The sequence below is a fragment of the Mustela lutreola genome, chromosome 13 (assembly GCF_030435805.1).
Source record: "Mustela lutreola isolate mMusLut2 chromosome 13, mMusLut2.pri, whole genome shotgun sequence".
NCBI classification, from domain to species: Eukaryota; Metazoa; Chordata; class Mammalia; order Carnivora; family Mustelidae; genus Mustela; species Mustela lutreola.
In genome coordinates, this window is record NC_081302.1 from 73718271 (window position 1) to 73862449 (window position 144179).

At 44.0% G+C, this 144179-nt stretch overlaps 2 protein-coding genes and 2 long non-coding RNA genes across 6 annotated transcripts in view; all 4 read right to left on the reverse strand.

Moving 5' to 3' along the window:
* Positions 1-2773, reverse strand: part of LOC131813698 (uncharacterized) — a 13268-nt gene extending 10495 nt beyond the window's left edge. The window contains exons 1-2 of the long non-coding RNA XR_009346896.1: positions 2718-2773; positions 2318-2401 (exon numbers count right to left, since the gene is read on the reverse strand). This is a non-coding gene — a long non-coding RNA (uncharacterized LOC131813698). The remainder of the gene's footprint in view (positions 1-2317; positions 2402-2717) is intronic.
* Positions 2774-37655: 34882 nt separating this feature from the next.
* TEX26 (testis expressed 26) lies at positions 37656-69102 on the reverse strand. Its single transcript, XM_059143886.1, has 7 exons — positions 68944-69102; positions 63805-63886; positions 59124-59289; positions 53370-53526; positions 45326-45502; positions 43452-43613; positions 37656-38301 (listed from the first exon to the last, which is right to left on the reverse strand). Exons 1-7 carry the CDS (start codon positions 68999-69001, stop codon positions 38210-38212), a joined length of 894 nt encoding a protein of 297 aa, XP_058999869.1. The 5' UTR covers positions 69002-69102; the 3' UTR covers positions 37656-38209.
* A 5750-nt stretch (positions 69103-74852) lies between these two features.
* MEDAG (mesenteric estrogen dependent adipogenesis) lies at positions 74853-92154 on the reverse strand. Of its 2 annotated transcripts, none has more exons than XM_059143885.1 (5): positions 91892-92154; positions 81257-81366; positions 78368-78480; positions 77650-77935; positions 74853-76069 (listed from the first exon to the last, which is right to left on the reverse strand). In XM_059143885.1, exons 1-5 carry the CDS (start codon positions 92020-92022, stop codon positions 75945-75947), a joined length of 765 nt encoding a protein of 254 aa, XP_058999868.1. In that variant the 5' UTR covers positions 92023-92154; the 3' UTR covers positions 74853-75944. The 2 variants fall into 2 exon arrangements, with proteins under 2 accessions (XP_058999868.1, XP_058999867.1); XM_059143884.1 differs by lacking the exon at positions 91892-92154 and adding an exon at positions 91085-91884.
* Positions 92155-138132: 45978 nt separating this feature from the next.
* On the reverse strand, positions 138133-143262 carry LOC131813542 (uncharacterized). Of its 2 annotated transcripts, none has more exons than XR_009346868.1 (3): positions 142565-143262; positions 139825-139914; positions 138133-138635 (listed from the first exon to the last, which is right to left on the reverse strand). It is a non-coding gene; the product is annotated as an uncharacterized LOC131813542 (long non-coding RNA). The 2 variants fall into 2 exon arrangements; XR_009346869.1 differs by having other exon boundaries at positions 142657-143239.
* Between the last annotated feature and the right edge of the window lie 917 nt (positions 143263-144179).

The following is a 144179-nucleotide window of genomic DNA, read 5'->3' on the forward strand; positions in this document are numbered from 1 at the left end:
TTTTCTGTCACTCTGTGGGTGAACCTAATGCTAACTGACATATCGAGCATTAGTTGTAGACCACCAGAGTTTGAATCCTGGATGCTTTCCTTAGTAGCTGAGGGACTTCAGGCAAGTTATTCAGATTCTCTAAACCTCTGTCTTTTCAGTTACAAAATAAAAATAACAGTGCCTTCTGGATGAAGTTATTCTGATATTCTGGAGACTAATGAAATATGAAAAGACCCTAAGACAGTGTGGTCACATAGTCAAAAATCAATTAATTGTTTGTGGGCGCCTGGGTGGCTCAGTGGGTTAAGCCGCTGCCTTCAGCTCAGGTCATGATCTCAGGGTCCTGGGATCGAGTCCCGCATCGGGCTCTCTGCTCAGCAGGGAGCCTGCTTCCTCCTCTCTCTCTCTCTGCCTGCCTCTCTGCCTACTTGTGATCTATCTCTATCAAATAAATAAATAAAATCTTAAAAAAAAAAAAAGAACTCAGCCCAAGATTTAACTCCTTCAGGCCTGACTTCCTGCTCTGGTTGACATGCCCCTCATAACAACCATGCTTAATTCTAGAGTGGCTCTAGGCTGTATCTTGACTGGCTGTGTGCCACAGGGGCTAAAACAAAGCCCCTTAGTAAATATTGACTAAGTGAATATTGCCCCAGTAAAGATTTACTGAATGAATGAATGAGTGAGTAAATGAATGAATGAGAAGATAAGGGAATAAGTGGCTGACTAGGCGGGCAGGAATTCTAAAAATATAGATAATTAGACTGCTTTGGTTAAAAAGATTTAGAATGTTAGTAAAACACCCAAGAATTTATCCATTTAAAACACTCTTCTCTCTTCCCAACAGAAGTTCTTTGTATGGTATTGCACAAATAGAGGGGAGACTGTTTAAAAATAGTTCCATTTAATGATCACTTCTCATTGTAGAAGAAATTTTAAACACACCTAAACTTGTACTGTAGCCCTTGAAACTGCGGGCTTTGCACTTAAAAGGGGCATGTTTTTGTTCAAATCTCAGGGACAAGATCAAAGAGGTTTACCTTGAGTTTGTTTTTATATATAATTTAAGATGTAATCAGGAAACCTAGCAAGTAGTACTTAAAGTACTTCTCATTTTGTAATGTGTATTTTATCTCAGGAATAAAACCTTATTTATTGCTATGGACTCAATGTTTGTGTTCGCCACACCCCAATCCATATGTTGAAGTCTTAATGCTGGATGTGATGGTATTAGGAGGTGGGGCCTTTGGGAGGTCCTTAGGTCATGAAGATGGACGCTTTGTGAATGGTATCTGTGTTCTTAGGAAAGAGATCCTACAGAGCTCCCAAGTCCCTTCTGCTACATGAGGACCCAAGGAAAAGTCTACAGTCTGGAAGAGAGCCCTCACCTGACCCTGATCTCAAACTTCTAGTCCCTAGAACTATAAGGAATGGATGTTTGTTATTTGTAAGCCACCCAGTTTGTGGTATTTTGTTATAGGAGCCTGAATAACCGTTCATTAAGATTTCATATTTTGAGTTAGCAACTGGGCTAAACAATATGGCAGAGGGTATGTTTAAACTGTTTCATTCCAGCAGATCGGGTATTGAAGGGAGGGTCTACACTCTTCGGAAATAACAGGTATGCCGATCTTCCTCAAGTTTTCATGGGATACATCCTATGATCCCATCCCAAGTTGAAAATAATGTAAGTGGAAATGTATTTAATATACCTAACCTACCAAACATCATAGCTTAGCCTAGCCCACCTTAAACATTAGTCTCCAACAGGGCCACATTTTCTAATACAAAGTCTGTTTTATAATGGAGTATTGAATACTATTTTGAAAATGACAAACAGAATGGTTGCCTGGGTACAGAATGGTTCTCAGTGCATTGTCAGGTGTTGACCCTTGCGTGAGCACATGGCTGACTGGGTGCTGTGGCTGCTGTCCAGCCTCATGAGAGAGGATCAGACTGCATATCACTAGCTCTGGAGGAAAGATAAAGATTCAAAGTATGGTTTCTACTAACGGCATGGCTTTCACACTATCTTAAAGTCAAACCATCCTAAGTTGGGGACCATCTACAGAAATAATTAGTGATAGAGCAAGAGCCTTTCTCTCTTTTTCAATAAAAGTCTCTAAATACCTTGCTGGTCTAGCATATTTTCAATAATTTAAAAAATATTTTCCCAGGTAAACTGTTCTGTGAATCAGGTACTAGCAGAAATCACAGTTTAGAGCTGAGAGTGATCTTACAGATAGAACATCAAGATTAATTGGTTCATACAGGTAAAATTTTAACTGTGGTTTTCAATCATCCAACATTTATAAAATCCATTTACTTTATTCTGCGACCTCATACTCTGTTTCATTATGCATTTGAAAGTTTCCATGTCCAGCAACTGTCTTCCTCTCTTTTCATACTCCTAGGAGGGAAAAAGAATAATTAATGATGAACATAGCTGCATTTTGTTTAGTCTAGGAGCAAGAGCCCAAAGGATCGAATGTCTAATTAGACTTACCTAAACCCTGTCAACTTCTAACATAGTATTTCTTTCGTTCATTTCTCTGATGCATTCACAACTTGTTTCTAATTCCATTAAAAAATGACAATTAAGGTGAATTTATTCTTCATTGCTATTTTATAGGAATTAAAAGGATTACACTTTTCACTGAAACCATCAAGGGGAGAATCAAATTACCCAGATGAATATTTAGACAGCTCACCTGGTCAATTCCTACCTGAAAAAGTGCACTCAAGTTCTGTAGCTCTTCTAAGGTCACTTGATGTTCGATCTTATCAAAACAAAAAGAAAATAAATTTAAAAACATATAATACTAATGATAATGCCCATAATATGCAATTTCTGGGAACCCATTGTTTCTCTCTTTATGAGAGGCCTTCAATAACTGAGCCCCCGAGTAATACTTAGGCTATTCCAACCCACATTTTTCCTAGTTTCTACTCCAATTCAATTGACTCTTCAGTCCCCAGTTCTGGAGGCAAGTTGGCTGGATGGGACTAGAAGGAAGGAAGAGGTGAGGTAGTAGGAGGAAAGGAGAAGATAGGCACAGACTTATCATGACCTGGATGGAAATGGGAAAAAGGAGACTGAAAATATTTTGCTACATCATAGTCCGAAGATTCTCTCCTGTCAGGCAACCTGTGCACTAGACTTGCTTTTTGCCATGTCCTCTGTGTTCTCCCCCACCCCACCCCATTCTGTCTCACCCCAGGCTAAACTAGGAGGAGGTCTAGAGAGAAGTTATCTGGGATCTCTTTTTCTGGGGTACATTTTCTTAAGCTATGTCTAGAGGTCCTTGGTGTTAGGGAAATGGGCCATCTTTTAGTCACCTGTCCTTTGCTCAATAAACAGACCACCAGGTGTCTCCTATCACCTCCAGTTTCTGAGCTACTATCTCAACAATTTGGCTTTCATTATTGAAAATCTCTAAATTTCTGGCTTAGAATGAATGAATAAACTGTGACCAGTGGGTAAAGCCAAGTTAAGTTCTGGTGTTCGTGCAACATTTCATAAGTCTTAAGGAAGATAGCAAAGGATGGAACTGGCTATTTCCCCAATAAGATCATTCTCTGAAATCACTATGACCAGCTTCCAAGCTTCCAAGGTGGTGGCCTTTACCATAAAACTCAGACTGACACCAAAGCCATTGAGAGACCCATCATTTTATAAAATTGAAGTACCTTTCAAATTCTGTCTTGAACGATCCCATAATTACTTTTTATTTGCTTTTATCAAGGAACAAAATTGGAAACCTAGCTCTAGAATGGGAAAACACTCCACCTGAAAATTCTATTAAAATTTCCCTGTAGGGTTTTTTTGGCAAGGCCTGAAAGGTAATATTAAAAGGCTGACTAGGGGAATGATCTCAATAGTATGAAAGATGATTCCATCACACTGAGGGGACATTTCACTTACCCAACAAAAGTTATGACCACTGAATGAATTCAAAATCATCTTGGACCAAACCTTCTCTAGATCCAAAAGAGCGGATGAGAGTTTACCAGGCTTACACACAACATGTATCAGAAAAAGGTATGTGAATCTGAGGCCTAACAAGATGGTATCTTTAAAAGCATGTGACTTCTCTTCCTGCACCCTAGATGTGAGGGCCAGGAGGTGAAACAATTTTTTAAAGAATTTGAAAATTATTTCTCTTAAGACTGAAAAATTATGGGGAAGACATGCTATTATTTCCATTTTTTTTACATTGCATTTTTCTGAGCCTTTATGATTTTAAATATACAATATAAATACTTTATGAGCCTATATGTTAATAAGATATTTATATGCCTAAACTAACAAAATAACTCTAGATTTGTACAAGGCAATCAAAACATTACATATATGTTATACTTCGTCTTTCCATTGCCCCAATACCTTTTCCTCTTAGCTTCAAAATTTCCTAATATTCTATACTGTGTAATTATTTGTCCACTAACTCCCTTATTATGTAAAATTGGCCTTTGACCTTTCTCTACTTCCATTACTGAAAGAGAAAAAACAATTAAAAAATTGCCCTGCCTCCCAGGAGGGGGCTCCCCAATCCAGAAAGAGACAAGCTCATCTTCTCTCAATAAATTTACTAGAAATGCTGAGAGAGTAGTGTGAGCGCCATCACTAGTAGTGGTAATGAGGGACGTGAAATCTACTGCCGGAGGGATTATGTAATTTATAAAGTGCTTTATGGTAATTTTCATTGAAATATAAAATGTACCCAAAAAGCCTCACTTTCTCCCCAGACCCATCCCCAGAAAATATTCTATCCCTCCCCACTTCCGCCTACACTCATGAGCCTCAGACAGCCTTCTGATCTTCAGATCTTTCGAGGTTTCCCATTTGTTATTGTCGTCATTCGGTTCCATCCTAGCTACAGATGGAGTTTTTCCTGCATCCCCTTCTCCCACTTTTCACAAAAATAAGGAAATGGATGAAAGGTAAGTATTGTTCAGGCTTGCAGTACAAAACTATGTTAACTGAATTTCCATTGCACTTAAGAAAAACAGTTCTTAAATCTCACAGACCTCATCAAATTTTCATGTCGTGACGGAAATCGAAAAACCAATGATCATTAGCCAACTTCTTTTGAAAAGGCAGCAAAATAAATACGTTTTGGAGAAACACGGCTACAAAACAGAGCCACTATTGTGCCTTTCCTTGAAAATATAAATCAGGCCTTCACATAATTGCATGTTTTTTAAGGCAAATTTGGAACACAAAGCAGAGAAAACATATGTCCCTTCTGGGTACTCCTGTGCTTGGCAGAGCTTGAAAATTCGTAACTGCCATCGACAGCAAGTCACATTGTATCACTAAAAAGCTTGAATGACTTGTTTTCCTACAAATAAAAACAGGGAGAAAAGCCTGACTATTTTATTTCCAAACTATCATAGCTATAGTGACAACCATAAATAATTCAGTCTACAATTGTGGAGTCAAATTTTAAAGATATTATCTATGGCCCAGCAATGCATTTTGCTTTACTCAAATGCAATTTCATAGAAAATTACCTGGATAATTCTCTAATATCCTATATTAGAGGGGATTCATGGAGCTATGATTCTGCTTGTCCTTACATTGCAGTCTCCCCAAAGCAAGTGGTTTTTATGATTAGAGTGGTTTTCCCATAAGGATTCATTCGCCTGCTGGTTGCTCATTTGCATTGCAAATGAGCTCTCCTATTGTTACAACCCAACATCTCTGTGCTTCCCACTGTAAGAGTCTCCTCAGTCGGGATGGTTTAGGGGTAATTTCACATCTACGACAAGGGAATTGACTAATTAATCGAATAAAGTATCCTTTGAAAATCTGTTCCTTGAGAGGCTGTCTCTATAGCTTCAGAAAATAGATATGATCCTGTGGTCTTAAGATTCTGAAAGAGAAAATGACTCCAGAGGGTTTGGGGAGTTCTATGGGTTGAAATCTAGGCGATCCCGTGGCAGACCATCCAGATGAAGAGGAAAGGGGGCTGGCTACAGGGAGTTCTCCAGTGAACCTAGATGGGGACAGCATTTGTGTGCAAGAGGATCATAGCTTAACCTAGGAAGTAGAGGAGAAAAAGGTAGGGGGATGGGGACCTGGGTGACTATCCCAGGAACTCTGGAACCCACCCTCTGCCATGGGTCTAAAATAGATGACTGTGGGGCACCTGGGTGGCTCAGTGGATTAAAGCCTCTACCTTGGGCTCAGGTCATGATCGGGCTGTCTGCTCAGCAGGGAGCCTGCTTCCTCCTCTCTCTCTGCCTGCCTCTCTGCCTACTTGTGATCTCTGTCTGTCAAATAAATAAATAAAGTCTTAAAAAAATTTTTAAAAATAGGTGATCGTTTTAGCCATATTAGAAGCAGGAAGATTAAAAGAGCAGCCTCAATTTTAAAGTAATTACTGCAGCCTCAGGCAGCTCTGCCTCTACCATCCAACCTTCATTGAGTGTATTGTGAGCTGGTCACTGGGTACCTTCTCTGCATGTTTCCATTAATCTTCACAGCTCTGTAAAGGAGATCTTATTATGATCCCTAGCTTAAAGATCAGAAAACTGAGGCACAGGGAGACCAATGCAATTTCCCAGCTTTGCACAATTAGCAACAGCTGAAACCAGGATCCCAAAACAGGCTGTCTGTGCTGCTGACCGGGTCACTCACTGCTCAGCTTGATGTTTTGCTGCCCAGCCTCTGCCTGAGGTTCTGGGCCTGCTCCCAGGGGAACACAGAGAGATGAGTGTATTGTAGAGGCATGTGGATTTCAAGACCTATACTGTTCACTATCATTCATATTCTTCCTCTGGAGAGTCTAAAAATCAGAGTGGGTTATTTCAGCTCAAGTTGCTAGTACCTTAGGTGTGATCCTCAAATTCCCCTTTACTTAGAGTTATTCTTATTTATTTTGGTTATGGTTATATGTTATATGGTCAAAAGTATGGTGACATTGAAAGAGTCACTCCTCTCCCTTCCCTCAGTGAGTATTAAAGACTTCCCACAATGGGGGAGATTTTAGAGCTTATGTAAGCTTTTAAAAGGATCCAAATTTGTTGCAAGGAGAAGCCCAAGCATTTCCCAGTGTGCTTCTCTAAATTAATCTAAAATGAATATATTGCTGCTTTTCCAGCTGCTTGGGTAGATTCCATGGCCTCCTTGTCGTTTAAAGAGAGAAACAGAGACAGAGACAGAGAAACAGAGACAGAAATTCTTCCTCCAGTCTTACCAAATAAGTATGACAAAGCTGACCTTGCATGTGCATTCTGGTCAACAGTAGTGGTCAAGTACTATGTTGAGAATTCTGAGACAATATTCACTCTTGGCAGGGAAAAGCCAGGATGGATTCACTCTGTCTGTCATGATCACTGGAGGGAAGAGTGAGAACTGAAGCAACACGTCTGCACCACGAACAAGGAAACCAGGGAAAGAGACAAGAAGGAGAGCTGGAAGGGATCTTAGAACCCATATGGTCATCCCGCTTCCTTTACAGTGGGGAAACTGAGACCAGAGAAGATAAGTAACTTAACCCAAGATCACATCAGTACCAAGAGTCTGGTTTCCTTCTACAACACACATAGGATAACCTTCCCATTGCTGGACCAAGTTGACTGGATGTTTCTCCTTAAACTGAGTGTAGAGTTAGAACACTCTATTGTTCTAACAATAGAGTGGTTCTAACAATTTGTTCTAACATATTGTTCTAACAATATGCAGGGATGCTCCCAGTTGCATCAGGGTGCCCTGGAGCTTTCCTCACACCATCTCTCCTCACTGTTCTTCACTCCAGCCCTGCCTCACCAGGAGGTGCCAGGTCCCTAACTCACAGCCCATGTCCCCTTTTAGTCTGTCTCCTGAGGGCACTTTCTTGCCTACCCCTGCAATTCTTCTACCTGTTAGTCTGCAAAAGGAAGAGAAGCTCCTGCCATGCCTTCTAGAGTTCTAGGTACTGGAGATTGAGAACCAAGATCAGAGAAGGGAAGACCAGTAGTCTAGGAGAGAATCAATCAAAGCAAATCCAACTTCATTGCTCATTGTTGCAGCAAACTGTACAAATGGCCCATGTTCTTTGCCAAATTACCATGCCTTCCCATCTTGTCTCTGGGTTTGGCTGGGTGACTTGCTTTGGTCAGTGGAAAATTAGAAAACGTGATGCAAACAGAGGCTTAAAAAGTGTTTGCACAGGTCCTTTTGCTCATGCCATCAACATGAGGACATGCTAAGTAGTCTGTTAGAAGATGAGAGACACTCATCTCAAATTGTCCCAGTCATCCCAGCCGTTCACATCTTAGATCAGCTGATAACCTGCTGGTTTCCAGACATGTGAGGCAGCCAGATGATGAACGGAGCTTTCTAGCTGACCCTGCAAACATGTGAGAAACCAGTGCTTGGTGTCGGATGCCACTGAGGTTTTGTGTTGTTTGCTATGCAGTGTCACTATGGTAACAGATAACTGATACACTGTCACTAATGTATTGGTTGGGGTTCTACCATAGGCACGAATACCTGAAATATCAGCCCTTCCAATGTTACATACTGTAAGACATGACTTTTAAACTTTCTTTGATGTTACAATCCTTGGCGAGAATCTGTTAAATAAATATATATATATATATATACACACACACACACACACACACACACACACAAACACACACACAAACATGTTATAAATTATATATATAAATATAAAATTTCACAAAACATTGTGAGTGCATACACATATACATACATATATGATTTATAGAGGGTATATATATATATATATAATATGTATGTTTAACAGATTCTCATGAGGATTATAATATCAAAGAAAGTTTGAAAGTCATGCTTTGGTGAAAACTAACTTTACTTTAAGGTTTTGTTTTTTTTACATTTGAGAGACAGAGTGAGAGAGAGCACAAGCGGTGGGAGGGGCAGAGGGAGAGGGAGAAGCAGGCTCCCCGCTGAGCTGGGAGCCCGAAGCAGGGCTCAATCCCAGGACCCCAGGATCATAACATGAGCTGAAGGCAGACACTTAACTGACTGAGCCACCCAGGTACCCCTACCTTCAATATCTATTCTACTTCCCTTCCTCCCCACCCCCACTAAATTATGCTTATCATCCGCTAAACTGATTTCATGACCCCCCTGCAGTCTGAAAAACCTCAACCTTCTGAGCCACAGACTTTCTCATGTTAGCAAATGGGCCTTATTCATTTTTGTATCCTCATATCCTTCTCTCTAATGGGCACAAACAAGCACTCAACAAATATCTGCTGAATTTGGTTGAACTGAGAGCAGCTTATAGCTACACTATTCCTGGGTTTGCATTTTTGATCCCTGCCTCCTGGATTTTACCTTATCTCCCAAGATTTCAGAGACAGGACAATTACTGTTCAGCCGGCTCCTCTTCTAGGCTCCATAGAAACAAATCATGAGTCACCAGTCACACACAGCTCCATCAGATGAAAGCATTTTTTCCAACATGGCCCATCCTGGTGCCCTGCCTGTCCACTCTCAGTGACAGAGCAGCCTGCAGATGCAATGACCCTACCCCGACTCTGTGCAGACAGACACGGGATGTTGGGAAGATGAAGGGTAGGTACTGTATCCTATCCATCATTGCTTCCCTACATCAAGCATGCTGTCTGGCAAAGAGTAAGTGCTCAAAACACACCTGTTCAGTTAAACCTAACTAACCTCATCCCTCTGAATCTTGGTGTCTTTATGTTATCAAGGAAGGACACCTGATCAGGCTCTTTCCAGCCTTAAAAGCCAGGTTCTAAGTAGTCCCAACCATATCTGAGTGTGCGCGTTGGTGGAATACCTACATACTGTGCTGTAACTGTGTCAAGAAGGGCCCCCCTGCCCTGACAGATATTCCACTCACTAACATTGGAGTCCAGCTAGAGCTTCCTTTGCCACATTAAGTTACTCAGCCTCACTGAAGTACAAACACTTCTGCAAAGGTAAACTTAAGCGATTAGCAGTCTTTTCCACCCAAATAAGAAGTTTTGGGGTCTTTCCCCAAGAGCAGGCTTTGAGAGAGGGATGAGTATTACATGAAGCAGTGGATCTAGGATGATGGCACAGCAACAAGGTTGGAGTCCTCTCAGATGAAATGAGTTTGGGGATTAGTGATGATAAACTTGAACTAGGCCACCATGGGCTAGCCCTGCTGCCTACTATCTTCCCTTGGCTCTTTCCCACTGGCTGTCAGCACAGAAGTTAGTGGTAGAGCTAAAAAAGCCCAAAGCCAGTATTCTACTCTGTGAGCAAATCTGGCTTTTACAGTTTCTAACACAAACTAAAAATAGCTGCTATGTGCCTGTTTTCCCACAGCTGATTTAAATCTGTGCCACTTAGGCCAGCCCTTTCACTTTGAAGTGGCTTCAGCCCACACCCGCCTGCCTAGCCTTGATTCTGCACCATCCCACACACACTTCAAGCTAGAAGCTTCAGATCCTGTCACTATTCCAAGATGGCGACAGAAGCCTCAGGCCTCAGAAGTCCCCTGCCCAACACAGCCTAGTCACAAATAATGTGGCCAGTGATACTGATGTGTCCAGACTGGCTAACCCAGTTTACAAAGGGCCAAAACCCAGGCTGGCCACAAACAGTTAAAAACTCACCCACAGGGCACCTGGGTGGCTCAGTCAATTGAGTGTCCGATTGTTGATTTCAGCCCAGCTCATGATCTCAGGGTCATAAAATGGAGCTCCACACCCAGCTCAGAGCCTGCTTAAGATTCTCTCTCCCTCTGCCTTTCCCTCACCTCTAAAACCAGCTCACCTTCAACCACAAAACGCCCCACACAGCTCTGCCGTCCTCTGACAATGACCAAAACTTCCTATCGTCGTGGGAGACTGAACAAGAGCCTGATGGGCAAAGTGAAGGTGGGAATAGGCCTACTTGGGAGCCACGAGTTTCAGACTTTTCGAATTACCACTCATTTTCCACCACGACTCAATGCACACTCAGAAAACAAAGGTTCCACAATACACTACTTGTGCTTGTTCTGGAAGATGCACTCTGGTATTAATTCCTGTCTCTCTCTTTCTTAGATTCCAGTCATATTCCCATAAATTAGTCTTCTGACCCATTAACTGATCTCACCCACACTATGGAGATCCTGTCCTGAGGAAAGCTCCTTTGGGTATATTAGCTGCATGTGTCACAAAGGCAAAAAGAACAAAACCCAATTCTTAATTCTTCATGATCCACTTCTAGCCTCACTTCCCCAAAATCCCATTTCTGCTCTTTGTACCCTGTGTACCTCAATCACTTGTGTGTCTTGGCTTATGCTTTTTCCTCCATATGGGGTGACCTCTCCTTTACAACTTTAGAAAAACTCCTAGTTATCTTTGAAGACCCATCTCTAATGCCACTTCCTCCCTGAAGCCTTCTTTGTCATCTTCCTGTCTCCTCATTAAGATTGAGTCTTTTGGGGATGCCTGGGTGGCTCAGTTGGTTAAGCAACTGCCTTCGGCTCAGGTCATGATCCCAGTGTCCTGGGATCGAGTCCCACATCGGGCTCGTGGGATCGAGTCCCACATCGGGCTCCTTGCTCTGCGGGGAGCCTGCTTCTCCCTCTGACTCTGCCTGTCACTCTGTCTGCCTGTGCTCGCTGTCTCTCTCTCTGACAAATAAATAAATACAAATCTAAAAAAAAAAAAAGATTGAGTCTTTTGTCTACAAATCTTCCTCTCTTACTGAGCTTCTACTTCAAAAATTAGCCATGAGTCCATCATCACCTGCACAGATTTTTGTCATTTCTGTGTTATTTACTTAATATGTTTCCTTAAATAGACTTGTTTATTTTGCATACTATCTTCTTTAGCCTCATTCTAAACAATAGAAATTATGAAATCATGAGTTTGATGTGCTTGTGAGATTTCTAGTGTACATTTACATAAATATTTACTAATACTACAATTCTAAAAAATCTCATCCTAATACCATTTCCTTGGAGGAAAATCTGTGCTAGTTGTATAAAGTCTTGAGAGACTACATTTTGTTTAAGTTTGAATTTTCTCTGGGGCTCAGTACATGATATTGCTCCATAAATGTTTGCTGAATTGAAATAAAATAAAATGGATTAGATGGCATTTATTCTCACCCTTAACATATTGACATGAATCTGACTTATGCAAAGAGGCAACTGTGACCTTGAAAAGCAAAGAATGATACTGGAAAGGAGCCAGTCATTTAAAAAAAAAAAAAAATGCTGAAAGATATGGAAAGGAGAGAGAGGAAGCATGGTAAAGCTGGCCATGTGGGTTACAGAAGAGGCTCTGGGAGGTGTGTGTATCAGGGCAAGCAAGGCTGGTTAAAAGCAGCAAACACAAGAATGAGACCTTACCTGGGGGGAGACCACAGCACATAGCATACCTACTATGAATGCTGGCTTTAAGTTGGGTTATAGGCCATGGATCATAGGGGATTCCAGTCCTGGAATCGTGCCCAAGAGATTGCATGGCCCACGAAGGCGTGGTCCCACTTGCTGTGTCCTCACCTTGTCCGCCCTCAGGCTCCGAACCAGGTCTGCATGGTGTGGCGGTGTCCTTCCCTGAGCCAGGTCCTCCATTCCAATGGAGTGGCTGCGCATCCTCTGCCTGGTCAAGCAGGCCCGAAGCAGCCAGGCCGGAGTGTCGGCCCTCTGCAGCCCCTGCTCCTGTGAAGGCCGAGGTCCAGCGGGGCAAGTCTGGACTCTGAGCATTACCGGCTCGCCCAGGATAGCCGCTGCGTCCAAGATGCCGTCCAGACTCCACCCCAGAACACAATCATGTTAGGAATCTCAATAAGGAGACTGGCTCCCACCCCACCAACATGGCCCATGACCTCACATGCAGTTGCCTTTTAGACTCCCTAAGCAGCCACCTTCTCAGAGGAGACACCGAAAGTAGGAAAGGACTTTGGGGGTGGGGTGTGGAGGCAGGATCTCTGCCTTAATTGACCAAGATGGAAGACATCAAGTGGAGCCCTTCCCAGTCTGCTTTAAGGAAAACAAAATTTAAAACGAAAAGAAAAAGACCTATCTAAGCCCAGAACTACAGTATCTTAAACATTTTCAGATCTGAACAGACAATATAACAAGCAGTAAACTATTAAGACAAAATCCATAGAAGTTAAGGATTGTAATTAAATAAAGCCTACAACAAAGTGAATCTGTCATGATAATTTTTATTGTAGTGCTTAGTAATTAGATATATATGACAAGTTGTTTAAGCAATAATCCTAATTACTATTAATTTTACAAAAGCGTTATGGGGGGCTGCTCAAGAGAATTCCCAAAGGTGACTGATATTGTTGCTTTTTCCTTGTAAGTATTTCAAACTTAAGGAAACAGGCAAAAATAGATCCTAGACTTTTTTACATAACACTGTGCCCTTTTGCATGTGAATTCAGAGAGAGTAATGCTTGCTAGTCCCTTACTTAAACTCCTTTTGTTTAAAGTTCTTGCTCACTGGATCTTTTTGAAATACAAGGATTTGAAAGAATCTCATCTCTTAGGTTGCCAAGGCAAAACAAGTTTGTAATCTTAATTCATTTTATTAGTCCCATAATTTGGGCTCTGGGAAAAAGAAAGGAAAAAAAAAAAAAGTAAATCAGTTATCCTACCCAGAGGCTCAATTGTAGGCTACAGAGCCAACTGTAGGTCTTCCTGGAGGTTCAGGATTATTGAGTGATAAAGAGCGCCCCCTTCGGATCATCCTGCATATTGCTCTGATGCCGGATGTAGAAACGGAGTCTTACAGAGCCGGTGAAAACCTTTGAAGAGTCTCTTACTCTTGGTGTCCTGAAATTTCATTCCATGTGACCAAAAGAACACAGATTCTATCCTGGAGTAAAATATCCCCAATAATGGCACTTAAACAACAAACAGCCAAACCAGGCTTTTCTGGGTTAACTGGAGGGGAGGGGAAGAGAGCGAGTGGTGAATGGAACAGAGTAGGATTTGGATGAGTAGCGGAGGGGAGAAGAAGTAGGGATAACACGGGAGCATGGGCATTTAAGTGAATTACCTTGGACAACTAAAGTGAGGGCACTAGATCTGTGCAGGAAGGGGACAGAGAGGAGAGGGGAGGATAGGAAATGGAAGCACTGCAGATGCACAGCCCGCCCCCAGGTTTTTAGGGTGGTCCAGTATAAATATATGGCTCTGTGGCTTATAAAGCTTCATTTCCCCAACTGTGAAATTATCATAACCATAGTACCTAATTCACAGGGTAAAAAGTAAATGTGAGAATGTATGTACAAGACATAGAGTATGTTCTCCGTGCCTGTCAGCTATTATTACTAACTATTGCTGCTATTCTTGTTACTAAGGCTTGCCCTGCCTCCTCCTATTCTACCGCAAGTGGACCAGGAGCCCTTGACCCTCTTGCCCATGACGGATTGGGTGAGGTATCAAAGATGTCTATAAAGCTGAAGGATTATTGAAGAGATAAGCTGGGCCAGTACAAGTCTCTTTCTCTCAGCGTTTAAACTGGGTTTTTGAAAAGTGTTTAGGGAATTGTGGCAGGATGGAAAGAAGTGTACATATGGTGTAAGCTGATATATGTGAACGGTGAGGCTCCATAGGAGAGATTCTGAGCCACTGCTATTTGGTTCCCAGATAGCCTCTGCATCCAAAGCTACTCCCCACTCCAGCCCCATCAAGGTTCCATGCAGAGATGGTGTCCTGCTCTGAGATTTTCACGAGAATCCCTACGATTCCACATGACTTGCCACCACAACATCCCTTGGCTTGAACTACCTTGAAGAGACTTCCTTCCGTTCTAGTCCAAAAAGCCAAATCAAAAGAGCAAATTGACTCTGGTGGAAGATCCACACATGGTTTCTACTTTCTTTATTTTTCTCTCTATTTTTAATGTTCTACAACGAGTCTAGACAATCAACTTATAATATTCTATAATCAACATTTATTTTGTAATCAGGAAAAAATATTTTTTTACAATAAAAGAATTGGCTCACTAATTTGTAGCACACCGAAAAGTTTGTATGAGAAAGACTAAGTCTAAGTCAGGTCTATCTTCAATGGCTTTCTCATCATCCAGTCATGTTCCTAAAATGAAAAAGTAGTTCCATTTTACTTCTAAACACTGTTGTTATTCTACTTATTACCCAACTTAGCTGAATCTACACTACCCCCCCCCCCCAACTACCAAACCTACCAACCAAACCAATCCTACCTATTCTACTAGCTCCTGAGTTCTGGAAGTGGTTATCCTTCAGAATGAGGGTAGGCATGGTGGCATAACATTGGTAGAATTCTCCATTCATGTCTTCATTCATTCTGTTACTTGGATCAGCATTTATTAAGCCCTTGACCTATAGACATTGGGTTAGACCCTGGCACTATGAAGATAAAACAAAGTACAGACAGGTGAGCCAAAAATTTTAACACTGCCTTAAGTGTCATGTCAGAGGGTACGTGTTGGAGCCCTGTAACAACAGAGAGGAAGCACTTAACTCTGCTGGACAGGCAGGGTGGCGAGGTGCTTCCCGAAGGAGAAGCTATTGGAGAGGTAAGTATTAGTTTTCCAGGAAAACTAGAGGGGCAGTGCCTTCTGGGAAGAGACAAAGCAAGTGAAGCAGTGCAGAGACAAGGATGAGCTGGATGCTGGCTGTAGTCATGGGGCTGCAAGCGGCTGAACAGAGAGATGAAAGATAGACGGGCCAATAATTAGTTGGGGTCCAGATCCTGAAGGAGCAGGTATGTCATACTAAGGAGATTTCATGCTGAAACAATGCAGAGCCACCTCAGCCAGATACTGTAGAAATGCAGTTCTTTCTTCAGCAAGGAGAGATTAGAAGGGACAGAGGTTGTCTGGAGCAGTCTAAGAGAGAGAACTGAAGAGGGCCTGAACCACAGCAGTAGAGGGACCAGAGATGTGGGTGGATGTATGAAGTAATAGGCTTCCGTGCCTTTGTTGCTGGGCAGAGGAAGAATGAATGGCTCCAGAGTTCTGGGTGATATAAATGAGGAGAGGCTATTAGAAGACCATGGGGGAAGAAAAAAGATGTGCCACTTCAGATCATATTGAACTGAAGCTCCTGTAGTGATAGCTAGAAACAGGGGTCGGCCAGGCAAGCAGAAGTAGAGGGCTAGAGTGCAGAGGACTGGAGACCTCCCCACAGAGGTCGCTGGCGCATGAGGGGAGGCAGGAAAGGAGGGTGTGGAGAGAGTATCTTGTCAGAAATGTCAATGCCGCTGACATGCCTGTGCACCAGTAGCCAAGCACCTAATGGTGATGCTCAAGGTCAACAATTCAGAGGAATAAACGCACACAGGTTAATAAAAAAGGATCAGGTCTTGGGACAGATATTGGGAAATAGGAGGTCAGAAGAGTTGAGAACAAGGGAGAGAAGAGCAAGAGGCAAACTCTGGAACCAGAGACCGTGGTGCTCGTCTTCACGTGAGCTTTGGAAGGTGCAGGTGGGGGTACCCCTGTTTTTGAAATCCAGGGCAATCTTACACTGGCTACGGGATTTCTCCTGTTGGTTGTCCTTATGGCTCCTGGATCCCAGTATGCTGAAAGCTGCTCCTGTCTCATTTCCCTGGGAATGACCCCACTGTTGAACCAGCTGCCCAGTCCAAGAGCTTGAGACCTTTTTACTTCTTTCTTCTCCCCACTTACCTGGAAGCAGAACCACTATTTGAACAGCTGCCCAAACTCATAAGTGTGGTCATCGCGTTCTTCTTTCTCACCCTCCATCCTCTTGACCTGCCCAGTCACAAGTCATCCCATCCTTTTATCTTCTGTTCCCATGACCCCCAAACTGAATAGTTTCTGGTCTCCCTGGCTTTTGATTCTGTCATCTCTGATTCTTCTCGACACCAGATCTGCTTTCCTGAAGACCCTTTCCTCATGCCATCCCTCTACTGGAAGCCCAGGAGCTCCCCACTGCCCTATGGTCTGTGCACGCCTGCTGCTCTCTGGTTTTCTGACCTTGGGCAAATCATTTAACTTCTGTGACCTTTTTTTTTTTTTTATCTATTAAGTGAGGTGGTTGGATCAGCTAATCTCCCAAGGGCTTTTTTTTTTTTTTTTTTAAGATTTGATTTATTTATTTGACAGAGAGAAATCACAAGCAGGCAGAGAGGCAGGCAGAGAGAGAGGGAAGCAGGCTCCCTCCTGAGCAGAGAGCCTGATGCAGGACTTGATCCCAGGACCCTGAGATCATGACCTGAGCCGAAGGCAGCAGCTTAACCCACTGAGCCACCCAGGTGCCCCTCCCAAGGGCTTCTTATGATTTCTCTGCTATACTTCAAATACTCTCTTCACCTCACACCTGTTAGGTGTCTCTTATTATCAAGAGACAAGGGATAACAAGGCAAGAATGTGGAGACACCGGGACTCTTGTGCACTGTTGGTGGGAATGTAAATTGGTATAGCCATTATGGAAAACAGTAAGGAGGTTCCTCAAAAAATTAAAAATAAAAATACCATATGATCCAGGAATCCCACTTCTGGGTATTTATCCAAAAGAAAAAGGAAGGAAATCCCGTCCTTTGTAAAAACATGGATGAACCTGGAAAGCATTATGCTAAGTAAAATAGACAAGACAAAGACAAACACTGTATGGTATCAATTATTCGTGGATCTAAAAAAAGCAAACACATAGAAACAGAGAAGAAAGTAGTGGTTGTCAGGAGCTGGAGGTAGGGAAAATAGGGAAAGGTTGATAAAAGGGTACAAAGTTATAAGGTTAATAAGGTCTAAAGATCTAATGTGTAACGTGGTGACCACAAGTGATGATACTGTATTACATAATTGAAATTTGCTAAGAGAGTAGAACTTAAATGTTTCACTTAAAGATAAGGGGGAAATAAAGACTACTCTGATAGGTCTCCACCCCTAGTCCCATAAACTCTCATGCTTATAAGACTCCTCCCCAGCCTAGGAATGAACAGTGCCAGTCTCACCTAAGACCCTCTGCTCACGTTGTTGTCACCTGAGGCACGTCCTGAGTGCAGCGGGTGTGGAAACTGAGGTAGAAGCCTCACTCACAAGTCAAGGCATGTTGCCATTCAGTGGCTGGGGTAGGATATAGCCTCGATCTCTCTGTCCATCTGCTCTTCATTGTGTGTTGTGTTTTTGGTTTTGTTGTTGTTGTTGTTGTTTTTATTTATTTTTTAAGATTTCTTTTCAGTGTTCCAGAATTCATTGTTTATGCACCGCACCCAGTGCTCCATGCAATAGGTCCCCTCCATAATACCCACCACCAGACTCACCCAACCTCCCACCCACCGCCCCTCCTAAACCTTCAGTTTGTTTCTGAAGAGTCCACAGTCTCTCACAGTCTCCGCCTCCAATTTCCCCCAACTCACTTCTTTGAATCTGACCAACACAAGGGCCAGCGAGGGAAGACAGGTCATGTTCTAATATCATAAAACACCACCTACTTCTAAATGTTTTCATGATTTTTGTGAATATCAGTGGCTCTCTCACCTGGAACATCTCATAATTCAGTTTGTGTCCCCACCCAGCATATATGGCGAAGCCCTGATCGCCAAGTGGGATAGCACTTGGAGATTTGGCCTTTAGGAGGTAATAAAGTCATGAGTGTAGAACCTTCATGAATGAGAGAAGCGCCCTTGTGAAAATAAACATAAGAGGGAGGGATGGTCTGTTTTTCCATAATGTGAATATACAGGAAGTTGATTTTCTATAACCAGGAAAGGAACCCTCAGCAAGAATCCACCATGCTCACCCTGATGCTTGTGCTTCTGGCCTCCAGAACTGTGAGAAGGAAATGTCTATAGTTTACGCCACCGAGTCTGTGGTATTTTGTTATGGCTGCCTGAGCTGACTAAGACAGACTCCCTTGACATGAATTCTGGTTTGAGTTGACATAGTTAACTGGAACCATCATGGGCCATTCCTGTGTGCCCTCCCTCCCTGTAGCCCTTTTAATGGGACCTGCATGTCTCTCACCCCATTCCCAGCATTGACATTTGCCCAGGACACGTAGCCCATTTCCCTGCATGCCTTTTGGTTTCTTGCTCTTGTTTTCTCAACTAACATAAGTCAGCTCCCAACATCTGATCCTGGGGGAAGACCAACTGGGCCCACTTTTATAGTTTACTAACCAGTCTGCTCCCTCACCTCTGACCTGAGCACCACCCTTTGCTGTCCAGCAGCTATGGCAGAGTTTCTTGTCACCTGCTCCTACCCACACAGCTCCTTCCCTGGTCCCCACTCTGTCCCCTAGCCTGCTTAAACAGAGTCACAGAAGGGATATTGAAGAAGTCCTGTGCAAATAGGAGTTTAAAAAAGCTGAGCAGTTCAATCAAGAACTAATCCAAACCATCACAGGGGTGCATTTGTGCAGCAGCCAGATCAGAGCCAACACTAACATGCTTGGCTCCCTTGGATTCTGTCTGCAGAATGTGCTTACCAGGCTGGGAGACACGGGCCTGTTTCAGATCACGAGCTGGCATGCCCTGGTTGCCCATGGCAACCCAGCTGCGCCGGAGTGTTAGCATTTGTAAATGTGTGTGGGCTTAAAATTATATTATTGATTCTGTCTGGAAGACGATAGTCTGATTTGTATATAGCTCTGAATAAATTACTCATTATCCTTTACAGCCATCAGAGTATCAGTCTCTCTCTTTCTCCTTTAAAAAAAAAGTAGAGAGGCAGCAAATTGTGTCAGCAGATGTGAAATGAAATGTTTCCCATAACAACCATACTACAGGAACCAACATCTAGGGCACCAGCATGGGAAATTGTCTGGGCATTCCTGAATAGATAGCTAATGGAATGCCTTTGAGAAGGATGGAGACTATTTCAGGTAGTTTATTCCAAAAGGACCATAAGGGGTAGTTTGAATTACAGTGACAGGCAGATGGGAACAGAGGAGATGCAGCCCCACCCTGGGTTTGATCAGTTCAAGCTGAACCCCTGCTTTCTTGTGTTTTCTTTAACATGTAATATATACTTGGGCAGATGGAAGTATTGTTCTGATTCATCACACTTCCCATATCCATGCAACTTGCCCTGTAGGTGTTCAGTAGATGTTCCCACAAATGTACTGCTCTTGGTCTTGTAGCTTGCTTTGACTAGTTGGCCAAAGTGGCAATGTGCCAGTTCTTAGCCTAGGCTTTTAGATACTTCAAGTGTTTCCATCTGCCCTCCTGTGCCTTTCTTTTTCTCATTAACCTGAGAAAAACTTCCCTTGGGAAGCTGCTGCCCCTTTGGTTGGGACCCACAAGTGGAACAAAGTCACCCCTGTCAAACCCAGCTTCAAGAACTACCCCAGCAACACCCACCCTAGATGAGCCACTTCAGCCAAGCCAAAGATCCACAGGAAATAAATGCTCACTGCTCTATGCCATCAAGATTTTCTAGATGCTTGTTATGCAGCAGTAGCTGACTGGTATAATTGTCCATTTTTTTCAACATCATAGCTTATCAGCATCATTGATGATGGAAAAGACAAGAATAACATCCCTCAACTTTCCATTTCATTAGTCACTGATCACAAGTCTTATTGAAGGAAAATGCAGGTCATGCATTACAACTTCAGTCCACACTGGGCTCTCATCATACACTGAACCACCAAATGTGGCATTGCTACCAGGAGCATTATGGAGGCCAATGCTTCTGAGAGAAATCCAAGTAAATTGTAAAATTTCATGTCCATCCCTCCTTTAGTGCCCTTGGAAATTCTGTCAAAAGATCGGTGGGATTACGTTTGAAATGGAGAGGAAGAATGGCATAGAACTCTCAGAAAGCATTGTGAATGTTTCTTTCAATTTATCCCAGAATGAACATCTTTATCAGAATGCCATCCATTATTACCTTCATGCTCTTTCTAATCTCCACACTTCCATTCTCCAGTCAAGATATGTACACACAAGCACATCCAATCAATTTTCAACAAGTATTTATTGAGCACCTACTATGGACCCTTGGAATGGCATGCTAGATGCTGTTGAGCAAAAGAAAAGTGGTTGTGATGGGTGGTCAGGGAAGGTAAGTGTCAAGACTGACTCCCATGCATCTGTTCTAAAACACTGGGCAGATGGAGGTGCTGTTTATTAGGATGGGAAAGTCTGCAGAAGGGCTGGTTTGGGGGAAAATTAAAAGTTCCGTTTTGGATGTTTGAGATGCTTCTGAGACACAAAAGTGAGCTGTCAAGTGGGTAGTTGGATGCCAAATGTGGAGCTCAGAGGAGAGTTACGGGCTGAAGATACCAATTTGGAGGGTTGCCAGCATGTAAATGGCATTTAAAACCACAGGATTAGATGAGATTTTCTAAGCAGAGGGTACACAAGGAGAAGGGAAGAGGGCCCAGTCTGAGTCCCGAGTATTTCAAGGACTGGCAGAGGAAGGAAAGTAAAAGGATCACAACTGAGCAGCTAAAAAAATAGGAAGAAAACAAGAACCTCCCTGCCCTGCCCCCATGCATTTCTATCCAGCAGCATCTCTCCCCCACACTGCCTTTGATGACAGAAGTCTGCCTTTATGGAGGTGTAGGGGGCGTGCCCTTCATGAAAAGCAGGACTGCTCCCTCCTCTCAGGGGGTGAATCCTGAGGTCTAAGGCAACAAAAGTAACCCAGTGTCCTTGCAGGTTTCAGTTTAGTCAAGAGCACATGACCTAACTTGGCCAATCAAATGTGTCTGGAAGTCCACTAGGTAGAAACTGGGAAAGGTTTCATGCTTTTAAAAAGGGAAGAAAATGACACCTAGTTCTTCTCTTCCCTCAGATGTGGACCCGGGTTGGAGATGCCGAAACCACAAGCAGCCCAGATGAAAGTGAGACCAAAAGCCTGAACAAGGAGGATAGGAAGGCTCATTTGTGTTAAGTAACACTTTGTGTTGTTGAATTAACCAAACTCTGAGCACTCCCTGCCAACAAAGTGATATTGTAAGGTAATCAGTTTTCTAGATGGGTAGGTGTTGTGAGTCTTCTATGACCCCTAGCCCAAAACCCCAGATGGTACCTGCAGTTTCACAAGACAGAAATCAAAGTGACCCATGCCTACTGGTAGCATGATTATGCCAAGTGCTTGAAGGTGATGCTTAGCCCGTAACTTAATAGTTTCTTTTGACTTCTTTGGGGAGCTAGCAATTAACAAACTTTTAGGTGTATTCTTTGTCAATATCAATATTAATCTAATACTATGTTTACAGTTTGCTTCTTTCCACGGTCAAAAACCGTATTCTTCTGCCAAGCAAAAAGCACATTTTATCTTAGCCACCTCCAAAGAAACAAATCACATTTAATTATGATACTTCATCAACATTTGGCCAGTAAGAAGGATGGGTTGAAAGACTGAGTTGGAAATATGCTAAGGCTTTTTCTCCTGCCAACATGACTGGGCAATGTAAGAAAAAAAAGAAAAATAGATACTTAATGGTTAGGGCAACAAAAAAATGAGATGGAAACAAATATAAAGTACCCTGAAGTCGAAGTGTTTGATGACACTTAGTACTTTAATTAACCAGATTTTAATATAATGACTGTAGAGTCTATATCTTCAAATGGTTTGGGATATCCTTAAAGCTCTTTGAATAGTGTTCTTTTTATTCAATTATTGCTTCTGAAAGAGCTTTAATTTTGCATTAATCAAAAGCCCTCTCGTGATGTTCTCAGGATTTACTCAAATTCATGTGTTGTTTTTTTTTTTTTAAGTGCAATTAAATGATCAAGGCAGAGGCTCTGATTACAGAGACAAAAATTCCATAGCAACAGCCAGTTAAGCACACAGAGCCCAATCCACTGCTGCACACTGATGTTTGTGCCAGGCCAGGGGGTGTGGTCAGGCTCCACAATGAATGAGACAAACTTCCCTTTACTTTCCTCCTGAGGAGCAAAATCTGCTTCCTTGACAACATAAACAATTAGCTTATAATATCCACTGTTGTGGCAAACAGCTCTCTATACTCAAGCAGAATTCTAGAAAATTCTATGAGATATTAAAAAAAAAAAAAAAAAAAGCAAGAAATGAAGGTAACTTTTCTTACCTGTTAACATGAGATGTTTCTAACCTTCCCAAAGCAGAGCCTGCTCTTCTTCTTCTCCAGTTCATGCTATCAGACAGCAAAACCTGCCAGATACTCATTTATTGATTAGAGTGGTATCCACTCAGTCCCCTAGAGCAATTACTAAAGATCAGAGAGATGCCTGCTAAAGAAAATCTTGCTGCTTTTTTGCTGGGAGCAGCCAATGCTGATGAGCTCTGCCCACAGTGGTGGCGTGCCCCTCACTGCCAGGATTTGTGACTAGAGTATCAGGCTAGGTTCTTCCTCTCTCTGCTCCTCCCCAGGTATGTTAATCCCATCACCAGAGAAGGTAATTGATACTAATATGAAGTTGGGGGTGGGGTAGGGAGGAAATTTCACCAGGGAGCGAAACAAAGAGGAAAGTAACTCTAGTATTAAACTTACTCTCTCATCAGTTTGCCCAGCTTGGGTGCAATAATACCAACTATATTAGACTGCTATGCTGTCCAAAACTGATCCTTGATTACCCAACCCCAGTCCTCCACCTTCCCTAACTCAGATAACAGCTCCATTTTTCCAATTACTTATGGAAAAACTCTTGGAGTATCTCCTTCTCTTTCCCCCTCCGTCCACCAACAAATTCTATAGATTCTACTTTCGAAATATCTCCAGAATCCAACCATTCCTCAATTTCCCCATCAACACCTTCTAGACTGAATTAACTCGTGACTCTTGGCTGGACATTGGCATTAGCCTCATGTCGGTCTCCCTGTCTTAATTTCTGCCTCTCTACTATACATTCTATGTGGAGAGCCATCTTTTAAAAGCAGAAGTTGGGTAATGTCAATCTTCTACTCAAAACCCTGCCATGACTCTCATCTCATACACACAAAATCCATAGCGGCAGTGGGTCCTGTCCACCCTTCTACTTTCCTGACCTTATCTCCTCCTCTGGCTTCTCTAGTATCAGAGTGATCTTTTCTTAGAACACACGGGCTTCTGCCATTGTTCCCTCTATGTGGAAGGCCCTTCCTTCAGCTATCTACAAGATTTTCCCCTTCTCTCTGATTTCTGTCAGAAATGAGCTCAATGCCCCCTTATAAATGTCTTTCTGACCAACCCACCTAAAACAGTAACCTCTCATGCCTTTCTGTCAATAGTCTGCTGTATTTTCCTTCATATTCCTGAATTCCACAGTATATCTACACTAACATGATATATTATATGTGAAATACATATTTGTATAATAGGTTTATGTTTTTCTTCATACTGCTATAACTGTCATTACATTATGCATTTGTTTATTAGTTATTGATTTTTAAAAGATTTTATTTATTTATTTGAGAGAGAGAGCATGAGCAGGGTCAGAGGGAAAGGTTCGAGAAGCAGGCTCCCTAACAAGCTGGGAGTCCATCATGAGGCTCGAACCCAAGACCATGGGATCATGACCTGAGCCAAAGGCAGATATTTAACCAACTGAGCCCCCCAGATACCCCTGTTATCAATTTTCTATTTTCAGAATATAAGCTCCACAGACACAAATTTATCTTTTTTCCAGCTGAATCTCCAGAGCCTAGAAATATGCCTAGTGCAGGAGAAGCATGAATGAATAGCACTTCTCACTTTGCCAGTAGCTCCTAAAACTTCATCTGCTGTTCTTTGGGGATAAACTCCTAAACTGTTGTGATCTTTGTTTCCACATAGGGTGTGGCTCATCTGCAGACACAGTGTCAGTACATGGTAGAGCCATTTCTGCTATGAGATACGCTAGCTTGGCTCTTCTTCCTCTGAACTTCACTACATACAGCTCCACACCTTTGGTCTCTCTTGGCGTTTTATAAAAAGTGTGGAGATGTTCTGGCTTTTTAAAAGGATTTTAATTAATTATTTATTTGAGAGAGACCACAGGTAGGGGGACGGGCAGAGGGAGGAGCAGACGCCTCACTGAGCAGGGAACCCCCAACGTGGGGCTTAATCCCAGAACACTGGTATCATGACCTGAGCTGAAGGCAGAGGCTGAACTGACTGAACCCCCAGCCTCTGGAGACACTCTGACTTGAAGCACTGCATGTGAGATATCTGATAATCCATTCCTCCAGATAAAGGGCAGTGTGCACTTTACATACAGTACAATGGTGTATTTTCATTTTATGTTACACTAATGTGAAGTTGTACCATTTCATAGAATTGGCATCACATCATTTTGTAATCTACTTTTTTTTTCACTTAGCAAGACTTCTATAGAGACTGTGTTTCTTTATCAATAAATAGAGACCTAAATGTGTGCATGGTGTTCCATTCTGGATTTACTTATCACTCCCCTATTAATGGAAATAAAAGTCATTGACATTTTTCTCCAGTTTTAGAGAGTGCTTTGATTTAAAAATCAAACCGGGCATGTAACTGTTCCCATTTGTGCAAAGATCCCATTACGGTCAATTCATGAAGGGGAACTCTGAAACATATTGCCAAACCGAGGTCATATTTTATAGGGTGGGGCCTTGTCCAATTTGAGGAATGCCCTTATGAGAAGAGGGAAATTTGGACAGACACACAGAGATAAGATGGTCTTGCAAAGACATGGAAAGAATGTGCCTCCAGTGCCATGGAGTGCCGAGGTTGAATGCCTCTACAAGCCATGAAACATCTAGGGCTAGCAGAAGCTGGAGGAAGCCTGGACAGATTTTCTTCTGGGGGCTTTGGAGGGAGCAGGGCACTGCCAACACCTGAGTTTTTGACTTCTAGCCTACCGAACTATGAAACAATAATTTCTATTGTCTCAGGCCATCCAGTTTGTGTACCTTGTTACAATAGCAGTAACAAATGGATGTGCTCCCCGACCACACATGGCAGCATCCTTTCCCAGCTTGCCGACACTGTCTGGTTCATCTTTGCCCATCTTTCCATTAAGGTGTTTGTGAATTTCTGATTCATGTATAAAACCTATTTGAATCTATTATTGCTACTTTGTTATACGTGATACTAAAACTTTTTCCATTGTCTCTCACTTTTATGGCAGAGGTTCTTTGGGGCGGGGGGGGGGGGGGAGGTGCGAGTAGGCACTGTTTTGGCCATACTAAAGGTTTTTAATTTTGGGGTGGACAAATTTAGTAGTCTCTTTATTTAAGAATCTGTTTTGTTTTGTTTTGTTATTTTAACACCCCAGCTAGGGAAAAAAAAAAATTCTTCTAGTGTCTGGATGGTTTCATTTTTTAGACATTTTACATTTACGTATTTTATCCATCTGCAATTTATTAAGGGAATGATCTAATATGCCCCCCCCAGTGGCTGGTTTTCAGTGACATTTATTTAATAAGCCATTTCCTTCCCATGGTTTTATACTGACACCTTTATTATATACCAAATTCTCATATATACTTTAGTCTTCTCTTGGCCTATTTTTGTTCCATTAATCATTTTCCCCTGCACCTGTGACAAGGTGTAGTATGGTAACTTTATGACACATTTTAATATTTGTAAGGGACATTTTCCCCTAATTATTTTCTCCAATTGTCTTCTGGATTAAAATTTTCTTGGTTATTCTTGACATTTATTCTTTCCAAATGGGCTTTAGAATTTTTTTGTCAAGTTACATACACAACTATCCATACTCATGAAAATTCTATTGGTATTAAATTTATAAGTCAATTTAGGAAAAAGTGGCATTTTTACAGTATTGAATTCTCTATATGAAACTATCCTGCCTCTTTATTTACTCAAGACTTACTTCATGTTCCTTAGAGAATTTTATGAATTTTCTTCATGTTGGTCCTGTACATTTCTAATTACATGTTACCCAAATTACTTTATGGAAGTTTATATAGTTACTATAAAAATGAGAAAAATTAAACTAATAAAATAAAATAAAATAAACTAATAAAATTAGTTAATAACTGACTACTGATTAGTTATATCCACCAATTAATTATAAAAAGCTAGTCAGGAAGATTTTTTAAAACCCTGTATGATTTTTTATTGATATAATTAACATGCCAAAACATTCATCCTTTTATTTTTTTTTTTTAGTTTTATTGAGATATAATTGATACATAACATTGTATAAGTTTAAGGTATACAATGTAATGATTTGATACACGTTGATAACATAAAAGATCACCACAATAAGTTTGGTTAACTCCCATCACCTCATATAGTTACATATTTCTTCCTTCCCATGAGAACATTTAAGATCTCTTGTCTTAGCAACTTTCAAATATATGATACAGAATTGCAAATTATTTCATTCTGTATATTGTATCCCCAGGACTTATTTATCTTATAACTGGAAGTTGAAACTGTTAAAAGACAAATAAAAACTATATTTCTGACTTTCCATTTCTATTCAGAGATCTGGGAACCTAGAAAGGGTAGAATTTCCACACTTAGAACAACAGAAAACTAGATAAGCTGCAAGTTTGCAACTTGTTTTGTGCTTATCACAGAGAGCAACAAACTAGTCCCAAATTTAAGGAAATACAGGCACCTGCAGGATGAAATGGGAACTATTATTTGTTGACTGGGGACAGAAGAGCTGGACACCAGAAAGAATTCAGCAAGAAGAGTTAGTAATTTAATGGAGACTGCATATGGGTTAGCAAGAGTGTGTGGAGCCCAGTGAGGCAGCACGTATAAGGGAAGTTCCCACCTGCTTGCAGACTTCTCTGTGGACCCCAACAGAAGTTCGTAGAAGGGACTGGTGATTCTCCAGAGAAAACATGGTGCAAGCCTTAGGAAGAACAACTACAACAGGAGGAATATGAAACCCTACCCAGACTCTTTTCTACCTTATGGAATAAAATCTTTAACTTGTAGGGGGAAAGAAAATAACACTGCCTTTAGGGTACAGGTAAAAACCCATTGCAGCTGAGGCAAAGGAAATGAAAACATCCTCTACTCATCGGGGAGGGAGAGAAACAAGGACTGGGCTCGGAACTATGGCTAGAAGGGAGGCAGGAGCCCCAAAAAGGCCACATCTCAAGACCCAGGAACGTAGTATCTGACTAAGAATAAGGCTTAACCGGAACAACAAAGAACACCCTCCCACCATGAAACTAACAAGCTGTGAGTAATGAGTAACAGTAGAATACTGCTGGGAGAATTGCAAATGGATTCTCAAGAGGTGCATTATATACAAAAGACCCAAAGTTGAGGAGGGAAAATGAATTGAAAATATCCTCTAAAAAGCCAGCTGCTGCCCTACAAAGTGGTGTTATACTACAGGGTATTGTTAGAGGAAACTGAAGCCTGTGGTGCACCAAAGGTAACCATAGTAGCAACAAACCTCAAACTTAGTCCCATTCTGTCTGTATTAACCCTAACTCCCAAACAAAAGGTCTACTGGAAGAAAAAGAACACCAATTTCCTGTCATGAAAACTGTTTACTCCAGTTTCTACCATCACAAACAAGATGTTCAGCTTTCATCAAAAAGTTATGAAGCACATAGAAGCAAAATTTTAAAAAATTGGTACACTGCCAAGAGACAAAGCAGTCTACAGAAGAAGACTCAGTGATGTCAAAAATGTTGGGATTATATGATGGGAAATTTTAAACTATGATTATTATGGTAAAGTCTAATGGAAATGCAGACAATATGTAATGTCAGCAAAGAGATGGAAACCACAAGAAAGAATCAAATGGAAATGCTAGAAATGAAAAATGTAGAAATAGAGATGAAGAGCTCCCTTTGATGGACTTACCAGTAGACTTGACACGATCAAGAAAAGAACCAGTAAATTTGATGACAGGCCAATAGAAATTAGCCAAACTGAAACACTAAGAGAAAATAGGGCAGAAATAAATGAACAATACAGAATATTCAAGAGCTATCTGGCAATGTCCAATAAGAAATGGCCAGGGCAGAAGAAATATTGAAGAAATAAAGGCTAAGAATTTCCCAAAACAAATGACAGACACCAAGCCAAAGCAGAGAACATTGGGCAGGATAAATACAAAAATTAAACAAAATAACAAACAAAAACCTCAATATTATACTCAAATTCCTGGAAGGGAGGGAGGGAGGGAGGGAGGAAGGAAGGAAGGAAAGAAAGAAAGAAAGAAGAAAGTTTTGAAGGCAACCACAGGAAAAAAGATATTGCAGAGGACTAAGAATAAGAATTACAACACTCGTTAGAAATTGTGCAAACAATAAGGCAATGGAGTAACACCTTTAAATGTTAAAAGCAAAAAAAAAAAAAAAAAAAATCTGTCAAACAAAAATTCTGTACCTAGCAAAAATATCTTCAATAAATGAAAGAGAAGTAAACACTCTCAAACAAAAACTGAGAAGAATTCAAAGGTTTTGTAGTACCGAGGATAACCCTACCAACAACAAATCTCAAAGCCAGCCCAGCTGATGACAAGATTAACATTAGCTCTCACACTAAAGTCTACCAGAAGGAAAAGCTTTCAAAATGCTAAGGGAATATAGCATCAGACAGAAACTCAGATCGGCACAAAGACATGAAGAGAGCCAGAAATACAATAAATAAATATAAAATTTAATTTTTCTAAAAGAAAGCTGCCTGAAAAATAATGGCAATGTAGTATGTATTTATAGCATAGGTTAAAATAAAATGCATAATAACAATAGTACAAAAGAAAGAATGGGGGAGTTAGGCATATACAATTATAAGGTCTTTAAACTACATAGGAAGTAGTAAAATATTTGATGCTGGATATATATTAATTAAAGATGCATATTGGAGAAACAAAAGGAAACACTAAAAATTATTTGGAAAATCACCATAAATAATAATAGTGGAGACAAAGATGGAATAATAAAAATATGCTGAATTACTCCAAGAGAAGAGAGGAAAAAGAGAGGGGAAAGAGCATATGAAATAAAATGGAAAACAGATATCAAAATGGTAAGTCTTAAACTGATCATGATGATAATCACATTAATGTGCATGCCAGGAGCACACCAATTGAAAGAGAGAGATTATCAGATTGGATAAAAAAAAAAACAAATCCAACCATTGCTATGCACAAGAAAACCACTTTAGTTTTTTAATTTTTTTTTAACATTTTATTTATTTGTCAGAGAGAGAGAGCAAGAGCAAGCACAGGCAGACAGAGTGGCAGGCAGAGTCAGAGGGAGAAGCAGGCTCCCTGTGGAGCATGGAGCCCGATGTGGGACTTGATCCCAGGACGCTGGGATCATGACCTGAGCCAAAGGCAACTGCTTAACCAACTGAGCCACCCAGGCGTCCCTAGTTTTTTAATTTTTTAAATTCCAATTAGTTAACATTTGGCATACAATACATGGATTGGGCACTTCCTACAACATTTGGTGCTCAACACAAGTGCTCTCCCTCATCCCTATCACCGATTTCCCTCTTCCCCCACACACAAAATACTAGTTCAAAGGGACACATACACCCTGATGTAGATAGCAGCATCATCTACAATGGCCAAATTATGGAAACAGCCCAAGTGCCCATCAACTGATGAATGGCTAAAGAGGATGTGGTATATACACACAAAGTGACCCACTTTAAACAAAAAGACAAAAGTAAAAGGATGGAAAAAAATCATACCACACAGAAACTAACCAAAAGAAATCTGAAATAGCTACATCACTATGAGACAAAGTAGACTTCAGAATATGGAATATTATCAGGATTAAAGAGGACCCATATAAGATGACAAAGGATCAGTTCTTCAGGAAGACATAGAACTGTGTTTGCCCCTAACAATGCAGCTTCAAATACAGGAAAGGAATGGACAGGCTGAAGGAACTGAAATGGTACATAGATAAATCCCAATTATAGTCAGAGACTTGAGCATTCTTTTCTCCAAAAGCAAATCAGTAAAGATACAGAAGATTTGAACTATAGGAGTGATATAATTGACATTTACAGAATACTCTACCCAGAAGTATGTACACATGGTTCCCAATGTCTTTGATTCTGTATCTAGCATGGCACAGTGTCTGGCACAAAATATTAAAAATATTCTGAAATAAATGTTGAATGAATAATAAAGTTTAAACTGTTCATAATCATATACCTTAGATCTTCTGGAACAATCCCAATTTTCATGAAATGTGATTATTTTTTAAGATGATTCTCTAAATGAATAATCATACTTTATTTTGTAAGGCATTTTATAAAATTACATTTAGAGATCATAATTCAGTACTTGGCTGCACACTCTGCTTTTGCTTTGGTTCAGAAAGTTTGGCTGGTTGTGTTACTTAAATTTGATTAGGCCCTCAAAGCCCCTTTAATGTCCTTCTTTAGCTACTCTGTACCACTGGAAGCTGACCCTTTTGCACTGTATCTCCCTCAACACCTTTCTGGAAGGAGTCCATTGGGCTTGGTCAATGGGAGCCATTGACAAGGGATCAGGCTCTGTTAAAGGGGAGGAGAAAATGAGAGCAGAGTATTTCTTCCCCCATCTCTCCTTGTTCCATGTCTCTGGCAGAGTGTCTCTATCCTTCCCTAACTACAGCTCCCCTGGGACAGAGGCTTCTTCACACATCAGGGTCTCACTGGGCTCCGGTCACATTTTCCATCAAGTCTAGAGATGATAATAGCTTCCTTCTATTGCTAGTCCATTTAAATAGTACTCCATTTAAGCTTTCTCATATGAAACAAATGGGTTGGATTCTCTTTCCTGCTCAGACCTTGACTGAACTAACAACTTGACAGGTGCCAGCTAGGTCACTTCTTTAGGTCAGTGGCTTTTCATCTTTGATAAACATTAGAATCACCTGGAGAAATTTAGAACCAAGTGCTGCTGAGTTCCATGCCCAGAATTTCTGATGTGACTGGTCCAGGAAGTGGCCAGGGCATCAGGATTTTAAAAATCTATCCAGGCCATTCTGTCATGCAGCCAAGGTTGAGAAGCATTACTCTGGCTCATACACTTCCTATGCAGAGAGATTATTAGGACATAATGAAAATTCAACTTCAAATGCCCCATTGTGATTTTTCTTTTTCTTTTTCTTTCATTTTTTTAATAAATTAGTGTAGTCTTTAATTTCAAGTGATGTTATTTTTCTACTCTTCCATTTGTGAAAGCACTTTTTAAACAAAATAGAACAAATTTAAACATTTATATCACAGTTTCCTCAGGAGGTTAAATACAAAGAACAGATGTTTCTGGAAAGCATAGAAATCTGTTATATGTACTTTTTTTTTTTTTTTTTTAATTGGGTGTGTGTGTGCGGGGGTGAGTTTTGCAAGAGAATAGAAAGGGAATCAAAAAAAGGCATCAGGGGATTCCACAAGAGAAACAATTTCAGAATCATTATCTGTGTTGAAACACTACTCTCTTTGAAATATAATAATAGAGGTACTAGTACTACAGAATTAACTCATGTTAGATGCATTGACTGATCTGGTCTCGACAATCTGCTCTGAGAAGGAACAGTATTAAACCAACCATTCATATCCTTTGGCATGTTAAAATAAGCAGTGGCTACTGGTCTCATGAGAACATTTGAAGTTTTCAGTATTTAAAATGCCTTCACCATTTGGCAGGCTTTAAAATATAAAAGAACCACAACCACACTCTCCACTTTTTAAACACTACCCATTTTTAGTGGGGATTAGCCTTAATATTTTTAAGAGAGTGAACCGATTCTACCAAGCCTTTCATTTCATCTTGAGGTTTCCCGAGATGTCTCATCTAGATACTGTGCCTGCATCACTTAGCTATGCTGCATTAATCTCAGTGGCATGCAACAAAACCCATTTATTTCCCACTCACAGTTTGTTTGTGGGTCACAAGGGTAGATCAGCTGGGGTAACTGTATGAGTCCATTTGGGCTATTATAACAAAATATCATAAACTCAGTAGTACATAAACAAGAACCATTTATTTCTCACTGTTCTGGAAGCTAGAATTCCAACATCATGGGGCCAGCAGATTAGATGTCTGGTGATAGCTTCCTGGTTCAGATGGCTGTCTTGGGGCCCTCAAAGGCAGAAGGGGCCAGGAACTCTGTGGGTCCACTAATCCCAATCATGAGGGCTTTGCCTTCCAAAGACCCCACTGGCTCATAATCACTTCAAGGATTAGGATCTCAACGTATGAATCTGGGGACACACAAACATTCAGACCATAGCAGTAGATGCCTTCCACAAGTCTCTCAACCTCCTCCTGGAACCAAGGCAGGATTATGTCCGCTACCATCCCATTGGCTGAAGCAAGTCACATGGCCAAGCTCCCCTGCAAAGGCTGAGAACTAAGTTCTAAACTGGGTAGGAGAGACTACAAAGTTGCATAGCTAAGGGTGTGGATACATACAGAAGGAGATGAATTGGAGACAATCAATACCACAGTTCCCACAGTGTCTCAAGAAATCAGTTAAATTACCCATCTCACTACTGTATTTAGAGGCAGAATGTGTGGCTCTAAAATGGCAGCCACTTACCTGTTCTACAACTCTGTGTAGCATACCTTTTCATGTGCAGCCAGGTATATGGTAATACTCATCTGTGGGCTGTCTGCCACGAGGCAATAGATTCGGTGTGGCTTTTCTTGGCCCTCCTGCCCTTAGAATACCAAAACCATTTCCAAAAGAAGCAATGAGAGATTTGGGAAGAGTGAGGGAGGTGATATTTTAGGGTGGTGAAACTATTCTGTACAATGACTCTGTGCTTTTGTCAAAACCCATAGAACTTCACAAAGAGTAAACTTTATAACATTAAAGAAAGTCTTTTAGGAGGGAGGTGAGCTATCCCTTTTGGGAGTCCCAGAGTGTGGAGCTTTCTCCTAGAGATAGGTGGAAAGCCTAAGATGCATCTACATGGTGTGCAGTGGCTAAGAAATCCACTCCTAGACAAAGTTTTACCAGCCAAGTTTGAAGAGGAGCATTAGCATCCAACCAAGCCATCCATGTTCATGAGTGATCTACAACTTGAGTCAACAGAAATGTATTAAGTAATCTGTAGCACAGAAACAAAAAGAACAGAGACCATACTGCCAACAATCAGCGGCGCTCGGGCCCTGCGTGATCTGAGCCTTGCCTCCTTGGCCTCCTCTTCTATGACTGTCCCTCTGCACCCTGTGCCCAGCCAATTCCACATACTTCAGTCACTCGGCATTCTGCCAGTTTCTAGGACACTTCAAGATTTTTCCTACCAGAATGGCCTTGCCTTGCTGTTTCCCAAGCCTGAAAAGCTGTTGCCTCATCTCTTCACCTGGTTTGCTCTTTCTCTCTCTCTCTCTCTTTTTTAAAGATTTATTATTTTAGAGAAAGAGCGATCGGGGGAGGAGCAGAGAGAGAGGGTAAGAAAATCCCAAGCACACTTCTCGCTGAGCACGGAGCCTGACATGGGGCTTGATCTCACAATCCTGAGATCATGACCTGAGTGGAAATCAAGTGTTGGACACTTAACCAGCTGAGGCACCCAGGCGCCCCGATCTTTCTCCTCTTAAAGGCTCGGCTTATATGATCCTTCCCCTTAGAAGCCTCTCATTATTCTCTATCACAGCACGATTCATATTTTGTGTAGCACTTATATTCTGTAATTATGTCCGTTTTTACTTATGATCTGTCCCTCACTCTAGAATGTATGCTCCATATCTTTCTTTTCACTACTAATGAATTCCCACTACCTAAAAACACTGCTTGATATAGAGTAGATGTTCAATAAACATTGACTGAAGTGTGATTCACATATCAAACAAGACTACTCATGTTTGATATGTGATTCAAGAGCCCAAGGGAGCATGGACCATGCTGTGGAGTGAGTGTCACAAAGGTAGTCAGGAAGTTCCACATCGCACACACTAAACCAAGAAAGAATCCATGTGAAGTTATGGGCCGGCCATAGCTAAATCCCTAGTACCCCAAGAAAGACATCAACTTGATGCTCAGGTGTTGGCCCACAACTGCTAAAGTGTGGCAAACCCAGCTCATAGGTAGAAAATCACCCATCTGAAAGAAATGAGACACCATGGGGATGTTACTGCTTCAATACAAAATGAAAGTGGAAAGTGGAACAGGTCCAAATAAGAGACCCATAAAAACCTTAGTGGTCAAGCTGCCCCCTCCATGTAAATCTTGCTGGCAGTTGTCATTCAGGGAAGGGAGCAGAGGAGAGATGCCCCACAGGACATCCAGGAAAGCAGACAAGGCTACACTCCAATGCCTCACAACCACCAAACTGCACACTATTGAGAGAGGCTGGGCTATGTGTGAAGCTGCATGTTGTTCAGAGATTTGAAGTAGACACAAATCTTGTTTTCCATGAACCCTGTGCCATGAGAGAGCAGCAGGCACAGAGCCATGGGAGAAGGCATTCTGCTGGAGCCCACGGCAAGGATCTCAGACTTCAGGCTTCTCTGATAGGTCCAGATGGGCAGATGTGGGACTATGCCTTCCAGAATGGCCATACATGTCCCCTCATGGCCTGTGGTTCTTAGACAAGCTACCCATAAATAAACATATACTAACCATATACAAGCTACTCTTAGATAACCATATAAAACCTGGAGGAGTTTGCAATTAGAATAAACTTTACCCAGTCTGTGCAGTCAATCCTGTCCTTAGAGCAGCCTGGAGGGAGCATGGGACTTTTGTGAGCACTTCAGCAGCAAGTGAACCCCTTCTGTGTTAGCCCAGAACCACCCCCTCTCTCCCCGCTCATCCAGTAAACACACAAAGACCATCCTTCCTCTAAGGCTCATTTTTCTTGGCTCAGAGTCCCCAAAGGACTGACCTAACCTTTACAAAATTAATGGTAAAATAAAATTTGATGCCTGGATTTTAGAATTTTTTTTTAAAGTTTTATTTATTTATTTTTTTATTTGACAGAGAGAGAGATCACAAGTAGGCAGAGAGGTAGGCAGAGAGAGAGGGGGAAGCAGGCTCCCCGCTGAGCAGAGAGATCCATGTGGGGCTTGATCCCAGGACCCTGAGATCATGACCCGAGCCAAAGGCAGTGGCTTAACCCACTGAGCCACCCAGGCACCCCAATGCCTGGATTTTAAAAGAGGATAAACACAACATTCATTGCTAAGAACCAAACTGATGCTCTGAGTGGGCAAAAGGAGGAAATACACAACACATGTCAAAAGCATTTTTCAAAATGGAAACTATGCAGTGAGCACTTGGTGCAAATAATGAATCGTTGAATACTACAACAAAAACTTATGATGTACAATATGATAACTGAACAGAATAAAAATAAATGAATAAATAAACAAAATACCAAAAAAAGGAAACTATAAACAAAAAATCAAAAAGACTCAAAAGACAGATCCAGGAAGCCTCTCCTCCAAAATATTATTATATTCAGAAAGAAAGAAGTATCATAGAGAAGAAAGGCCATAATAAAAAACAATATGAAATGAAATTACCTGAAGTTACAGAAAAATTCCAAATGAAGCTGAACATAGCCTCAAAAAGTTACTGAAATATTCCAAAGGTAAAGAGAAAGTCTTTTAAACTTCCAGAAAAACAAAACCAAAAGCCTAGATCACTTATGGCAGTAACTGAACCAGAACCAGTATCTGACTTACAAATTATACTCTTAACCAAAAGACAATGGAATGACTGTGGCCTATTGAGAAAATTGAAGTTCCAAGAATTCTATACCCAGGCAAGATATCATTTAATCAAAAGAGTGACATTTTGGGACAAGTAAGGATTCAACGTATCGCCACCCATGTGACCCATGTGAGGAAATACATAGAAACTATTCTAACTGAATAAAAGTAAGTCAAAGCATGGATCTAGTCATTTGGGAAAACAAGATAATGCATGAATAAGTGATAGTCAAACATAAATGGATGATACTGATGATATGACTGAAAATTTGTATGCTTTAAGTCTTCTTTAAATAAGACAGGAAATTGCAAGGAAATCCCTAAGAAAAGCTTGATGCAATAATTCCAAACTATCTGTGTGAGTGCTCAGGTGGGAGTAGGAAGTACGATATGGGATAGGAAATTAAAGATGATCTCTCAAGCTGGAGAAGGGCGGAATTATAAGGAAAAGTTACTGGAAGCATAGGGAAGTGTAATTCTTATATATTAATAGAGAAATCCAAATTTAGCAATGTTCATGTGTGATTTTAAAAAACTGCTAGTATAGTGAAAAACAGTATGATTTAAAAATTAACAGTGTAAGGGGCACTTGGGTGGCTCAGTCTGTTAAGCATCCAGCTCTTGATTTTGGCTCAAGTCATGATCTCAGGGTTGTGGGATTGAGCCCCAAGTGGGGCTCTGCAGTAGCCCCACTGTCCCTCCCCCAACTCACGCTCTCTTTCTCTCTAAAAATAAATTAACAGTGTAAGAAAAAAATGAAGAAAATTAGGAAAAGTAAGACTAAAAAGAACAACAAAGAATAAGAAAAAACAATTGGAAATCATAAAACCAAGTATGTCAAGCATCATAATTATTGTATTCTATCGACTAAATTTTTATATTAGTTATAATATAAAACCCCTCCATAAGGTATTTCTAACAGCAAACTGAAAGAAATTTACAAAGAAAGATTGGAAATTAAGGGAAGGCAAATGTATACCAAGAAAAGGTAAAGAAAAACAAAGCGTGAATGGCAACCTTAATACCAATTAAAATGTAACTCATGGCCAAAATTATTAATGAAGTCAAAGAGGAATAGTATGTAATGAGGGGAAAAAAGTTAATCACTGAAAAAGCTCTATATGGGTCAAAAATTGATAAACAACATAGCAGCTATATATATTATATATTTATATATACAAACATAAATGTATACGTAATATATAGTATATAAATATACATGAAACCCCAGAAATACAAGAAAATTAATGGAACCATTTTTACTGTGGGTTGTTTTTAATATTATTCTTTCAGAATTTAACAGTTCAAATATACAATTAAAGTAAAGATATAAGGGATTTGAGAAATACAATAAACCATACATTTTTTCTCTTCTTATATTCATGTAATACACAAATCACACACTTAGCATAAAAGGAAACTTTGCTAAATTTCCCAAAGCAAAGATTTTTTCAAAAACTTTTGTATAGAAAGTCAACAATAAAATTTTTTTTTAAATCCTCTAATTTTTGGAAAACTAAAAAACCTCTTCTACATTATTTCTAGGTCAGAGATGTAATCAAAATTGAAACCATAAAGTAAATACTCAGAAGAGGAAAGGAAAAAAAATTATAGCAAAACCTATTGGATACATTGGTGGGGGGAGGATTTATGGCCTTAAATGATTTTACTGTTTAAGAACAAAGTAAAACAAAATAAAATTACATAAATCCATGAATATATTATTTGAAACAAATTAGATCTTATTCTTTTCCATTATTGAGAAAATGATCCAGTGTTTTTATTGATTTTCAATTTTTTTCATCTGAACTGTTTCCTTTATTTTTCTGTCCCATGCCAAAGTCACAGTGAGAGCGGAGAAAGTGATCGAGAATTTGTCTGTCTGAAAATTACAGAAAAATAAGATAAAGTTTTCCATTTAACTATTAAGTGCTAAATAGAGAATTCTAGGAAGGAGGCAAGTATTGTATAAAAGTAATCTATAGACAAATTGGATAAGACCAAAATAATCAAAGGGTATATGTCTAACACCTAAAAAGTCACAAGTGTATAATTATTGATTAAAAAAGAGTAAACTTAATATTTAAAGGCTCAGCAAGGCTTCCTGGAAAAAGAATGGTGTTTTGAGGGAAGCGGACTTGGGATTCTTTTCTGTCGTGGGGAGCATTAGCAAATCATGTGACCTCTCCATTCCTTCATTTCCTCATCTTTGAATACATAAATAGGACTCGCCTTGTACAGTTGTTGGGCTAGATTAGGAATGCTGTGTATGAAACACCTAGACAGGGCCTGGTCTGCCTTACCTTTTATGACCAAGAACATAGTAGTAAATAGTCATGCCAAAAAAGCAATACAGGCTATGGTTCCCAGAGTTTCCTCGAAGCTGGGGTTGTCTTTCTACCCACCAACTGCTAGTGTGCCTTGCTATCTTTGACTGACAACTGACCATGAGAGGGCCCTTCAATTCCCTGGCCTCCACATCCTCATCTGGAAAGTTAAAGAAATCTTGTCCTGTTCTGAACAGCTATAGTTCCCTAATTCTCATTCCATATTTCCATACACACATATATATATATATATGTGTTGTGTGTATGTGTGTATATTTATATACACACACCTTTTTAATATTACAGAGTGGAGCCATAAAATTTTTCTTACTCCTAGCAATTGTCATCTGTGCAGCAGCAACCAAAAGCAAGGAAGAGTGGGAGTGGTCCCATGTTATCATGTGCAGTGTCCCTGTGACCTTGCTCAGTGTCAGCTGGGGTCTAAAGATCAGGAGAGTGTGTGTGTGTGGTCCTGGCTTACTCTCCAATTCTTCCTGGTTCTTTGTTTTTGTGACCTGACATCCCCACGTTGCTCCATATCTTTTTTGACCTCAGCATTGTCTTAAATTGAGGTATACTTTTCACAAAGTGAAACACACTGGTCTTTCATGAGCGGTTTGATGGGTTGATACCCACGTGCATGTAACTTGTACCCATATAATAAGAGCACTGCCACTGCTCCAAAAAGAGCTGTCATGCTCCTTCCCAGTCAACACCTCTCCTCCGCCAAAACAGACTGTTCGGATTTCATTTATCACAGAGAAGTACTGCCTGTTGTTGGAGCCCTTTGAATAAAAGCAGTCTCACAAAACGTAAGATCTATGTCTGGCTTCTTTCACTCAGCATCATGTTTTTGAAGTTCATGTTGTTGACTACAATGATAACTGATTCTTTTTTTTTTTTTTTTTTAATTACCTAGCAGTTTTTCATTTTGTGCATATACCAGTTTTTCACAGCCTGCTATGGTGGAAATATGTGTCGTATCCAGTTTGGAACTATTAAGAAAACAGTGGCTGCGGACATTTTTGTAGAAGTCCTTCAGTGGACACATGGTTTCTTTTCTCTTGGGTAAATACCCAAAAATAGAATTTCTGGGTCTTGGGGTAGATATAGGTTTAACTCTATGGGAAACTGCCAGATCTGTTACGAATATTACACTGACGCTACTAGTTGACATGCCTACCAGCAACAGATCTCTCTGTATTCTCAACATTCGCTGATTTCGGTCCTTGTCATTTTAAGCCTAAAAGGTCTCTATATTAAATCTTACACCAAAGAGTTAATTTTAAATAAACAAGCAAATAAATAAAGACAAATCCTTCTTATGTCAAAGGTAAGCATATAAGATGAATCAAGTTCAGCATGAATGAATAAAAACAATGAGATGGTATCAAATTTAAAATCAACTTAAACAACTGTTCAAAAAGGCTATCAGTTGCAATTCAAATGTTACCCGTATTTATTATGTACAGATGCAGATTCATGTCTCCATGTTTTTGCTTATGCTGTTTCCTCTGCTCCCTCTGAATGGCCCTGCTTCTCCATGTCGTGCTGATCCGCCCTTGACCCTTAAAAGAGGCCTCCTCAGAGCAGCCTTTCCTAATGCTCTTTCAACCCACAGGGGCAGGGGTGTACCCCTCGCAGACTTCTAATACACCCAGAGACTACTTCGATTACAGAGCTTATCACATTGCACCTGTGTGTCTGTCTCCCACTCCTGATGATGAGTTCTTTGAAAGGGAGGATTTGTTTTTTATTTATCTTTGTATCAAGTGATTTATTCAGTCAATGAAATTCCTCCAGTCAGTGGATATATTCCCTACAATACTGAATCACACCCTAGGAAGAAATTACCACTTGGATAGCCATGTGCATGGGAGCTTTGACTGGAAGAGACGGGGAGTGAGTGACAGCTGAAAGACTCTGAAAACCGGATTTCAGAGAAGTTTGTCTTTTAAAGGAAGAGGGGGGATAAGTAGGGAGATGACAGTCTTTACTAATAAATAACAGAGGCGCAAAGGGTAAGCAGTTGGGTGGCCTGAATCACTTGGAGATTAAGATGATTCTGAAAACAGAATGGCCACTAAAGACAGTTCAAATCTCTCCAGCTGTAATAGAGAGAGCGACACCGGAGAGCGATACACAGGGTTACTGGAAACACCAGGTTTGCCTTCAGCTGCCCTTGCTTTCCTACTTCCCAGCTTCATCTTGTCTTCCTGGGATCTTCTCTATCCCGCCATCTCCCTTGGCCCCTGTCTTGGGCCCTGATGGGCATCCTTTCCCTTCCCCTCTCCTTCAAAATGCACCTGTTCTGGGCCCCAATATTCTCTAAGAGGGAGAATCCAGCAAAATACTTTAAGCAAGGTGGTAATAATTCATTCAGCCTAGTGTAGCTGCCAAGTTTTTTATTCTCTTGCTTACGGGCTCAGCCCGACCATGCAGGAGCTCTGCTGAGACGCTCACCGTCCGAAAAGCATTAGCGTCATCCCAGACACTAATGACAATTAAATGACTAGAAAATGACAAGAGTTTGGGGGCATAATAACTCAAAGGGAATCTCCTACTTGCTTGTCAGCTTCCAGCATAGCTGGCTGAGGAGTAGGTCATTCAAAAGCAAAACTAGGAAAGAGAAACTAAAACCCATAGATCCTATAAAGGCCCTAGTCTGTGCAAAATGGCAAGGCTCCGAGGCCTGAGCATCCAGGTACCTGCCCCCAGTGCCATCCTGAGGGCCCCAGGACAGCAGGATACCTGAAAAGCAACCAAGGCTTAGATTGGCCCTAAAGCTACCTTGTTAGGTAATAGATCATGTCTCACTTGTTTGGGGAGAAAACCCAACTGGAAGAGCCCAACTGAATCAGCTTGTGCTAGGAATCTTGGAGAAGGTAGATCCAAGTAGAGCAGAGGCTGTCAAAGTACCTGAGGCATCCTTGGTTCACCCTCGGGGGCACCACCAAGGCTGGATTACAAATCACACACACACAACCAAGGACAGAGGTGCCAGCAGCCACCTGGTTTTTCCACGCAGAGGAACCTCAATGCCACCTGCATTTCAAGTTCCTGGGCAGTTGGAAACCTCCATCTGCTTTGGATGGACTCATCTGTTTGGGGTCAAACAGATGTGACTCCAGAGGTGAAAGGGGTCCATTAAAGAATGCGGACGACGGTTTTATACATATGAACCTAAGCTGGGGAAAACAATGGAAAGCAGGCTGGGGGTTGATGGGGAGATTCTGTTCTGCTTCCCTGCAAGATCTGAGCAGCTGACCTCAAAGAGCCTCTTGTTTCCTTCTGAGGGGTCAAATTGGCCCAGAAGCATCTGCTGAGAGGAACCAAGCTCCTGATGGCAAACACAGGCTTCTGCTTGTGCCTTAGAGTGAGGCAAAACACCTGCTTCTGGTACTTCTTGAAACCCAACATTTGAGCTCTATTAATGGCCTTTGGGCCATCAACCTTCAGTCTGCAATCGTGCAAGGTATTCTCTTCCCCTCCTTCCACACACATACACACCCATGCGCACCCCCCTCACCAGACTTGCCTTTCAGTTTTGTGTGGGGGCACAAGATCCTAGCATTAAGGGTTTCAGAGAGGATTTCAGAAGACCAAACTCTTCTTATTGTAGCTGGAGACAGGCAAAGGACAGAGATTGGGGACCCAAGACAGCTAGGAGGCAGGGAGCAGTTGGAGTTAATGAGGACCTGGTGGACATTCCAAGTCAAGCCTGGTCACAAGGCACAAAACAAGGCAGTGGCTGCCACATAGTCTGAAGTACCAAGTGGCAGGTTGAATGTGGTCCATGGCACGTGGGAAGAAATATTAGAACCTGTATTTATATTCTACATATTTATGTTCTATAACATTATATTATATTGCTTTTTACTTCCTTCTTCAGCATTTAATATGTTTTATAACTTACATAATACACTAGTTTAGTGGGGCATGAATATTCTTTATAGAAATAAATATGCCTGCATGGGGGCATATGCTCAAAAATGGGGAGTAACAGCAAGTGTGACCACCAGCAGTGGATCCCGAGGGCAGCTGGTAGAAGAGCTTCGTCTCCTCGCCTCCATCTCCTATTCTCTGAGTTGACATTTTACACATGCACAGGCTGACCAGCCATCCTTGAGATGCTCCCAAGCAGATTCCAGTCCCCAGGCCCAGAGCTGGGATAAGTCTTCGTAATACAACTAACACTGCCCTGAGAATGGCCTTTGCCCTTTTGGAGGATGTTCTACACAGAGATTCTCATGTACCCTAAAAAGCCTATCACCAAAAGTACCATCAAACAGGCAATAAAGATTATGTAAGATAAAACAAAACTATGAGACAGCACAAACACCCACAGAAGAAATCACTTCACTGTAATAAAACCAGAGATTATCCTGGAGAAATGCAACCATGAAGCTGAAGGAGCGAAATGAGTGAGATCAGAGAGGAGCGAAAGGCTAGATGTTTCTTTTTTAATAAGGGGGGGGCTACAGTCCCTGGGGCCTCTTTTAAGACGAACTTATTTTCAATGGGTTGAGGTTTACACAGAACTATGGGATTTCTTTGAGGCAGTGTTTATCTTCTTGTGGACATTTAGCTCCAGTGGCTAAACATTGGAACGATTTCTATTTGGCATGAAAAGCAACGTATTACTATCTGTACATTTATTCAATAGCAACTCGAGACCTCCTCCCACCTTTTAAAGACCTCCTACCTTTGTAAGAAACACCCTGAAGGTACTCTGTGACTTGAGAGGGAGTAAATGAGTCTAAAATCGTTAAGAAATCCAGATGGGATTTTCCATAATCGCTTTGGTATATAGTCTGCTTCTTTGTGCGTTCTTGATTCCTCATGTGGCTGTGCAGCACAGCAGGGACTAGGGGGGCACAGGGGAAGGAAAGACACAGACAGAAGCTGTCACTGAGCAAAGAATTCACGCCCTTATTTGTCAAACACACCCCCAACAGCCCCGAGCCCCACTTGGAGTTTAGTCAGCATCCTTGAGGTATGGAAAGCGAGCCACAGTAGAAGACACTGCTCCCATGATTCAGGCTATGCAGAGCTGCTGGGACTCAGGACGGTGGATACTAGCAGCGGGGGTGACTGGGGCTGATGGCCCAGAAAAGTTCTCCCTGAGATCAACTCTTCTTCAGGTCAGCATGGTGGGATGGTAACATTCACCAGCTCCTTAGTAAACAAATGCCTTCATAGAAGCTACTTTCCCTTTCGTGCCATCTCCTAAGCAGACAGGGTGATACCTTAAGAGGAGTCATTCAGTGACCCAGGTGTGTGCGGATGAGCAGTGAAAATAGGTCCATCCAGCACTCATTGCACATTTAGACTAATAAATAATTCAGACTGATGTATCATGTGCAAGCAAAATCAAAATCATTTGTTTGAATCTGAGTATTGTTCATTTAATGTGGGTTCTGATAGTCATGGAATTATTGGGGCAAAAAATTGGTGGGTGGCTCAGTGGGTTAAGCCTCTGCCTTCGGCTCAGGTTATGATCTCAGGGGCCTGGGATCATGCCCCACATCCAGCTCTCTGCTCAGCGGGGAGCCTGCTTTCCCCTCTGCCTGTCTGCCTACTTGTGATCTGTCTGTCAAATAAATAAATAAAATCTTTAAAAAAAAAAAAAAGGCAATGAAAACGTGATGGAAGACCCTAATTTCTACAACATGCCCAACCTTTGTAAATCTTAAGGACACCTTAAATACTGCTTTTGTTCCTATATGTCTCTTTTACAGGGACCACCAGCTGATGGGAGGAAGTAGAACCAAAGCCAAAGCCAAAGCCTAAGCAAGAAAGGTTCCAGCTGTTGAGAACTTTCCAACAGTATCCAAAAATGGAAGTGTTGTCTTGGGGGTGGGGCACTCCCCCCAAAAGTGACGACATCACCCCTTGGCAAAGATGGAATAAAAGGGATTCCCATATGGTGTGAGGATCTAGATGAGGTGATTTCTAGGCTGTCTTCTAACCTCAAGATACTAAGCTTCTATCCTTGTGATTTTTGTTTACAGCACTACTTGGTTCCAACTCCATGCCAGGAATAGATCACTATCTCAGACTGACACGAAATTATACATTTAACCAGTAGCTTCGAAATGGCTTGGCCATGGGACTTTTAAAAACCTCTGTGGAAAACAGTAGGAATCAGGATCATTAGAACCGTTGTCAAATCTGAAGATATTTGATAGATATACCATGTGGCTAAACCTCTAGTGGATAACTGACAAGTCTAATTTGAATCCTACCCAGTCTTTTCTTTGGTAATTTTATAACAACTGAAGCCTTCCTTTGTTTTCCAATTCCAACAACTGCTTCCCCGCCGCCCGCCGCCTCCCCACCACAAGGCAGAGCATATATTCATTCCATAGCATATGCAATCAGTTCTTTTCCAAGACTTATTCATTCCTTGGGTTTGAAGCTAGACAGAGTTTTGATTCCTTGCAGGGATGCAGAGATAACTGGCATTCTTCCTAACTATTACCAAGATTACCTGCCGGGGCCCTGCATGCCGAAGAATCTTGGAACAAGAACAGAATCTCTGAAGTTGCTTTCAAAGCTACAGGTGTACTTACTTACCTAGACCCTGAGAAGCAACTGGTAGGCTTGAGTAGCATCCATATTTGAAACTAAAATCCTGCAACTCAGGAATTTTAGCTGGAACTTGGTAATTCCGTCGAAATTCAGTGTCTGCGGGTCGGGGAAGTAAATTTTTCCATTCCAGAGACATCGGAGAACTTTCCTTAATTTTCTGAGCTGGGGTGGGGTTACAAGTGTAAAAGTCCTTGTAAGCTATTTAAAATAAGAGTCCTATTTTCCCATTTTGCTTCTGGCAGTACCTTCCAACTGGTCACACTAAACCTGCTCTTCTTGTATTTAGAGGTATAATCAATGTAGTTTTTATGGATCTTTCAACCAAGAAATAATTTTCTGCTTTATCAGGCACAGGAAGTGTATGCTCCAATGTTCAGAAGCAGCTTCTAATGAAGATATTGTATGTCAGTTAGGAGTGCTCTTTTGTCTGCTAGGGGGACACAGAAGGCATTCCTCATTCCAGTAGGCCTGCCTAGTCCTGGGGCAGGGGTGGGGAGCAGAGTGAGAGAGTTTAGGTAAGGCTAGGGTTGACATAAAAAACATAGGATGCCAGTTAAATTGAATTTCAGATAAATAATGAAAAATTTCTTGGTGTAAGTGTACATGGGCTCATTGTTTACTATATATAATCATTCTAATTTAACAGGTCATCCTTTATTTTTATCTGTTAGATCTCACAGCACTCTAGATGGGGCAATGCATATCATTCACATTATCTGGAAAACCACCGCTTGAAGCTTACCCCTTACTGCTGGAGGATTAGGTAACATTGCTGTCATCGATGGACAATTGCACTATTAGTTCTTTGAAACAACTCCACTAACAACTATTCATTAAATATCTAAGAAGCACTGACTAAATGCCAGGTTCCATAAGCACTACCAGATTATTAGAGGAGTTGCAAGACATGTCCCTTAGAGTGAGTTCATCCCTAATTCTTGCTATAGTGTTGGTTCAGAATCACATCTTATAACACCAACTTTATTCAGGACAAAAGTGTTAAAAATATGGGTATCAAACACAATATCCAAATAGTGCCAATTACTATTGAAACTAAACTCAAATCTTGTTTTGAACTCATTTTTCGATAGGTCTTTTCAAAATAAATTCAAAAGTACATCAAACAATATATGATGTTATCTACTGGCATCCAAAAGCGTTTTACTATTGATTTTTTTAAAATTATCTCTGTCTAGACCAGAACAGTGAGAGAAAGTTTCCTTGCATGCTGCCTCTTCATTTAGATGAGTCAGGAAAAGAGGATGTGATACTCAATGGGCCTCATAATGACCTCATACACACCCCAAGGAGAAGACAAGGTTATATAGAAGAGGCAACTCTAGGACTTAATATTGGGACATCTCATGATATTTTGAAAAATCATCTGGTATTGTTCTTGGCAAGCACCATCTGTAACTTGGTTTTTGTAAATTACTAAGAGTTTTATAAGAGAAAAACAAATTCCCATTGAAGTACTTGATACATACGCTTATCCCTCTTCCCTAGAGCTACCACTTAATAGCAAAATGTTTTCAGTTCCTATATGTATTCTGTGCCAAAATTAAAAATAATGTAGTCATTGTTCTACCTTGAGACAGCCTCAAACTAGTGTGATTAGAAAGATATATACAGGAAAAACAGATATGGAATGTGATGTCTTAAACCTAACACTTGGAACCATGGTTCTCACACAGAGATAATATATCCGACTTACCCAGGAAGGTTTTTCCAAAGCACACTTCCTGAATCTCATCCCAGACATTGAGAAGCTCTAGACGTGGGACCCAGCCACTTACATTGTGAACAAGCTCCCCATATGCTTAAAAATCACTCCCTCGGAGCCTTCAGTAGGTGCTACAGAAGGCCAGAGAGAATACAAAGAGCTCTGCTAGGGGAGGGAAGGAAGACATGAGTTAAAAGGCAAACACGGAAAAGATGTGCTTTGATGACATGTCAACACTGAAGCAGAAGGAGAAGCAGAAGGTACGCAGTGTGTTTGTGAAGTATGGTCTGGCTGGTAAGAGGATAAGGTATGCAGGGCAGGGAGAAGTAGCTGAGGTGAAGAGGAGAAGTGAGGGTCAGTTTGCAAAGGGTCTTGAGGGGCTGGTCTTGGGTCGATGGTCAAAGGAGCGAGACTGATACAAAGCGAAGGTCAAGTAAAGCTTTATTTTGCACCAAGCATTGAGAATCAAACTGACCGGCCAGGGCTGTCTCCTTCAAAGAGGCAACCTCTCTCTGCCTTACAGACTAGCTTTTAAGGGCAAAGGCCATGTGGTTGGACCTGGCCACGCACAGGAGGCCAATGAGATTGTAACACAGAGAAAGCTGTACAGTCCTACTAGGTCACACATAAGTGACCAATTGAATTACAATTTACCCTATAGTAGATATTTGAACTAGCCTATCACCTTGGTCAGAATTGGCGCCCAAAAGGCACCCAAAGGGCGGGGCCCATACTCCTTGGTAGCTAGGGAGACAGTATGCACCCCCACTGATTGGATACCTCCACCTGGCCTGACCCACCCTTGTATCTGGGCTTTGTTACCTGGGACTGGTTTCCGGGACTTGTTTTTAAGTAAGTTCCCTGGTGTGGGGGGAGGGTCAGGGTCAAGGTGGAGCTGCTCTGGCTAAATAGGCCCTTACAACATACACCACGATGAACCAGCATAGTGGAGCCCCTGGAGATGAGGACCCAGAAAAGACACAACTCAGATCTAGATTCCCTGAGTTCCTTTGAAGATAAAGTTAAGTCTTACTCTTCATTGATACCTTAGCACTTAATAAAGTAATAGACCTCACTAAATGTTTATTAATGAGGGAATGAAAGAAAAAAGAACAGAAACAACCTGAACCACACTCTAGTGACTGTGTGATATATGCTTACAGTAATCTTTAGTTCTTCTCAATTGATGCTTTTATTGACTTTTTAAATTTTCATGTTAATGAGTTCCTTCAGCATTATTAAGAAAAGAAGTTCTTGATACAAAGGATCCCACCAACCCCTGAAGTCCCCGTAGTGGTATTGAAGTTTGGATGGACAGGATAACCATGACTCACAGCTAACCAGACCCAATGCTAACTGCACCTCCAAGGCCCAGACCCCTCCCAGGGAGCCATCCCTGTTCCTCAGGAGCTCAGCTCCCTCTGTTTCTTTTTCTCTTGATAATAGTGATATTACACTAATGTAGCTATAGCCCAAAGAGAGAAACTGGCCCATTGAAGATTATTATGGCATTTGCAGAAAGGCCCAATTCAAAAGTACATCTACAGCAAAGACTATTCAAAACCAGTGGGACCACTGGCACATAATCTATATAGCCAAGTGAGAACTAGTTCTACTATCTCTGCCTGCTGTTCCAATTCATCAAAGCCAAGTTCTCCAAGCCTGAATCTGAAAACAAGCACCCTTTAGTGCTTCCCATTCATTTGCTTTAATTCCATAATGAGGATACAGAGATAAGATATAGTCCCTATGTTCCAGATGCTTAAAGCATTAGAGAAACAGAAACAGATACAGAGAGAGAGAGAGAGAATTACAATATTAGGTGATAAACCCTACAAAAGAGATAAGAATAAGATCTATAAAAACATATAGGAGGGCCACCAATCCAAACTTGGAGGATCAGAGAAGATTCCCAGGAGAGAAACAAAGCCTATATTTAGACTTAACTTACGGATAGACATAGGCTAAAAGAAGAGAGGGACAGGTGTTCCACAGAAAGGAAGCAGTGTGTGCAAAAGGCATAAGGCTGCTGGGGGCATGGTGAGTCTGGAGAAAGGAGAGCAGTCAGTCTCGCAGGGAGAGTGGGGGTTGTCGAGGTTGAGAATGCTGGCATGGCAGGCAGGGACCAGGTTGTACAGACTCACATTAAAGCATTTAGCTTTTATCCTGAGGACAATGGGGAGTCAATGAAGGGTTCTCAACTGGAAGGTGATATCAATTTGCACATCTGGAAACTCACTATGGCTATAGGATGGGCTATGAATTGGAGGCAACAAAACCAGAAAGGGAGCTGGATTAGAGGTCATACAAGGAGGAGACATGGATAGCAGTGGCTTTGGGGAGGAAGAGAAGCAGATGGAACTGAGAGATTTAGTAGAGACTCTTGGCAGGTCTTGGGTATTTATCTACACATGGGGAAATGATAATTTGCACACACTGAAAGGACTTTGATTAGAAGCTCGAAGACATCTTTTAAGAATGCTGACATTTCAAATGTCTTCCCATCACCCTTAATGTTTATCTGAAGTATGGAGGTCTTTTGATTCTATACTCCTCTAACTTCAAAAAGTGCACTTCCAATATATTTTTTTTCCATCATTCAGCAAATATTTGCAGAGCATCTCCTATACACCAGGACTGGACTATATATATTGCACTAGATTCTGAGTGAATAAAGGCCTTTGGGGCACCTGCTGAATAGTGGAAGAAAGAGCAAAACAAACACAACAAAAAAATAAGAATCAGTAAACAAATGACTGCAAAGTACAAGGAGCTAGAAGGTAACCAATGAGGGCGTAGCACACCTCTTCAGATAAAATAGTAAGGAAATCTCTCACAGGCAAGGTGACATTTAAGCTGGCATCTACATAATGACACAGTAAAATCCCAGAAGGAGCTGGAAGAAGAACAATGCAGGCAAAGGGGGGCAGTCTGCACACTGGCTGAAGGTGGGGGGGAAATGGCATCTTATAGGAGTTTAAGATGAGACTGGATGAGACTCCATGAGACCGGAGCCTGGTGAATGAGGAAGATGGATGAGAAAGAACAGTGAGGAGGGAAGCAAGGTCCAGGCCAGCCTTCTATGACAGAATGAACAGAAAAAAGGAAAGGTTGGATTTTATTCAAAGTGCAATGCAAAGCCAGTGAAATAAAGCAACAGGATAATATGATCCAATTTAGATTCATAAAAGATCATCTATATTATATTTTACTCCTCCTTCCCCAAAGTTCACCAGAATGATAGATAGAGGTCGACACATGTTTAGAAGATGTAAGTCAAATACAGATGTTTTGAATTAATTAGCAAATTAGAGGAAGCTAAAACTAAGTGACTGCCGAAGACTATAATGAAACAGTGAGCTCAGTCACACTACAGAACCCCAACAGGTTTCTGTAACAGGTGCAGGGAAAGGCAGATACTGCAGCTCAGGCTGAAAACAAGAGGCCTGGTGAAGGTTTACATACAGAGTGAATAGAGTTCCTGCATCATGTTCTTAACTTCATGAGTCATTTGACTGTCCTTTCCTAACCAGAAGTTAATTTGGTGCAAATCTGAACCAAAGAAGCTTGGGATGCCACAACATCAGGCACAGTGGGAGGTGGGAATAGTGGGATGCTGAAAAGGAAAAAGAAGGGTTTGGTGAGAATCTGCACAGCAAGCAAAAAGATCCCAGTTATCTCCCCAATCCTACTCTCAGAATGCCAACAGCCAAGTGTTTGTCTTCCTGGAGAAACTGACCTAAAATTCAGGAATTTGCAGGTTTCCCAACAAAAAGCTATCACCTAGCCACCTAAAACAAGCACCAGCTAACAAGCAACATTTCTGTATATAGCTTCCAATCAGATTTGAGTATCTCCCTTGATTATCTAAGGTGAACCTTAGAGATTAATATTTTCCATATACTCACTTCAAGAAACAGAATTGTCCACAGAATTGAGACAAGTTTCATAAACATCATAGTAAATCTGTCTCTGCTCTCTTGTAAATTTGAAAAGATCAAATTTTCATTAGACCATTAAAACATTCAGAGAAATAGAGACAAAGCAAGGAATAGATGAAAATGTTGAAAATTAAGTATATCATAAATATCCTAAAATTTGTAAGAATTACTACATATATAAAACAAAAACAGAATGCTAATTAAAAAAATAATCATGTTGAGGGCAGGGGGTCTATTTATTGCAGTAAATATCCTTATTAATTTTATTCATTGAACAAAAAAATTAGCAAGATGGAGAACAAGAGATTGGACACTAAAAACTCAACAGTAGAATTACATTAAAAGGTAAAAAATTTTTCAAGTTAGCAGAAGAAAAATACAAAGAGAAAGATACCAGGAGAGAAAAGGTAAGAAAATTGTAGGATCAATCTAACAAATAAGAGTCCCAGAAGAGAACAGAAAAAAGAGATGGGAAAAAAGTAGGAAGGAACTATGCAGGAAACAATGCCCAGAATTGAAGGACATGACTATAGCTTCTAGAGCCCCTGAATGTCCAACATAATCATTGGCAAAAGATTATTACTAATGCATACAGTTGTGAAATTTAGAATGTCAGGCATAAAGAAAGGATCTTATGTGCTTTCAGAAAAAAAAATACAACAGGGTCAGGAATCAAAATGACATAAGTCTTCTACAAAAGAAATCCTGGATGCTAGAAGACATTTGGAGGAATGGATTCTTAGGGAAAGTGATTATCATCCTAGAATTTTATATCCAGCCAAACTATCAGACAAATATAAGGAAGAGGAGAGGATATTTCCAAATTGGGAAGCACACACTCAAAAAAGTTCCTCCCATGCACTCTTTCTTAGGAAACTACTGGAAGATGTGGTTCAGCAAAACCAGGGAAGAGGGATAAGAATGAAGAAGAGGAAATAAGATCCAATGCAGGCAGAGGCCAAAGAAATTTCCAGAATGATGAAAAAGGAAGTCCCAGGGCACAGCTGGTCAGCAAACCCATAAAATAACCAGACTAGGTTAGAGGAAAATGATGAAGGGTGTCCGAAAGATGACCTGTAGGAAAACTACTGGAAGTGGTAGAGTGTTTGAAACTGTGTTTGGAAAAAATCCTGGTAAGTATGTGACAAAGTATTTGGAAAAAAGTAGTGATAGGGACATAGAAGACTAAGCATATTTTAAAAAAAAGGCAATTATTAACTCTGGTTAAAAAACAAAATTTTTAAAAAAAGAAAATGTAAAGGAAAGGAAACAATCATAAAGTACCACCTGGCTCCATACAATGAATGGAAGTTTCCATTCATACAATTCCATTCATACCATTCATATGAATGAACCCTGCTTCAGGTTTTCCATTCATACAATGAATGGAAGGTTCCATTCATACAATTCCATTCATACCATTCATACAATGGTATGTATCATATCAACATACAATGATATGTATCATATCAACATACAATGATATGTATGATATTACATAATCATATCTTCATATCATCATAATATAAATATTAGCAATGAATTAAGCAAGAATTTGTAATATAATTTTTGAGAGAATGGATGGAAGGGGTGTGAGAAAGAGTTACAGGAGAGCCAAATCCTTAACCACCATAACAGGAAGTCAGTAATAATAATGTCTAAAATTGATGAATCAAAAATAGCAGTATAGGGGTGCTTGGGTGGCTCAGGCGTTAGCATCTGCCTTTGGCTTGGATCATGATCCCAGGGTCCTGGGATCAAGCTCTGCTTCAGGTTCCCCGCTCAGCTAGAAGCCTGCCTCTCCCTCTTCCACTCCCCCCTGCTTGTGTTTCCTCTCTTGCTATGTCTTTGTTAAATAAATAAATAAAATCTTAAAAAGAAAATAGCAGTATATGCATATAATTTTAAAATATAGAGGATTACATAAGAAATAGTCAAAAGGATTGAACTGATTATCAATGGGGTCAAAGAATGGCTGTTATTTTGTAATAAGCCCTTATGCTATTATTTGATTTCACTGTATACATGCATTAGTTTAATAGAAGTACGTTTCAATTTTTAAAAATAACAATAACTGGAAACAGCATGTTTAACTTGACCACTTCATCTTCTCCAGGTTCTTCCATCCTCGTTTTTCAGGCCCAGGAAGGCTGTCCCTTCAGGCTACATGTCCTATTGCGTGTACCCACAGCATTTTCCACGTGGTGCACCTTTTCATACTTGACTGTCTTTGTTTACCAAATTGCCTTTTTCTGTGTCTGTATTGTGAGTTCCTTGAAAGAAGACACCACATCTGGGGTGTTCACCACAGCAACTCCAGTGCACAACACGTAAGCAGGAAAAGGAGAAAAATGAACACGTTTACCTTTTGCTTTGTCCACAAAATCTCTTCTAGTATTGGAAACAAACTGATTTGATATTGCCTTCCTAACCTCTTCCTCTGTAGCAGTGATTTTCCAAGGGAGATAGCTCTTTATTGATGCCGCAGGTTGACCTTGAGGTAGTGTCCAGGAAAAAAATTCCTATGAATACAAACACAGTTTTTAAGAAAATCCATATGGGTTCCCCAATTGAATGAAGACTCTGAATATCTGTGTGTACATATTCCTCTGGGTCCTTTACACCCCGCTGCCACACTGCATTGTTTACAGGAGTCTTGTCAACAGGAACCAACAATTTACGCAGCTGTAACACAGGTACTTTGTAATTTCTTTGACTTTTTCATATTGAGACAAGAAAAAGTGACTGCAAAGTCCAAAGAGTTGTACTTGCAAACAGAAATCTCCAGCCAAGACCAGAGGAGAAGACTCGTGCTAGCTTTGGCTCTAAGAGCCCAAGCAGATAGCTGCTGCCTCCCCTCAGAGCCCTAAGTTTCGAGACACACCCAGCCACCCATGGAGAGGCCTCAGAATGAGCATGTAGGAGGGCAGAGGGCAGGCTCTCTCTTTGTCTGCAAAGAAATTTTATGATCATGAAACTTGAAACCTCCAGCACCTCTTTCCATATCCCACTCTCTCATAACCTTGCTTCCTACTTCCCTGAGAAAACTGAAGCCCTCTGATGAGAACCTCCACACACAGCCCACCACACCACCCAGCCACCCCATCTGCTCTCACTTATGCTGTGATGGGAATGGAGCAGCAGGTGCTCTTAGCAGGGCCCACTGTGTCTGGTACGCCACAGTCCACTGCGTTTAGCCCACACTGGCCCATGACCCCCCAAATTCTCACTCCTCTCTTGCAACTTCCATTTCTCCCTCTGTTTGGGGTCATAGTTGCCAATATCCAAGCTTGCCTTCATTTCTCTTAGAAAGGAAAACTCTCTCTTCACCCTATCTTCCCTTTTAGTTATTAAGGTGTTACTCAGTCTGCCTTTTACTGAAATTCCCCCAAAATAGTTACATATATTCCCTGTCCCCAAAATGTGTCTTTAAAGTGTCTTTTAATCTTCAGGGTCCCTCTCCATTCCCTTCTTTCCCGTATAATCTATTGAAGGAAAAAATGCCATTTGATGTGAAGAGGTTCCCTCTCTCTGGATTGTGTGGAATGCATACACATTGTGCAGGTTAACAAGTTCCTCTGTTCCCTGTATTTCCTGTAATTGGCAGCTAGATCCAGACTGACTTACACATGGGACAAATCCCTTTAGCAAGACTGTATGTGGCAAGAAGGACCATAACATACAGCTGTTTCTCTTTGTGTGATGTTATCAGCTATTGATGCTTAATGCCTAGATTAGTGGATACAAAGGGGTGATATTCCATCATTTCTTTTTCATTTATTAGCTAGAATATGCTTATAAAGAGACATTTTCCCTCATCTACCCTTTAGCTTACCTGTGGCATAGCTCATATAGATAAGGCAGAAAGAAAAGCTTGATCTTTCCCCCTTTGTCAGTTTTTAAGGTAATGAATTGGGTTTTTATCATCCTCTGAAAGTGTCACCAGTTTGTGTGTGTGTGTGTGTGTGTGTGTGTGTTTACAGAACTCACAGATCTAAGCATATTCGATGTGTTTCAATCTATTGCATATATTATCCTTATAGAAGCTCAAATCATTTTGGGCCTGTAGGTACTTCTTTAATTTTAATATAACTCTAGTAGTTTTTTATGGGTTTTTGTTGTTGTTGTTATGTGGCATGGCAAGATGTTCCAGACTCATCTTGCACATTTCCCACCCCAAATCTAGACTCAGCCAGTTCCTCAAGAAGCTTTCCATCTCACACTAACCAAGCATTCTTCCACCACAACTGCTCTTGTCAAGGCAACCAAGGAACTCCATTCTGCTAAAATCAATGGCCAACTCTATCCTCATCTTCTTTGACCTGCCAGCAGCATTTCACACAATGGTCAGTCCTTTTTCTTCATTTTGTTCACTTGGCTTCTAGTACAACACACTCTGTTGGGTTTTCTCCTTCACAACTGGCTGCCCCTTCTTCAGTCCCTTTCGCTGCTTCTTTCACTGGCCTCTTAAAAGTGAAGCGCTCCAAGTTTTGGTCCTTGAACCTCTTCTCTTTTCTAGCTTAATGATCTCATCCAGTCTCATTTTATTTCACATACAGAGACTCTTACTTATCTTTAGCTTAGACCTCTCCTTCAACTCAGATCCCTATATCAACGTCCTCCTGTATGTGTGCTCTTACAAGCTTAGATACCTCTAACTCCACATTCCCATGCCTGAACCCCTGAGCATACCCCTCAGTCTTGAATATTCTACATTTCAGTTAATGATCCCTCCAACTTTGCCACTCTTTAGACCTAAATCCCTGGAGTCATTCTTGGTCCATCTCTTTGCTTCCCATTACACATTCTTTACATCAGAAAACCTTATTTGCCTATGAAATATATTTAGAATTTAACCATTTCTCCCAACCACTCCTAACACCCTAGTCTGACTGAGCCATCAGCATTTATCTCCTGGATTATTGCGTTTGCCTCCTAACCAATATCTCAACTTCCACATCTACTCTCTGATAGTCTACTCTTGGCCAGGGCACTCCTGTTAAAGTATAATCACGTGACCCCTCTTCTCAGAATCCTGCAGGGGCTCCTCATATGTTTCAGAGTCATTGTCACCGTCCATGTGCAATGGCCTATAGGACTCTTACATGATTTACTTCCCCCAACTCAGCACACCTCTATCCCTCATTCCCTCCCAAACCCCTCCTCCTCTTTGTTTTCTGTCCTCACCTCCTCCTCCTTCTCCCTTATCCATCACACTCCACCCACAAGGACTTCCTCCCAATTCCTTAAAACACCAGACATGCTCCTGTCTTAAGGCTTTGCCTTTGAAAGAGAGAGAGGTTCTCTCCCAGATATCAGCATGGCTATTCTCTCTCACCTCCTCCAAGTCTTAGTGTGAATGTCACCATCTAAACAACACATCCCCAAACTATCCCACCCCAAATTGCAAACCCTTCCCCCACCCACTCCACTCTAGATCCCCTTTACTCTCTTCATTTTTTTCCATAAAACCATCCCTTTCTAATCTTTTATGGCACATTACAGTCTGCCTGGTTGTTATATTTATAATCAGATGTCGTCTCCCCAACTAAAGTGTAAGCTCCACAAAGATAGGGGTGTTTTCCTGTTTTGTTCACTGCTCCATCCCCAGGCTCAGAAGAGAGTCTGGCCCATACTAGGCACTCAGTAAATATTGGTTGCTTACATAAGTAAATAAATAGGTAGTACACATAACTATCCACTGCCTGAAGACTTTGCCCTCCCAGTCACTGGCAAGCCCAGCTAAGTTGTTTTTTTCCAATATCCTGAATGGGACTTGCAGTCACCAGTGACTTCCGGTGGGACACTCCGCAGATAGCAGAGACAAGTTACATGATGATGGAACACTCGTGTGTCCCTTTCCCAGGCATTTCAGATACCCATCTTTCAGGCTTTCCTCTGGGGCTGCTCCTTTGTCTCAATTTACAGCTTCTTTCTTCACCCTGTACCTCAAACCTAGGGATGATGAACCCAGGGCTTCATCAGGCACACACATCTGTATCCCCATCCTGGTAGTGCTAGTCCTCTGAGGCAACACTCACCCACCCCTAGCCTGTTTTCCACCTGACTGCCCACACTTGGATGCATCCCTATTTTCACCAATATATCAGCCGGCCCTTGTTTCTCACCACCCCCCCCCTTTTTTTTTAAATTTATTCAATAGACAGAGATCACAAGTAGGCAGAGAGGCAGGCTGAGAGGGAAGGGGAAGCAGGCTCCCTGCTGAGCAGAGAGCCCGGGGCTCAATCCCAGCACCCTGGGATCATGACCTGAGCTGAAGGCAGAGGCTTTAGCCCACTGAGCCACCCAGGCGCCCCTCTCACCACCCTTTCCTGGAAGGAGCTCCCAACACCAGTCTACATTTTAACTCCCAGGACAATTGTTCTTTAGAAGCAAATCCTGTCTGTTAGCAGAGCGGGAGCATCTGCTAGTCTCATCCTAGTTCAGGCCCTGAGCCACAGTCAAAACCATTCAACAAAAACAATAAATGGCAGAGCAAGAGGGCTCAGCAGAGTAAACAATGCAGCACGCCCTCAATCCAGGTCGAGGGGAAGAGCATTCACGTGCTGGAGCAGCTGCAGCCTGGTGTGGAACCCTCATTGTTTGAAAGTGTACAGGGCCATCTGCCTCACTATGCCCATTGGCTGAGAATGCACAGGACACCCAATCAGTCTATCTCTCCTTGGCTGGGAGCTTTCAACACACCTAAAGGGAAAATAAATGCTTGTGTGTGTATGTGTGTGTGTGTATGTATACATACACAGTATAATATTGTAACTAATTGCTTTTCTTTAATTTTAAGATCTCAAAGCAAATATTTAAGGGGTAAATTCATTAAAATAAATGGGTGCCATGAAGAACCAAGTTAAATGGGGTATGTATGTTCTAATGACTCCCAAGTCTACATCTACAGCTCTCCTCTCCCACACAGACTCCAGACCTGTACATGCAATTGCTCGTTGGACAAATTTTCAATCAACATGTCTTCAGCTGAACTCACATTTCTCCCATGCCCTTTCACATCAAACTTGGTCCTTCCCACGTTCCAGCTCAGCAAAAAACAACAGCTTACACCCAGCCATCCAAGCCAAAACCAGAAATGTTATCCTTCATTCTTTTCTCTTCCTTGTCTTTTAGATCTTTTCAGTCACCAAATCCTTCCCATTCTACCACCTAATGTCTATTGATTGCATCCAGGTGCCTTTCCAAGGGAAAGCCAAGTAAATGAAATCCTTTACTATAGTTGAGCATTGCTTTCTATGGTAGAAGAAGGGTATATTGTGCTCAGAAGAGAGTCTATTTCCATCTAGAGAAGAAGGGAATTAGAGACAGCTCTCTTTAAGCTGCATCTTAAAGAATGTATACGTTTCTTTGGTGGACAGGAGAAGGGATTCTAGATAAACAAGATGACAAAAGATCTTGGAGTTTGAGAACGCATATTGCCAAACACAAATACTTGTGAGTGCCAGCATTATTGACAATAACCAAAAGGTGGAAACAACCCAGATGTCCGTCAATGGAAAAATGAATGAACAAACTTGGTATACACATACAATAGAGAATTATTCAACCATAAAAGGGAACCATAAAAAAGAATGAAGCACTGATAGATGATACAGGGTAGATGGACATCGAAAACATTATACTAAGTGCAGAAACCAAACATGAAGGGTCAAAATTGTATGATTCTCCATAAAAACTATCCAGAATAGGTCATCCACAGAGACAGAAAGTAGGTGCGTAATTGCCAGAGGCTAGGGAAGAAGGAAGCAGGAAGTAATTTCTTAATGGGTGTGGGGTTTCCTTTTGGATGATAGAAATGTTTTGGAATGAGATAAATGTGGTAGTTACAGAACATTACGAATGTACTAATTGTCAATGAATTCTTCATGTTAAAATGGCTAAAGTTATGCCCTGTGAATTTCAATTTTTAAAAAATCTTTTTAAAAATTTGGATGATAAGAAAGAAGTAGTTAGAAATAAATATGAGAAGGTAGGCAAAAAATAGTATAAGAAGGACCATAACTACAGATGAAGAATCTGGGATATATTTAGACTCTCATTCTTATGGATTACTGATACAGTATTAAATTAAATAGATATGTAGATATTAGCTTACTTGACTGGGGTGACATTTGTGTTTTCTGATTCCTCTTGAAGTCCCAATTTTGACCAAATCTTCTTTAGAATGTGATTTCCAAACATACTCATCATTGTACTGTGTCTGATTGGGAATAGGGTCACTAAGAGAATATGTATATCCTAGTCTTCTGATACTTTTTTGGCTATGGGAAAAGATAGTGGAAATCAGAATAAGGGATTAAATACCAAATCTCACAGCAGTACACATATCAAATACTTTTGCTTATAACTTTTTTTTTTTTTAAAGATTATCTGGTTCAACACTTGGTGCCAGAAATAATTTAATTTCCAGATTCCCTTGAAAATAATTTAATTCCCAGATTGGCCATTTGATACTAAGGAATTGTTTCTTTTTGAGCTGTGCCTTAGGACAGTTCTTCACAAACGTATGGGAAGACTAAAATGGAATTTAAAAGAACAGCCATCTGAAATTCAGTAATTTTTTCAATTAATTTTTTTAAAGAGCAGATACTCTCCCCTATAAATAGTACTTCAGTGTAATCAAATGCTTGGTGAAGAAATGTTTCTCTCTATGAAAGTATTCAAGTAATAAAAGGAAGATACAGAAGAACTGGGATATCACTAGTTTGCAAGGCCGTAATGAAATTATGCATTCAAGCAATGGTCACCAGTTCTTACCCCACAGTTCAAGAAGAGGGTCCATCAGCTATCTTGTGCCCTGGATGGACATACATAACACCTATCTGGTGTTTTCATCAAAACACCCAGCTTGAATCAGATGAAGTCTTTGAAATAGTAGATTATAGGAAATGCATGAAAAGAGGAATATTTTAAACAACAGAGTGGGAGTGAAATCAGAAAAATCCAAAACAATGTCTGTTTCTTCAACAAAGAAATTCTCAGAAAAGAAAAAGAGGAGGAACCTATGCATTAAAGGAGGTTGAAAAACCATCACCAAGTGCAATGTGTAGAACTTATTTGGATTTAATTTCTAACTGACTCATTTTTGTTTTTTTTAATTATGAGACATTGGGGAAAATTTGCTGATTGGCCATTTGATACTAAGGAATTGTTTCTTTTTGAGCTGAGACAAAGGTATTGTTGCATATTTTTAAGGCACCCTTATCTTTTAGAGATACATAAAAGTAATATTTTGGATTAAAATGATATAATGCCTGGAATTTGCTTCAACATTATCCAGAGGGAAGGCGGGTGGAAGGTATACATAAAAAGTGTCAATGTGTTGATTATTATAGGTGGATAATGGCTAGGAATTTATTGTATATTCTTTTGTGTATATCTAAAATATTTCATATTGGCTTTTTCTTTAAAAAAGCCTGTGTTGGACTTAAAGAAGCCTGGGTTTCTTTAAAGACAGCCGAGGTACTGTCTTTAAGAAACCAAACATCTGGAAAGTGGGATACATCTGGATGATGGACTATTTTACTTATCGTTCAGATGTGTAGGCTCAGGTAGGACTGTGGTCCTGAATGAAAGTGAAGTCATAATATCTAACCATGATACAAGGGAGAGAGAAAGATGGGGGACAGAAAGCCCCTGGGTAGGTACGGAGGTTTATTTTCAGGCAGAGGCATGTTAAAAAAGAGTGCACTGAGAGATGGAGATCTGAAAATCAACTCCCTTAAAGCTATCTGTGCTGTGTTGCCTTTGGAAAATCTTCATGTGCTTTTGATGACTTCAGTTTCATTAAAATCCCATACCCTTACTTTGGGTTTGCCTTTGGAGGTCTGAGAGGGTGAGGAGGGCATGGGGAAAGGGGAGACAGAGGGAGTGCATTTCTCTAACCAGGACATGTGGTCAATGTGGGGATGTCCTGAATTTAGGTACACTGTAGAGTTCTGTGGCTAAGAGTAATGTCCAGTTTTTCATTTCCTAACCATTACAGAATGCTCAGTCCTCTTTAAGGAGAACCCTCTGAGAAGAGAGCAGAGAATACAGAGTGCTTCAAATGACTCTTTGCCCCACACATTTAAAGTTAAAGATTTTTTTCAGTTTAAAAAAACAATCCCTAGGACATGTCATTAGCTAGAAAGAAGAGTATCTCTGAACAGATGAAGTAGTACAGGATGGCAATCCTGATACTTTGGAACACAACTCGGATCTTTTCTCAGATTAGCAAATTTGAAAGATTCACTAGGTAAAACCGATACACAAAAATTTTGTTATTTTTTTCCTTCAAATTTTTGTATCCGTCATTCAATTGGGTACTTAAGTCTTTTTTTTTAACCCAAACATATTATGAAATATTTAATCCAGTACAGCCATTCCTCATTTTATCTATATTGTAAAATATGTAATGACATATGGCAGTACATGCTGGCTTGCCAGATCAATTAATTTTCAACAGGTAGAACTTTCTCTCTCATTAAATGCATAGTAAATGTTTCATTTGTATCTATAAGAGAAGATGGGTATTAGCTCAATCTATTGTGGCAATCATTTCACAATGTATGTAAATCAAACCATCACACCGTATGTCTTAACTTATACAGTGATGTATGTCAATTGTTCCTCAACAAAATTGGAAAATATATATTAAACAAGTTTCTCCCAAGTGAAAGAACAACTGATGTAATTTAATAGTCACGTATTAAGATGTAGCTTTTCAGAATACTTCTCCAAAAATGAGTTAGGGAATAACTCAATAACTGGATGGCATATCATCTAATTATTTCCTTTCAATAAAACCAAAAGACTAACCCAACCAAGTTGTCAGCTGCTCAGTCATAAAAACCGCCTTATAATTTCTGGCATATAACTTAGAAAGAGTTCAAAGTCTTGAATGACAACACCACAGTTAACTCCTTTCATTCACATCTACTTATTTACATGAACCAGTTTGCTCAACACTAGAATTTATAAATTGAAAAATAAGCATGAGAAGTAGAAAAAAAATGGATGCTGAATGCAGTTCCATTCCAAAAATAACACTTTAAACTGGATACATAAATTAATTGCAAACAGAACAGTCACATTTATCTCGTTAAGTTACAATTCCAAAGAGCTTACTTTTTGTGTTTAGTAATTATTAACATTTGTAATATATTTATTGCTTTGAGCAACTGTGTACTAAAAATAATTACGGTAACTCAATACATAGGGTCACATAACATGTTTAAAAATTAATTTTAATTAATATACTAAAATAGTTTCAGCAAAGTATAATGCAGTGATCAATAAATTGCTTTCAAACACAAAATATATTACAGCAGGGTAAGAGTCTATGCAGGAAGTGGAGTGGAATAAGAGCTCAAGAAGCAAAAGGAATGAAATAAATGGTCTATTGAAGAAGAGTTTGTGTATTTTTTAAAAAGATCATAGTAAGTATCGGTAAGTTAAGGTGTTTAGGTTACCCATTGGCTATATATTTTTTTAATGACTTCATAGTTTTAGTTTAAATTGTCAATGTTTAGGATGGGCTATGCAATTCGTCTTTCAGAATCATTTGAATTTATAATGAAAAGTTTTCCGTGAACTTAAAAAATACGCGAATTTGAAGACCACTGACCTAGACTCCATTAGTACCCATTTGTTTTTGGCTTTTATCCCAAATGTTTCTTCTTGAGACAACTGTTACTGACTGGGAAGCTGGCATGATCATTACCATGAGATGATAAATCTCCCGGTTAGAGGACATAATGTAACTCAGTGGGATAGCCAGGAAGTCAGACATCAAGAGTCTTGTAGTGTTTGAAAGTCTATCAGATATTACGCTGGGGGGAAAATTAATGAAAATTTTTGAGTAACTTCTTGATGCTAGGCACTGTTCTAGTGCCTTCATTTCATCCTCAGAACCACCACCTGAGGCAGGGATCATCACGCCAACTTCACCAACCACAAAACTGAGCCATAGATGGCTTGTTACCTGCCAAAGGTAGAAGAGATAGTAAGGGGAGGAGCATGGAGCAGAGGCTAAAACCCATTTCTGCCTGACTCTTCAGCCACGTCTTGCCCATACCCCATATGACTTCTCAACAACTCAAACTCTTAGAGTGAAAAGATCCTCTTTATTGGAAACAGTTCACACAGGCAGGTGAAGTGTCTCCATGCTGATTTCCCACCCACCGTGGATGCAAGGAATGATGACAGGGCTGTCCTGCCCCCACTCTCACTCACCCACTAACGAGCTTAACGAGGCAGCTGATGGACAGAAATTCTCACCACTCACAATTCAGGTGGAAATGGAGAAGCTGCAAGCCATCTGAGGAAGCAGTAAGTGGAGAAGTGAAGATCAGGGTGAGCGGGTTATGGCCATCCAGCTTCCCAGAGCAGCGTTGGTGATAGAAGTGCTAACTGTTCTTCATCTGGCCATTCATTCAATAGTCACCACCTGCCTACTAGGTACTAGGTAATAGATTCGATTCATACTCCACGTTTAGGTAGCACAATTCCGTTAACCTATATACTGGCTCTGTTGTAAAGCATGACCTACAGTGACTTTATGAAGGATCCATATGTTCCTTTTCTTAGTTCTCCTGTAAGAGGTCTGGATACTGTCTTAAGGGGGGAGGCTATCTGGTGCTTGGAGAAGCACCATGCATGCAATAGGCTCTTCGTGCAGACATTTTTATAAGCCTTCTCTGATTACTCTTTCTCTTGGCTTTGGACTTGGAATAATAGAATTCTGGTGAACAGTTTAAGGTGTGTACATCAACCCGACACAAATTGGGATCTACCGAATTAAAGCAGGCACGGCTCCGGTCTTCGGTGTGTATGCGGTCCTCATGGTGGTGGCATAGGAATCCCAGGTGGTGTCACCTGCCAAAAAGACGACAAACCAGTTTGAAATGTGGCAAACCAGAATATTTCCATTATATGTTGTTTTAATAATTAAAATAATTTTGCAAAAGAAAACAATTTTTGGATAGTGATTGAAAGTCTAAAGGAACAGTGGCCAACTTATGGCCTCTTATAGGAAAGGGGAAAGCTCAATCAAATGATCTGAGTTCCTCCCTAAAGAGAAACAGGTCCATTGTTTTTTCTGATAACTCATACATGCTATTTTAGAGTGTTCAGGAAACCCCTAAAAATATAAAACAGAAAGTTTTTTGACCTGTTATCACTTTAAGGCGCCCACTATGACTTTAGTGACCAGCTTCCCACACATTGTAGAAGATCCAACTATACACACATGACGTGATTTTACACAAGGTTCACATGTCCCGTTTTATCCTGGGCACATGCTCCTCTCTCCTTCCTCCCTCTGTTCCTTGTCACTCTCCTCCTCAGCCCTCCTCCCGCCCCATGTGAACAACAGTGCTGGTTTCTTCCCATGCTTTAACATCTGCTGATACAATGACCTAGAGATTTATAAATACTTTGACATTGGGTTTTAGTTTTCACCATCTTGTTTTACAAAAGTGGCCTCCTAATTCATCATCATCTCTCTTTGTCACAGAATGGTGTCCTACGGGAAAGCGCTCCAACTCATCAGGAGAAGCTCTAATGGATTCTTGCTCATGACGGCACCAGATTCCACAGCGCAGGTGAGCGTGGGTGGGATCAAGAGAGGAGGAGGGCCGGAGGAGACCAGTCCAAAGGCCTTTGACATACGAGCGTCAAGAGGTTGGGGAGAAGGAGAATCAGAGGAGGAGGCCGGCAGAGGAGAGCAGTCAGCAAGAGTACGTGGTGTCCTGAAGGCCACAGGAAGGAGGGATTTCCAGGAGGCAGGGGGTAAGGATGGCCTATGGCAAATGTGGGGGACTGGGTCCACAAAGACAGAGAATTAACCCTGGGGCACATGCTCACAACAACAGAATATAACTGCCCTAACCTCCCATTGTCCACAAAGTGCCACCCCACTTCTTGGGAGTAAAGATTTTAAATTTAACTCAGTTGTTCTCTCATTCTTCCTACCTGGGAAATTCACCTGTTACGCTTTTACATAAATAAAAGTGTATTCAGACATGAAACTTCACGTCTGTTGTCTGGGGTCTAGCTTCTCTCCGCTAGACCCCCACGGCCACCTCATTGCCTGTGGTGTTCCCACTTGCGCATCCTAAATACAATTGCTATAAAGTATTCTTCTCGAATACATCTTCAGTTCCCAAAGAATCCTAAAATCTCTATGCACTGCCTAGCATATGGGGCCCTGACCAAACATTTAGATTTTGCTGTCTGTGTGTTTCTTTCTGTCTCATCTCCTCATCTCCCAACCAGCTCTTGTTCCCAATTTAACAGGCCCTTGCAGGCAGCCAGGCAGCTGGACCTGCTGCTCCGTGACAGTTTCCCCATCGCCTTCTCTCTGGCTGGGATTCACCTCCACCAGCTTCCCCCGTCTAACAAAAGTCTAGCCCCCGCACGCTCCACTCTGTGCTGCTGCTCACACACACTCCCGATGTCCCCGCCCAGAACCCACTCGACAAGAAACGACGTTCTTCTCTGACACCGCTGCTTTAGTGAGAGTTGTTTCGTGCTTTCAAGCATTTTGTTCCAATTGTAGAATCGAACGTTCTTCGTTCAGAGAATTCCAAGTATGGACAAGTAAGTGGGAAGAAATTGGGAGGCAGAGCTGCTCTTAAAAGAAACCTTCCCCTAACCTGATTTGAACCTCGGAGGGAGACTCTTGGAAGGCTCAGGAAAGATCCTCTGCCCAGAGACCACAAATCATTTCACTCTCTCCTTCCTAAAGCAAACAGCACTAACCCAGGCCAGACCAATTTCCTGCTAGACCCACAACAGACCTCAAAAACCCTGGCAATACAACATCCAGGTAACATCTCCCCATCAATCACACAGGCAAGCCAGATCCACTTCCAGGTATCTCTATCTGGGGCCTTTCCACTTCCTGAGGACAGCCTCCTATTGCTAAGATCTTATTCCAGAAGGCATCAGGTGCAGGAGAGGCCATGTCCATCTGCCTATATGACCAGAGACCACGTGGTCTTCCCTCTCCCTAATTCTAACCTGCTTGGATGGCTAGAATGACGAGATGCACAATTGCTGGTACATCTTTCTGCAATTTTTTGTTTAATGACTTTTCTTACTGAAAGTCTTTATGTCAGCTCTGTGTCTGTGCTTCCTACTTCCATTGACACAGCTTCTGAAAATACAATGTTATTAGAATTAATCCTCTTCATTAACAGAAATAATAACTTTAAAATCTATAATCATAATATTCTAAAACACCGATTTCCAGAATGTGCCACTGCCTGCTTTTGCCTTTATTCTCATTAAGTACCTCGGTGTTTTCCCCTGTAACTCCGTGTCCACCTCTCTCAGGATTCTGTCTTCCTGTTTCTACCTTCTTTCATTTTCTGTTCCTTCTACAGTCAAGTCTGGAACCCCTCCCATGGACTAAGCTCCCTGGTAGGCCCTAGGACAGAGAGATCCTGCCCTGGTCTTGGGGAACCCCCAGGTAAGTAAGGAGACAGTGAATCTCCAGTGAGTACAAGCTAAGAGACTCGCTGTTATGCCATGTGCCATGGGAGTTCCCACAGAAGGTGCCATTCTTTCTGGCTGGATGAGAGAATGGGCATCGAGGGTGGGTCCTGGAGGTACTTCATAGAATAGGTAGCTTCTGAGCCAGGGCTTAAAGTAGGAGTTGGACAGGGACCACAGAAGGATGTGAAGTGAAGCATTTTTCAGAGGAAGGGGCATGAGATGTGAAAGTCTGAGACCTGGCGAGTGGCCTGATGTGAGCGAGGCAGGAGAAGACAGGTCTGCGAGGTCTGGTTTGCCCCACTTTACCCTGGCACTTTACCACCGCTGGAGGTAGTCACAATTATGAAAATGTATTATGAGGTTTTGAAAATATTATAAAATAGTAACTAGCTGAACAGGGACCCAAAAGATGCATCCACGTCCAAAACCCAGAACCTGGGAATGATACCAAATAAGGAAAAGGGGCCTTTGCAGACACAGCTGGATGAGGAGATCATGCTGGATTAGTGGTGGGCCCTAAAGGCCATTTCACTGCCCTCATAAGAGGCAGAGGGAGATTCCACACAGAAGAGTAGGCAATGTGACCGTTGAGGTCCAGACACAGTGAGAAGCCCACAAGAAGGCTGACAGCCCCCAGAAGCTGCAAGAAGCAAGAAAGCCTTCTGCCCCCAAGCTACTGTTGGAAATGCAGCCATGCCAGCACCTTGATTTGGGACTTCTGGCCTCCAGAATGTGAAACAATACATTTCCTTTGTTCCAAGCCATCCATTCATGGTTATTAATGGTGGTCCTTCAGACTAGTAACAGCAATGACAAGCCCATATCTAAGAATATAGTTCAATAGCAAGTACCCCATGGTAATCATTGCCAACCTCACCTTATTTTTGGACCAAAGCTAGGCAGTGACACCTCCGTCCCACCTTTTGGAGCATGACACTTTTAGTAGTGGAAGATGGAGTGGCACAGAGTGCCTGGTAGGGCCCCAAGATGGGGCAGAAAGAGTTAAACTTGCCCATGGGAAGGGGATCGTTGGGGCAGAATCAATGAGCCTTGCTGATCAAAGTAAGGTGTCAATGAAGCTGCCCTCCCTTCTCCCTTGAGCAGCAGGCACCCTCCTAATGGGCCTGCAAAGTCTAGGAGGACAAGGAGTATCATTTTGTACATATTAGTTTGAGGCCCTTCTGTGACATCCAAATGGAATTGTTTGATAGGCAGCTGGATACTTTGGTTCAAAAATTAGGAGTGAGTGAGATAGATTAGAAATCCAATGGCACATTTCGGTAGACTTGAAGCCTTTGGTAGGACATGACCACTATACGGAGGTCATAAATCAAGTAGAACTAATCTTGAATGACTCTCACATTCCCCAGACAAGAAGGAGGAGAGGAAGCAGTGAAAGAAACCCAGACAGGTGGCTGGAAAGAGAGGAAGAGATTCAAAAGGAATGTAGTGGGGAAAGCCTGGGAAGGAGGTCCTGCTCCCTGCCGCTCTTTTTCGCCTGGTCATCATATAGAAACAGAGTGTTTTCAATATATTTTGTATGAATTAAGTATTTTCATTTTCTATCCTTAATTTTCAAAGGGATGAATGGACTGAAAATAAGCATTTCCTTCTTTCTGGCTGGTCTACAATTCTAGGGATTTTGCTGCTGAACCGTTCCCAACTGCTCTGTAGCCACCACGGAACCACAATTACCCAGCTAGAGGGCTGCGGTGGGTGATTATTGCCATGAGAAAGACCAGGAATGGAGCTGACTACACAGTAATCAGGCCACTCGCGTCACAGCTAGAATGGCTCTCCCTCCACTGTCACAAAAAGCTGACTTTGTAAACCGTCTGCCTTTGAATGCGAAATTAGCACGAAAAGCTCTACCTCTGTTAAATGCAAAATTCCATTGAAAGAGAAATCAACAAAGGTTAGGTGGAAGTGGCAGCTGAATGCCAAGTTCCCAGCCTCAGCTGTAGCCACGTGGGGGGGGGGGGGGGGTGCTGCCTCTGCAGATCCACTAAGGGGTCCTGCCTTCTGTGATATTCCTAGATACTGCGTGGGGGTCAGGTCTACCCTGGGTCTGTTGTTTTCAGAGCGTCTGACCTCTGTACCTTCTTTGTCTTTGACCTCGTTCTCCTGGAAAGGCACTATTCCCTCCTTTCTGACATCTCCTCCTAGGCACTTCTTGGAGGGGAGTGGTGGGTTAAAAACACCTGAATGGTTTCGGGAGGGAATCTGCAGAAATTTTGGCAAAGGCTGTAGAAGGACAAGGTCATGAACATTTCATTCTCTCTGACTCCCAGACTAATCATGAATTGAGTCCCACCCATAAGAGAGAGGCAAACACCCTTGCAGACAAAAGCAGCCTTTGCTCTAGCGTACTCCGTTCCCAGGAAAAAAGCCCGCCTCCCCTGCCCCGCCAGCCGGAGGGTCTGCAGCCTTACTTGGCTGAATCTTGTGGCCCCCAGAGGGGCACGCGGCCTCGGGCCCAGGCTGTGCCATTCTTGCTCAAAAGAGGCCGTGACGGTGCCCTCTGTTGCAGCTGGTCTGGGTGCTGCGCACTGCGCAGGGCTCGCGGCTGCTTTGTGACGCGTCGCCATGGAGACGCGGGTCACTTCCGGCAGCTCGGAGGGGGGCGGGGGCGGACAGGTGCTGGAGGTGTAGGGCGAGCGCTTCATCAGGCAGGCTGGGGGGCCGGGTGCGGAAAGCAGAGACGTGTTCCCAGTAATATGGATTCTTACTTTCGTGCATTCCTCTAGTCCTCGCTCACAGTGAGCTTTCTTGAGCATTGTCTTATCTATCTGGAGAGAGAAGCAAAAAGACGAGTAGGTTGAAGAGAAAGTCGTATTGTCAGATTTGCAATCGCAAATTTTCATCTCTTCCTAACTTTCTTTTTTTTTTTTTAAGATTTTATTTATTTGACAGACGGAGATCACAAGTAGGCAGAGAGGCAGGCAGAGGGGGAGTCAGAGGGGGAGGGGGAAGCAGGCTCCCCACAGAGCAGAGAGACCAAAGCAGGGGCTCGATCCCAGCACCCTGGGACCATGATCTGAGCCGAAGGCAGAGGCTTCAACCCACTGAGCCACCCAGCGCCCCTCTTCCTAACTTTCAACGTAAGTGACTGTGGCCAAAGTTGTCACAGATCTTTGCGCTAAGAAGGAAACAATGGTCAGGGATGAGTGTATGATACCTTTCTCCTCACCAGGAGAGGTTTCTGGCAGGAACGTTGCGTTTTGTGATGGCCAATGTAATTGTTCTATCTCCACAGACTCAATTGCGTGTCTCCTGGCCCCCGCGTGTGTGTGACAGTTTTTCCCAGAATGTTGAGGACCTTTTATCTTCATATTCTTGGCAACTACCTTACACATAGTAGGCACAATTGAATGCTTCTAGGCTAGGACACAGCTATTAGCCACCTGGGTGCAAAGAAAAGAGAGGAAGTACTCATCAGAGACTGCTGGCAACATATTTAGAAAGCAATTTACAACTACTCCCTCTCTGCAAAAGGGTTATTTGAGAAAGTAGGACCTTAGGTGAAGGTGACGTTTAAAAATAGGAGTTTGTCAAAGGACACAGAACAGGCATCAAAGTAAACATCCTGAGTGCGTATGCAAGGTATTGCTTAAAAATTAAGAACTAAAGTAGAATTTTCTGAGAGGAGTCCTATCCGTATAATGGAACACATATAACACGTTCTAGACTCTCAAATTTGATAGCTATGAATGGTGGTGAAGCACATAGAAGGTATAGAGTTCTGTGGGTGTTATTAAAAAAAATGAGTCTAAATTGGGATTTAGTAGTGGCATCTAAATGAGGAAAATAACACCCAATAACAGATTACTATCTGAAAATGGCTGAGCTAATTGGCATAGCATAATTTAAGAAAAATATTTTTTTAAAAAACAGAGCAGGGAGTCTATAGAATTTCAAAAGTGAATTCTTATTAATATCTTCCATTTGTCCCCTCTTAGGCAAGCTGTAAAATTGTGGCCCACACCCCGAATCAGGAGCTGGGAGAGCTCTTTGTACTTTCTATCTGGGGCCTTTGGCATCCAGCAGATACTTATCCCTGAGCCCCAATTTATCTGTAAAATGAGTATACCAGTGCCTGCCTTGCCAGGCGGTAAAGATGAATAATTCTAACAATAATTTATAAATTATAAAGCCACATAAACCTAAGGTATTGCTCTTTTGTCTTATTCCTATTCTGAGCCTCATTCTTTTTATAGTCTTTCATTCCTGCTTCAAAATGGATTTTTGGTACAAGTCCATTTTATCACGACCGTTATAGTGCTCTTCCTGCCTCTGAATTTAGGTTGCTTGAGGCAATCCCTTTCAATGATTAAGATGATTTTTTTTCCCCTTCCTTCTTTCCCTCAACAAACACTGCCTGTGCATGGAAAACGAGCTGTAGGATGCTATTAAGGGAAATGCCTGGATATTATGGGAGCTTGGGGAGTTCATCCTAGAACAGGAAATGCCTGATCTGAGTTCTCAAGGATGCCTAGGAGGCAACCAAGCGAAGAGGGAGAGCTGCCACTAGGCAGAGCAAAGGACTGGGGGGACAGGGGACATCATGGGCTCAACACTGAGCCAAAGGTCTTGCTGGCCATGCTGGGAAGTTGGGCTTCCCCTGTGCAGGAGGACTATGCACTGTAGTGGGTTACAGCAACAGAGCAAAGGAACCAGGTCAGAAGCTTACATAAATCCCGGCCTCTTTTTCCAGGGGAAAGAGAAGCAAGGTAACCCCTACCAGAAAAAGTTAACCATTGAGAAATTAAGACATGCAGGTTACTAATATGCCTTTTACAGAGTTTTGAATTGATCAACAAATAATTTGAGAATTAATTTGTATAATTTCTATAATTGTATTATTACAATACAGATATGTATATTTGTATTATATGTATTATGAGTATATTTGTATATTATAATACAAATATGTATTGTAGAATAATTTGTGTTATGAGTTGTATTGAACCGGCTAAATGTTAAATGGTTGTTTCCAATTCCCGGATATATACACACATACATCTACACACAGAGGGAACGCAACATGAAGGAGTAGCGACAGGTGGGTGGCAGAGAGAAGGGGCAGCACGGATAGAAACACCCAGCTTTTGCTGTGAAGAAGGAAGTCTCCAGCTGGAGGAGAGGGAGAGGTCAGGTAGGGAGCTAGTACCCAAACGAGAGAGGAGAAGCCAAGTGTGCAGTTCGTAGGTAAGAAACCGAGAGAGATGGGAGCTTGCCTGCCGCTGTAGAAAGAGCAGACGGGGCCCAGATCTGGACAAGACAGATGTGCTCCTCCTCAAAACAGGCCTGCCCACACCACCTGGGCATCTTGGGAACACGGATTCTGACTCAGTAAGTCAGGAGGGGCCTGAGATTCTGTTTTTCTGACAAGATCCCCACATGGTTCATAAAGTTTGAGCTGGACCTAGCCGGGTGCTAGAACAAACCTCTGCATCACCCAAGAACTTGTTAGAACGCAGACCTACTGAATTAGAGTGTACAGCTTAGCAAGACTTCCAAGGGTTTCCTAGGCACATTCAAGTTGGGGAGGCTCTGCTCCAGGAACTACAACAGGCAAGGATGTCTCCCAAATGAGAAGGAGAATGGGAAATTAGTTGATAGGAGAATTCAAAGAGCAAGCCAACAAAGGATGTGTAAAAGATTCAGGGACTGCTTCCAAAAGCCTGGGAGGGGTCACAGATGATCTTCAGGTTTACCCAAGTACTTTGGATATGGATATACTGAGTGAAGTTTCTCCAGTTTAGCACATTTCGGCGAAAGTCTTTCTATTACTCAGTAATAGGCAATGCTTTTATTCAAGTGTCTTCATGTTTATATATATATATATATATATATATATATATACACATACATACATATATATGTATATACATATATATGTATATATATATTGATTTTCTGCTTTGTTTTAGCTGATTCATTAATCTGTAAAATATTTTCTCAATTTCTGTGATGGAGTCTGTATTGTCCACGGTTTTCTAGAGAAACAAACCAATGGTGTGTGTATGTGTGTGTGTGTGTGTGTGTAGAAAAAAAGAGAGAGAGAGAGACTTATTGCATTTTAACTAATTGGCTCACACCATTGTGCAGTCTGATAAGCCCAAAAGCTGCGAAGGAGGGCAGCAGGTAGGGGTCCCCAGGCAGAGCGGACATTGCAGTTCAAGTTTGAAGGCCACCTGTGCAGAATCTTCTCTTGCTCAAGGGAGGTCAGTCTTTTGTTCTGTTCAGGCCTTCAGTTGATGGGAGAGGGGCACTGATATTGCAGGGGGCAAGTCTGCTTTACCTAAAGCCTGCCAATTTAAATATTAATCTCATCCAAAAATACTCTCCTAGAAATATCAAGAATAATGTTTGAGCACCATGGCCCAGCCAGACTGACACATAAAATTAGCCATCACAGGTCCAGATCTTTCTGAAGTCATTGAATTCCTATCTGCCGCTCAGAGGGGCTGTTGTTAAGCAGTCAAGAATGTTGGCTATCCTTTTACTGAAAGATCCAGAAAAGAAAATTCTACAATGTTCTCTATTTTGTTAGGACAATCCAATCTAAATTAGGGGCAGATTCTAAGCCCTGCTTCTAATATTCTACTTGCCAAACTTACTCCCATTTTATCCAAATAAAGCCATAGCAGAAAGTCCAGACTGTTGATTTTGTCAAAATCTTGTCAATCCAATATAAACGGCTCCTCCCTCCTGGGCCAGCTCTGCCCTCCCTGGTTCTTGTGTGTTCCTCTTCTCTGAACTCTTGAGAGGTTAAGTGGGCCAGGCCAGCCACAGGGTAATTACTAATGCTTTACACTGCTGGTCCTTTCAAGTGTATTCAAGTAGTGAATATCAAGTGTGAGCACTCCTTTCAAATCTGTTATACCAGCATTTACCCGTCCAAATGAATGTTCTCTTCTTCAAAGTAATAATTTATTCTAATGACACTGCCATTGCTTAAAGCATTTTTGAAATTCTTTAGAAATTCCCTTCAGAACTGGATGCATTTTCTTTTGAATATCTTAAATAGGGGCATAACTTGGCTCTTTGAAGATAGATTGGGGATTTGAAACAGTAAAAAGACATTCACATTCGAGCTGATAATTAAGGTAGGCAATCAAGTGGGGCAATGTTATCCTTTAGCCAAAAATCAAACTATAACCATGAGGTAATGAGAAAAAACCTCCCTTACTCTGTAGATAGTGTCGGGATTTGCATTCTTGTTGGAATAAATTAATAGCCTCCAAGGTGACTCTTGTACTGAGAGCTTCAACAAATCAAGCCCTTGGATAAGTCCGTCCTCACATATTTGTTTTACAACCAAATTTTACAACTTTAGTCATTAATTTTACCTCCAAAACTGGATCCCCAAGTGTTTCAGAGGTTCTCTTTTTTGAACTTCTCTCATAGCACACTTTTTAATTGCTCTTCTCAGCTTGCACACCTGTCTTCTAAGACTGGAAGCTCCGTGAAAGCAAGGTCCGTGCTTTAGACATGTTTACGCACCAGCACCCACATGAGTGTACTGCTTAGAGTAGAGAGGCTCAGTCCGACCGTAGAATGAATGAATGGCTTGAATGAATGGATGAATTGCTTAGATCATTGCTGTCCTACAGATTTCCACTGACCTTGAACTGTTGAAATATCTGAGTTAGAGCAGATGAAATATCTGAGTTAGGCTGCATTTATACCCAGATAGAAGCCTCCTTTACGCAGAAAGATCTGTCCCAATATACTTTTCACCAATTTTAAAGAATCCCCAATAGCACTTCCTTGTGACACGCAATAACTTACAAATCAGCACAGAGTATCTTGGCTTAGAAGCGGCTCGCAAAACTTTGCTGAGTGAATATTGAATAAGCGAATGTATTCAATGGAAACTGGTTTTAGTTCGAGGAAAAGAAAAGGTTTTTATTATAAAAGAAAACTTCCAGATCTTTAGTCCATTTTGGAGTGATTACTGATGGTTTTTCTCAGTTAAGCTACTTTAAGAAAATCCCTTTTTCAACTTTTGTGAACAGATTCCCTATTTCCTTTGGGAAGTGTTTAATATTTGATATCCACTTAAGGTTTGTTTGCATTGATATAAAACTTATTTTATTGTGAACATTCTTCATTTTGCACTGAGTTGAATAACAAATGTTTAGCCTCTTCTGTTATTAAGGAACTTTTTTCCCTTTTGTGAAAGATCAGTATCAAAGTCTTTTTCATTCTTCCAAATGCTTCAGAGACCTGTTCTTCAAAAAGCTCTTCTTGAGCAAGGAGCTGTGAATACCACAATTCTTATTGGTATATAAAATATACCACCTGCAAAGCACAGAAAAATCACACATACATACACACTTGGTCACAAATTTAATTGATTCCATGTTGAATGCTAAGAAAAGTTTTAATTGCACAAACAGACTACCCAACATATCAATATACACGAAGGGACAATCAGTAGTGCTATCAAAATGGATAATACAGGAAGTTTAAAAAGGATAGAAAAATTATACTCAGGACCCATAAATCTTCCTCATTATAAGCATATGTAGTGATTCTTTCATGCAGGTTTTTATATGTAAATAGAATTTTTTTTCTTTTTGAAGAACTCCATTGTAGCTATGAGATGAAAAATGTATTGATGTAACAATGTATTATGATAATGTTACAGCTTTCTTGTATTTTGCTTTTAGTGTTAGGATAGCTGAAAGTTTATTTAAAGGACCCAACTGACTTAATGAGCTTCCAATAGAGTACGCTGCCCTGTACATTATCCTTCCCCTGTCACTGTTTGACACAACATCACCTGGCCTCTTTCTACACGGGCCACTTTGATGAGAGAGACCGGCAAGGGAGCTCAAATTTCAGGCAGTGGGTGGCAAGGTTACTGTCCTTTCAAACTGGCCAATCCTCCGTACCCCTTACCTAGAATGTTCCTCCTAAGGATGAGAAACCTCTTTGTCTTCCAGCAAAAGATGTCCTAGGCTTTTTGCCAGCCACGTTTGCAAGATAATAGCATTGCTAACCACCTGCTTGCTGGGTTTGGGTTCAGACAAGTAGGTCCCAAGCAGAGGGACTGAGTAACGTAGCGCAGCGTGGAGAGTTAACACTCAAAGTCCGCCAGGGGAGCTCCCAGGAAGCCGGGACACTAAGCAAAGCATTCAGGGTGGTGGGACTCTGCTGCTCCCTCTGCCCTTTTGGAGAAGTGTTAAAAGGAGAGGACACCCCTTTGGGCCATGGGGCCAAAGCCCTCCTTTTCTGAAGTCAGCTGCATCGGGCCTGCCAAGGCATCACCCAGGAAATGGAAGGCAGAGGCCTTCTGTGGGAGCAGAGGGGTGGAAAAGCAGGTGGAAGTGTCCGCCTCCCATTGCCTCTCGCCTCTCCTCAGCCTTCTGTCCTTGCATGGGCCTGGCAGGTAGCAGCGACCACAACACGTTCAGTCCAGTCAGATAAACTGGTCGGGTGTCTCTTCCGATTCCAAAACGCTCGGAAATGGCAATTCTGCCAAAAGGGCCTCCGTCAGCGATGATCTCGGTGACAGATTGCAGTTGAAAACCTCATCTATTGAACCTGAGAAGAGTAATAAGGCACATGACTATCATCACTGGAAAAACAGCAACATTAAAAAACAGCAGTGCCTTAAAACTCACACAGCATTAATGTCACCATTTCTTTCTTTTTTTTTTTTTTAAGATTTTATTTATTTATTTGACAGACAGAGATCACAAATAGGCAGAGAGGCAGGCAGAGAGAGAAAGGGAAGCGGGCCCCCTGCTGAGCAGAGAGCCCGATGCCGGTCTCCATCCCAGGATGCGGGGCTCGATCCCAAGACCCTGGGATCGTGACCCGAGCCGAAGGCAGAGGCTTAACCCACTGAGCCACCCAGGTGCCCCCAACATCACCATTTCAATGGTTAGTGGAGACTCCTGACTTTCTCGGAAAAATTCAGAAAGATGAACAGTTTTTTCTGGCTGTTTGTCTACCAGCTCGTTATGGTCCACGTGCTTTACCGCAGGCCGAAGTAGACATGCAGAGAGTTTGCTCACTTGTGACAAAAGGCCCACAACTAGGGCCTAGTCACCTTGGACCAAGGTCTGTTTTGACCAAGTGGACAGAGCTGGGCTGATTCACCAGGGCAGAGGGTCAGTAGAGGCCAGGGCAACAGATGCATCTGGGCTGGGCCACCCGCGGTGAACAATGAAGGAGGAAGAGGGGGAGAGAGACAGAGGGGGCATGGAGAAGAGGAGAAAGAGGAAGGAGTAGGAGGGTGAGCATGAGCATGCGCTGAATGGGGGGATGGGGCTCCTTCCAAAACAAGAAATACTTAGAAGTAAGCATTTTTGCTATAAACATTGGAAGAAAGCAACTTTCATTAAATGTAATTAATAAAGACTCTGTTTTTTACATCTGAACATTTTTTAAACTGCAGCCTCATAGAGATGGATATGATTTTGCTTGTCTGTGTCTTTTCTCCTTGCATTTAGTCGCAAGAGTCATGGTTCAAGAACGTTGCTTTCCAGCCCAGACTAGTGGGGGACAGGAGAAAGGACTCAGCAGAAGACACATCCAGACAAGACTTGATGGATGTCTTCTGCCTTAGCCGAAAGCAGACTGAAAAGTCTCACCAGCTCCTAGGGAGGAGGCACTGGATTTTCAAATATAGATTAAGATCTGTTATGTTAAGCATTCTCAAGATTTGTTCTTCTGTGGTCTTATAAATTCTGGAGAACCCTTTCAAATATTTTAAAGATAGATATCTTGATCATATACAGATCTCCCCCAGCTGACACCATGTGTTGCCTTGAATGTGCACATCAGGAAAGCATCATTTTTCCCAATATTTAAATTATTGTTCATATTTAAATGAGCAGTACTATATATTCCAATGAATAGTATATTTTAAAATTACATTCTGGGTATGCTGCACACTCTAACTGCTATTTCAGAAAACTTTAAGGAAGCTAAAAAGAAAAGTCATATTTCTTCTTGGTAGTAAATATTTTTCGCTGCTTACTTTCTGAATGATGTGATATTCTGTTACCCCTTTATCAAGAGGCCCTTCTTTTTCAGCTAATTGACTCTCCACTCCCATATTATTCTACCCTTTTATTCAACTACCTTCCTCAGGTACTTGAGAATTTTTAACATACCTCTGGAAGTTACACTGAATTTTCGGTCAGAGAAACTGCTCCTTCGGATTAAAGGCTCGCTCATTTTTTCCAGAAATAATTTAATTGTCTCCTTCTTTTCTGGACTTGTACTTGACAGATTCAGAACTTTTCCTTTCACCTTTACAGTGGAATTGCTGAGCCCAAACCAATAGAAGAAATCAAATAATGCATCAGCTTTGAATTCATATACAAAGCTCAAATTTTCTCCGTTAACCACCTCATTTCCTGGAGGGAAAAAGTTTTTTACCGCCTCTTGAAAGTCAAACTGAAAGAGAGAGAAGCATTTAATTAATGTCATGGATATAACTATAATGTTATATTACAGAATTATATAGTACTATAGACTTATACCATTGAATTAACAACGGCCCAAATATCCAAGATGCCACACCCCTTTTTTCTTTTTCTTTTTCATTATGACAAATCTATTTAAACGGCTGACTTTCATTTTTTAAAACAGACCTTGGCATTTTCATCCCAGCTAGCCGAAGCCCATGAACTACGTGGTCAGATTGACATTTATTATTTCTAGATCAGTTGCTAGAAACCAAACTCATTTTATTGGTAGTGATAATGAAACAATAGAAAACCTATGAGTCTGGTGATAATTAGGCTCTAGGGACTAGGCCTTGTATGACCTGCACAGACCCCTTTCTATGTAGTTAGCAGCCCTGGGTTCAGACTGACCAAGGCTTACCTGAAGTCGGTAGCTTTCTCCAATCACTGAGGAGATTACCATGTCCATCCCTTGCTCTATCTGTCTTCTTATTTTGGGGTGCCTTGTGTTCACAAGAAATGCATATGTTCTTTCTAGAAATCAGGAAGCAGAATTCAAATAGAAGTGTGCATGGGTGATATAAACATACTTCTTAGCATTCGATGCAGCAGTGATTTCCACCTTATTGGGAGATTTTATTCATTTGTAATTTCCCTCGAAGCTCCCTCAGACCCTCACTGCCAAAGCCTAACCAAGATTTCTACAAATGTTCCTGAGAATTCTGTAGATGTGAAGGAAGCTTTGGGAAACTGTAACAGCCAGTTAGAAAATCAGCTCCCCTAACTGCACTTTGTCTCCCGAATGATCACAGATGAGAACGGAGTCCCAGGGCGTGTGTCCAGCATGGAGGGCTCAAGTCATAACAGCCTTGCCGGACAGTTAAACAGACTTGGCTCTCACCAGCATTTCCTCATGTGCAAAGCAGAACATCAGCCAAGTGCAAAGAAGGAGGCTGCTCCGTGCCTTCTCCTCCCATCACCCATCTCTCCCCATCCTTCCCCAAAGACCTGGCATGCAAGGGGCTAGTCTAGGGTCTGAAGGATCAAGACAATCTGAGACTTGAGTCCCCTCCACGCCCCACCCCAACACAGTCCCCAGCAGAAGTCCTTTCTATTGTTTAAATAATACCAGGTCACTGCCCTAGCAGACAGCTGTTTTGTTGTTGATGGTTGTGTTTTGATTTTCTTTCTTTTTTTTTTAATTCCTTATTTCTAATTCTATATGATTCTATACAATCTAAGCAAAGGGAAGGTTGCTTGCTCATGAGGAAAATTTGAAGTATTACAAACTATCGGTTTCTTAGCTTTACCAGTCCCCAGAATCAAGCTTCATGGCCTTTATTAGTCAAGCGTTTTTTTCTAGACAGATATCTAACATAGGTGGTCACTCTCTGTCTAAAGGCCGTGGACCAGCTATTATGTGATTTTGAGAACTGAATATTTTGCCTTGGCTTTGAGAACCAGACCTGTGGTCCACCAATAATGAGTCTTACACTCCTGAGGAATATATTTTGAGCTAACTTTTGCATTATTCATCTTATTTTTTCTACCTCTATTTCCTTTCTCTCAAATTACCATTTTGGGGGGGGGGGGCTTTAAATATGTCCTCTCTGAGATCAGAGATAAACAAAGCAAGCAAGCTATTTGATACCTCGAATTAACACAATTTCACAAACCAAACTAAGATCTTTAGGTTCATTAGATACTAAGGGCTACCACACTTCACAACTGTACTGGTTGTCAGGCTGTGCATGGCACAACTCGAGAGGATGCCATCGACGTTCTTGGACGACTATTTGTCTATTTGTATAGTTGTTACAACAAACATCTGCAAAGAATTATTAAATTGTGTTGAGCCACTGGTGGCTTTTTTCTATTTTGCACAAAAGTGCAGTTTAGAAGCAAGCTTAGACATGTTACCTTAACTTGTAATTTTCATAATTTAAACTTGACCATCTTAAGCTTCTGTATCATAGAAGCTCTTTAGTTCATGGCTTTCCTCACAATTACATAACACTGGGTTTCTGTACTTCCTTCCACAAGGGCTGTAATACAACTCTGTACCTTTTGTAGGCCACTCGCATATCCACAAATACCTCCTGTACCATTCCCTGCACTTTCATTAAAATGCTAAAATGGAGAGGTCTCTTAATCTTTCTTAAGATTCCTCCTGCGAAATCCATGCGGGAGGTGTACTTGATATGTCTGTGAATTACATTCCTGGAGAACTCTCGGGGTTTCCGGTCATCATCAAGCCAAAGAACACCAGGGGCTCAGATGCTCTAACAAGCGCGGCTTGTTACCTTGTGTTCTGTTCCCAGCCCCTCCTGCTGAGAGAGCATTGTGACTGAATCATCAAGTGAGCAGAGAATCTGAATGATTCTGAATGAAATGAACAGAGAATCAGCTCCACGAATCTGAATGAGAATGAATGTTTGAGAAAGTCTATTTGGAATTTGTAGATCCTTTCTTATTACCTTGGACTCCGTTTAAGAATGCTATTTAGGAGAATTAAGAAATTCTGCCTCTATCACAAAGCACGATGCCTGTGACTTTCTCCACATAACACTGAGCAGGAAGAAGGGAAAACAGAGATATTTTTATATTGGAGCTAGAGTTAATAGAGATGTTGGCAGTTCATCTGATTTCTTAGAAGAAACAATAAAGAGATAACCCTGAAATTGAAATTTGAAGGCCATAGCATAAAACATAAAAGCATCTACAATTGCTATTTATTTCTTTACTTTAGTTTCCTTATCTATAAAACGGGTATAAGCACCTCATAGGTAGGATGACTAAGCATCCTAGTTCCCCTGGGTCAGTGCCTGTTTATAGGGGTCAGTCCTATGACCTATGCTGGGTCAGTCCCAGCATAATTAAAAGTGCCTACTTTCATGCTCAAAAATGTTCCCATTTGGATGAAAGCCCTACAGGGTTGTGTCAATTAGTGACACGAGAGCATGCCTCACATGCGTAAGCATTTGGTATGTGATGCACAATATTACAGATCATCACTATCATCCCAGCCGTTTTTTCAAACCCTGCAGCCTCGGAACCGACAGCACTTCCTGCCTAGACAGGAAGTTAAGACAAATTCTGAGATAGATGGCTTCTGCCCTCAGATCACTTAGAGGTTCTGCAGTCTAGTACCGTGCTTTAGATGGTCTAACATTCCAGACTGCTTCTCGCTCCAACCCTTGTCACAGCTGACACTCACCTGCTTGGATCATGCACAACTTCTACATCATTAGCGTGACACAGCCCACAGCCCCAAGAGGCAGAACCCAACCAAAAGTATTTACATACCTACCTTTTGAGGTGTCCTTTTTGGTCAGTACATTAACAAAGAACATCATTGGTTTGCTCAGTATAGTTTCCCTGTAATCTTTATAATCGCAGTAGTTGGTCAGTTCCACATATCTATGAAGAAAGCAGAGATCATTGCAAATGTAATATACCCCCTCTGTCTAGGTCAAGAAGAGGATGTCCTGGACAGGCGCCTGTCACATTCACAGATCTCATGAGGAAAGTCCCCTAAAATGTGTCCTGTGGAGGCAGTCATATTTTGTGCCATATAAATAAAACCCCTCCCTCGTCAGATGAGAGATCAAGACACAACCTGAAGGTGGCTGTGGTCTTTGGGGTGGCCTGGCCCCAGTGCTTGGTTCTCAGGGGAAGTCCTCACCAGACGATGGCCAGTACCATCTATCTTTGAGCTAGAAGAGTTAATTCAAAGCAATAAGAGCTCTGTGTCTCTCCAGATTGAAGAAGAATTACACTCGAGTGAGATAAACTGGGTCTTCAGTCATCTTGCCAAACTGGTGCGTCTGACATTTTCCTTTTCTTCTCCTGCCCTCTCTTCCCTTCTTTAATCCCAAGACAAGATCCCAGCCCCTCCAGAGATTACACAATCAACCAATATTCCTATGAACCAATTCATACCTCCGTAGTCCTGAGCTTTGCACAATGAAGGAAAAAAAAAAAAAAGACCACACTAATGTTGGACTTCAGCCCATGACCCTATTCAATTTAGCCTCCTTGGTTTTCATACATTATTCCAGCCTGGGGAGTACTTCTTCGCATTTTGACTCTCGTCCAGCATGCCAGCTTCCTCTCCCTATTCTACGAATTTTCCAAGTAGCCTTTCTACCTGCCTTGTTGATAAGAAGACACACATCGGCTTCCCTCAAGAAGATGGCTAATTTCCCATCCATACCCAAGCTCACAGAGCACGTGGACGCGGCAGGTGGAGTGGCCTCCAGCAGGCAGGAGGGTGCGCCTGCCACACACAATCCCTCTTCAACACAGACCTGGTTCCCCATTGACAGGCACAGCTGCGTGCATCTGCACAGAGTGAATGGCTGCCCCAGCTGACAGCGCGGGCTGCCTTTGCCGTGCTGCCGTCTGTTAGCTCCTTGCATCTAGTCAAGGGGGGAGACAGCGCGAGTGTTTCTCTCTGGCTTGTTGTCTGTCCGGTGCCTGACAAGAAAATCACAGCCTTGGAGGGATCTCCGCTGCAAGGAGCTGCGACCGTGCGGTCCTCTAAGCCTCCTGCCCCATCCCACTTCCCACAACCCCCTCGGAGGGGCTGGCCCACGAGACCTGGCAGGGCATGGTTTGCGAGCACGTGGGAGAATACCTACCCCCAAGGCAGAAAAACACAGCTTTGGCTTGTCTGTCTCCCAGCTTGGTTTCTTAGAAATCTGTATCATTATCTTTTTTCCTGGGATTGTCAGACCTGATTTCGAGAGCTTTTAAAACCTGACCCCTGATGGAGCCTCTGAAACGCTTCCTGCCTTGTATTTCGCCAGGCTTTTAATGTAGTCTCTGTTTCCCATGCCCGAGGCACTGGGGGTGGCCAGGGGGCTCATCCTGGGGTGGAGAAGAGGCTGTGTTCCCAGGGGAGGGAGGGGTGTGCAGGTGTTAACACTCAGGAGTAGGGTGAGGAGGGCTGGAGTCTGGGGTAAGGGGTGGGGATCAGCAAAAATGACAAGATAATAGACTGTGGAAGATAATGCAGACCAGGGATCTTGTATGGTCCTTCTGTGGTTCCGCTCCTGCCCTCATCCTCACCTGAGGCACCTCACCACAGTACCCAGCGAGAATGGGAGAGATGGGGCACCCGAAAGAGAGAGAGGCCCTAGTGTTTCTTATCAGCAGGGAATGTTCCCATTCTTTTGTCCTAATTGGCCAACAGCCAAAAGGCACTAAAGAAAGGAAGGAAAAGAGAAGCAGGGAGAAAGGGGGATTACCATGTGCGGAGTTCATTTGCTCTCATTCTTTCATTCATTCAACAGCATTCACCAGGCACCGATAATGTGCTGGGCACCAGACAGGCATCGCACGTGCTTTATCACATCAGAGGGGCTCAGGGCCTGTGAGGTGGGGCTGGGATAGCGGGTGGGAGTACAGGGGTTCCCCGCGTCCTCCCAGCCCTTCTGCCATCATCTCTTCAGCTGCCCAGGACCTGCCACGCGCAGGCAAGCGTGGTCTGGCAGAGGCTGCGGAGTCAGTGAGGTCTGTGGTTGCAGGGGTGTAGGGAGAGGCGCCGAGGAGGAGAGGAGGAAGACCACCCTTGGAACCACAGAAGAAGAAAAGGACAAGTCCGACTGGAGTAAACCTCCACAAGGTCTATGCCTGGTGCTGGGGCAGAGGCAGGCAGCCCCTGTGAGCCATCCAAGGCCGATTTGCATTATCTCCTAAATTGTAGACCACAGAGTTAATTTATAGCCACTTAAACAATTCTTATTTTCCTTGGGGTGACTCCTCTGCTCTCTCAGTATTCGCGGTCTGAGTGTCATTCCCTAGGGCATGTACACGGCACGGACATACAGTGTCTGGAAAATCCGCCATCCCAGTTACTATGCTGATGAGGCAAATGACAGCATAGTACTTGCCTCCGCCCTCGAGAGCAGTCAGCATCTAGTTGGAGGGACCATCGATTTTACACTGACGAACCCACAGCTTACATGAAAAGGATGAAAATCTCAATTTAGAATGACCACTGATTGGGAAAATAGTCAGTTTTCCCTAGAATACTGTGGAAGGTTTTGTGGAATGCTTTGGGGCTCTAAGAGCTGTTGTTTCTCATGATCAGAGAAGAGGGACCAGGCCAGGGGAGGTGTGGGGGAGGGCCCTCCAGATAGCCGCACAGAGTTTCATGCATAACCTATACATGAGTCATCCTTTCTGGAGTCTGAATTTAATAAGATGCTCTGAATAATAAAACTATGCTCAACATAATTTAATCTCCCTTTGATGATTTAGAGGCAGTTTTAGGATCTTAACGGGGCTGTAAACATCACCACAGAGCATGTCAGTTATCACGACGCCACAGATGTGTGAAAATGCTGCTATTTATGTGAGAGCTCTGTAACAGAATTTACAGACAAGACTGTAGCAAGATCCCTACTTAATGAACTCTCTATTTAAACTCAGTCAGAAATAAGAAATACCTTCTTAATTCATCATTTCCAGCCTCCCAGTGACGGTACAATTGTTAAACCCCTTCAAAGTCCAGTGAAATTAACAAATGTAAGCATTCCTTTGGAATTCACTGTTACAAAATTTGGATACATAAGTCTCTAAAATACAAAAAAGACCGAGGACTGGTTGTGAAGTCTCCTAGGTATTTAAATATCTGACATTGGATCACTGGCTTTGTTTTAAGATAAACCTTACCAGACTACTTTAGGGACTAGTTATTTCATCTTTAATCATGTGGATTTCCGAATTACTGATGCAAATACTGCTTCTTGGGTGCTGGATGTTTATTATATTTGCCGAAGTTATTGAGGATGAAAAGCAAAGGGTTTGAGGCAGCTCTTTGAAACTCTCATGTCTTCATTGCTTTTACCATGGCCCCAAAATGCTTCTAGGCTGAAACTTCTTATGTCTGGCTTCAATCCAGAGATTGAAAGGCAGACCAATGGGATGCAATGTTTAGTGATTTGAAATAAGAAGATCTAATTCATGCCCCAACTGACTGTATGAACTCAGCTGCAGAACCACAACTCACTGTGACCTTGAATGTATTCACCCACCTGAACCTGTGTCTTCATCTGTAGAAGGGCTATAACAGGATCTCCTTCTGGAGAGGATTCAAGGCAGCACAAGTAATAAAGACATTTGTACTTGGGTCCATAGTAGCTGCTCAACAAACATGGTTAGTGTCTTTAATCCCAGCCAACTCTGCTGGCCATAGGTGAAGTTCTACAGACTTGTGACACACACACAGGGCTGTGTTCATCTGAGTGACCCAGAGAAAGGACAATAGGAGCATCTGAAAAATACACGAGCAAGAATTTCTCCTTCCTTGCTCCAATTTCTTCCTCCCTTTCTCAGTTCGGAAGGCCAACACAAAGCTTAACGAAGGCAATGTCTGGAAGATGAGATCAAGAAAGAACGCTGTATTTTTGCTTCTAGCAAATCCAGAGTGTCTAAGACATCAGATCATTCCCCTCTGAGATGCCTACTTTCTCTGGAGGTTCCTCCAGGTTCCACATCACTTCTGGCACAATCTGCAAAGCTGCTCCAAATTTCCCTCGGCTCTGGCAATTTAGTGTGCAGAGGCCAATGAGAATTCAAACCCGTGGCTTCTGTCTGAGGAGGTGTATGTGTATACGCACGTGTGTCTCTGGGTGTGTGTTCACTTAAAAAAATATGGAGAGTGGAGCCCAGGAAAGGAGGAACGCATGTGGAATAGTCCTTGTGTAGAAGGCCCAGAAATAGCTTATAGCTTTCCTGATCCTTTGCTGTGACACTAAGCAAAAGCACTCAGCCCTTGGGAGCAAGCAGGATGAACCTGCTGTGTTTCCAGTGTTAACATGACAGCTTTATGTGGGGCCTCAGCCTGAGCTGTCTGACGACTCTTTTTCTCTCACTTCCTTCCCTCCTTCTGCCCCAGCTCTACGTTACAGAAGCAAAATTTTCTGATTTATCACTCTACTGTCTGGTGATTTGAATCAAGGACACACACGCTCACCTACTCATTCATTCATTCATTCATTATTGATGCTCAGTACATGCCCCCCCCATCCTGGGGCAGAAATGATGTATTCATGCTTCCATTTATTCAAGCAATAAACATGAAGCACGTGTGCTGGGGCACTGGGGACACAAAATAACAAAAGGAAATAGCCTGGCTTCCGAGGAGCATCTAGTCTATTAGGAAGACATAAGAAAATGCACCATTTAAATATAAGATGATAGACTGGTAAAACCTTGTTGCTGAAAGCATGATCACTGGGCCATTAGCAGTGGCATCACGGAGGAGCTGAGGAGACTGCGGAGTCCTGGGCCCCTCCCCCCATCTTATTCAACCTACAAACTGTGTTTTGTTTTTTTTTTTTAATTTTTTATTTTTTACAAACTGTGTTTTAATAAGCTCCCCAGGAGAACTGTGCTTATTTCAAGTTTGAGAAGCACTGATGGAAGACGTGGTCCCTGCCATTAAGAGGCTTACAAACAAGTTAAAGACTCAAACGTACAAATTTCAGAGAAATGCAGAGCTCTCTGCATTTAGGGATCCCAGCGACACTGACTTATGTTCTGGTTATTTAAATAAGGAAAAGCAAAGCAGGAGGGCTTTGGAGTTGAGAGCCATTTCCTGAGCTGAGAGAGACAAGAGTGATGGTTCTTTCAGGCCAAAGGTCCCACGATCGATCGGGTGGGCCAAAGCAGGAGGAAGGCATCCCCAGCAAGAGTCCCGGATTAGCCAAGCCTCGGGGACTGTGGGGTGGCCTCACTTGGGCCTGCAGATGGCCATCTGTCAAGGATCAGGTGAGCTGAGAGTAAGAAGGGGACCAGCATGTGGCTGGAGGTCCAGAGCGAGACTCCCGAGGAAAGAAGGCAGTTAAGGCTCGTGGCTTTTCAATCATCAGATCTGGGTTTGAGTTCTAGCTCTGTGACCCCAGCAAGTTTTGTTTTTTTTTTAGCTTTGCTGAGATTAGTTTCCTCACCTGTAAAATCTGGCTAACAAAAGGCACTCCATCAGGAAGCTAACAGATTGGATAATGTGTGTGAGGCACTTGGCTTATGGGACTGCTTAATAATATTACAGGCTAACAGGTGTCCAGCGATCAGTACATGCCAGTAACTGCTTAAAGGACCTTATGAATTTAAATTCTGAATAACACTATAAGACTGTAGGTACTATTATTTCCATCATACACTGAGGAGATGGAGTCACAGAGATTAAGACATCTCCCAAGTCCCCCAGCTGCTAAGCTGCAGAAACAGGATTCAAACTAAGGCAATCTGGTCCTGACCCCTGTGTTCATCCACACCGATTCTAGACGTCATTTCATACAAATCATAGCTCAACACACGATGATTTCATCACTAGCATTATACATCCTAGTGAGGGGCTGTTGTCCCGGGCAGGTCGCCAAATCTGAGACTCAGACATGGAGATCAAGGCAAAGGAGCAGACACAAGGACACAATGGAGCCCCCGAGGGCTGCACACAGCAAATGGAGTCTCAGTTGCATCTAGGCCTCATGCTTCCAGTCAGGGTTGCCTCAGAGACGTTAGCCTGGGCCCACAGACACAGCCCGCTACTTCCTAGAGCAGGTAGGGGCAAGACCTTCCCAGGCTCCAGCCCTGACTCCTCCCCACCTGGGCCCATGCATCTCCCCACTGCCCCCAGCAGCCCCTGCCCCAGGTAGCTGACCTCCAGATGGGTGTCCCCATCACCATCTAACAGTTGGTCGCCTATGGGCAGGAGCAGTTCACATCTCTGCTTCCAGTGGCCTCCTCAAGGCCACCAGATTTACTTCCCCTTTTTGCCTGATTATGTAAGAGATGTACTGTCTGCTGTAATCCCAGCTATTTATTTGCCAGATCAGGAGACTCTGGAGAAAGCTGCTGCTGTCTCCGGGAAGCCAGAATCCTTTCAGCTTTTCGGGAACTGGCTGAGAGCAGAGGCTTACAGTGGGCCAAGGCGACATGGAAGGCCTGGTTCTAGGACCCATCAGCCCCTGGATTAGGTAAGTTGTTTGATCTCCCCGAGTTCTAATTTCCTCACCTGGAAAAAAAAGGGGAGACACCAATGGTGCCAACTATGCAAGCTTTTGCAAGGTAAGAGTTGTGAAATACTTTGTGCTGTTCCTGGTGCCCAAGTGACCATCGGCGGCCTCCATTATTACGACACACATCTGTTTATCACCCAACCAGCCTCGCTCGGGCTCAGGGACCTCTGAAAAGAAGAATGGCCTTCCTCTTTGCCAAACACATGCCGTTAAATCTCACTAAGACACTGCATCACGTTATAGGAAAAAACAAAACAAAACAAAAAAAAGTGTGTGTTAGTGGTTATTTACGCCTGGTAGCCCAAGGAGGTTTTGTTCGCAACACAGATGGAAATTCTGAGCTTGAAAGAAAAAAAAATAATAATAACAAGGAAGATTTTACCATTCATCCCCCCTAATTTAGAACAGATTTTTCAAGAAGGCTCTCAGGAGCTCTATAGCCCCAGTCCTTAAACCTCCCCCTCCACTCCAGCTTCCCTCAGCTGTCTTTAGTGAGCACAAATTTCAAAAAGGTTCAAGTGTCAGAAGACACACCCAAGTAAGTTGAGCCATCCTCTTGTTGTCATCCTTCTATTGTCTGAATGAGTGAATCAGAGGAATGTTAGGGTCAGTAGCCCTAAACGTTTTCCTGAGGAAAGGACCTCATGAAAGACACAGCGCAGGGTTCCAAGGCCTCAGAAAGGAAATGCAAGCTTACACACACACACACACACACCCCTCTGGGGAGATGATTTACAGAAATTCTCAGGAACTCTATTAGTCTAAAATGATTAAGAATCATTGCTTGCCTTTCTCATTCCCTGGCCATCTTGGCAGCTCTTCTTGGTTGGAGGCCATCCTACACCTAAGGTAGGAATAGGGCAGCCCCAGAAAAGATGAAAAATTACATTGCTGGAGTCCATCAACTCTAGGTCCTGACTGGACATGAAAAGTGGGACGTACGTGCTGGGGTACAAGCCAACTGTGATGGTTGGCAAGGCAAAACTGATTGAAACTGATCATCCTGAACAACACTGCCCGACCTCGAGGAAGTCGGGAAGAGAGTACTATGTCCTGTTGGCCAAAACTGCCGTTTAGCGTGCAGAACAGATGAGTAAGAAGTAAATCATGCAGTTTTTCTTTAGTAAAACTGGTCAAAGCTTATAGAAGGAAGGAAGGAAGGGAGAAGGGGGGAGGGACGGAGGGAATGAATCACTGCTTTGGAGCAATGTTCTGAGAGAGGAAGCTGTATGCTATCCCCAAAGCCAAAGACAACTGGGTAAATTTGGCAGATCTGAGGAGGCAACTTCGATGTCTGCATTCTGACTGTGTGCCCACTTTCTGCTCTATGAAAACAAAACCTCTCACTGCTGCCCACAACCCAGTCTTCCCTCCCTTTCTAGAAGGCTCTCTCCATCTAGATCAGGTTTGTCTTTCAGGATGCACACCCACCTCTAAAAATCTACTTCCCCTGCCATAGCATGTCCCCTGAGAGAAACACAGATAGTTCCTTTGATCACCCAAATTATTCTCAGACACTCCTTGCTCTGTCCCAGGGTCCACAGGCCCTCCCTCAACTGCTTGGACAATGAGAACCTTGTTGTTGCAACCTCTCTGCATTCTGGTCTGGTCATTATTTATTTTGGACTCTAAACTGCCAGGAGACCACTGCTGCTTAATAGCCTTTTGTGTAGGAGGTGTTCAAAGCAAGGGTTTAATAACCAGACTTCAACATCATTTTAAATTTTGCCGCACTGCTTGGTAAGACTGAGGGAACTGGCTCTGTCAAAAGTCTAACCTATGGTTTCAATTAATTTTGGACATTTTAATCTTTCATACTCTGTGCTCAAATACAATGGTTACCTTTTTTTTTTTTCATCTTTGCAAGTACGATTTCTAACTCAGTTCCTCCCATCATCCCCTGCTTATGGATTAAAATATTCAATTCACTAAGAAAGGGAGAAATTCTTGCTGCAGAACAGTTTTCAGGCATTCAAAGCCCTTACTATCTTTGCGTGGAAAAGCAACGTTTTCCCCAGCAGCTTTGATGAAGGCATTTTAAATACCTCACTTTGTTTGCTTGCCCTTCTGGTTCCATTCCACCCACCAGGTGCCACAGCGCTGCTGTCATTCCCAGTAGTGAAGGCTTTAGATCTTCATAGCTGGCCAGCTTAGGCATCTCTGATTCAAGATCTAGACTGCGTTGTCTGTTTCCCGAAACTCAGTTCCGCAGCACAAGTGGAAGACACCGCCCCCAGCACCCCCCCCCCATACACGCGCAAGTACAGGATGACCTCTGGAAGGCATGAGACCACGTAGAATCAAGCATGAAGCTCCCTCCTCTATCCCATGACGATCAAAGCCTGTTTCAGATGGACTGCAGCCTGCTGGCTGCAAGTTTGCTAAGAAATGCTTCAGACACTTTGGCCACAACAGCTAAGCATCCTGGGCACTCGCCATCAAATTAAGTTTGGGCCCAACTCTGGGCCAGGATCCTGGAAGCTACACTCATTGCACCGATTTTCCCAGAATCCGCCTACCCACATCACAGCCTACATGGCCCTGGGTTGGACTTCATACCGGGCTTTGTTCCTTTCTCAGCCATGGTTTATTTCTTTTTGAAAACTAAGGCCAAAGATGGAAGACTTTGAACTTTTGCCGGCTTTTCCAGGGGGTCTCCTCCCTGAATGAAGCCAGGAGAACACAGAATTGAGCAGCCTCTCCCCTCCCCACAAATCCAAAGCCAGGGCATGAGTCTCCTCTGCAAATACCCCCTGAAGGGTGTGTCTCCATCTGAGCTCATCTGACCCAGTTAAGGAGCCAGAAAGGGAGAATCACTCGCCAGTTACGAGCTCCCCACCCAGCCCTACACCACGCGCCTGCCCTGATGCCCTCTTCGGCGGCTTCAAGCGGCAGCTGAGAGATGCCAAGGCAAAGGGCAGAAAAGGCCAGGGCTGGGGGAGCTGTGCACCTCCAGGTGACGTTAGCAATGAGGCAAACCTAGAAGTGTCACAGAAGAGGGGAAGAGGAGTCCGGGAAGGGGTACTCAGAGGGAGTGAGGGGTCCCCAGGCTCCCGGGGACGACAGCAGGGTGGAGGCCTCTGCGGGGACCCGGCGAGGCCACCCACCTCTTGATGTAGCTGCTGAGGCGATAGAACTGCCCGTCGAGGCGCACGCGGCCGTCGCCGAAGACGTTGAAGCCCCCGCGCGCCGCCGCGGGTCCCCCGGGGCCAGGCACCACGAGCTGGTCGCCGCGCAGCTGGAAGGAGCTGGGCTGCAGGCGCAGCAGCTGGGCCAGCGGCAGCAGGGCCAGCTCGCAGTCGCACGTCCATAGGCTGCGCAGCTCCCCCGACGAGATGGAGGTCAGGCTCGGCCTAGTGGCCGGCGCGCGCGCCTCCTCAGCCATGACCCTGCCCGCGGTGCCCACACGCCTCGCGCGCCCGGCTACGGCGTCAGGTGCCCGCCCGCGAGCAGCGCGACGCAGGCCCGGCGTGGAGAAAGCAGGACCCGCGCCGCGCCGCCCTTTTATCCGCCCTGGGTGCGGCCGCCCGCCCCTCCCGGGCCTCGGGCACGACCCCGGACGCTGCGGGCCGAGCTCTCGTCGGGCTGGAACTTGGCACGCTCCCGGCCGGCCGCGCCTGCTTGCCGCCGAGAGTTACTCATCCCCCTCGGGTCCGCTGCTCCACACCCGGGGCCGGGCCCGCCCCCGGCCAGGCCGACAACGCGGGGGCCGGGGTGGGGACGCATGGCCCGGGGGTGCTGGGCCTGGCCCCGGGGGAGAGGGGACCAAACAGCCGCGCGCGGGGACCCCGCGCCTCCCTCTTCCTGGCTCTCCCGGCTGGGGGCAGGGAGGGGGGCCGGGGTCTGCGGGCGGGGCGGGTGCTGACTTCTGACCTCCACTCCCAGGCCGGCCCGATGTGGAGTCAGTTACCCACCGCGGCCTCCCAGCTTGTTTTCTTAACTTTTCTTCCTTTTTTCCCCCTCCACACCATACTTTGCATTTTCGTTCCTCTCCCTGGATCCTTTCCATGCGGAAATTCCACCGATCATCATGGACCTTTTGCATAAAGCCTTCATGAATCCGCTGTGGATTTCATCTCCTTGCTTCCGCTTGCTCCTCCTGCACGTGGACCACCCGCCTCAGGGCACAGAGTCCTGGGGACCACGGAAAGGATCTGACATTCCTGACTCTTCCCCTGCCTCCGCCTCCGCAGTAGGCTGAGCTCAGGAGGCCCCAGAGGCCCCGGGGTCGGTTTGTTTGTTGAGTCAGTCTATAGATGCTGGAGCGCCAGCTGTGTGCTCATTCCGTGGACATACTGAATGTGCTCGGTCGCCTGAGGTATGAAAGGACTATTTCCTTCAATGTAGTTAAACAGCTGTTTCCCAAATAACCTTCTAGGAGCGGACTAGGACGGATAAGCACAGCCCCTGTGCTTGGCTACCTTTACAGTGTGGTTGCTAGAGGGTACACCACATTTCAGCAATTGCTGTGCACTGAGTGAAATCCTGCTTATCCTGCTGAGGATAAGCCTGGACTTAGCGGGGGACAAGTCTGCTCAGTTGTGGGGAGCCAGGGAAGCTCTCTGAAGTACAGTAATTCAGGACACAAAATTGGATCCTAAAACTTAACTAGAACTTCAAGGATACTTTCAATTCGTCTTCATGTGCACCCAGCATGGACCCCTGCATAGGTTTAATCAAGTTGAATGAAGAGCCTTTCTGTTGTATCTTGTTGCAGTCCCAGAATTTAAATGCACTCCGTTCACTCCCTTCTCCAGACATGGGCCCCTTTGTCCCAGGATCAGTCTGCATGTGGAGTCAGTTACCCACTGAACAAATCTTTCACCCAAGATGCATGGACCACGACTGAAGGAGTTTTTGCGGGGAGGATGCCTGTGAAACAAGTACCCAGGGGGCTTGGCTCACAAAGTGAAGCCCGAGGACCACTGCACAGAGGATAGCGGTGAAGTGGCTGAGGCTCTAGGCAATACCCAGAGGCCGGGGCTGTGTTCACAGGGACAGATGTGGCACCAACTGTAGACCCATCACACTCTTACTGGGGCATTCATTCTTGCCCCCAAAGAGATCAAGAGGAGTGCGATTGACTAAGTACTATGAAAGCAGGGTCAAGGGAGTGGTTGGTTCTACCTGGGAGGCCCCAGGATGGGTTCTCAGAAGAGTGACAAGTGGGCTGGACTTTGAATATAGGATAGGAACTCCCAGGTGAAGGAGTATCATGGATAAGAAGTTGGGAGAGAAGATCCTGGACTAACTTCTGCAAACAGAGAAAGTATGGTCTATTAGGGCAAGAATGGGAATTCTGTATGCCTCGAACAGACAAGGCCTATTTAGGGTAAGAGGAGTGAGTTTTATGAGATGAGGCCAGAATGGGAAGTTGGAGCCAGATTGTGATAGGCTGTCTGAGTTGTCTAAGAATTTAGATTCTCAAGACAATGCAGAGCCTTCTGATGTTTTGAAGGAAAACCTTGATACAATGATGCCTGACCTTGGATAGATACCTTTGGTTATGATCACATAGAAGATGTTTTAAAACAGGAAGATTGAAGGCAAAGAGACTATGTAGGAGACTGATGTAACAGTCCAGGTAAGATATAATGAGAGTCTGAGCTAGTTCATGCAGCAGCTGTGGGGATGGAGATGACAGGATGAATTTGGGAGATTTCTGAACTAGAATCCAGCAGGATTTTATGAGCAAATACATGGAAAAGGAAAAGAAGGACAAGGGAGTAGAGAGAGAGATGTAGTCTCTCACTGGGGTACTTACGCTGATGGTAGAGATTTTGAGCCACTTACAGAACATCGAAGTGGATAAGTGAAGGAGGCAGTTAATTAGTTGGGTCTAGAGTTTTTGAGAGAAGAGAGGGTTAATAATTGAAATTTGAAACTGATGAACTCAAAGACAGGGGTTAAAAACCAAAGAAATGGATGGGAGCATCTACTGATAAGTGATAGGGTAGGAATTTGAGCCCAAGCCTTTAGTTTACCTCCACAAATGTTTATTGAGCACCTGCTACATTCTACTGCCATCAGTTTGCTGAAGATTAAGGAGGGGGGGGGATTGATAGTGCAAACCTCATTCAAAATGGGATCAGGAAGATTAGAAGGGAGAGCTCTTATGTAGATACCACTCATATCATTCATTACTTTCTATGACCCATCAGTAAGACACTTTCTATACCCGGGAAGAAGGAAAGAAGATTTTCTCCATGCTGGGAAACAAACCCAGCCAATGAGAAGCTGCCACAACTCAGTCAATGAGAAGACACCACAACCCCAAACTCTCACTCTCCTCTGATGAACATTTTTTATTTCCTCCAATGACCTGTCATTCAAAAACATCCCTCCTAACTCCCTCCTTTCCTTTAGGAAAGCAAGTCCCTCTCCTTTGTTCTCTGTACTTGCCTGTGGTTTGCCATAGTTTGTCCCGAATTGCAACTCTTCTGCTACTCCAGAATAAACTCATCTGCTGCTTGATAACCTTCCTGGTTTAATTTTTATGGTTTACAAGAGACTGGCCCTATCCCCAAGTAACAGGGAAGAATGCAGGAATCAGCACAGCTGGTCTCCTGGCACCACGTCCAGACTTATTGACGAATTCTAGCTATATTTTACTTATAGCATTCTCTGATCTCTGATCTACTCAATAAGAGCAACAGCTACAAAAGTTGCTTTCCTGGTTGGTAACGTCAACAGAAGGTAGGTCCTCTACAGAGTCCCGCCCAGGCCCACATAGACTGAGCTCAACATTGTTAGTTATCCTTAAACCTACACTATCTGTGTGGATGATTAGGCTTTGTTAAGGGGTGTAATGTAGCGTAAGAGCTTTATGTCACAGTTATATGCAATTTGTTTAAATGAACACTGCAGTTTCTCCCACCAAAACTGTTTCCTTTATGAAGTAAAATATCAACATTTATTATCTAAATAGAAGGATTAAATGAAATTTTTCTTTGCTTCTCCATAGTTCTCTGATTTACAATTTTTCTAAGTTTTCCAAATGAGTGTGTATTGTTTTATACAGAAAAGTGGTGTCAAGCATAATAAAAACATGCTAAAGATTCTTTCCTAGTGTGTTATATAGAGGTTTCATTTGATGCATTTTCAGTAAAACACCTGCATTTCTTTATGGATAATTTATGTACTACCAAAATGGTAGAGAATGGTATGAAAAAGGGAACGGGGGAAAAATGGCATTCATTGTAATGTCAACCATGGCTAATCAGTGGAGAACTATAGAGACTTTTTCCTGTTTAGTATCTTTTTCATTATCAAAGAACCAACCAAGCAAACATAATCACTGCAAGTGAAGATACTTTCAGTCTTTTTTATACTGTTGGCTTATTTATGGTGTGTTCATATTGTAGAATTGTTATTCTGCTTTTCTCACTTAACACTGTATGTATATCAAGTATCAAAAATTGTCTTTGTAAGTGGTATTTGAAGCCACTATGTTATTTTCCATCAAGAGGATTTATTATTTGTGTGGACATGTCTTTACTCGTGACTACTCAAAATGTTTCCAGTTTTTCCTTGTTGTAAACAATGCTGCAATGAACATCTCTGTACATTTGCTTATTTCTGTATCCAAACTCTCAGAAATGGAATTACTGAGAGAAGTGTTTTAAGGTCATTGAAAGTGCGTGATTATTTTCCAAAAGAATTGTACCAAATTGTCTCTTCACCAGCAGGGAGTTTTCATGGCTTTAAATCTTTGGTACTGGGTGTATGGTACCTCCCTGTATTTACATTTGTATGTCTCAGATTATACGTGAAACTAACAGTTTAGCTGAGGTGCTACTGTTCAAATTTGGAGACTATTAATAGCATAACAATCACCCATTGATGAGTCTGTGGTTATGTCTGCTGTTAAAGCTAGGCAAAGTAAAGACGGGGACCATTCCCCATGTGCCGCTATTGGGGTGACTGTGTGCTTTGGCAACATTACCAGCTTATAGGCTCAGTTTCTCAGTGGAAGTCCAAAGTTAGAGACCTTGATTCAAATTAACCAAACTCACCAAACTGAAAAGCAAAGTTGCATCACCTCGATCCCCTTTCTTGGATTTCCTGTTGGCGTGCAAATATCTGCAGGTTTCTCCCTCTTAACCAAAAACGAAGTTTTCAACAGTTTTCCATCCCACTTTTCTTTTTAGCTACTTTCCCATCTCCCTTCTTATCTTGATAGTCAAACTTCCTGAAAGACCAATCTAAATTCCTTGCCTGTCATTCTCTCTTCAAGACTTTACAACCTGACTTCCGCCCCATCACTCCACTAAAACGGACTCCAGTATGGCCAGTTGTAAGACACTTTCTGTTCCACTCGCACTAGATAACACTTACTCCTGCAATTCCCACTTCCCTTAGTATGTAAAGAAGGTGCACAGTATAGCAGAAAGTGCCAACATTTTCATTTAAAACCTGACTCTGACACTTACTACCCATGTCACCTTGAGCAAATTTCTTAACCTCTCTGACCCTTAACTACTTCATCTCTAAAATTAGTGCAGTGTAGGGTGAGGCAGACTAGCTCCACAGTGGGGAGCTTAGACTTGGGGGTCTTATCACCTGGCTCCCAGTTGCAGTGTACTCTGTGATCTCGAGTACATCACTCCTACGTGCTTCAGAGTCCTCATGTATAAATAGCAGGACTTTGTGAGGACTTAATGAGCTACTGCAAGTACTCCAAGGTGGGCCTGGCACATTGTCTATGCTATTTCAGTTTCTGAGCTATGCCTATATCCAGGAACTTCCATACGAGTAGAAAGAGATGCCCCACAGCATCCAGTGCCCCACTGGGCACATAGACCCTCATGTCTTCCCCGCACATCTCAAGCCACTCCTTTTTCTGAGTCCCAGAGTTCTGTGCTTGACTTTTTTCCTTTTCCCTGGATGACTTTGTTTAAATCCTTGGCTTCAGTGACCTCAGATTTCTAGCTCTGGGCCAGACCTCTTTGTGGATTCTCAGACCCACGGACCCAACTGCCTGCTAACCGCTCCCTGTGATTTTCCACTGGCGTCTTTAACTCACTGCCCTTCTCCCACCTCCAGATGTGCTCCCTCCCCTGTTCCTCCTTCCAGGGAGGCATCCCCATCCTTCTGTTCAGAATCTGGACGTCATCCTAGACTCGCCCTCTCACTTCCTCCCTCCACCCACCCACGGCCTCCCCCAGTGTCCCTCCATCCCAGCCAGCTGGCATCTCTGTGTGCAGGGGTGCCTTTCACAATCCTCAGGGATCTAACACTCTCTTCCCATCCTCACGTCTCTCGTTCACTTTGCCTTCCATCACTTTTCCCCTGGACTATTCCAGCAGCCACCATGCCTGCCTCAAACCCCTTGATCCCTCCTCCTCATAGCTTATGGATGAATTAGGTCTCCCCCACCCCCCCCCAGATCACATGTTGAAGCCTTAGTCCCCAGGACCACAGAATGTGACTATGTTTGGAGATAGGACCTTTAAAGAGGGGAATAAGTTAAAATGAAGCCATTAAGGTGGGCCCTAATCCAATCGGACTGATGTTCCTACAATTAGAGGAAGCAACACCAGACATGCTTGCACAAAAGGACCACCATGTGGGGACATGGCTGGAAGACAGCCATCTATAAGCCAAAGGGACAGACTTCAGGAGAAACCTCAACTGCTCACCCCCGATCCTGGGCCTCCAGCCTCCAGAGACATGAGAAAAGAAATTTCTATCTAAGCCTCCTGTCCTCAGTATTCCGTTATGGCAGTCCGGGCAGATGGGACCCCTCTTCAACCTCAGATACTTTGCTGTAAGCTTGTGGAATGTGGATCACAGCTCCCTGAAGGTGTGGGCTGACTTTCCTCAAAGCTGTGCTTAAGCTGTCCCTGGCCCACTGGCCCTCATCGCTTCACAGACCCTCACTCACCTTTGAAGATACAGTTTGAACATCTCCTCCTTGGGGGTAAGTTACATGCCCTTCCTCTTAGTCCGCAGGACAAATGATATATGCCGTGCGTGCCCTAATTACAGGCGCTGTGCTATTGATTTACTTGTTTGTTTCTCCCACTAAAACCAAGGGGGGAAAAAACTATATCTTGTGCCTTTTTATTCCTAGCACATTGTGGTTCCACAGAATATATCCAATTTATTTTTATTGAAGAATGAATAAATGAACGAGAGGCAGCATCATGTTGTGGTTGTATATAAAGTTTTTAGAATGGTACCTGACACATAATACATACTATTGAGTGTTTGTTAAATAAATGAACAAAAATATACTGAACATGCTTCAGATCATTTTTTCTGCGATTATAGCTGCTGAAGTCTTATGAAAGCTAAAGTAGGAACATATGGGAAAATAAAAGCCCAGATTTGCAAAGAGATTTACCCATGCAAATCAGTTCAAATTCGTCGTTATTGCACTGATTCCTGACAACTTTAGTCATGGCTGAACTAGAATGGAAAATTTTATTTCTTTCCCTCTGTGCTTACCTCATTGGGCTCTGGCTGTGTTACTCTCTGAGTTCACTGCTTCCTGTCTGCCCAAATAAACACTCCGTATTGGTAGCAGGGTTCACATGGAAGCCTCCCTAGGCCAGTCCAGCTACATTCTTTGGCCCTTTGGTTAAATCTTTTTGATTGCTGGCAGGGCCCTGAGGAGAATGTGGGTTAGGATGTTGGAGCAGCTGGAAGGATCTAGCACACGGAGCGTTTAGTGCCAATGACTGGAGAAGAGCAAGTCTACTGAGAACCATGTATGAGAATAAAGGTTCGATGCTATTCTCCCAAAGCTAGTTGGATGTTTGCATGGGCTAGGTGCCTGGGATGTGAAGATGTAGAAGACCTGTTCCCCACCTCCAGGGACCTCAAATCAAGCCAGCTACAAGTGTTCACTGACTGTTGGGAGAGAGGACAGAAGAAGACTCAGAGAAGGAAGAAGGAAGACATGGGGACAGCCAGATACAGGGACAACATCAGGATGGAGGATCTTGAGGTCCTGGAAGAGAAGGATTGATTAGACACAGGAGGCAACCAAGGGCATCTCCAGAATTTTGAACAGGGTTGGATGCAGTGGAAAGGCTGACTCTGTAATGGTGGCTGGAGTAAGATTCCACCTTAGATGGAAGGTTGCGCCAGAAGGCCTGAGAGCCCACCCAACTCTGAACACTTCTATTTCAAAATGAGCAGATTGGGAGGGCCAGGAGATGGACCCAGTGAACCCCATAATAACTTCCAAATCCCTGTTGCTCCCTGGAAGAAACAAACGTGCCAAGCTGCTGTTAGGATTTCCCATCTGCCTGCATTCCTTACAGCATCAGCCATGACCTTAGCCATCATGATGATGGCTAGCAGTCAGTGAGGACTTTTCTGTTCTACATGCATTCAGAGGATTATCTCAAGCTAGGGAATATTCATACTCCTTATTCGTATTCCACATTCTTTTTTTTTTTTTTTTAAGATTTTATTTATTTGACAGAATGAAAGGGAGAAAGACCACAGAGGGAGAGCTAGAAGCAGACTCACTGCTGAGTGGAGAGCCTGATGTGGGGGTTCATCCCAGGACCCTGAGATCATGACCTGAGCCGAAGGCAGACACTTAACCAACTGAACAACCCAGGCACCCCTCCATATGCATATTTCATGGAAGGAGAAAGAGAGACACACAAAGAATTCCAGTTATTTGCCCAAACTTACACAGGTGGTACAACAGAAAAGTACTTATCATAAACCCCATCCTCCTCTAGAAGGCTGAGTTCACATCCTAGATGGAAAAAGGTTCATGTCTCCCACTGACCTTCAGTCCACAAGCCAACTCCTCCCTGCCGCCTATTTCTGTACAGTTGTGATTAAGAATATTTTTTAAGTAGTTGGAAAAAATCTCAAGACAAGTGATATTTCATGACATATACAAATTATATGAAGGTCAAAGTTGAGTGTCTATAAGTAAAGTTTTATTGAACACAGACCCGACCCACTCATTTGCTGACATACCCCTGCATGTGCGCTATGGCAGCAGAACGGAACAGTTGCCATCGAGACTGTCTGGCCCTCGAACCTAAAATATTTACTGTCTAGCCCTTTACAGAGAAACAGTGCCAGTCCCTGCTCTACAGTGTGGCTGGCATCTAGAGTCAGGGGTTCCTCTCCAATGTGGCAGCCCCTTCTCTAGGCAACACTGGGCCCCTGGACCTCTCCAGAATTTCCAGGACCCTCTGCCCCAGGTACGAGACTCCACATCACAAGCGAATAAAAGCCACACCCAGGCCCTCAATCCCCCAAGACCGTCTCTCAAAAAAAAAAAAGTAACCACTTAACGACCATCTTCCACATTCTTTGGCAAGATGGTTGTGGTTCTGTTCATGCATTCATTCATCCAGGCATCCATTCATTCCACGAACATTGGGTGAGCCCCGTGGCCTCAATGCTTTCTATGGTGGGTGAGGGAATGGGACGCAAACCCCTCAGCTCACATCGTTAATAGTTCCCTCCAGTCCTAGACCCTGACCTAGATAGTCAAGCACAGACTTTGAACTTGGGCAGACCAGGGTGAAGATCCTAGTCCTTCCACTTCTGAGTTCTGAGGGCCCAGCAGGGTCTAAACCAACTGAACCCTGCAAGAAGTGGGATGCTCTTACCTCCCTCCCGTTCCTGTTAGGCATGGTCTGTAGAATAGTGTGAGCAAAGCCCTCTGTACAGGGGCGGGGCACCCAATCAAACCCAGAGATTGTTTCCACTCTCAGAATCACCGTCCACACCACTGGTGTTATTGGAGGAATCTGATCAGGCCCACCTTCAAGTTGCCAAAGCTGACGCAGGTTTTTAAAAAGCCACCCCTAGTGTGTTCTCTCTTTTTTAAAGCATTAATACCAGGAAATACTGTACTATTTCTAGGCCCCTTGATATTTGTTACAATCTCAAAAGCCAGAATGATTTGAATCAGAAAAAAAAAAAAAAGAGAGAGAGAGAGAGAGAGAGAGAGACTTTTCCTCTCACCAAGATCCTCTGGGATTGTGAGAAAACACAGAGCAGAAATAACAAGGATCTTGGCAATGCTGGGCTGACAGCAGTGGGAAGAGGGGCCCAACTCCTGGTCTGAACGTCAGGACTTTGGAATGCTGGGCTCAGTTCAGTAATCCTTTTAGAAGGAAAAAAAAAAAAAAATGACAGGCACAGAATGTTCAGAAAGAAATAAAAATTTTAAAAAATACAAAAAAAAATATCACATACCACATTTTGTGCCTTTGTGAGGCTTTACAATCAAGGGTTTAGCAGAGATGGGGCTTTAGGAAGCTGAGCTGGTTTTCCTTAATCCTATTTTGGCCTGTAAATTACCAAAGCAGCAGAACAAGGGGGAGAATGAGTATTTCCTCACCCTTTCTGACAACTTTGCAACTTTGAAAACCTCGTAATTCATTACCACCCAGTGATACGCGTGAAGTGCAGAGAAATGAGAATGTATTGGATTTAATTTTTTTTAATTAATAAACAGAAGCTTTTCCCCATAATCCTCCCACCCGGAGATAAACAATGAAAACTGGTCAATGTGCATCTCTGCCTTCACCGCCCCCCCCCCCCTTCTCTCACATGTAAAGGGAGCACACAAAGCACACTTATACCGCTACTGTAGCATGGTCTGGAGCCACAGGACCTGGCTTTGAATCCAGGCGCTGCCTTGCCAACTGTGTGACTTTGGGCAAGGGCTTCCCTTCTTCTGCCTTTGTGTCTTCATTTGTGAAATGAGTTCTTTTTTTTTCTTTTCCTTTTTTTTTTTCTTATTTTTTAAGAAGATTTTATGTATGTATTTGACAGAGAGAGAGCGCGCGCGAGAGAGAGAGTACAAGCAGGGGAAGCAGCAGGCAGAGGGAAAGGGAGAAGCAGATTCCCCCCTGATCAGGGAGCCTGGTGCGGGACTCGATCCCAGGATCTTGGGATCATGGCCTGAAATGCAGATGCTTAACTGACTGAGCCACCCCGGTGTCCCTTCTTTCCTTTCCTTTTAAAGAGTTACTTATTTATTTGGGAGACAGAGACAGGGCTCAAGCAGGCATGTGCAAGAGTAGAAGGAGAAGCAGAGAGGGACTCTCCAGCAGATTCCCCACTGTGTGCAGAGCCTGGATGCGGGGCTTGATTTCAGAACCTATGAGATCATGACCTGAACCAAAATCACGAGTCAGATACTTAATCGACTGAGTCACTCACACACCCCAGCATATGTGTGTTTTTAAGTACTCAGACCTAACGATATTTTCCATTTTAACTTTTGTCCTGAAAGTCATAAAGTCCTTAAATGATAACAATATTCCTTTTCATTTTCTTCCAAACTATTTGTAATTTCATTTTTTACATCAGATTTATATCAAACTTACTCTGCAATTTGTATCCAATATGTGTGGTTTCACCTCTAGACTCAATGATTCTATAAGCTGATCATTATCTACGTTGGTTAATTTCTTTGAACATCAATATTTTCCCTCCAAAAATGAAAATAAGGAAATTCCTCTGCTTGTTATGTTGTAAAGAAACATATGCTGAAAAGTATTAAATGATATAGAGGTATACCTAATTATTACCAAACTCAGGACGTGGAAGGAGTGAGACACAGAAGGGCAAGGTTGGAGAATTCTCCTACAACCTCGAAGACAGGTGAGATGTCCCACTGTCAGCTTCCCTGATTCTGAGTGGCCGATAAGTTCACTCAAGTTTCCGCAGCTGGGGACAGGAAAACATTTGGCATTGTTCAAACATGTCAATGACACTTTATATATTCCTTTACAATATCACCGAATTGAATTCATGTGCTGTCAAAAGAAAAAAATCTAAATTCAAATTCTAGAACTGAAAAAGTTAGAAGTGGGTAATTATCACACATTTCAGAGGAAAAGAACTCATATTTCCTAAATGGTTTTGATTGTCCGTAAACCTCTTGCCAAATGTATTAGTATCACACAAGACTGCTACTTCTATGGGCAGTATTTGCAAATTTTCATTTTTTATTTTCTCTAATCAGAACAGGGAGGATCAGAACAGGTCAGACGTGGTCAGCCAGGCCGCCCCGCTGCACTTAGGGTTCCGGGCTCTGCTCCCTGCTGCCTCCACTCACACTGGAGCCTTGCACAACTTCAGTGTGCTCGGAATCTATCACCCCAGGGGGTGACGGCAAGAACCAACAGCCGCCCACCATTTTGCTTCCTCCTTTGGTCCTTAAGGGGGATAAATCATGCCTTTGACAGCTGCCATGGACTCAACTTCAAAGAAGAGAGACATTACTTAAGGGGAAACAGCACCCAGTTTATGAGTGAACAGTTAAGAAACCGCTTTTAGAGTTTCTGAAAGGATGCCGAGAACCTTCTGAATAATCCACAGTCATCCATCTCTTTTATTGTTCGTTTGCTCAAGGTCCTGCAGGACATTATCAGAAACATGAGACATCTCAAATGGTATTCAAGGATGTGAACTAAAGCCTCCCTCATTCTTTCAGATGAATGTTAGTAAATTTAGCAATGAAAGCTACAAGAGGGCAATGTTCCACCCTCATTATGCAGCCGTGATTGAATTTTGAGTAAGAAATGTTGATTCTCTGGTAAGTACCATGTGTTCTTTCATTTCGTGATTTTTTTCTTTTCTGTGTTATTGGACACTTTTGAAGATACGTCTTTTTTTTTTCCTTTCAAGAAAAGCAAGAAATAAGTGTGACAACACTTTTTTAATGAGTCCAAGTTTGTCCTACTTATATAAAAAGTACAAAATAACAGCTGCTATCCTATGTGACTGGTAGATGCCAGGCGCGCTCTACATGTCTCTAATTGCTCTAACCCCCTGTTAAGGTCAATATTATCACTGCCTTCCCAGTGAAGAAAGGCAACGCAGAAGAATTAAGTAACTTGCTCAAACTGTCAAAGGTGGGATTGGAACCTTGTCCCATCTCAGTCCAGAGCCTTTGCTCTCGCCACTACCCAGGGCTGACCTTCCAAAGCCTGGCCTTCAAAAAACATCCAAGAGGCATTTCTCTCCTTTTCTCTGCTCTCATGCAGGACACGAAGAGGAAACAGACCCTTGCTGAGTTTTAAAATCCTGAAAACATTTTCAGCCATTGATTCTCTGAGTTTAGGTTTCTTTGAGGTTTCTGTGAGATAGAAGGAGTTGTACTCCTTGGTCGCGTCTTCATTCTGCTCCACATTCTGTCCCTGGGGAATTACAATCCAGACTCTTTCCCTGACTACTTGGTTAATGCCTCAGGTGATCTTCCTTCTGCTTTCTTGCTACTCTAAACTCTGACAGGGTCTCAAACCCCTATATCGCCTTTCCCTGCGAAGTATGGATTTTTCATCTACTCTGATACAAACTAAAATAGTAAAATTCAATCTTAATGGTCCCCCAGAGATTTGAATGAGTGGACATCGGAACATGCTGCTAGACAGAGACTTAACATTGAGAAGACAATAATTCAATATTCGTGAGTTATTCAGCTATACCGAGCACTTAAAACTGTTCACATGGCTTTCTACCCAAGAAGTCCATTCTCAAGGTGAATGAGGCAGAAACCGCACCACAACAGAAAAGAGAAAATTTTAAAATTTAAAGATTCTCGGGGCACCTGGGTGGCTTAGTGGGTTAGGCTGCTGCCTTCGGCTCGGGTCATGATCTCAGGGTCCTGGGATCGAGTCCCGCATCGGGCTCTCTGCTCGGTGGGGAGCCTGCTTCCCTCTCTCTATCTGCCTGCCTCTCCATCTACTTGTGATTTCTCTCTGTCAAATAAATAAATAATAATAATAAAAAATTTAAAGATTCTCCCTCACAATATATATGCTCTCTTAACAGTTGAAATTTTTTAAAAAACATGACAATATTAAAGACATCAACAATTTTCTTCTTTTTCTCTTTTCCTAGAGGGGCTAGCACAAATACAAATTAAATACAATACGTAATAAGTATTTGGTAAATATTTGTTGGAAAATGAATGAATAATTAAAACAAATAATTAAAACGAAGGCTATTACTTTTTTACTATTTGGTTCTAGCCTTCAATTTATTATTCATTCAACAAACATTACATCCAATTGACAAGTACAGAAAAGACACTGAGAATACAACTTCAAAATGTGTTCATAATTCCTATCCTCCTGTGACTTTCTATTTAACCATCTGTGTAACCTAGGGCAATGCATTCACAGTCTCTTTCTTCAAGTAAAATGAGAGGAATAGAGCCTTTCTGAATATCCCTGTGGAGATGTGAAAATGAAGTAACAATATGATTTGTAAACTGTTAAGTTGTGTACTAATACATCATCTATAAACTATATTAGCAAGTGACAGAAAGCCTCACTCAATATGGTTTAAGCCATTAAGTGAATTTGCTAGCTCAAGTAACTGAAAATGGTGAAGATAAGTAATGAGCTTCAGGCAAGGCTTGACCTAGTAGCTCAACAATGTCACCAAGAATCTCATTTATTTCCAGCTCTTCATTTGTCCTTTTTGGTGTCAAATTCTCAGACTTACTCCCTTAAGGTCCTCTATGGCTTCCAACAGCTCTCATAGTTGGTATTTCCTCATTCTAGTCCAGAAGGGGAGAGAGAGCACCCTTTTCAAGGGAAATCTGAAGATTGATTCTGATTGGGCCTCCTAAGGTCACATGACCACTCTGCAACCAATGTCTACCTCCAGAAAAATGGAAGCTGCTTATTAGCTCAACTTATTCTACAGGCCCTGCTGGTGGAGATGGGGGTGAAATGAGGTCCATTCAACCTCATGGATCCCCAGAAGAAAGTGGTTGGCTGCTGGGTAGAGAATGAGGATGGAGGAGAATAGATGATAAATATGTCGCCAACAAACTATCCAGTGAGCTGAATTTGAAATAAGATTCAAACAGTTATCCTGCCAGAAATCCATTTTATTGTCCCAGGTGAACTGAAAAAATCTCAGTCTTTAGAAAAATCAGAGACATGAGTGGACATACTATGATGTACATAAAGGTTATTGTCATACACATGCTCTGGAAAGTAAGGTAATAAGAAGAATCATTTCCAGAATCCACTATTTTACCTCAAATCATGACCATATAGTTTAAGGGAATTTTTAACATTTATTAACATTATCAGAAAAAAGTAAGGGTCTGCCTGTCTGATAATAGATACTTCCAAGAATTTTTTTTTAAATTTTCTTGTTTAAACTTCTTATTCAAGTCACTGATTAATCAGATATAGGTGTTTCTCATTTCCTTAGAGAGATAAAATACCTTTCACCTCTGAATAATGTTTCTGGGTAATAATGTATCTGGTTTTGGCACCCCTTGTTCAGCCTTATACAGACACATACCCAAAAGAAAAGAAAGTCTAAATTTGCAAAACTTGTGAAGAGATATAAATCTTCATGGAAGATACTGCAAAGGCCCTGAGAATGCCTCCACAGAGTAACACACAAGAAGATGAATGAGGCTTTACACTCAACCATTGCCCACCGTGTGGGCAGCAGACAAACAGTGTCCCTCACCTCCGGTGTCTCTTGCATCTGGGCCATACCCACAGCCAGGAAAGACCCACATCAAGTAACTATTAAAGCATCTCTTCATAGGTGGAACTTAGAGCCATTATAGTCACTACATGCTTGAAATATTTTAGTTTGAAGTAGGAGACCCCCCTACCTTACTAGGTCATCAGAGAGAACTTGGGGCTTACTAAACAGAGCCAAGAATGGCCTAAGAACTTCCTGAGTGCAGAACATATCAGTTCTCTGCAAATGAACAGAGATCATTTCTCTGGGGACCAAAAATAGAAATTTCAAAGAAGGTCCAAAAGGGGTTCCAAGTATCTCAATGGGGAAAAAATGATCTGTTACTACTAGAGGGAACAGACTATTGGGATCACGGTGTCAACTGTCAAGGCAGCTACTGCTGATGCTAAGCCATGATATAAATGTTGGTAGTGGTTTTCACACCATGCTCCCCAAAGTCCTGGATGTTCCCTGCATCCTCCTTGTAGGCCATTGTGAGAGAGACGGTAAACTGATTCTGGAGTTTCCCCTCACCACAGTGCCTTGTGTTTATCTTTTAGATCTCAAACTTCTGTCAAGATGTTATCGGAAGCCTTATTTTTTCAAGATGGCGGCCAAAGCAATTACAATAGCCTCTCCTCCAGCATCAGGTTTTCAGAGATGATAGAACATGTATATAATGTAACAATCCTCAGAAAACTATAAGGGGAATTTTTGGTTAACCAGAAATTGTGAAAATCCCTAAAAGACAGAAAGGATCAAATGGAAGGGAGACAGAACAGTCTAAGATGTGTGTGAAGGGTCCTGCCACAGAGTTTCAGGCAGTACCAAGTTTCTATCATGTCTGGGGGGTGGATGCAAGGAGTCTGGGTAGCTTAGACACTAGGGCATCCTGCTTATATGGGAAAGGAGGACCAGAACCACCCTGGCTGGACTCCTTTCTCCCCACCATTACTGTGAAAGAATAGGGTCCAGTAGGAGGCAATCACTTCCAGCTCTCCTGTCAGCAGTCTGGGTAGACAGTGTTCAGATGTATCCTTACTGATCAATAAAACCCAGTAGGTGGGCCACATATTCAAATGGATGCAGGGGAATGAGGGAAGAAAACTCCCCAGAAAGCCACACATAGGGATATAGAAATGGAATGTAAGAAAAGAAGAGTAAGAAATACACACTCTAAATTCAGGAGATTTTCAACTCATCTTTTAAGAGTTCCAGAAGGAAAAAAAATTGGAAGAAGGGAGCAGAAGTAACATTTAAAGAAATGAGAGAGAAGAATTTCCTAAAACTGAAGTCCTCAAATTGAATGTATCTGGAAGGACAAAAACAAGATACATTTAAAAACGGAATGAAACAAACAAACAAATCCACCCCTATTGACACTGAAGTAAAATGTCAGAATATTAGGAATACAGAAAAATTCCTAGCATCTTCTGGAGAAGAAGCAGTTCATCTATTGCAGACTGTGAAACAGTCTGCTGACATCACACTTCATCTTCAACACCCAGAGCAAGAATACAGTGGGGTAGTAGCTTTCTGAAATGCTGAGGAAAAGTGACTTTGTTCTAGAATTTTCTATGCAACCAAACTATCAAACTAGGTTTTTGCTGTGAGGATGAAAACTAAGATATTTTTGGACATGTAAGAGCTGGAGAAAGTGTCCCACCCACAGACTTACCTGAAAGAGTTACTAGAAGGTATAGTCCAACAAGAAGGAAAATCAACCAGAAGGGAGTTTTTAAAAAGAAAAAGGGATGCGGACAAGCTTCTGCTCTGTCACCTCTGGGTCAATGTCCCTGCTGCCAACTCTGTCCATAGGGTGTGTCTTCACTTATCCTCCAAGGACAGTGGGGGGTGACAAAGTGAATTGGAAGTAACTGAATTGGGAGTTGAATCAGGGAGTGAATTGGGAACCATCCCTGACGGCATTATCTGTCCTCTCTGCCATCCACCATGGGGCAGGAGATCACCCATCAGATAGGCAGACGGTCATGGGGAAGGGGCCAGACACCCCCTCCTTTGACCCCTTCAAACTAAGCACCTACTGGGAGGGGGTCCCTAATTGGCCCTCACAAACTGCAGCCATGATAAACTCTCCTCCCTAGAGAGCACCTCATTGTCTCCTTGACCCCTAGCTCTGGACTCAACATTTCCCCTGAAGCCCTCTTTTTTCCTCTCTGTTAACTTTTTAGCAACTTTTACAAAATTGCAGTGAAATATACATAACATAAAATTTTCATTTTAACCATTTAAATTTTTTTTTTAGTTTGAGAAAATACACATCACACAAAATTGACCATCTCTACCATGTTTAAGTGTGCAGTCCAGTGGCATTCAGTACGTTCCTACTGTTGGGCAAACATCACCACCATCCATCTTCAGAACTTTCCCACCATCCCAAACTGAAACTCCATTTCCACTAAACACTTCCCCAAACCCCACCAAGTCCCTAGCAACCACTGTTCTGCTTTATGTCCCTATGAATCTGACTGCTCTAGACCCCTCATATGAGTAGAATCCTACAGTATTTGACTTTTTGCATCTGGCGTATTTTACTGGCCTGTGTTTATAAGGTTGATGTATGTTATAGCATATTGCCAGAATTTCCTTCCTTTTTAAGCTTGGATAATATTCCATTGTATGGATAGACCACATTTTATTTATCCATTCATCATTGGGTTTGGGTCATTTGGGTTGGTCCCATCCTTTGAGCTACTGTGAGTCATTCTGCTAAGAACATTAATATCTGAATATTTTTTGGAGTTCTGGGTTTCAATCTTTTTCTGTATATACCCAGAAGTGGAATTGCTGGATTGTGTGGTAATTCTGTTTGACTTTTTGAGGAACTGCCATACCCTTGCCCATAGCATTTGGACTGTTTGACAGCCCCAGAAACAGCACACATGTGTTCCAATTCCTCCATTTCCTCCCCAGCACTTGCTTTCTGGTCTGTTGGGGGCAGAGGTATTTTTTACAATAACCACAGGATTGGGTATGAAGTGGTATCTCTCTGTGATTTGCATTTCCCTAATGAGCACCTTTCATATGCTTGTTAGTCATCCATATATCTTTTTTGGAGAAATGTCTATTCAAGTCTTTTGCCTATTTTTTATCAAGTTTTTTTTTTTTTCTGTTGCTGTTGAGTTGTAAGAGTTCTTTATATATCCTAGCTATTAATCCTTTGGTGGATATATTATTTGCAAATATTTTCTCTGAGTCTGTGAGTTGCCTTTTCACTCTTTTGATTTTGTCCTTTGATGCACAGGAAACACTCTCTTGTCTGCCTTCCCTACCTGCCAGACATCCCCCAAGGGGTTTAGCTAGAGTATCTTGCCACCTCCCACGGAGGACTCCACTGACGGGTGTTTCAGCTCCATTCACTGATTTCAGCCCCCCAGAGGGGCTGCCCCAGGCCAACTTCCAACACACTTAAAACATCACAATAGCCTACCACCAGGATTTGTTAACAGCTTTTTTAAAATATGGAAATGGTTGTGAATTTATTTTAGGGACACTTTTTTTTTCTTTTTTTAAGAAAAAATAACCTGTATTTTTGAAAATGGAACAACTCTTCTGCCCCAGCCTGAGGGAAAGTGCTCTGCTGAAGAGTGAATGGCAGCAACAGAACAAGATAAAAAGGCAAGTGTCTGAAGCCTGTGAGGGAGACAGTGGGGATGGTGTGAGGTAACCCAGGTCAGGAGACACACCTGTGGGCTCCACTGAAGTCCCCCCCACTCCACCCCCGCCCCCGGCTCTGCCCCCACCCCCAACCCTGGGAAGCCTCTAGTGCTGGCCCAAGGTAGTCTTTGGCCTCCTTTGGGGGAGGCCCCCTGAGGCACAGGAGGGCAGAGGAGTAAGGAAACAGACCATTGTGAGGACCCAGCTTAACTGTCAGGATTTGGGGCTGCACCTTCCTCTCCCTGTACCTCACCTTCCTACAAGGAAAATCAAATCAATAATCGTTATAAATCTCACTCCTTTGTTATATGATACAATTTACACAGTGCTTCACACACATTATCCAATTTAAGAAAATACTACAGAACGAAGCACTTTGAAAATAATAAAATGCTTAACATATGTGAGAAATTATTTTCTTTCTTTGAAAACTGCTCTGGGTGGTTCCGCTATTGTTTAGTTAAGAGAATTATACAATTTTGAGACATGGTTCCTTATCTTGTGTAGACGGAAAGGCAATTAAACAATTATTCATGTCAGAATGTGAGGTAAGGAGAAGGCTGCTTCAAAGGGTCCACTTGACAAAGTGAAAAGCAGTTGAGTAGAAACAGAGAGCAGTATATAATTTCCTTCTGGAATATCCACTCCATATGGCCCAGAGCAAGAATTTCAAACTCATCTGTGGGGAGAAAGAGACAGAAATAAAAACATCAACTTTTTTGCTCTGATTTCTCTCAGCCATTTTCTGAATAGCCTATGGAAACCATCCATTCCTGTAAACAGAAACCCACTAAGAGACTGCAAGGATGCTTTTTTCTCTCTGTGGAGGGATTGTTCAGTCATGAATCAGTGTCTTTTTCCAAAGGAAGGTGCCAGCAACAAAAGTTGATCATAGAAAGAACATTAAACTTTAGTATTCTCTTCATTGGCCTCTCCCACTTCCAACTGCCAAGAACAGAGACAACAGAGGACATGGTGACCTGAAAGTATCCCCGCTCCCCGCCACAGCCCTCTGGCCAGGTGACCAGAATCCCAGCGCCCCCGCAGAGGAATATAAAGTTTATGGCAAACGTGTTTGCACAGACACCAAAGCCACCCCTCACAAGCACTATGGCCTGCTCATCCCAAACCCCCATGTCTCCCTCAGCCTTTGACTTTTCTCCCATTGGCGCTCTTGTACTCCAGTGCCCAGGGAGTAGAAAACCTGCCCCAGGCTTGCCCTGTTGAGATGAGTGGTCCATCATCTGCTTCCACATATGTTCTTCCGCCAGCCTGGACCTTCAGAGAGCAGCCAAACATACACAGTCCTGTGACCAAGAGGAATTTCAAAATAACTCCCATCTTTGATTAATTTTCTTAAAAACCAGGGGGGACGCCTAGACATCACGCACAGCATATCCTCCCCTGTATACATATGTGCAACCCGCCCCACCATTTCTCACTCCACTACACCCGAAGCTGGCCCAACACCCACCCCCCTGCCTCTCTTCTCTCCTCTCCCTGCACCTGATTCTCTCCTGTTTCTACTCCTGTAGCTTGACCAAGTGTCTACCCCCTTGAGGTCTCTTTGGAAGAGGGCATGGGCAGCAACCGGGCTCGGCTCTGACAGGAGGGTCTGGTGGACTGAGTAGGTGAGTGGGGGCTGGGCACACCGTCCCTGCACAAATGACCCTACTGGCCTTGAGTGTCTTAGTTCCTTGGTCTCCTCTAAGCCACCCATGCTGGAGTGATAACAACTTCAAAGCCTGAGCTCCTGCCTGGACATCTTGGGGCAAATGGCAGCACGAAGTAAAGCTTGCTTCGAAAGATCTGGAGAACACTACAGAAACTTCTCCTTACCCTTCCCCACCCCCACGGCAGCCCCTCCCCATGCAGCCATTTGGAATCTACTTTTCCCAGCACGAAAATGGAATGTGAACCGGCTTCTGCCAGTGAGGAGTTTATTCTAAGCCCACCCCAAGGTCATGCTTCCCATGGAGCAGAGCCCCACTGGGTGGAAAGCTCTCGGGATGGGACTAAGACTCACCATTGTGTGCACTTGTGAAATCTTTCTCCTTACGTCTGGGAGGTAAAGGGACCAGAACTGAAGAGAGGTGAGGGCAAAGCTGGGACCTCCCCCCCCCCCCAACTAAATGTCACCTTGGCTGCAAGGACAGCTGTTACCATTTGAAAGGATGTATCCAGTGAGCATTTGGTGTGCCTAGTAAACCTTGCTGTAATACACAGCTTTTAGCATGAGTCATCTCCCTGCTGGGAAAGAAGTTAGAAGTTCAGAAATAAGGATATTGCAGAATGGGACCGTGTGTTTCACGAAACCGCAGGGGAAAGGGTGGAGAAGCAGCCAGTGCCGGCCTAAAGGTCACAAAGCATTATTTCTGCCTGCTTACTATCCAGAGTCCAAGCGAGGTAAACTGAGAAGGTTAAGATCTAAGTGAAAATTAACAGAGGGTAGCTGTGCCATTCCGACGCTGAGAACATGTGTGCTGTAGGAGAATGCAAACCACCTTTGCTCTCTTTCCATGGGCAGAACTGAAGAAGGAATAGGCATTCGTAAGGGCAGATATAAAGAAAAAAAGATACTGGTACAATATGACAAGCAAAGTTTGTGGAATTCCTTTCCTTGTGGATTCTTGGACCAAGCACAGACGTGTGAATTAGGTGCTGATGTCCCCTGGAAATGAACAAACTTCTGTCCCCAGGACTGTGAAGGGTGCTATGCATCAGCCTTAGTACTCACTACGGCTGGGTGAGTCATTCTAGCGATGCAGGATGCCACCGTCATGTTCATGCCAACCCACTGGCTCCCAGCCCCCACCTGAAGGCCGTCATGGGTGCTCTGACCTCCTTTCTCCTGGCAGAGTCATTGGGAGGTCGTGTCCTCTTCTTGATTATTAATAAAGATTTCTTGTCTCTCTCCAGCCTTTGACTCCATGGCCCTAATTTGCCACCCTTTCCTCACAGATAGTCACGCTTGTATCTGTATCAACCCAATCATTCTGCCAGCTGTTGAGTTGGCTTTCCTGCACAGGGTGCTCCCAGAGAGGGAAAAAGGGGGTCTCCCCACCAGTGCTTCCATTAAAAGAGGGGGCCCTGCCTTCTCAATTGGTTGCTGAATTTCCGCCAGTGGAGCTAATCAGAAAGCTTCCCGGCAGCTGAAGGAAATTCGAGGGCACCTTCCCCAGGATGCCCAACACAGCTCTCTCAACAGCACTCAACATCTCCTCCAGGACAGAGGCTATGAACAGGAAACCTGTACCAGGACTTTTTACACACGAGGCTCTATGTTCAGTACTCTACATGTATGAACTTACTGATCTTTGCTTCAGCCCCAAGAGGTGGGCGCTATTACCATTCCTGCTCCACAGAGGAGGACGGAGACGCGCAGAGACCCTCTGACCTCACCCTAAGAAGGCAGGGGCGGCCTGTCTGCTCTTGACGCTCAAGAGAAATTTTCACCATGACGCCATAAGCAGTGCTCATGGTCACCATTCTGCCTGTCAAGTTGTCCCTTGGGTCATGAAGGCTACAGGTTTCCTGGGGATATTATTGTTTGTGTGCCTGATCTGGAGGTGCGCGTTAGGCCTCACTGCATTACGGTACTCACTGCTTTTTTCCTTTGGTCCTTCCTTTTTCCTTTCCCTTTTCCTTTGGTCACAATGCAAGTCAAAAATGCAAATAAAAGTTCAAGAATGAGAAATGCAGCCTGGAGAACAATAAAAGCCAGGATATCGAGAGTTTCATATTACTGCGCTCTGTTCTGTGAAGACTCAGTCCTCCTAACTCCACTAGCAAGGAGGGACTATTATTGTTAGGAGTGAGTTGGACAGTTAGGTAGTGAGGGCCGGGGTCCCCCATAAGAAAATATGGAGTCAGGACAGCTAAGATTAAACAGCACTACCATCCTGCTTTGCAGCTTCGAGAGGAGCGCACTGACAGCGCAAAGTTGCAGACTTTGCCGAAGTGACTTCTGCAAAATAAGACAATTAACCACAAGGCATTGGTCCCCATCACGGGCAAAAGGCAGTTAAGACTGAAGACCCCAGATGTCACCAAAAAAAAGACCATCAGCATGCAAACGTTAACCTAATAGGTAGACAGATACGTGACCAAACAAAGCCCTGATTGGCATGGCACAACACATCCTGATTGCTTCAGATAGTTCCGCAAAAGAGCTCATAAAAACCCCTACACATAGACACTCCCAGGGCAATCTTCTCAGGCTCTCTCCCTCTCTGGGAGCTTTATACTTTCACTCAATAAACTTTGTTTTGCTGCCCACTACTCTTCGTCTGGTCTATGTCTTCATTCTTCAAAGCAGCATGACCAAGAATTACAGGCACTAAAGTCAGAGAAGTCCTGCAACATTATTTTCCCTATTTTATAGGCACAGAGAAGTTAGGTAACTTGCACAAGATTGCACAGCTCTTAAATGGAGAGACCAGCATTGAAATCCAGCTATAGTGTGAACCCGTTCCTTGCAAATCCCAAATATAGCAAGGCTCTCGATCTTCTTGTTTCTGATCACACTTCAGAGAAAAATACACCAAAAACATCAGAATTAAAATAAAACGTGAGAAGTAGCTAAAACAAGGGCTTAATCCCAAGGAGTAATGTGGAGGCCAGGCTCTGTGCTCGGTCCCTTCTCTCAGTTCAGCAAGAACATGACACTATACATAAAAGTATAACCAAATACAGAGAGGCGCTTTGAGAAGGACACACATACAGCCCTGTGGAAGCTTAGGTGACAAAAAGACTCCCCACGCACTCCTTCACAGAAGAGGCACCACTGAAATAGGTCTTGAACAATCACTAGGATCTCCATGGGTGTAAATGGGAAAGAGACAGGAGCATTGGAAGCAGAGAAAGAACTGTGGCAGAAGTGTTCCAGGGTCCCGAAATGGTGAGTTACTGGAATTCCTCCAAGAAGGAAGGAAGGCATGATTCCAGCAAGAAAAGATGCCAAGATTTACAAGAACCATCAGCAGGTGAAGTTAGCCACATTTCCAGCATACACAGGGCCTCCCCAAAGCCCTTGGTAATGGCCCAGGGGGCAGAAGAGCGCCATCTGTCTGGGAAAATCCTAGGTGCCTGTTCGCCATAATGTTCAGGTTTACACCTGTTATCCTGGCATCCCGTCCTGCGAGCACCCCGTCCACCCTCCTGAAGGTCCTTGCACGGGCAGGAGATTATGTGGCTACCCTGTACCTGGCAAACTGAAAGAGTCAATGGGTAGGGCCCAACACTTAGGTATATGGAAGGTGCTTAAGAAGTTATGTCTTTAAGCGGCACCTGGGTGGCTCAGTGTCTCTGCCTTTGGCTCAGGTCACGATCCCCGGGTCCTGGGATTGAACCCTGCATCGGACTCTCTGCTCAGCAGGGAGCCTGCTTCTTCCTCTCTCTCTGCCTGCCTCTCTGCCTACTTGTGATCTCTCTCTGTCAAATAAATAAATACTAATTTAAAAGAAGAAAAAGAAGAAGAAGAAGAAGAGGAGGAGGAGGAGGAAGAAGAAGAAGAAGAAAGAAGTAGTTATGTCTTTAAAAGCCTGTATCATGAAGCTCTCTAAGCGTTATAAGGAAGACAGGGTCATTGACATGTGTACTTGTAAGCGATCACACCCCAGTTAACTTCTAATGGACAGAATCAGTTGTTCTTCCCCACCCCGGCCCGCCACCTTATTTTGTCCGGGCGCAATTCTACACGGAATAACCCCAGCCAGTATCTATCATGAAGATATACCAGAGGAGCCGGCGTTTTGATGAATATCCTATCCCGCCACTGCCGGTTAGAGCGAGGAGAACGCATACCGCAGGCTTAAAAGACACTCTGACACACACTGATAATGCTAATTTTTATCCAGGCACACTTCTGAGTTTAAAATAACCGAATTCAAAGAAGTTAATTAAAACCAGATAGAGTTGTCAGGGAGTTTAAAAATCAAACGCAAAGGACTTTGAAACAATGAGGCTGACTGACTCTGTGGTAGAGGAGTGAGCTAAGTCTTTACAGAGGAGCCCGCCTATTTGTATTGGGGCTAAAATACTTTCAGGAAAGAAAGAAAATTGCAAAGTGTTTGCAGAACAGAGAGCACGATGTGGAGGAGTTGCTCCAGCCATCCTTTCAACTTGGAGGTGGAATCTGTCTGCAGGGTGCCCCCAGGGGTGAGTGCGGACTCCTTTAGTGAAGTCTTCTTATTTAGTTGATGGATGCCCTGTTGTTGCTGGATTTTATTACTGCGTGAAGTTGAAAGGCCTGATGTGAAAGCATCTTAAACTTCAGGTCTGGCCATGCACGCTCCCATTTAAACTTGCCCGTGTTGGTCAGTCACTCTGCCATGCTTTCTGCTTGGGTGCTTGGGTGTTTTCTGCCATTCCCCGATGTGCCAGGTAATGCTCGGAGCACTGAGAGCGGGGACGGGCTTTCTCTCTGTCTGTCTTCTGATTCTTCTATTGTTTGTTCATTAGCAAATGGGCAGATAATGATAAAAATTATTAATAAATATCGCCGCCACCACCACCACCACCACCAAAGCATTCTATTTAAAACAATGGGGAGTGAAAATAAAGCCACTTGAACTAATTTACACGATGAATAGGGAATAAGGAATTTGGACCTTCCCTAATTTTGGATTCCAGATTCCAAACATTTCATAATAAAATATGACTAACTGCATGAAATTGCAAGGTATGTACCGTGTGAATTATATACACAGGGAGAGGTTGTTTTAAAAAGTTCCTGCTGGCAAAGCCAGACTTCTCATTGCCACTTTTAACCTTGTCAAATAAAATCATTCCAGATAGGGAGGCTGGAGAGACTTCATGGTACATTTTAATATGAAAGCTTAAAATTTGCACTCCAGAGTAGGGGAAAATCTGATTATATTCATTTACTCTCTATTAAGGGCATCACACCCGGCTATATTTTTAAAGAAAGAAAAAACATGTCATTTCCTTGGTACTTTGGAAGTTGATATCAGATGTCAGTAAAATGCCATATGACAGAAATAAGATCACCTATTAAAATATAGGTCTATAAAAATCACACTCTTATTAATGCACTTTTTTAGCCTAATAAATATTATGAAATGTACACATAAAAGGTTAATCTCATAAATAAAATCCAAGTTATTTTCGGATGCTGAGAGTCTGAGAAGACCTTAATTTGGGGAAGAAAAAAAAAAAGCTTCAAACGTATTTGCTTTATGCCTAGATAACTCCTTCGTACTTGAAATATGGTAAGTTGAAAAAATGGCACAAAATACTGTAACAGAAATCCCTGAGGGAAAGCAAGAAACTATTTACTCTAATTAGCCCGGGAGCTATTTCATAGTCAGGGAAAGCTGAAGACATTGAGTTTATTGCAAACAGCACCTTTATTGGGGATGGAGCCCATAAAGCGCCTGGGGGCAAGGTTCAGCCTCAATTCCTCCAACAGGAGTACAGGAACAGGAACGCTGCCTGAACTCTGTCTGTGTGTCAGGTACTAGTAGCTCCTGAGAGGTAAAAGCAATACTGTAGTGGGCTGAGAGGCGGTCCCCCTGGAAACCGCAAATGTGATCTTACTTGGCAAAAGGGTCTTTGCAGACAAGATTCAGGGAAGAATCTTTTAGATGAGCTCATTCTGGATTAGCTGTGTGGTCCCTAAATTCAATGACGAGTGTCATCATAAGAGATGCACAGGGAGGAGGATCGAAAAGGTCGATGCAGAGATGGGAGCCGCAGGTCAAGGGAACCCCCCAGAAGCTGGAAGAAGCGAGGAAGTCTTCTCCCCTAAAGCCTTCAGAGGGACTCATGATCCTGCTAATGTCTTCACTTTGCACCTCTGGCCTCCAGAACTATGAGAGAATAAACCTCCATTGCTTCTAAGCCCCCGAGTCTGTGTTGACTCGGAGACAAATTCACACACCACCCCAACATCCAAGAGCATCAAGGCAATATCCAGGGCAGGGTAAAGTTTACTTTTCGATAAAATTTGCTAAGTAGCTTCTGCACAACAAAGAAAACAATGGGCAGAACGCGATTTTGAAAACTTAACGGTATCAGTGATTTTTTTGAAAATGCAAGCTAGATGGGGACTCGCACCTGTAACTGGTGGGTCCTCCAACCTCAAAGGCTGGAACTCTGGGTCACTCCCAGTTTGGCGACAGATTTGGATGGCAAATACTCTCTCACCCGTGCTTATTCGTATACAGCCTGGGTGGAAGAAGAGAGGTGACCACGACTGTGCACGCTGGGCTACACCCACAGGAGGGCCACTGGGACTGGGTGTGTCCCGCACCACGGCAAGCTGCACTGGACCCCGAGGGGGTAAAGAAAGCAGGTTAAAAAAGTTCCCGTGAGAAAATTCCCTCCTAGTAGGTTCTTAGAGGCCCCGGCATTGGCTTCCAAGGTGCATAAGCTTCAGAGCTTGTCTCTGAAGAGCTAGCCTGACTGTCTGCACTTCTCTGTGAGGTTTTAGGAATTTTATCACCTTTTCCAAAGGCTCTATAACACCCCTCATCCGCGGCCCCAGAAGTTAGGACTTGTATCCTAAGTGATACGGGAAACCAAGGCAGAGGAGAAATTATTAAATTTCCTTACTACTTACAGCCCTTTGACAAGTCCTTGAGAAGGGCAGAGTGATCTTCCTCTAGGAACGGAACTGCCAGGGTGTGGACACCTTGCTAAGGGCAAAGTAGGCTTAGACTGATGTCTGCCCCCCTCAACCCTGGATCCTGTAAGCCTACTTTAACAAACAGAAATTCTTTTAGGAATTTCCTTTATCTCTAAGCTCCCCAATATACACGTCAGCAATCATCCCCCAAGCATATGGCCCACTGATACACATCTGAGGGGTCTCATGACTCGGGTTTTATTAGACCGTAGTAAATGACCCTTTCCTAACAATAACTAGTCCCCTCAAGGTCCTGGAAACCTTATTTCCAGAATTCCTTAGAGACTCAACCCCTCCCCACTTGTAGGTAAAAATAATTACCACCCCTCACCACCTCACTGCACCTCTTCCTGCCCAAGGGTCCCGTCCCAATGCTTTAACAAAACCACCTTTTTGCACCAAAGACATCTCAAGAATTATTTCTCGGCCTTTGGCTTTGAACCCTACCATTTTTCCTACATCCCTAAGAACCCAGAGGAAGACTCAGTGAGTCTGGCACATTAGGAAAGACTCCAATGTCAGAGGAGGGTGGGTTTTCCAGGTACAAAGATGCAGCTTTTACCCGGGGGGTAAGGCTAGGTCTGAGGTGATGAGAGAAGACAGAAGCAATAATTGAAAGGTGGCTCCACGTGGCCCCAAACAGCCTGGCTTTGGGGGTCCCAGGAGGGACTAACACAACAGAGAAAGGCATTCTCCATCCCTCCTGGCCAAGGGTTGGCACACTGAGCCTTCAGGAGCTACCGGCAGAGAATGGCTGCACCCCATGGAACAAAGCACCCACTGGATGCCCCCCAGAGACCCCAGAAATCCACAGGTAAGGCTTCAGGAAGCTAAACATCCCGCTGCAGCCTAGGGGTATAATGAAGTCAAGCAGAATTCAGGTTGCAATGTTGTCCGGTTTTTTTTTAAAGATTTTATTTTATTTATTTATTTGACAGAGAGAGACACAACGAGAGAGGGAACACAAGCAGGGGGAGTGGGAGAGGGAGAAGCAGGCTTCCCGCTGAGCAGGGAGCCCGACTCTGAGCTCTTTCCCAGGTCCCCGGACCACGACCAGAGCCAAAGGCAGACGCCTAAGGACCGAGCCACCCAGGCGCCTCTCAGTTTGTAATGTTTTATAAACTCATTTCCTCCCACAGACATGGGAGCATGGGTGTGACACATCACAATGACCCAGGATTTGTACCCCCAAAAGATGATACAAATGTGTTTATGTCGATCAATGCTCATTGCGTTGGTGACAAATTTTAACGTTTAGTCTCATTTGGGAAAAAATTCCCTAGATTCCTACTCAGATTCTTGTGACCAACACAGTAATGGTAATGTTCATTCCCTAATGTGCCCAGAGGACTAGACTGTTCCCTGAACGTTACAGAATGAAGACACGCTCTGTGCATGTGGAGGGCACTGGGAGTTGGAAGAACATGCACATCTCCACGGTTCGTGATTACATGGTATTTTCAGAGTTTTTTTTTTTTTTCCTTTAATAAAAAAAATAATCTTTTTAATAACATTAATACTCACTTCTATTTTCTGGAAACATGCATGAAAAATGTATTCAATTCAATTGCAAAAGGGAAAAAAATCAACCTACTGTGAATACTGTATTTTCAGAGTTTTGATAGACTTCTGCTATGTAGGATGGTAGGCTCACAAGGCCCTTCACCCTCTGAGGCCTCTGTTGCCAGAGTCTCTATTCCAAATGACAACTCAGAGCCTTCTCCTTGAGGTAAATAAGAAAATAGGATCTTTCCTCAAAACACTTGCAAAACAAACAAACAAGCAAAAAGCAAACAAACAAAACCCCAAATCAAAGCCAAAAACCCCAAATGCAGAGTTCTGGTTTTGTTTTGTTTTTTAGGGTCTCACCAGAGCTAGGTAAAAGCTATCTATTTACACAGACGGGTTTTTTTTTTATATAAAATGGAAAAGGGGCTTAGGGAGTCTCCATTTTGTGATTTGCTTTAAAAAAAAGCTAAAGCCTCAGCCCTAGTCTCTATTGAAAAAGGAAAAAAAAAAAAAGCAGAAAAGAGGAACTTGTTGCAAAGTGGAGTGAATGCTGGCTTCCCTCCGGCCCACTCAAGCCCGTCACCATGGAGACTCCTGAAGGTTCCAGGAATGACTCACGCGATTTGCTGGCGAAGCCTTTGAAATGGAAGCAGCACCACAGCACAAAGACAAAGTTAGACTGCAGCCCTTGAAGAATGAGCCTTTGACTCCTGACTGAGGGCCCAGGATGTGGAATCTGGGCTGTGGAAACTCAGACAGAATGGCCCTACCTTCTTCCAGGTCCTCATTAGGGCACTTGCTCCCAAGAGTAAAGGTCAGAAAACACGTTTGCCTTGGACCGGGCTCTCTCCCAACTATTGGAGAAATACTGATGTCAACCCCACCTGGGAGTGCAAAGGCTTGAACAGGGAGGTTGCCCCGAGGCTGGGAGTGGGGAGCCTGGACGTTGGGGGGAGCCCCAGAGGCAGGGGGAAAGCAGTTTCCAGAAGCACAGGTCTGGGGAAAGTGCCCGGGCACCCTGGGTCAGGTGGCGCCTGAACTTACTGCCCTGTCTGCCCCTCTGGCCGTGAGACACCCTCACTCCCACTGGGCTCCTGCAGAACTCCGGAATGGGAGGCAGCTCCCTGTAGGAGGGCGCTGGGCCCCACCTCTACCTCAGCAAGGATGTCAAGACAGCCACAGGAGAGAGCTCCAAGGAAGGGCTCCTTCTCTGCTGAGTTCCTCTGAAAGCAGCCCAGGGGACTGGTGTGGGCTGCCCAGGGCTGGGACGTGTGCCTCCCCTGTGAATCCACACAGGAGAAATGTGGGCCCGACCAGCATCTTCCCAGGGAAACTCCCCCCGCCACATATCCCGGGTGCTTCTTTCTTAAGGGCCTCGTGGGGATAGCAGGGTCGTGGGGATAGCAGGGTCCTCTAGCACCGGGGCACCGGGTCCGCACCCTGAGTCAGGGTGTCACTGGCAGCCCCTGGTCGGAAGTGCTGGGGGGCCTCTCTGGCAGGGGGCTCAATGGAAGCAACGGGGCTCCCACTGTGTCAAGCTGGGCTTTTCCCCCGGGTTCCAGGGGTGCAGCCACGCCCACCAGCCACAGTGGAAAACCTAAGGAGGAAAAGAAATTTCTGGGGCCAGGCCTTGTCTCAGACTGAACAAAAGCACTGAGTCTGTGACCCGAAGGGACCACACCAGGCTTGCCTCCACAACACATCCGTAAGACAGACGTTCACCAGAATTCGTGTCCAAAAGGCAGGGACGCGACCCTCCTTTTCTTCCCTCAAATGAGCAGAACCAAGGGGGAAGCTGTGGATTCTTTCCTCCTCGCCCCTAAATCTACATTCTGGTGACTACAGACCTGCTTAAGCAGGAAAACAAATAAGAAATAAAGGTCTGAGCAGAAGCCCCAGACGTCTCCTCTCAACTATTTATTCTGATTTCTCGACAAGTGAGTTAATTGGATGGGCCCCCGTGACAGACATTCCATACTAAAATTCATAGCTTTCTGCCAAAACAACATATTGTGTGCTGCTATATTTTCCACGTTGGAACTTGGAACTGACGTGGGTCCTGAGCCGTTTTATGCAGGGAAAGGGAGACCGAAGGCGTAGAAACACAGACGGCGGCTCCAGAGGTTCTAGGCCGGCCCCCGGGGAAGGGGAGCCGCTCCTGCGGGTTTCTCCTTATGTGTGCTCTGCAGGGTTGAAGTTCAAAGGGAGCCACGGAGTGAGGAACAGATGCATCCCCGGCTGGGAACTCCGGGCAGCCTGGGAAGGAGGGAGCCGTCTGGCCGAGGCCTCCATGGCCTTGGCCGTCTCTGGCGCTGTCAGGACCCTGCCACAGGACCCTGTCCCTTATCCCCAGCCCTGCGCTCAGGGCGCACAAACAGGCACCCGGATTTGGGGGACTGTGTGATGCATGCTGACTGCTTCCCCAGGGAGGCAGGGCTGGTCCTGGCTGCCCAGAAGGAAGGGCACAGGCTGGAGTAGGCCGAGAGCTCCACGCACATGCTGGCCAGGCTTCAGTGACCCATGAGCACCACCCAGTGCTGTCTTGTGGGTTCCCCTCCCTTTCAGGCCCCCGTGATACAGGGACATTTCCCCTCCAAAACATCTCCATCTTCGTTTTCCAGGATTTTCGGTCTCAGCATCCCTCCTTCCACCTGCCGGGGTTCCTTAGCACCCACCGTCCTTCTGAGTCCTGGGGCCTTTTTCTGGTCCCCTCACATTCAAGGAGCACCATAGAGTGATGTCAAGGCCACAATCCTTAGGGCATCCCCCACCCCCTCTTCTCCACTCTCTGGAGCAGGCAGAAACAGGCCACAGCCTCCCCAGGAGACTGCAGTCTGGAGCTTTGCTTCACACTACAGGCCCCAGAACATTCAGCCGTGAGCGAGCAGATGCCAGCCTGGAGCACGCGCGTCAGAGACAAAAGGCAGCGCCTGCCACCCCCCCATGCCACAGAGCTGCATACCCCCCCACCAGCTCACCACCAGTGGGTGCCCCTGAGCCACGCAGAATCCCCAGACCCCTGCTATCACTCCTCCCCGTGCCCAAAGGGGCTCACCTACGTGACTTCATACAGTGCTCTTCTCCGCAGCCCCAAGGATCCCCTAGGAGCATCCTCCTCATTCTAGAATGAACTTTGTTGTACAGGGCCCTCCCTCCAGCTCTGCAGACTCACCCTCTCACTCTCCTCCTTGGCTCACCTCACCCCTGAACCTCCAGTTTGGAATCTCGGTCCTTCTGTGGTCTCTTCTCCCTGAAGCTAACCTGTCTCTGGGCAACTTCATCCGCTTTCAACTGCCTCGGTTGCTCCCACGTGGGGACCGCAGCGAAGAAGACAAACCCACCCGCCAATGTCAGCTGGACCTCTCCTCCCCAGAGTTCTGAGGTCACTGGATTCTGTATGTAATGAATTCAACAGAGCACCTGTCTCTCTACCCTGTTCCTTCTCTGTCTGCCCCACCATGCGCCCAGTCACCCAGACACTTGGAGCCACACCGCCCCCTGCCTCCCATTATCACCACTGGTATAAGTCATGGCATGAAAGCTCTAAGTGAGACCCTTAAGACTCCCTTCCAGATCTGGAGAACCAAGGAACTCCTCATTCCCTTGCTAGGAGCGTCTATGAAACCTCGCTCACACTCTTGCAGGAAATCCTTTCACATGGCTCAGAGACCTGGTGTAGCTGGAATGAGTTTGGAAGAATCCAGAATGAAGGAAACTCCACCACCGTATACCAGAGGTTGGCTTTGGCCTTACACGTATTTGGTTTGGCACTCCTGGTGTTTCATGAACATCCTGGTTTCTGGCTTCTCTTGAAAGATCACTTGGTATGACAACTCTGGGCTTTCTGTCCCGTTTGGCAACAACCCCCTGGTGGGGGGGAGTGGGGTCAGCCTGCCTCCTTGGACAGAGCCTGCACACTCCAGCTGGTCAGCCGCTCCAGCCAGATTCGCTACTGATGTTACCTTCCTGGCCTCCTCAGCATGGTGAGTTAGTGACCTCAGATGACACTGGCAAGGTCACTCTTTCAAACGTGTGCTTTTCCACGTAGCCAACATCTGAGCCATGCCAAACGTTGTTAGACAGCATTAGAGCACAGACTACAAGCTGAATTGCTTCTGCATTGGAGGGCCGGATTCCCACACTCGCATTTTATTTCTCCGTGCAAATAGAGCCAAATCAAGTCAGCATCCCGGTTACCTTCTGAGAAAATCGGAAGTATTGACCCGGTATGGAAACACAAACTTCTTTCTCAGAATGGCCAACTTGGTTGCATGGAATCACATGTTGATTTCTGCCTAATGAAAAATCTGGAGCAGGCTTGAGCCTGACAGATAGAGCCCAATCGGCTGTTTACTCTGGTGCTAATCACGATCATGTTTACAGGAAAATGCCCTCATCTGCTTCCAGCAGCTCTAGCCACTCAGCCATGTGAGAGCTGTCTTCAAAGTCAATTGCCTGTCATTTTGCTGATTTATGTTGAGCAACTGCAAGGAGCCCTCGAGGTGTTTGTAGCTAGCTTGATGATTCCTGGCTTATACAGTGGCAGTGGGCAGAGTATTTCAGTTCAAATTCCCATCAAGACAGAATTTAAATCCCCAGTTCTGCTGCTCATATTTGCAATGTGAGCACTTTAGATAAGCAGAAACTATCCTACCCTAAATGCTGGGGGACGTACAACCTGGGTTTCTTCAAATGGAGCCTGAACCCAAATCTTTCAGACGTTGGCGAGGAAAGTGATTCTAACGGTCTTTAAAATCGTGATCACATATGCTGTTTCTCAAGAAATATTGGTGATGGACAGGCTGGGAACTATCAGGTTAAGACTAGAAGAGCATTCCCTTATAGCCTGCCCAGATTCTTAACATTTTAGCCAGTGGAATCTAATTTCTGTAGAATAACTCGCCTCTTTTAAAAATGAAAATATTACTGGAAAGGGTGACTTATTCAATTACTAACCCATTAGCTTCTGGTTTAACTTTGATTTTAATGGGGCACAACCTCCCTTCTGCACTGATTCCCTCTCAACCCCTCCCCCACCCCCATACAAGAAAGTGCTAGAAGGTTCCAGATCCCAGGGAGCTGGCCCTTCTCTGCTGATGCTGGAAGGTGAGGCTGCAGGTTCTTTCTGAGAATCACACACATCCTGCGGGGATATAGCCCCAGCATCGAACCTCCAAGAGGTGAAAATGGATGCATATTTTATGTCCTCCCTTACAACATTTGGAAAGCGAACACGGATGATTTAAGGACTGCCCATGGCTTACATTGCCTGCATTTCTGCACTGCCTGCTCATTCAGCATCTCAGATAATAAAGCACACAATTTTAGGGCTGAAAGGAGACCCAGAAGTCTAGTTCAGCCACTTTGGGCCCAGTGGCATCCCCTCAATCAGTAGGACCCAAGGATCCTTAAAGAACCCAGACATGTGGGAGACTGAGTCATCCAAATTGAGGCCAACTCCAAAAAGAGCACCATTGACTCATCTTCCCGTCATCCTTCTCCTGCTCGCTCTTACAGAAAGTGTGTATTTCTTCCATTTAGAAAAAGACGTCTCAGACATACTATGCCATTACCTTCTTTATCCTTCTCTTTACAATCTGGCCTCCTTTCTCCGCGTTTCTGTCACGTGACATACTTAGCCAGTTCCAAACCGGTTACCTGTCTTCATGCCATGCAAGGTGCTTTTCTGCAGCTGGCCTGGCGGTCCTTGGACAGCTTTCACACCCCTGTCCCTCTTCAGACTGCAGCTTCTAAAACTGGGCTCCTGGTTCCCTTGCCGGTGTGCTGTAATGCCCGGGATGTGCCACTGGGTGGCAGTGTTTCAGAGCATTCCCCAGCCCGGCGACGTGGCCTTGGGCAGGGTTGGGCTGGTGGTTTGTCTTTTCCAGCAAAAACAGGGCTGTGGGAACAGACAGAGCAAAGGGAGACTCGCGCGGTGCTGGGGAAATCGAGTATTAGATATTATGGTAACAAGGGACAGAGGTCTGCATATTGTGTGTGCGCTCAGAGCTTGCTGTAGTCACAAAGCTGACATCTGCCATCATTCTAACAAAGGAATCTCAAATCCTAAGGCTGTTTGGGAGGTGTCCTTGGAGAGAATGGCCATAACCCTCTGCCCTCCTCGTTTTGATTTTTTAACCGACCATTGGGTCCCGGTTCATCCATAAAAACAACAACCAAAGGGAAAAAAAGGCAATCCTCGTGAGCATTATGTGTTTGCTGGACGGGGTAGTAATGGCCTAATCCTTCTAATGGCTTTGGTCACTGCAGGATATTAGCTATTAGAAGGGTCTGTTTACAGGGGGGCAGTGGGGGAAGGTAGGGCCATCTGCTGATTACAGCGTGCATGAGGAATGGAGAGAACATTTAAAGAGACAGTGTCCGTCTACTTGGACACAAATAATTGGCCTGTCATTTAAAAGGCTTATTTAGGGCTTGGATTTTAGTTATCTGGATTATTTGCACAGCCTGAACTCTTAACGCGATGTTTCAAACTAGAGACGGCCCCAGAAACTATTTGTTTCCACCCTCCTGCTTTCTGAAAAGAACATCTCTGGGGAGTAAAAGGAATGTGGCCTGAACGCTTCAACATTTACATCATGGGCTGAATTCTGTGAAAGGCAAACCAAATGTTTTTATTATAAACAAGTCAGCCTGAGACCAAACTGTGAAGCCCTGGTCTGATTTCCAAGCCTCCCACCCCAGGTCGGACCCGGTGTCTGCACGGGAAATAGTCCTCGATGTCCCACCAGTGGGCGGACCCCTTCTCCAGCTCCTCTGGCCTTGCTGGCGGGCTATACACCTTCCCTTCCAGGCCTGACCGGCAACTCAAGTGACGTTTCTCCGAGCATCAGAGCATCAGGGGAGTCGCATGTCCCGCACTGTTCCAAAGCTCTCGTTAAGCCACTCGGCTTTCAGGAAAGACCTGCACGAGTCCCTGTTTTCGCGGACCGCAAGAAATCAGAAGAGGGTTTCTGCTTTGCCGCAAAACGGTGAAAATAGCGTTCAGTGTGTATTTGCAGTGAGCCATACAGAGATCCCACAGACCCCAAGAGGTGAGAGCCCCGCAGCCGGGCTCCTTCCCCGGGGACGCCATGCTGGCATCTGGGCATCAAGCCTCTGCACCTTAGAACTGTGTGTTTGAGCATCTGGGCTCTAACTCGACTTACTTTGTGCCTTTCCTAGCAAGATACGTCCTGAGATATCAGAAAAGCCTAAGAGAGGTTATTTTGGCAGGACGGAGAGTATTCCAATTTTTCCCCCCCATACAAATTAATGGTGGTTGCTTCTTTCTTTTTCGGCTTACAAAAGATTTCATAGGACAGCTCTACTTCCAGATAGTGGAGGGGTGGGGGGGTCCTGGTTCAGGAAATGAATGCAGGTGCCCATTCAGAGAACTGGAGGCAGGCAGACCTCACATCCCAGGAGGGAGGGGATAAGCCTAGACAGAGAGGTGGGCAGATCCCCACTTCCCCTCCTGGCCAGACTGTGGTTCCATAAGACAACAATTGTCGAGTCAGCCGATTTTGTACCCCAGCTCAGTGGAGAGGAAGATGTTGAGGACATACTTGGTATCAATTCATTCTATCATCACAGGAAACCAAACATTTCGTTCCTGAACCAAGAGAATTTAAAGGCTTAGGGAGAGAGAGCTTCTGAATATTGAGAGGTGAATGCTGAGCAATGGACAGGGACAGACGCTGTCTGGCTGGCAGGCAGGAGATGATGTTGCTGTCCAGAGAAAGGCCCAGCTGCTATGATGCTGGCCTCAGGTAAGCCTCAAAAGACAGGTAAGACTCTAGCTGGACCCTGCAGGAAGGTAGATCATCCAGCAGTGCTACCAGAGAGGGATGAGGGAAGGCATTCATTCTTGCAGGTGGAACTTGGAAGAACAAGGTTCAGAACACAGGCACATAAAAAGACATCCCTGAGGTTGAAGATGAAGGGTCTGGGGAGCACAGTAGGGAAAAGGCGGGAGAAGTCGGTACAGGTCCTATCTGCAATCCCTGTAGTTGGCTTTTTCAGATTGAAAGGAACAGAGCCACTCAAATTACCTTAACTGAAGGCAGGAGAGGTGAGGAAGAGCACACGGCCCTACTTCAGAGAAAAAGCAGGGACAGACACCCCACCAAGCTCCCTAGACACAAGAATGTAGTGTGGGAACGGAATGTTTGAAAATACGGCATATTAATAGAAAACTTGAGGTTTGTAAGGCCAAGGAGTCAGATGATTGCTTGCTTAGATGATTGCTACTGAAAAGACCGTTGGTTACTCAGAATCCCCAAGAGAAGGGAGCAGAACGTACTACAGGAAGACACCCAGGGAAGCACAGGACCAGTCAGGGGGGCAGAAGGAGGGACGGAGACCTGGGAGCAAGAGCCCTTATTACGGTGTATATGAGAAGGAACAGGTGAGGCAGGGTGAGCGAATTCAGGGTGAGTTTCTTTGGATAATTTCAGCAGGCTCTGGAGCACAGGGCTGCCCCCAGTTTTCCAGTAGCTGACCCTGGGGCGATCGGTGCAGGTGGACGAGTGGACAGGGGCCCAGGGTGTGAGAGCAGAGAGAGGAGGTGGTGGGGGGATGTGGTGTGGGCTCTGGACTGGTTGGTTTGTATTTGAAAAGCACTCTCCCTGACCTTGGCTCTCCCTGGGAAGGGCAGTCCCTCCAGGGCCGGCAAGACCCCAGATGTCAAAGCATCAGAATACAGGAAATAAAAGGTTGTTAAGACACCAAGAGATCATTCAGGGCACAGTGTGGCTCTAGCAGTGTTGTCATCTTGTCCCTATGGCTGCCACTCTAGTCAGATTGGGTGACTCACGCCCGCCCCTTGCTGACTCTCCTCTACTGTCCTGTCTGCAGTTGGACTCCCAGGAGAGGACCAGATTGGCCAAGTGGCCTCCATCCAGCACCAGCTGTTACAGATGGGCAGATCTTTACGCCGGGCCACCCACGCGGGCTGTCCGTACATCAAGTACCCACTCATGGGCTACCCAATTTACTAGTGGATCTCATGGCTTGGCAAGCTGCGTCTTGAGCCCACTGGCTGGGGACACCTGCAGGAGGGAGGGACCGCGACATCCCGAGGATTCCCGGAAGGAGGAAACACAATCAGCCAGCGCCTAACTTGGCTTTTCCCTGTGCAGAAAGCTTCCAACAAGCCAGAAATGAATCTGAGTTACAACTGCTGATGCCCCCAAGGATTTCAAATGGGATGGGACAAAGGAAAGCAGGATTTGTATTTAAAAAAAAAAAAAGACGAATCTGGCAAAAACATAATGAGAACGGACTGGAGAGGGAAGGACCTGGAAACTGGAAGAATCGTGAGGATCTTATAATGGGTCCTCATGCCTCCAGGCACCGGGAAGTGGGTGGTGATGACGGGGACAGGGACAACGGGGCAGCTCCCAGAGACAGGTGGAAGGAGGCATTGATGGAACTTAGAGTGGAGTAGCCAAGGACGGACAGGGAGAAGGACCACCCAAGGGCAACATAGGGGCTCTGAACCTTGTGGTGGAGAAAACAAACCTCACTAAGAGAAACAGTAAGTAGAAAGGGAACAGATATGAGGGGAGCGCCTGCAGATATATGAACTTATACCCGGTGATACACACCAAGACCCCCCCCCCCAACTCTTGCTACGCAGGAAACAGTGTGGTCCTAGCACTGAGTCACCTTGTTGTGTAGACAGCTTCGTAATGTTCTGTTCTACTCAGGAGTCTGGGAACTCCAAACACACAACTCCCGCTTTCTAGATTTTGCCCAGTTTTCTTAGGGTCCTCCAAGGCCAGGTCTGGGTCCCCAGTAATGAGGCGCCAACCACGCTTCTCTGATGTCCTCCACTCACCCCTGTCCAAGTGATTTTTTAAATGATGTTTAAATCATTAAAAGCGTAGCTCTCATACAAATACATACCGAGCACATGCTGAAGAGATCTTTTACACACTAATGAGGAAACCAGCAGGATGGTAAAACTGGTTCAAAGAGCATTTGTGGAACAGACATGTATATGTTCTCTCAGGAAAAAGAATGTCGAAATAAGTTGGCTAAGTTAGACACAAAGCAAGTTAACGGCCTATAAGGCGATACAGCTGTAACCTGTTAGGCTGCCTTCTCAACCGGACAGAACTGTTTGCATCTGTACCACACAAAAAGTCGTTTGCCCCTTGGCAATTGTCTACAGGGTAACTTCTGACTTCACGCAGCTTCGGCCTTGGTCAGCAGTTCATAGTACGTCAAACTTGGTATTTCCTCCAGAGAGGTGGATGGTTCTTCATGGGCCTTTTCACGTTCCAGTTTGGCCTGACTGGTCCTACCGTCATCCTCTTGCTTTATTTCCAAGTTTCGGATAATTCTTGACGCTCACCTTCCATTTTTAAGACGGAATATCTTAGCTCAAGCATCATTTCCTCCCATAAGCCTTCCTTGACTTGCCTAATAAGGTCAGACCCCCCTTCATTTGCTTCCAGAGCTCAGAGTAGTTCACCGTCACAGCAGTTAGGGGAAAGAAAAAATTATTCTGACCCTTGTTACAATGGTAATAAGACTTACTTGGGACTATTGCAATAGGTGTCAAGACAATCACAATAAGGAATAAAATCTTTAAAAAAAGAAAAAGGAGGGGGGCACCTGGGTGGCTCAGTGGGTTAAAGCCTCTGCCTTCAGCTCAGGTCATGATCCCAGCGTCCTGGGATTGAGCCCACGTTGTGTTCTCTGCTCAATGGGGAGCCTGCTTCCCTTCCTCTCTCTGCCTGCTTGTGATCTCTGTCTGTCAAATAAATAAATAAAATCTTAAAAAAAAAAAAAAAAAGACAATCACAATAGGGAAGAGGGTTGGGGCCCAACGCCCCAAACCAGGACAAGTGGGCCTTCACAGCCAATGAGCTGAGTGAGGGAGCAGGGGATGGAAAGTTACTAAGAGGACACATGGTGGGGGGAGGGGGATTCTTGCTAAACCGACTTACGAGATTCAAGCTGAAGGCAAACCAGGGAGAGCAGATCTCGGGGTAGGGTGGGGTAGTCTCCCTGAACTAATTCAGCAGGATTCTTGCTAAGACTGGACAATGCAGGACCAGCCAGGACAGAGTGGGGGCCAGGTCGAAGCCTTGTCAAGGAGAGGGCTCAGAGAGCCTGGCTAAAATTGGGTCAAGGAGAGAGTTTTACCACTCCTCTCACTTTTATGTGCAGCCACATCATTCACATCTGCCTCCTCTTCTAGACCATAAGCTCCCTGAGGACAAGGCCATCGCCAGCTTCTGCTTACCATCCCGCCCCAGCACCTCCACTGGACTTGAAGCATAGAAGGGGCTCAATAACTATTTCCTGAATGAATGAATGAATGAATGAGTGAATGAATGCCCAGGAGATTCAGCAGGAGGAATGCCCTGGAAGGCAGGGAACAGTTGTCCACAGACTGCTGCTAATGCCCTTCCTGGCGGTCATGGTTTCCCTTCTTTGTTTCTATTTGCTTAGTTGCACCTTTTCTCATTTGACTGCCTGGCTGGGAATTCAGCTCTAGGGGGACTCGGAGCAAAGTCAAAGTCTTTGCTCCCGCAGCTTGCTGATGCTGACTCAACCAGCGCTGCCTGCTGAGGCCTAAACACACTGATCAAAGACTGGGAAGCAGCTAACCTTAGTCTGTGGTGCAGATGGTTTGTACAGCCTGCCCTCGGCCTCTCGTTCCTTCCCCATTTTCCAGGAGCTTTGGGATCCCCTGCCAGCCTTACACTGGGGGCAGGGGGGATTTCTGAGGCCCCAGTGGCTACCCCACTGCTCCATTATTTAGTTTGATTAGAAAAGGGAGGGTGAAGGAAGGTTTGCTGAGCACCAAGGATTGGGAAAGGGATTTTATTTTTTTTTCAGGAAAAAGCTTTTTTAAGAGCAAAACACTGGGAGTAGGATTTGGGTATCGTGTCTTGCTCCCCTTCCCCCCCGACCTCCCAAGTAATATGTCAGTACGGTTTTTGAGGCCCTCCCATTTCCACTTTACCTGTTTCCAGTCAATTCCAAGCCCATGCCGCCTATCTGATCTCCCCGGCCCTCCTCTCTTCCTCGTGTTTGTTCCTTCCCATATGGCAACTCCTAAAGCTGCAGGGCTCAGAGCTCTTCTCCAGTCTGAGCATTTGATCGCTGATACCTCATTTCTAACTGGCCTGGAAGCTCATGAGTGTCTGTGTGCAACCCAGCTCTCTTCCCAGAACACCCGGCTGGCATCTTGTGGAAGGCAGCCTCTAGAGTGACCCTGGTGATCCCCGCTGCCTGGTACTCACAACTCCTGTTGAGTGGAGGCTGAATCTGGTGACTTCTAGCAAATAGGAGACACCCAAATTGATGGGATGTTCTTGATCCCATCAACAAGATGAGGCTTCCATCCTGCTGACCTTTTCTTCCTCTCTCACCTGCCCACCGTGACAGAGGCCAGCTGTGGTGCTGTGAGCTACGTTATGGAGGACCACGTGGCCAGGAACTGGGAGCGGCTTCCAGCCAGCAGTGAGTGAGGATCTGAAGCCCTCAGTCCAGTAGCTGCCAAGAACAGGATCCTCCCAACAGCTACCTGAGTGAGTTTGGGATCGCGTCCTCCCCAGTAGAAACTTCAGATGAAAACACAGCTTCTGGGGCACCTGAGTGGCTCAGTGGGTTAAGCCTCTGCCTTCGGTTCGGGTCATGATCTCAGGGTCCTGGGATCGAGCCCCACATCGGGCTTCCTGCTCAGCAGGGAGCCTGCTTCCGCCTCTCTCTCTCTCTCTGCCTGCCTCTCTGCCTACTTCTGATCTCTCTCTCTCTGTGTCAAATAAATAAAAAAAAAAAAAAAGAAAAGAAAAGAAAACACAGCTTCTTGGGTGCCTGGGTGGCTCAGTTGGTTGGACGACTGCCTTTGGCTCAGGTCATGATCCTGGAGTCCCAGGATCGAGTCCCACATCAGGCTCCCAGCTCCATGGGAAGTCTGCTTCTCCCTCTGACCTTCTCCTCGCTCATGTCCTCTCTCACTGTCTCTCTCTCAAATAAATAAATAAAATCTTTAAAAAGAAAAAGAAAAAGAAAACACAGCTTCTTGATCACAGTCCTATGAAAGACCCCAAACCCTGAGCCAGAGGACCCAGCTAAGCCACACCAGGAAATGTGAGATCCTGAAAATTTGTTGTGGTAAGCCAATAAGTTTAAAGATCATTCGCTACACGGAAGAGATAACTAATATTATATATAACTATCTACTTGGACATCAAAAGGACTTCTCAGTTGTAATGTCTAAACCAGATCTCGATTTCCTATCCTCAGAGGAGAGAGAACAGAGTAAGTCACTGCTGAAACAGCACAGATGGGGCAGAACCACCATGCTGCACACAGCGCTGAGAGTCAGGGGACGGACTTGCAGGATAAGTCTCAGGGCAGCAAGTAGCATGCCTGTGAGATGAGAAAAACAACGAGATGCAGGATGGGTGCCCCACCTCAGCTAAACACTCAGTCAAACCTCCTGCCGATTACCCCGCTAAATCACATGGATTGGCTGCAGTGGCTAACTTTGATGCCGCCTGCACCGACACTGTCCAGTGGACAGACACACAGACAGCCTGGCTGAGAATGGACAGACTTCCGCACTATGTCAAACCCCACAGATGCTCAACGCCGAGTGCTTGTCATTTAAACATTTCAAAACACCCACCCCAACTCAGGCACCACATTTAAATGCTTTAAGATAAGAATCTAACTGAGCATTAACTACAGAGAAATGTTTTCAGTTTCCTTCTTATGTGAGCAATTTGGAGATTTTATTCCAAGTCTCCCTCATTGAAAATGGCAAAAACTGAGCTCATCTCCAACACACCTCCATTCCAGGCAGAGATTGGTGGGGGGAGGAAGGGGGGAATCCCAAATCTGAAAATTTAGAGATAAGCTCCCTCTGTGTATTTTGTGTTTTTGTAACACCTTATATGGAGAGTGCTTGTGAAATAAAGTGTGTTCTTTCACATATGTTTGCTCGTTTGAGCCTCATACAAGCTGTGGAAGAAATGGAAATCATGACTTCATTGCCATTTTAAGTGGAAACTGATGCTCAGGAAAGTCAGAGACTGGCCTTCAGGTCACACAGCTGGTCCATTCTGGAACTTGCTCGAGAATCAGGTTTGCTGATGCCTGAGCCAGAGAGTCACTCGTTCCTCTGCCATGGAAGCCCAGCTTGACCTGGAGAGGCATCCGCCGTGGGATTCATCTAGCACGTTGGGAGAACAGAACGATCACCAAAACCAGTGGAGATTCCCCCTTGGACAAGGGGAAGCCAGAGGGGCCTGCGTGGCCTCTGTGGTCAGAGGAGGAAAAGGGAAGCGTGCTCTGCACGAGACGGTGATGGGCACCAGGTGTGTCTTTCAGGCCTGCAGTCTGGGGGCTGACTGCTTAGCCTCACTCTCTGGAAGACATGAGCACATTGATTAAGGACTCGGTGCCCCATGCAGTATGCAATACAGAAAGAGCCGTGAGGAGCTGCAGGGCGCCTGGGAGTTTCAGGGTCTCAGCTGTCGCATGGGCGGTAGGCAAAGGTAAAAATGGCATTGGTGTGAAGCTGCCCCTGTTCACAGATCCCGCCTCAGTCCTTCTGAGAGCGGGGCCGGCAGAAAAGGGACTCAATTGCGGACCCCACATGCCCACCACCTCGTGGCCTACAGATCCTTGCAAGAGGGGAATGCACAGGGGAGCAACCAGATGCTGAGTTCCGGGTACAGGTCTGGGGAGACGGAGGCGGCAGTCTCGGAAGGGAGAAGGGGAGAGAACCGGGAGTGGAGGCCCAGAGCAATGCCTAAACTCAGAGGGGACTTCGGACATCCCAGCTGTCCAAGTGGAGGTTTGAGGCAATCTTATCTCGAAATCCATGAGGCCCCAAGGACCGATGACCCTCATCAGTAAACTAAGGCTTGCAGGGTTGAGGACTTGGTCAGGTCATCGAACTCCCAGGTCGGTGCTCTTTTCGCTCTCTCATGAAATTCACATGATACACCACAACGCTGGACCCTGTGGGATTTCCCCAGCCGACTCTGGTCGCATGATAAACACCCAGGTCTCCCTGTCCTTGTCTGGCCCGGCTCTCTCTCTCTCTCTCCTGAGTGCCACTTTTCTAAAGGAATGCTCATTTTCTGAAGGTTTGTTCTCATTATACGGTCGGTGACAGGACTTTGCAAATCCATCCCTAGCGTATTGATTCTGACAGCAAGCTCCAAGGGGCACGCGGTGAGCATGGATCTCCCATGTGAGGACGACCCAGGAGCGTCTCGGTGTTCTCGGCCGTGCCCGCCCTGCTCAGTGCAGACGCAGAGCAGGGCTTCTCTCATCACGGACGGCAGATCATTTATTCATTCATTAACAGCAAATCCAACAGCAGAGATCCGGGGTCTAAATCCAGAACCTCGGGTCATGGGGCTATTGGCCCCTTGACAGCATGTCCCCAAAAATGGAGGCTGTAGACAAGTTTAAATCACCCTGCGAAGTGATGACATTCACAGCAGCCAGTCATGACTTCCTTCAACACATGCTCTTCCAGTAGAGGTACATGCCAAGCCCTGAGTTGCATGCCCAGAATTCACCAGGGGCAAGATCCACACAGGGTCTCGTCTCAGGGCAGGAATGCAGAGCAGGCGGCCGAGAGGCAGTTAGACAAAGTGTGGAGCAGCTGAGCTGGGGACACATGCCGCCCAGGTATGGATGGAGGGACTGGGGGACCAGGCTGGCAGGAACGCACGCCAAGTTAGCCATGGCAAGAAAAGTTGAAGACGGCAACACAGTGGCCAGAAGTGGGTTTGTTTGCCACATCAGGCTGTGAAGAAGCAGGTTTTCTGAGACTCAAGAGTCAGTCTTCAGCCTTAACTCCTGGAAACCCTCAGGGAAATGGCTGCAGGCTTGCCATCTACTTCAGCATGCGTTTCGTTTCTCCAGAACTCCCTGGCCGGGCTTCTTGTACTTCCAGGAGCCTGGGAAGACCACATCTCGTGGCATTTCAACCGCAGATGCTGCAAACAGACCCAGCTCTGCCTCTTGCTAGCTGGGTGACAGGGCAGGTTCCCTAATGACAACGCCTCTGAGAATCAAAGTGGAGATAATCGTAGGATTTCTAGAAGGCTTCTCCAGAAAGACAGACTATCTTTATCTCTATCTATCTCCTTTATGTATATCAAGAGCTTTCTTTGAAGATTTTGGCTTATACAGTATGTGGACTGGCAAATCAGAAACCCATAGGGCAGGCTGGGGACACAGGCAGGAGTTGATGCTGCTAGTGTTGATGCAGAATTTCTTCTTCTTCAGGAAACCTCAGTTGTTGCTCATAAGGCCTTTCAACTGATTGGGTGAGACCCACCCATATTATGGAGGGTAATCTCCCTTTGCTTAAAAATCCACTAACAGCAGGGGTGCCAGGTGGTTCAGTCAGTTAAGTGTCTGGCTCAGGTCATGCTCTCAGGGTCATGGCATCGAGCCCCATGTCGGGCCCTGTGGTTAGCATGGAGTCTGCTTGAGATTTACTTTTCTCTCTCTCTCCCCATCTTTCACCTCTCTCTCCCCCTCCCCATCTCCCTCTGCCCCTCCCCTTGCACTCTCTCTCAAAAAAATAAAATAAAATAAAATAAAATAAAATAAAATAAAACAAAACAAAAAACCCAAGATTGATAGTAGGTGTTAGCCATATTTACCAAGTACCTTCATGGCGACACCTAGATTTGTCTTTGATTAAGTCACTGGGTGCCAGAGCCTAGCCAAGCCAAGACTTAAACTAACCATCATCAAGCATGAAAATGAAGTAACTGTAACACTTATCCGAGTCCCTGCCACAGAGAGTACTCAATATACTAAAAAGATTCTTATTTTTAATTTATTCAGAGCTATTTGGGCACCTGGCAAAAGTGCATCTAATTTCTCCCATATTGTGAGAGAATATTAGGACATCCAACATTACCTATTTCGGTGTCCAGATCCAATACCCCGGGTCCTTCTGAGCCAGCTGCTGACTGTGTGTGCCTCTGAAAGTGTCTCTGTCTTGGCCAGAAGGTATTGCTTCATCACGAATTTGGCTGCCACAGAAAGCTATTAATAAAGAGCCCCGTGAACGCCACCAGAATTCTCATCCTCACTCAGACATCAAGGTGGGGCTCAGGACTACGTCTCTCTGTATCAGAGCCAATGTGAAGGCTTTTATTTGTAACCAAGACCTTTATTAGTATTTGCATGAGATAGAATTCTTCAACACCTTAAAGGAGAGCTGAACCCCCTTTCGTCCTGTCTGGTGTAATTCCTTTCCTCCTCGGATTTTCAACGCTACAAAAACTTTTGGCCACATGAGGAGGGGTGGGAACTAGAGTAACAGAGGCATGGAAAACCGAAATACAATTTAAGTTTACTTTACTTATGGCTTTGCCTTTAATAGGGTTTGGCAGTAGACCAGTATCCCATCACCAGAAGAATACACCTCTGGGAGAATGGGCTCATGAAGGGTGGCTATGCGTCCTTTTCATGGAATTTCTTCCCTTTTCTATGTCTTGATCTAGAATCCAAAGATAGCTCGGTGTGGGGGGAGACACAGATGATGTCTGCCCTTCTTCTATATGGTCCTCCATGGTTAAGATCAGAGCAAATATAGAGCCACATACAAGTTAATGATGTGGGAAGGTTTGCCCTAAACGAAGGATGCTGGGAGGCTTCTCATGAAAGGAACACCATAATTCTTTTAGAGAGAGATCCTGTATCCTATGGTCGAGGGTACAGGCCTGGGGTCAGATTTCAAGTACAAATCCTGGCTCTGCTACTCACTGGCTGGGCAATTTGGATGAGTTAATTAGCCTCTCTGTTCGTGCCTCAGTTTCTTCATCTGTAAAGTGGGTTACTGTAGGAATAAAAGTTGTCTAAGTATGAAGTACTTGGCACATGGTAAACATTTAGTTTAACTACATTATTAGTGTCAGTATCATTTTCACTACTCTTATTAGTAGTAGAACCCAACTCACGCAAACATTAAAAACATATAACACAGGAAGTTTATTAGAAAAACAATGAATTATTTTATAGACTCTAAGGATTAGGCTTTAAGAAGGCATGAACCAGGCCAGCTCCAGGAGCCTCAGGGAAGAGGCTGCCCAGGATGTTCTCACCCTTCTTCTTTCTGCCTTTCTCTATTCTTTGTTCTCATGATAAAACATAGGGTTTTTCCTCTTTCATGCTACATACTCATCACCATTTGGCTGTGGCCCGGCTCCACACCATCTCACCCAGGGAATCGGTCTGACAGAGAAGTTTCTTGTTGCCAAAGCGAAGAGAGAAGGAAGACCGGCAGACCAGCCAGTCTGCTGAAAGCTGCTGCTCAAAACAGGGACCCCAGTCACACTGCGTCCTGCGTTCCATGGAAGAGCCTGAGAGCAATAAGGTGGAAATGTACAATCCTGTGGCAGGAGTTGGGGGCATCGCCAGCAGAAGAAGAGTCAGACATCTATGGCAAGAGCCATTGAAAAGACTCCCTTCAGTTGGACCATATACACAGAGCGCTGTGGAAGGAGAGATGCAGCCTCCCAACAAAAATAGAGTGAAGAAGAACCCTATGTGTGTTTTCTAGGGGAATTGTATGCCAAAATGCCACACACACACACACACACACACACACACACACTTCAGAGGGGACATGGATAAAAAGAAACAAGAAAGCTGACTCACTGTGGGATGCCTGGGTGGCTCAGTCAGCAGACCCCACAACTTTTAATCTTGGGGTTGTGAGCTGGAGACCCACCTTGGGTATAGAAATGACTTTAAATCTTTTGGGGTGCCTGTGTGGTTCAGTTGGTTAAGCCTCTGCCTTTGGCTCAGGTCACGATCCCCGGATACTGGGATGGAGCCTCACACGGGGCTGCCTGCTCAGTGGGGAACCTGCTTCTCCCTCTACCCCACCCCTACGCTCTGTCTGTCTCTCTCTCTTTCAAATGAATAAAATAAAATCTTTAAATAAAATAAAATCTTTAAAAAAAAAAAAAAAGCAAAGAAAGAAAGCTGATTCACCAGATCAAAATTCACGAATGAAGATAATCTGACTGGCAGCAGGGAAGCCACATTAGTGATTAGAAATATTTGGAATAGGCAGTTAGACATGCTTGAAATCAAAGGTTACCATAAAAAGGATATGAGAATCTCAGAAAGACATTCATTGGGGGGATATTGTTATGTGGGGGAGAATGTTGTCTCTCAGGGGGCCAGAGCTGTCCTGAGAACATTCTGGTCCAGACTCAGGATCTGGAGAAACCAGGTGGATTTAAGCTTTCTCATGAGCAGCCAGGCTACACAATCAGGAACTCAGTTGGATCTAAGAGTGGACCCAAGGAAGGAGTGAAACCAGACACAATAGGCAGACACATTCAGCGCCAACACTGAGGTGGCCCAGCCAGGCAATCCCACGGTGCCCTGTGATGCGTCTTCCCGTCCGCAGTCTGCGCTCCAAATTTCCATTCTGCTCCAGAACAGTTCTAGGACTCAGAACAACTGACCCAGCATGCACCACTGAAATATGTCAAAGAGAAGAAGGGAAAAGAATGAAACTGCAGAAATTCTACTCACAGAGAAATCCCTGAGCCCCTCGTGAGGTGGCTGAGGACTGCCCAGGCACAGAAGAGGTTCTCTGGTTTTCTTTCTGTTGTTTTGCGGGGTCTTGATCCAGGACCATGCAAAAAGAGGGAGAATAATAATAATACTGATTTCCTTGACAAATATTTATTGTCTGCGGTGTTCAAGGAGCCGAGGGGACGGCAGTGAGCAAAAACGCAAAATTGTGTGATCTCGTGGAATTTGCTTCCTAACAGGGAAAAACTGACAAAAAGAATTAGTGTGGTATGTATGATATCGGAGAGTTGCATGTCCTATCGAGCAAATAAAGGATGAAGACTGCGAGTGGCTGGGGAAAGTTGAGATTTTAAGAACAGAGGTCAGGGAACCCTTTGCCAAGAGGCTGATGCTTGATTACAGACCTAGAGGAAGTGGGGAGGAAACCATTTGTGCATCTGGGGACACGCAGCCCCAGACAGAGAAACAGGACAAGCAAAGGCCCTCAGGTAGAGCCCACTTGGTGTGTTGAGGCACAAGGAGGTGATGAAAGTGGGTGGGCTTAGCAAGGGGAGAACAGAGGAGATGGGGGGGTGGGGTGTACATTGTGGGGGCATTGGCTGTCCCATTCCAGGACCTTGCAGTGACCCCCTGAGATCTGCTGTTGTTAACCCCAGGGAGACCAAGTTACAGGGCCGGTACGTGAAGGTGTCAAGACACACTCGTGAGTGTGTGGCTCCGAAGTCCATGCTGTTCCTACTACTCGGTGCCCACGTCCCTCCTGCCACTCTTGGGGGATGAGGAGTGTGAGCGTGGGAGCTAGCTCCATGCACACCCCCGTGTGACCCTGGGCCACTTCCTTCACCTCTGTGAGCCTCAGTTTCTTACCTGTAAAATGAGTCTGCTAGTTCTGCCTAGGATTGTCGCAGGACTGGGTAAGACACCGAGTGGGCAATGGGCCAAGTACGCTTGTGTGTTTCTAAGCTACTCTGGGGCTTTTTGCCCATTGCATTAAATTAAAAAAAAAATCTTTTTTTTAATTTATGATTCACACATATATATGGGTGCACAAAGAACTCAAACCAGACCATAAAAAGAAATAAAAAGAACAAAAGGACAGAAACAGAGTCTCAGAAATGGGAGATGTGACTAAGAAGGAAGCGGAGCAGGAGGTCCTGAGCAAGATGGCAGGCGGGGGTCCCAGGATGGGGACGCATACCCTCGGGAGGAAAGGAGAAGCCTGACAAAGCCGACAGAGACAGACCGTGCTGGTGCAGACACCGAGTGCACTTTGCATTCCTGGCCCACACAGGGCACTTCCTGTTGTGCCAAGGTTATCCAGTCTCGGGAGTCCCCCTGGAGCGGCCACACCTGTCCTCTTTTGCTTCTGCAGCTCTGCTCTCCCCAGCAGGGCAGGCTCACAGGGATCTGCATGCTTCCGGTTGTCTGTGTGTTCCCCGGCAAAGATATGCAGAAGTCCAACAAACATCCAGTCTCCTACTGCTGCGGCTGGAATGTTTGTGTCCCTCCAAATTCATATGTTGAAATCCTAACCCTCCAAAAGGGATGGTATTTAAAGGTGAGACCTTTGGGAGGTGCCTAAGTCACGAAGGTAGAGTCCTCCGGAAGGGGATGGGTGCCCTCATACCAGAGGCCCCGGAGAGCTCCCCACCCCCATCCCCATAGCCATTGTGAGCCTGCAAGGATACAGCCAGAAGCCTGGCATCTGGAAGAGGGCTCCCACCAACCATGCTGCACCCTGATCTTGGACTTCCATTGCTCTTCCTAAGTCACCCAGGCTGTGGGACTCTATCACAGCCCAAACAGGACCCAGACACCGACCCGGCTGCCCTCCCTCTGAACTTGGGGAAGACTACGGGATGAAGACTCCCTTATACTAGCAGGTCAGAGACTGAGACTGTCAAGGGAAAGGGTGTGAGCACCATCACAATCATCAAATGCCCACACGAGGAGCATTGTGAGATGCTTGTGTCTAAGGACACACCGCTGAGGCTAAAATTGAACACAGGTGCAAGGGAGAAGCGCTTGAAAGAAACGCAGGGAAATGAGGGGTTGTGTGTGTTCTGCTCACTGTACTTAGCAGGCGTCGTGCACACTCCGCCTGAGAGAGAGAGACTGCGTCACTGTTAACTGACAGCCGCTGCAGCTGGGAAGGGTGCAGGTCGGCCCTGGGCTAGCCCACCGTCCAGCCAGGGCCAACACCCTCTCCAAGAAACTGCCCAGATGTGGGGGCGGGTGCACCTGGGTGGGACGATGACTGAGGGACGCCGTGCCTCCTGGCTTCAACTGGAATTCACCCCAAAGACAGCTACCTGTCCAAAAGCCTACTTGCATTTCAGCAAAATTGCGCCATGGAAGGTTCCTAAGCTTACATTCTGCCTTTCCAGTGAGACTCCTTGCCATAGGAGTTTTCATTTTTAAAACAAAGCATCATTATTCTGCCAAGAACATTGTAATCACAAGAAACGCTTAAAAAAGAAAAGAGCGTTCTGACCGCGTTTTGATTCTTTCTTTCAGATTCATGTCATCTTACACCCAACAGCCTAAGATCCAAATTAAGTAGAAGCTGGTGTCCTTTGTTAAAGGAGCCATTAGTGTTCATTACCAGGTGTCCTTCTCCCAAAGCACAAGTTCCCTTGTTAGGGGCCCGATGACTGCTTTGTAACACACACTAGTTACACTTCAGAACAATAGCTGCGTTCTCATGTCAAGACCCACCAAGCGGCTGCGACTTTACCTCCTTCCGTGAGCACAGACGTTTCGGGAATGTGACAGAAGACATGGGTCTCTGGATCAGAGATGAGAGAGTGTTATTCACAGCAGCCTCACCTCACAGTGCGTCAGCGTCTCTACACCAGTTCCCCGCCCCGAGTCTGCAGAGCAACGTGATGCGCCTGGATAGGTGATGAGTACCCCTTGGAGGGTGGGGGGAACAGCGGCAGAGCAACCCAGGGCCAAGGGCCAGCACTTCCTGACCGAGCAGAAACCCTTGTAGCAAGCCGATGACAAGCCACGCCCCCTGCTCCTGGAGAGTAAACAGTTGCACCATTGTCCGGCAGGAACACACCTTGACCTGCTTAGTGTGTGTGACCGGCTCAGGAGCCGCTGGGCGTCAGGAGAGGGGTAGCCCCGCCATCTGGTGCGCACGGCGAGAACGCGCAGGCGTGTTCCCGCCCATGCATCTGCCTCCCAACGCCTTCTTCTAGTCAAGCGATCTCTTCTCCAATCATTCCATCGTATGGTAACTTTCTGTAATGTCCACGCTACTTCGTAGACAACAGAGATTCTGGCCTGAGAACCGTGTCTCCCAGGCAACCCATCTCTCTCTCTCTCCCTCAGGAATATAACACTTCTCAGAAGAGCACATTAAAATTAAATATAAAACCGAGGCTTTTGCCTTCTATTCATAAGCGTGGCCTGTGCTGACTTCATTTACAGAGTCACTGAGGCCAAAATAGGTTCTTGTTTTATGGCACTGGGAGGGGGGTGGGCTGGGGATGGAGGGGGGAGCTGTGTATTCCCTGTCTTTACATGTAGCTCTCGGAGCAGATGACTAAGGAAAGTGTTGGGTGGTAGGTATGTTAGGATATCTATTAACAACACAGCTCACAAATACTTTTCAAATGTCATTAGACATTTTTCCTCTAAGCATGATTGAACTTTAGGGGTGCACTGTGGGATTCTGTTACACAAGTGGGCAGTTCATTAACGTGTCTTTTATTTTTCTGCATTTTGATGCTTTGACATGTGGGGCCTTGCTGGCCCTAGAGAGACTGATCACCACTCCCAGGGCTAATCAAGTCCTAGAGCTAGGGAACCAGCCCAGGAACATGCATCTCAAGTGCAAACCAGCTAATGAGAACCCACACCTTCTCACCTTCTGTTATTGGGGCCCTACACTCTGGGCCACAATCCACCTATACCAATCACCCCAGAGCCAAGTATCAGACAACTAGGGACAGCTGTATGCCCCCAAGCTTGTCGAAATTACTCAAACTAACCAATCCTAAACCTGCTTCCTGTGCCTTACCTGTTCCTTCCAATGGAAACTACCATGAAAACCCTTGCCCTCCAGTTCTCTCCCCTCCTCCCTCTGTCTCCTGATCAACCCTGGTGCTTCCCTGTGTGGCCCTGCTTGGTATGGCACGCCCTCTCTTCCTAAAAACTGGGTCTAATCAATTTTCTTTCAAGGGTAGTCATCTCCATTGGCCTTACTGTGCCCCAAGTTTCCTGTGAAGACGCTATGTTCAAGACAGGCAGTAACATTTGCACTTGGCCTCTGAGTGAGAGGAGAGAATCCAGTGTTGTGTTCAAGTCTCCTGCTTCTCTACAGGTGCAACAGAGAGCTTTGC

Excerpts from the sequence above, each read along its gene's own strand:
- MEDAG (XM_059143884.1), bottom strand. The coding sequence starts at position 91,362 with ATGGCTGAGGAGGCGCGCGCGCCGGCCACTAGGCCGAGCCTGACCTCC. Across the intron at positions 77,936-78,367 it reads GAGAAAGCTACCGACTTCAG|TTTGACTTTCAAGAGGCGGT; the intron begins GTAAGCCTTGGT and ends TCTCTCTTTCAG. Across the intron at positions 76,070-77,649 it reads ATTCAGTGTAACTTCCAGAG|GTTCAATAGATGAGGTTTTC; the intron begins GTATGTTAAAAA and ends TACTCTTCTCAG.
- TEX26 (XM_059143886.1), bottom strand. The coding sequence starts at position 69,001 with ATGGCACAGCCTGGGCCCGAGGCCGCGTGCCCCTCTGGGGGCCACAAG. Across the intron at positions 53,527-59,123 it reads ACAAATGTCACCCCAGTCAA|GAATTTTTTTCCTGGACACT; the intron begins GTAAGCTAATAT and ends TTGTATTCATAG. Across the intron at positions 45,503-53,369 it reads TTTTGTGGACAAAGCAAAAG|CTCAGAAAATTAAGGAAAGT; the intron begins GTAAACGTGTTC and ends ACCCCACCCCAG.